The 130,505-nt window shown below is 43.4% G+C and overlaps 3 protein-coding genes across 25 annotated transcripts in view; all 3 read left to right on the top strand.

Moving 5' to 3' along the window:
* Adap2 (ArfGAP with dual PH domains 2) overlaps positions 1-7,299 on the top strand; it is a 29,576-nt gene extending 22,277 nt beyond the window's left edge. For 2 of the 3 annotated variants that reach the window (XM_087573953.1, XM_087573954.1), the window contains 4 exons: positions 1,132-1,194; positions 2,807-2,884; positions 3,759-3,987; positions 5,117-7,299. In XM_087573953.1, coding sequence (XP_087430079.1) covers positions 1,132-1,194; positions 2,807-2,884; positions 3,759-3,987; positions 5,117-5,139 — 393 coding nt within the window. In that variant the 3' untranslated portion in view covers positions 5,140-7,299. 3 annotated transcript variants of the gene reach the window in all.
* A 3,418-nt stretch (positions 7,300-10,717) lies between these two features.
* Rnf135 (ring finger protein 135) lies at positions 10,718-38,004 on the top strand. Of its 4 annotated transcripts, none has more exons than XM_087572025.1 (6): positions 10,735-11,106; positions 15,081-15,224; positions 18,796-18,958; positions 26,039-26,113; positions 27,741-28,254; positions 37,319-38,004. In XM_087572025.1, exons 1-6 carry the CDS (start codon positions 10,759-10,761, stop codon positions 37,380-37,382), a joined length of 1,308 nt encoding a protein of 435 aa, XP_087428151.1. In that variant the 5' UTR covers positions 10,735-10,758; the 3' UTR covers positions 37,383-38,004.
* Positions 38,005-39,002: 998 nt separating this feature from the next.
* Rhot1 (ras homolog family member T1) lies at positions 39,003-102,771 on the top strand. Of its 18 annotated transcripts, none has more exons than XR_015630608.1 (22): positions 39,003-39,242; positions 54,227-54,285; positions 58,321-58,402; positions 60,230-60,273; positions 60,732-60,785; positions 61,800-61,852; positions 68,209-68,317; positions 68,750-68,851; positions 76,979-77,077; positions 77,540-77,648; positions 78,324-78,444; positions 81,878-81,962; positions 82,503-82,648; positions 84,348-84,448; positions 86,299-86,429; positions 86,986-87,069; positions 88,738-88,857; positions 89,757-89,959; positions 90,916-91,011; positions 92,566-92,688; positions 100,307-100,380; positions 101,714-102,771. XR_015630608.1 is itself a non-coding variant. In XM_087572029.1 (22 exons), exons 2-22 carry the CDS (start codon positions 54,253-54,255, stop codon positions 101,829-101,831), a joined length of 2,157 nt encoding a protein of 718 aa, XP_087428155.1. In that variant the 5' UTR covers positions 39,003-39,242; positions 54,231-54,252; the 3' UTR covers positions 101,832-102,771. The 18 variants fall into 18 exon arrangements, 15 of the variants coding, with proteins under 15 accessions (XP_087428155.1, XP_087428158.1, XP_087428156.1 ...); XM_087572029.1 differs by having other exon boundaries at positions 54,231-54,285; positions 100,237-100,380; NM_001440125.1 differs by having other exon boundaries at positions 39,013-39,242; positions 100,237-100,380.
* The last annotated feature ends 27,734 nt before the right edge of the window (positions 102,772-130,505 follow it).

The following is a 130,505-nucleotide window of genomic DNA, read 5'->3' on the forward strand; positions in this document are numbered from 1 at the left end:
CTCACAACCATCTATAATGGGATCTGATGCCCTCTTCTGGTGTGTCTGAAGACAATGTGTTCATAAAATAAATCCTTAAAATTTTTTTTCCCTCCCCCCCTTTTTTTTAATTTTTTTAATTTTTTTTATTTTTTTTATTTTTTTTTTATTTTTTTTTTAAATTTTTTTTAAAAAGTAGGTTGCAAAAAATTAAAAAAGAAGGCATAGGGAGTCACCTCTAGTCCCTGGAGGCTTCTCTGAGTATAGTGTTGGAGACAGAGTAGGCAGTGGACTCACAGAGACAGGAAGCTTACCAAGGTAACATCTGGCCGAGCCAGAAGAGGTGCTGAGACTCTGGGAGTCTCCTAACACCGAGGCCAGAGTTGTCTCAGTCTGCCCTGCTATCTTCTCTTCACCGCTGGTGTCAGAGTCTGTGACCCTGGTGGGGAGTGACGTGGTACACAGGAAGCTGGCCTGCTGCCTATCTGCCCTGAGTGTGAATCCCACCTCCTCATGCTGTCATATCAACCAGATGACATCAGCAAAGTCTTCTCCCACATCTCTATGGCTTAGTTTCTTTTTTCTCCTTTTCTTCCTCTTCCTCCTCTTCTCCCTTCTTCTCCTTCTTTCTTCCTCCTTCCTTCTCCTTTTTCTTTTTTTTTTTTTTTCTTTTCTTGAGATAAGGTTTCTCTGCGTAGCCCCAGCTGTCCTGGAACTCACTCTGTAGATCAGGCTGGCCTCAAATTCAGAGCTCTGCCTGCCTCTGCCTCCTGAGCACTGTGGTTAAAGGTGAGCACCACCGTGCCCGTGACAAGTGGGTCTCTTAAGAGTCTTGCCTGCGGCGCTTCTCTTTAAGATTAAAATACAGTTTGGTCATAGCAAGGAAAAAAAAAAAAGAGTCTTGCCTGCTCTATTATCTGAGACAAATGAACTACTTAAACTATAACTGGGCCATGCAGGAAAATCATATTGGGGCTCATTGACTGGCTTTGCTGAAATATTTGTATTATATCCAGTTCATACTCCAAATATAAGCCATAAGCCATACACCCTTCCGCTTTCCAAACTTCTCTTTGTCTTGGGGTCAAGTTCAGTCTGAAAGCTTAAGCTCTGTGTGTAAATGGGATCGGCCTCGTCTCTCTCCCTCTCCAGCTCGTGCCTCTCATCACCAGGAACTACCTCAAACAAGGCTTCATGGAGAAGACTGGTCCAAAGGTACATTCTAGTGTTTTCTGTATTACTTAATATGGTTCTATTCCAACCACAGTTAAAGCAGTGTGGGGGTGGGGCCAGAGGACGGGAGGGAAGGAAAGATTACCAATGTTTGTGAGTTTCTCTGTTGATGGACTGAGTAGAGACTAGGAGTTAGCTGATGTGTGACCCAGCCTTGCTCTGAGGGTTTCTTCCTCTCTTGTCCCATCCTGTCAGCTTCACCAGATCCTCCCTCTGATCACCGTTAGACTCTAACCTCAGGAAAAGGAATCCCCTAGAGAGACGGCTTCTTAAATGGTTCAGAATCTGCTGTGCTAGCAGTCCACCAGGACAGTGTCAGAGAGACTTGGGCTAGTCCGAAAAAAAACAAAACATGGCCTTGAACCCTTCCTCCTCACACTCAGCCTGGCTTCCCCATCCTGTGCCTCCTCACTGATATAAGGAGGACAAGGGCTGCCCCTCAGAGAAGGAGTCTGGGCTTTCCTGTAAACCAGACAAAGGTTGTACAGACCCAGACTCTCAGGAGGCTGAGGCAGAAGGATTGCAAGTTTGAAGCTAGCCCAACAAAGTCAAAGTCAGTCTGCACAATGTAGTGAGTCCCTCGCCCCATCTCAAACTGGAAATTTAGGGTGTGGAGATAAAGCTCAAGGCAGAGGGGGCTTGCCTAGCGGGTATAAGGTCAGGGGTTCAATGCCAAAACACAACTATATAATGTGTTACAGGAAGTGTGGTAAGAGGGGCCTGAAAGGTGTTGGAGAACAGTATGAAAATAAAAGCCTCAGGAGCCGGATGCTGGTGGCACACACTTTTAATCCCAGCACTCGGGAGGCAGAGGCAGGTGGATCTCTGTGAGTGTTAGGCCAGCCTTGGTGTACAGAGCAAGTTTCCAGGACAGTCAGGGCTACACAGAGAAATTCCCAACCCCCCACCCCAAAAAAAGCCTCAGAAGTTAGAAATTGGTCAAGTGGTGGTGATGGTCTCCTTCCCTCAGATGACAGGCACAGTCCCTGGTTTTTGCCCTCTTCTCCCCCGAGCCAAGGGCAGCACTTTCAACTTTGCAAACAGGAGCCACTTCTGACTTCCATGGCTTCCTTTTTCTGAGACTTATTTGTCCACAGCCCAAGAAAGAGGGAAGTAACCCTTTCTCTCCTGGGCAGCACGTAGAGGTGTAGAGCAAAGAACAGGGAGGGAGGGAGGGAGGAGGTCGGGGGCAGAGAGGGGTTGGACTAAGGCCTCGTGAGTCTGTCCTGGTTCCTGGTAGTATAACCCTTCAACTCCAGTGCACCAGAAGTAGAAGCAGGGGATCCCTGTCAGCCTAGCCAGGACTACACAAGCGAGACCGGTCTCAAAACAAACAAGCAAATAAACGAACAAAACGAACAACCCAGAGTCTGACCCGGTGCTCAGACCTGTGAACTTCAGTCTTAGTCCGGCCGTTACAGGGCCATTTTCTGGGGAGGGTATGCTTTCCCAGGCGCTGGCACCAGGGAGAAGCTCTAGTATGTCTGATTGCAGAAGCCAGGTTGGAGAACCAGTGTGATGGCCTCTCTCTGAACTGGCCCTGACCCCTATGCCTGGCTTTGTCACATCTGTTAAGAGTTCCCTTCTTTTACAGCATAGAGAACCCTTCAAGAAAAGGTGGTTTGCCTTGGATCCTCAGGAGCGGAGGCTGCTGTATTATAAGAACCCCCTGGTAAGAGCCATCCTCGATTCCTCCTTAGCATGGGCCCAGTCAGGCAGGTTAGTGCTGATCTCAGAATATACAGAAAGACTAGCACCCAGAATCCCAGGGCAGTGGAACCCAGGACAGGAAAGCCTGAACTTCTGCCTCTCACTCAACTCTTACTCAGAATCCCCAGTGCTGCTAACTGTGCTTAAAGTAGGGTGTGACCACTCCCTTGTAAGCAGGAGGTCCGGAGTGGAGTGGTCAGGACTCATCCGGTTTGGTGGGACCCCGGGCTCTATCTAGGCTCAGTCCTGCCATCGTGGAGCCGTGCCTTGGCCTGGGTACGCACTTAGCTCTCTAATGCTGCATTTCCCTTCTGCAAAATATTGGCTCAGCATGAATGCCTTGCTCAGAAGTGGCCATGATGAGTATAAAGGTTGCTAACATGTAACAAAGCCCAGGGCCACCAGCCTGTAATCCCAGCCACTGGGGAGGCTGAAGCCGTTGGATTGCAAATTCAAAGACTCCCTGAACTTCAGAATAAGTTCAAGGCCAACATGGGTAATTTAATGAGACCTTATGTGAAAATTAGGGGGGGGGCACTCTAGGCTCTGCTGAATGCTTGCTTGCCTAGTGTGTTTGGGACTCTAAGCACAATCCTCAGGAGCCAAAACAAAGCAGCGAACTGCCTTTGAGTTCCTGTGCCTGGTGTGCACTCTATTGTTAGTATTTTCAGTAGATTCGTGTGTGATATAATTGAGGTTCTAACAGTTCAAATCAAAGCCCAATCTGGCAATAACATACACATCTCTTTACCAAACTTGACCTTGGGACTGGCCAGGCTGCCAGGGCTCTTCTGGCCCAAGATAGCCTTTGATGACTGCATGCCTTCCCTCCGCAGGACGCTTTTGAGCAGGGCCAGGTTTTTCTGGGAAGCAATGAGCAGGGATATGAAGTATGGGAAGGCCTGCCCCAGGGCATCCGAGGGAACCGCTGGAAGGTCGGACTCACGGTCATCACTCCGGAGCGGAAATTCGTCTTCACCTGCCCCACGGAAAAGGAGCAGCGGGAATGGCTGGAGAGTCTGCGGGGTGTCCTGTCCAGTCCCTTGTCGCCCCTCCACCTCCTCAGTGAGAAGTGGGGGGTGGGTGGGGATTCCTTTGGGTGAGGGCAGAAAAGGGCTTCTTCACTGTGGTCCCGGAGGGGCCTGACTCAGCTGTTTGAGTCTCCCTCACTTCCTGCCAGAAAAAAAGCACACATTGCACATTTTTGTCAGAAAGTCCCTTCCGCACCAGTTCCTCTATGCGGCCATCCTCATGAACTCCAGGAGGAGTCTGGCCCTAGCAGAACTGTAGAGGTTGGCTATACCCTCTGGTCAGACCCCCACCCCCACCCCCACCCGTTCCCCAACATGCCCTTGTCCCTTTTCTCATAAGAAGACACTGGCCTGGGATCCTTAGCAGAGGACACCCTGCTGGGAACACACTGGGATTCTGGATTCCTGCCCACCCAGAAGGAAGGCTATTTTTAGTGTTCTCTTGTCTCCCTCCCCTGTCCCTCCTCTTCACCCCAGATGGGTCACAAGGAGACTGTTCCCATCTGTTGACAACCCCGTGAAAAGCAGAGATGTGCTGAGTTAGGGCGGAAGCCTCTGACCCAGGGCAGAGTTTCCAGGGCATAAAGGAAAAGCCATGTATTTGAGAGAGTATAACCTGACAGGTGACCCCAACAGCCCTTGGGGGAAACTCTGGTGCCTCTCACCAGTATGAATACAACTGTCTCAACCTGGCATGGTAGCTAGCCTATGCCTTTAATCTCAGTGTTGGGGGCAGAGGCAGGGAGAACTCTGTGAGTTCAAAGCCAGCCTGGTCTACTTAGTGAGTTCCAGGACAGCTGGAGCTACACACTGAGACTCTGTTTCCAAAACCCAAACTAAACAAAGGGACAAACAAACCCAGCCCACAACTGTCTTTGCCGTCCTTTTCCCAGAAGGCAATTGAGCACTCCAGCAGCTGCTCTCTGTGGGCCTGAATCCCTGAGTCTCTGCCACTGCTTCCTCTGTCTCCTGTCTATCTCATTGGTCTGCTTTTGTTGTCTGTTTTTTATTGGTTTTTTTTTTCTGTTTTATTCTCATTTAAAGTTTCTTTTTGCTTCCAGTGTTGTCCTGGCTCCCTCTGTCACACCACACTTGTCCCTTCCATGTCCCCCAGCAGGGCAGCACCAGCATGGCCTTCCCCAGCCCTCTTCTTTCTCTTGCAGCCACATCAGCAAAGAGTGGCTGAGGCCTGAGGTGACCCATCTCGGAGGATCTGGCTGGCCACTGAGCACCTGAAGTCCTGGAGAAGTGTTCACCTCAGCCCTGGTTGTCCAGAAGGAAGTCCTGAGGCCAGCAGCTGCCCTTGCCTGTGAACTCTGTGAAGGTGAGGTTTATCCTACGACTCCCTGGGCTCCTTCCAGAACATTTCCCAGTCTTGAGGAGTTGGGACCGAGAAGAATTCAGCTCTCCAAGCTTAGATGTCCTCATAACTGCACCGAAAGTCAGCCATGGTGATGCGTGCAAGTTGAGAGGCAGGAATGCCATGAGCCCAGTGCCAACGTGAACCACCCAAGGAGTTCAAGTCTAGCCTGAATTGCATAGCAAGACCTTGTCTCAAACAACAAACAAACAAACAAACAAACAAAAACAAAACAGAAAAAACAGCAGTCAGGAGGCAGAGACTGACGGATCCAAGACAGTCACAGCCAAGGCTGGTTACACTGAAAAACACTGTCTAGAAAAACTAAGAACAAAAAACAGAAACAAAAGCAAGTAAGCAGGGTTGGGGATTTAGCTCAGTGGTAGAGCGCTTGCCTAGCAACCGCAAGGCCCTGGGTTCAGTCCCCAGCTCCGAAAAAAAGAAAAGAAAAAAAAAAAAAAAAAAGCAAGTAAGCAAACAACAAACCAAAACTACAGATAGGGGTGGACACTGCAATAAAAAAGGTGCCCACAGCATCCAGATTGTACAAACGGAAAAATTTTAAAGTTTAGTCTGAACTTAACTATGAAGAAATAGTCAGACATTTATTTATTACTTATATGTTGCTATGCAACTAGCTTGGGGCTATTCAAATGACACAATTATAAAAGATGAAATTGGCCAGGCATGGTGATACACGCCTTTAGACCCATGCACTCAGCAGGCAGAAGCAGGAAGATCTCTTTGAGGTCAAGGCCAGCCTGGTCTACATAGTGAGTTCCAGGACAACCAGAGCCACATAGAGAATTTGTTTAAATAAACTGAGGGGAGGGGGTGGCACAGACAGACAGACCAAAGCCAGGGTGGTACCTATAATTTTAGCATTAGGGAAGTAGAGGCAGGAAGATCAAAGGCTCTGCTATTATACATAGAGAGTGAAAGGCTAACCTGGGCTACATGTTACCCTCATTCAAAAAAGAAGAAGAAGAAAAAAAAAACCTGTACCAAGTCATGGCAACAAATGAAGTTTGGGATTCTTGATTGGAACCTGGACTTAAAAAGAGAAACCTTAATGTTAGGTGGCATTGATGGTACATGCCTTTAAACCTAGTACTTGGGAAGTAGAGGCAGGCTAATCTTTGTGAGTTCAAGGCCAGCCTGGTGTACCAAGTGAGTTCCAAGATAGCCAGGGTTACACAGAGATTCTGTTTCAAAAAAAAAAAAAAAATCGGGAGAGGGGCTGGCATTGGCTGCTCATCCAGAGGTCCTGAATTCAATTCCCAGCAACCATATAGTGGCTCACGACCATCTGTAATGGGATCTGGTGCCCTCTTCTGGCTTGCAGGCAGAACACTACATAATTTAAAAAAAAAAATGAGAGAGAGGGAGACAGAGAGACAGAGGCAGACCTTGGAGCTGGATTGATGGCTCAATAGTTAAGAGCCCTGGCTACTCTTGCAGAGGACCCAGGTTCAATTTCCAGCACCCACATGGCAGCTTACAATTGTCTGTAACTCCAGTTCCAGGGGATCAGACACCCTCACACCAATACATGGAATAATTTTAAAAAGAAGCCACTGCACTGTAAAAGACATAATTGCTGTTGGAGGAACTAGGCTCTGGATGTATATTAGACAGCAGTGTTGTAAGGCTGTAACAATCATGATGTTTGTACAGAATGTTCCTGTCCCGTGGGACACAGACCAAAGTAAAATGTGGTGATGTCTATGGCCAACTTTTAAATGGTTCAACTGAAGAAAAAGTCAGTATATGTATATGTATACACGAATGGAATGCGCGCGCGCGCGCGCGCGCGCGTGTGTGTGTGTGTGTGTGCGCGCGCACGCGCGCATTTCTATAGCTATATACAGAGAGCATACCACTGATGAATCTGGATGAAATGTAAATTGGACATTTATTTTCCTACTTGTGAACATTTTATATAGATTTGAGTTTTCATATTAAAACATTGATAAAACACCCAGACTTCACTCTTCAGAGTCAATGTTTTTTCTGTAAGAATCCAATATTGGGCTGGAGAGATGGCTCAGCGGTTAAGAGACCCAAGCACTCAGGTGGTTCAGGCAGGACCACTTGAGCCAAAGAGTCTGAGGGCAGCAATCTGGTGAGACACTGTCTCAAAGTCCATGGGAGGGGTTGGTAGCCTTCAGTGGTAGGCTGTGTAGTTAGTTTTGCAGGGAATAGTGGTGACCAAAGGAGGTACTAGGGTTAAAAGTACTTATCAAACCAGAACAGATATAGAAAATTAAATTAAATGCTGGGGTTGGGGATTTAGCTCAGTGGTAGAGCGCTTGCCTCGCAAGCACAAGGCCCTGGGTTCGGTCCCCAGCTCCGAAAAAAAGAAAAGAAAAAAAAAAAAAAGATTTCCAAGAGGGCTGGAGCAACAGCTCAGCGTTTAAGGGTCCTTGTTCTCTCATAGAGGACTCTGGTTCCCAGCACCCACAAGGCTACTCTGGAAGGATAACACCAGTTCCATAGGCTCCATCGCCCTCTTCTGGACTCCATAGACACTGCATGCACATGCAGATCAGATCATATGAGAAACAATTTTTTTTAAAAAAGATTCTTTTTTCTTTTTTTTTTTCTCCGAGACAAGGTTTCTCTGTATAGCACTGGGTGTGCTGGAAATCGCTCTGTAGACCAGGCTGGCCTCAAACTCACAGAGATTGGCCTGTCTCAGCCTCCTGAGTGCTGGGATTAAAGGCTTGTGACACCACTGCCTGACTTAAGAGCATTGACTGCTCTTTCAGAGGTCCTGAGTTCAATTCCCAGCAACCCACATGGTGACTCACAACCATCTGTAAAGGGATCCGATGCCCTCTTCTGGTGTGTCTGAAGATAGCGACAGTGTACTCATATAAATCAAAAATAAATCTTTTTTAAAAAAAGGAGAACTTCCTCAGATAACTCCATTTCTGTACACATTTGAGGAGAAATAAAGACCTCAGGTAATGTAAAAAATGGTGCTGTCTTCATTGTCACAGTGCTTTGCAAAGATGAAAGCCAAACAAGGAGCCACTTGGGTCCAATTAGTTCTGCCATTAACTCGGGAACACAAGAAAAGTCGCTTAACTATTGCCTGACTTATTATATTTGAAACACGGAAGTCGGAGACTGGAAACGTGGCTCAGAGTTAAGAGCACTGCAGCTCTCACAGAGGACTTGAATTTCCGGTCCTCACATCAGTCAGCTTGCTAAGTACCTGTGATTCCAGCTTCCGGTGGAGAGTCCATCCTCTCTGGCCTCGGTGGGCACACCCATGTGCACCCATGTCTAAAAATTATGTTTAACCTTTAAAAAACTATGAGGAAGCTGCACTGATTGTTGAAACTCAAGGTAAATTACGTGTATCGATTACTTCCCAAGCGCTGGGCCCAGACTGCATTACAAAAGGCGGAAACTGCTAATGCAAGTTGTAGCCTACAGGGGGCAGCAAGCAATGACGTGCAGGCTCCTTCCTCTTAAGAAAGTGACAGTAAAGTTGACATTCTCCAAACTACGGAGAGGTTAGTCAAAGGGAAGGGGCAAAGGAAATAATTCAAGCCGAGGAAAGGAAAGTCTCAAAGACCTCAAGTTAGGAAAGAAGAACTGAAAGAAATCTCATATGATTGAAATGTTAGAGAGAAACAGATGCCGGGGTTCCTGTTCAGTGATTCGTTGTTTTTTCTCCTTTCAATGATAATGAAGAGATGTAATGGACGTTCTCTCGTCTCTTCAGCAGAGTGAGGTGGTTTTTTAAGAGATTCCATATGTATATGTTAATATATATGTATATTAATTATACACACATGCACACACATGCTTTTTCAAATGACAGTGCCTCATGTAGCCCAAGATGGCCTTTTCTGTCTGTCTTTGTTTCTTTGTTTCTTTCTTTTTTTGAGACAGGGTCTCTTAATGTAGCCCTGGCTGTTCTGGAACTCACTCTGTAGATCAGGCTGGCCTCAAACTGATCAGAGATCTGCCTGCCTCTGCCTCCTGACTGCTGAGATTACCGATGTATGCTTTCATGCCTGGTGAGAGTCTCTGAATTTACTGACCTTTCTTTGAATTCTCCAGTCAAAAGAAGCAGCAACCTAAATTCTGGATGTGTCTCTCCAGAACGAAGTTCCCTGGGGAGGCGGGTCCTCTCTAGCTTCTGATGTTCTTTGGACATGTCTGCTGAGGTACCTGCTAGAGCAGTGATTCTCAACGAGTGGGTCATGATTTCTTTGGCAAACTCCAGTAATCACATGACTATTCAGAACAGTAGCAAAATTACAGTTATGAAGTAGCAACAAAAATAATTTTATGATGGGGGGGTCACCACAACATGAGGAACTGTATTTAAGAGTGGAAGCATTAGGAAGTTTGGAGGCCACCGTAGAGCGTGCATTAAGAGCCTGCCTGGGGCTGGAGAGATGGCTCAGTGGTTAAGAGCACTGACTGCTCTTCCAGAGGTTCTGAGTTCAAATCCCAGCAACCACATGGTGGCTCACAACCATCTGTAATGGGAGCTGATGCCCTCTTCTGGTGTGTCTGAAGACAGCTACAGTGTACTTATATATAAGAAATAAATCTTTAAAAAAAAAAAAAAGAGCCTGCCTTTTCTATCACTGTGTGCTCCTTGAGGGTCTAACTAAATTCTGGGGTGAGGAAATCAGTAAGGGCACAGCCCCCAAGCTCAACGAACTCATCACCAGAAAGAGTAGTAAATAGTCAGAGAGAAAGGGGAATTTAGGTGGGTGTGTCCCTCTGAGAGGCAGAGGAGACTGACAAGAAATCCCAGTGCAGTACAGACAGTGGCATGGTCGGCCTTGGCTCCTGACCTCCGCCTGTCCCTGAGGATATCTTTATTCTATTATTATATCTTTATATTATTATTTGATTTGCTTATTTTTTTTCTTTTCTTTTTTTCGGAGCTGGGGACTGAACCCAGGGCCTTGCGGTTGCTAGGCAAGCGCTCTACCACTGAGCTAAATGCCCAACCCCAGATTTGCTTATTTTTAAGAAGAGCAAATGTAGGTTTTTGTTTTTTAAGATTTATTTAAGATTCACAGTACACTGTAGCTGTCTTCCGGCAAGCCAGAAGAGGGCATCATATCCCATCACAGATGGTTGTGACCCCGGACCATAAAATTATTTCTATTGCTACTTTCTAACTGTAATTTTGCTGTTATGATTCTAAAATGAGCTCCTGAAGCTGACCCTTTTCATAGCTTAAGTTGTTGGGGTTGTATGTTTATGGATAGGCGAGCAGGACCCAGCTACTAGGGAGAGATGATTTTCCTGAACAGAATTCAGCAGCGACGGGCACTTTTAGAGGTTGGGGGAGAGCTAGCATCTGGGCGGGGCGAACTGTTTGGAGGGGCGGGGCGAAGCAGTGTTGCCCGGGAAGTTGGGTCAAGGCGGGACCTAACTGTGCTTCCTGGCTGTCGCCTAACTATGGCAGCCGCTTGTCCTGGCACCGCAGTACCGGTATGGCTGAGCGAGGAAGACCTGAGCTGCATTATCTGCCAAGGACTGCTGGACTGGCCCACCACCCTGCCCTGCGGCCACAGCTTCTGTCTCCAGTGCCTCAAAGACTTGTGGGTCTCGAAGCGCGCGGGCGTGGATAGCTGCCCTTGGGCCTGCCCCATATGCCGGAAGGGCCCCTCGGCGAAGCCCGTGCTGCATAAGAACCCGCTGCTGCAAGACCTGGTGGACAAGTACCGCCAAGCGGCGCTGGAGTTGGAGGCTGGTCCCGAACCCGCCCCTGTGCCCCGTTCTCTGTGTACACCTACACCGCCCCAGGTAGGAAGCCTGCACTTGACTTCCCGATCTCTTTTTCTGCCACATAATTTGCTCAATCTAATCTGTTTTCTGTAGAACCTTTAAAAAGTTCAGAGCTGAATAAAGAAGTAGAAAAGCCCGACGTGGTGACCCCATGTCTGCAATCCCAGGTTTTGGGAGGCTAAAACAGCGGCTTGTCCCACGCAGCCAGAGTTACTTAGTAAGGTCCGGTCACAAACAGTAGTTAAAAATCCAAGTCCCATCTAGCCAAGGTGTGGTGCATACTTGCATAGTTCTAGTTTTTCCCAGCCTTCTATGATGTCTGATTTTTTTTTTTTTACTGCATGGTAAAATATATATAGCCACAAAATTTGCCATTGTACCCCTTTAATTCAGTTAACCTATTTATATATTTATTGAGGCAGGGTCTAACTAGACTGGACCAGGACGGTGTTGAACCTGGAGCGACTCCCTCGGCTTTCCAAGTCTGGGATTACAGGTGTATGGGTTGACAGGTGTGGGATGACAGGCATATGGTATATGGGATGACAGGTGTAGGATGACAAGTGTGGGATGACAGGTGTATGGGATGACAGGTGTGGGGTGACAGGTGTGTGGGTTGACAGGTGTGGGATGACAGGCATATGGTATATGGAATGACAGGTATAGGATGACAAGTGTGGGATGACGGGTGTATGGGATCACAGATGTGGGATGACGGGTGTATGGGATCACAGATGTGGGATGACGGGTGTATGGGATCACAGATGTGGGATGACGGGTGTATGGGATCACAGATGTGGGATTACAGGTGTGGGCCACTTGAACTCGAAGAGCTTTGCCTCCGTCCTGCTTTTCAAGAGCTGGGATCAAACACGTGTACCGCCCTGACTGGTCACTTGGACAAGTTTTTTTAGTGTACAGTCCTATGGCATTTGTCCTCTTTCCAGTACTGTGCATCTGTCATTGCTGTTGTCAAGGTGATTTCATCGCCTTAAATAGGACCTCTGTACCCACTGAGCAATAACATTTGAGTCCTGTCCCTCCAGCCTCTGTGCATCTCTTATGTGCTTTATGTCTCTGGATTTACCTATTCTGTTAGGACGGAAGGCGTCGCACTGAGACCATCACTCACATGCAATAGGCAAGAGTGTTTTTATTTCAAGCAAGCAAGAAGCCACCATGCAGGGGTCCGCTGCTTACAAAAATGGCAACCCTAGACAAAGGGTCGTGAGGCTTTCATGGAAAACTAGAGGAATTTTAGCAAAGGTTAGATAATATAAAATTTCACTGGTGGGTGCCGGGGGAAATTACATGAGTTGGTTTCTGATTGGCTGCTCTGCTAGTTTTACTATATTTGAGGAGGCCTTGAGGAAATCCCAAGAACTGACTCAGCTCTGAGCTTCCAGAACTATCAGTTATTAACAGCCCATTGTCCCACTGCTTCCCTGGGAAACCGAAACCTGGTATTTCCAAGGTTTTTATTTTTTTTTAGGGGACCTTTCATTCTACGTGTTTCGTGTAAATGGGCCCCCTCCATGCCCCTTTGTGTCTAACTTCTTTCAGTCCCATATTTCCAGGGCTGGTTCATTTTGCAGCATATATCAGAACATCATTGCTTTGTATGGCTGTAACTCTTGCTCCAGGTGACCTAACACCCTTACCTAGACATACATGTAGTCAAAACACCAGTGCACATAAAATAAAAATAAATATTTTTTTAAAAAAGTATGTTTTATTCGCCCGATGTAATTGTCTCCAAGGATTACTGGCTCTGTCTGCTAACCTAAGAATAGAAGCTTCTAGCCTTTGTATAATCTAACCTAGGCCTAGAATGTTTTCAGCCCCTGAGATTTATTGCTGAATAAGTTCACCCTTTCTAGTTCTTTCTGAATTCTTGCTGGCTGGCTCAAACTCCTCTCCAAGCTGACCGATTCAAACTGATTTCTCTCAGTTTCTGACAGAATTGCTCTGCTTGGCCACAAACTAACTCTAGCAACCTGTCCTAATCTTCTGGCTCCTTCTCATTCTAGGGCTTGTTCCCTCTTCAACTTGTTGCTATAAAACTCTCCCAGTAAAACTACCTTCTTTTCTCTCTCTCTCTCTCTCTCTCTCTCTCTCTCTCTCTCTCTCTCTCTCTCTTTCTTTTTTTTCTTTTTTTCGGAGCTGGGGACTGAAACCAGGGCCTTGCGCTTGCTAGGCAAGCGCTCTACCACTGAGCTAAATCCCCAACCCCAAAGTTATATTTATTTTAGTTGTATGAGTAGTTGTACAAGTAGTTGTCACTGTCTTCAGACACAAGAGGGCATCAGATCCCATTACAGATGGTTATGAGTCACCATGTGATTGCTGGGAATTGAACTCAGGACCTCTGGAAGAACAGTCAGTGCTCTTAACCACTGAGCCATCTCTCCAGCGCTTCTCTCTCTCTCTCTCTCTCTCTCTCTCTCTCTCTCTCTCTCTCTCTCTCTCTCTCTCTCTCTCTCTCTCCCCCCCCCCCCCCATGCCTTTCCTAAGTTTGACTCTTTCCTGTCCCTTCTCATGAGAGTTGGGCATATCTTTTTTTAAAAGATTTATTCATTTGTTATATATAAGTACCCACCAGAAGAGAACATCAGATCCCATTACAGATGGTTGTGAGCCACCATGTGGTTGCTGGGATTTGAACTCAGGACCCCTGGAAGAGCAATTAGTGCTCTTAACCACTGAGCCATCTCTCCAGCCCAGAGTTGGGCATATCTTATTTTGTCTATGATTTATCACTTTGTCTGTCCCTCAGTTAGACATAATTTTCAAACATGGCTGCTTCCTTCTACAAACTAATTTTACCTTCATTGTTTGGGATGAAAGGTGTGTGCCAAGGGCATGTCTGTAATTCTCTCCAGAGTAGCCATGTTCCTGGATTAAAATTCCTCTACAGTTCCTGTCTTCAGTTTCACACTTCGAGGCATGCACTGTCCCCGGCCTCCTCATTTATTTTCCTGTATAGTGTTAGGATAAGACTCTAACTTCAAGCAAGGTATGATAGTGTTAGGGTCTGAATTGCTGACAAATATGCCCTAGATTCTAATAGTATGCAAAAGCAGAGTGTCTATTGAGTGAACTCCTGCATGCAGGGACCCAATTCCATTGGGATGGAAGGACCCTGACCGAATCTGCAGATTCAGTTTTAAAGCCAAAAAGAGGAACATTAGAGAGGGGTAGGTGATCTGTATCCTGATTGGTCGGTTCTATCGCTGGGGGGTCTGGGTGATGCTGTCATTGGTTAGGGTTTTGCTTCAAGCATACTTGACTGACTATTCTTTTTTTTTTTTTTTTTTTTATTAACTTGAGTATTTCTTATATACATTTGACTGACTATTCTTGCTTCATGCCATGGAGGGGTAGCTCTAGACCTCTTGGCCACAAGCTTGGCTAACTGTCCTTTTGTAAGCTGGGGAAGGGTTTCTTTTACATAAGTCTGTGGTGTTCCGGGAACTGACAGTTCTGGGAAGTGGAAACCCAGGCCTGGTCTCCTGAACTGCTAGTTTGCAGCCTGTCATGGAGTCAGCCTGGCTCAGGCGGATTCACCCCTTTCATTAGCACATCACGTTCCTTTAATCACAGCACTTTGAAGGCAGAGGCAGGTAAACCTCTGTGAGTCCCAGGCCCGTCTGGTCTACACAGTGAGTTCCAAGACAGTCAGGACATTGTAGAGAGACCCTCCCTGTTTCAAAAGCAAAACAAACCAACAGAAGAATCTAACTTTATTTGTTCATGCCATTTTCCTGATGGTGTTTGTTGAAAGGACTCCTTGCCCCTTGGAGTAGCATTTGCATTTTCTCCCCCAACCCTGCCCCCCAGGGCTGGGATGAAAGGCATCACTTTATCCAGCTATTTTTCCATTGGTCTACCTGTCTGCTTCCTTGGCATTTAAAGCTTCTTCTATTGGGGGAACTATATTCCTGGGTCCAATTTTTTTTGTGAACCAGAAGCCCAATTGTGCTCTTTTAAAGGTGACAGTACAGAAAAGCACTACACAAGTTGTCCAGGAGCTGACTGAGCTGGTGGGACAGCTTGTAGACATTGTCAAGAGCCTTCAAACGCAAAGACCTAGCTTGGCATCTGGACTGGACAATGCTCTAGGCATCCTGCACATGGTAGGTTCAGGAGGGGAGAAGGGGCTGGGGTGAAAGACAGCTTCCTGCTAGAGCTGTCCGGGAGAGACGACACGCAACAGGTCTCAGGCTTTACTACTTATTCTCTTTATTGCCAAATATGGGTGATTGGGAAAGTGGCAGGCTGGCTTTGAGTTAATGGAAGCTTTAAGTAGGCTGGGATCCATCCTTCCCACTCTACATGATTCACTCTCTAAATCCACCAACAATACCTAGGTAAATCCCACAGGTTTGAAAGTCCTCATCTTCAGTGTCCCTTAAAAATCTTTTTTTTTTTTTATTTATTTATTTTTTTTTGGTTCTTTTTTTCGGAGCTGGGGATCGAACCCAGGGCCTTGCGCTTCCTAGGCAAGCGCTCTACCACTGAGCTAAATCCCCAACCCCAAAAATCTTTTTAAAGATGTGTTTATCTTATTTTATGTTTTTGGGTGTTTCGTCTGCTTTTATGTGTGTGCACCGTGTGCATGCCCGATGTCTGAGTAGGGCAGAGGAAAGAGGACGATGGATCCCTTAGAATCAAAGCTATAGATGGGCGCGAGCCATCATGTGGGTACTGGGAATTGAACGCAGGTCGTGTGCAAGAACACTGACAAGCTAACAAGCTGACAAGCTAACTCTCCAGCCTCACTCAGTGACCTTGCAGAAAGTATTTTTATTATTGTGTGGAGGGGAGTTTGTGTGTGCCGGGGGGATTGTGTAGAGGGGAGGGTATGTGTGTTGAGAGGGTGTGTGTGCAGGGTCGGGTGTGTGGGGGTCAGAGCCCAGCTTTCCGGAGTCTGGGTTCCAGGAATCTAACTCGGGTCATCGGATTTGTGCAGCAAGCACCCCGCTTCCTTTTGAGATGGAGTTTTGTTGTTCACCAGGAACTCATGGTCCTCCTGTACCAGCCTCCTGAATCCTCCCGAGTTCCACTACGCTCAGTCCCCAGTTGCTTTATTTGCTTTTGTTTTATGTGGTAGGATCTCTAGCCCAGACTGGCCTTGAATTCAGTATATAATGAGAGCTGGCCATGAACTCCTGACCCTCCTTTCCTGTTTCTCTGTAGGTATGCAGTTTTTGCAACCTACTATTTATTTATTTATTTATTTATTTATTTATTTATTTATTTATTTATTTATTGTATGCACGTGAGTACACTGTAGCTGACTTCAGACACATGAGAAGAGGGCATTGGATCCCACTGCAGATGGTTGTGAGCCACCATGTGGTTGCTGGGAATTGAACTCAGGCCCTCTGGAAGAGCAGTCAGTGCTCTTAACCACTGAGCCATCTCCAGCCCTTGGAAACAGTTCTTGGGAGAGCTTCTCTCAATGGCTGTGTATCACAAGTTGAGCTCAGCAGTGCTATGTAAGGCAAACATACAGTGCTTGTCTCCACTGTCTGTGGGGCCACATTGATACTCCTTCGTCAAGCGTCCTTTCACCTGTGTCTGCTTCAGGACAACAGTCTCTCACATGTTTGCTTTAGCAAGACATCCTTCCACCTGTTAGCCCCAGCAAACAATCATTTGACATAAGTTTCCAAAGACCTAGAAGCTTCCACTTCGTTTCTCAACGTTTCCTTCTGGCTGTCCCCAATACAGCGCAGTTCCTCTGGGGAGTCTCCATCACTGTCTTGGTCTCATTCTTCCAAACACACAAGTCAAAAGCCTGGAAGTCATGACACTTCCTGTGCCTTAACCTGCCTAGCAGAGCACTGTAGCTCCAAGGCCAGCTGAAGATCTTCCAGCTCTACTCATGCCTGAGCTCCTCTGAGACTTCTCAAGTCCAGGCCGATGACAGTCTCTTGCCTGGGTTGTCATCGTAGCCCTACAGATGTTCCACTTTATCTTAGTTAGCTTTCTTCATCTAACTCATCCACCTGAAATACTCTGACGATGTCTGAATAACAGTGATAACCAGCTTCTGAAATGGAAAAGTTTATTTTAGGTCACTATGTATAGGAGTCCAGTGGCACTGGCAGGAACATGTGGTAGGGCAGAGCCTCACAACCCCAAGGCGGGGGAGAAAGGAATGGGACTGTGCTTCCAGCAACCCTGACAACCTTGCTCCACTCACCTGCTGAAGGCCTCACTGCCTCCCAGTCCCCTAAATCATCGCCCTCTGGGAGAGTAGCCTTCACCGATTTCCTTGAATGAATCAAACTCCCTGTCAGAGACTCTTAAGATTTCACATGCCTTTTTTTTTTTTTTTAAGATTTATTTATTTTACGTATGTATGTACACTGTAGCTGTCTTCAGACACACCAGAAGAGGGCATCAGATCCCATTACAGATGGTTGTGAGCCACCATGTGGTTGCTGGGATTTGAACTCAGGACCTCTGGAAGAGCAGTCAGTGCTCTTAACCCTGAGCCATCTCTCCAGCCCCTCACATGCCTTTATGTTTGTTTTATCAGTTACTACAGCTGCAACCTTCTGACTTGTGTACTCAGGGCCATGAAGAAGGTATCAGGTAACTTCTTCTATTACTGTCTGCCTATTCCTTTGAGGCAGGGTCTCTCCTGGAACCAGGGACATCTGTTGGAACCAGCGAGCCACTGTGATCTTACTGAGATATTAGAAAAGGGGTTACAAGTGAGCGTGCTGTGGCTGGAGGAGTGAGATTACTGTGACCATCGGCCTGGCTCCGGATCAATGAGAGACCCTGTCTCAAGGGAATAGAGTGGAGAGTGACAGAGCAGGACACCTGACATTGTTTTCCATGTGCACACATACCACACACACACACACACACACACACACACACACACACACACACACACACATCAAAAAACATATAAAATAAAATAAAAAGAACCTTATAGATTGGGATGTAGCTTAATAGGGTTCATGAACGAGTCTGGATTTGATTCCTAGCACCATAAAAAAATACATTAAGAAATAAATAATCGCTGGGTGTGGTGGCATATGCCCCTTAATCCCAGCACTTGGCAGATCTACCCAGAGGCAGGTAGATCCCTCTGAGTCTGAGTCCAGCCTGGGCTACAAAGCAAGTTCCAGGACAGCCAGGGCTACACAGAGGAACCCTGTTGAAAAACAAACAAGCAAGCAAGCAAGCAATGAATTGTGCGTAAAATGGGGCCAGAAATAGAGCTCAGCAGTTAAAAGCACTTGCTTTTCTAGATGAACTAGGGTTGATCTTCAGTCCCCACGTGGTAGCTCACAATTAACTGTAACTCCAACTCCCCAGAAAGAATACTGCCTGGAGGTGGTGCTGCTGCTTTTTCATTTCAGCACTCAGTAGGCAGAGGCAGGTGGACCTCTTGAGTCTGAGGCAGCCTGGCCTACACAGAGAAGCCCGGTCTCCAAAACAAAACAATAAAATAAAACAAAGCCTGTTAATACTTCCATTTAAAATTACAGCTGGGGGTTGGGGATTTAGCTCAGTGGTAGAGCGCTTGCCTAGGAAGTGCAAGGCCCTGGGTTCGGTCCCCAGCTCCGGAAAAAAAAGAAAAAAAAAAATTACAGCTGGAAGGCAGAGCTTGGGTGTATTTTATGAGTTCCTCAGTTGGTTTTCACTTCATTTCATTGTCCATTCTTCCTTGACCAACAGGATTCTTCCTCTGAGGAGGAATATCCCTTGGATTCTCCAAAGCTGGTGACTTTCAGTGCGTCTCAGAAGAAAATTCAGGAGATTCTCCGTGACCTAGAAAAAATTCAGGAAACCCTGCAAGGGAGTGTCACGGGGAACGAAGCTCCTAAAAAACAAGTTGAGGGTGAGCGGATAATTAGTAGAACAAGACCGATTAAGGAAGTTGGGTCTAGGCTTATACTTTTCAAAACCTACTTTTAATAAGGCTTATTAAATGCTTTAACTTCCCTTCTGGCCCACCACTTACCAGAGGTGGTGGAAAGGAAAAGTTGTTGGAGCAAATCCAGTCTGTGTTGTCAGGGTATCAGCGGTTCAGTTCACGGAGTCAGCAGTAGTAGTCGGATGCGCTCATGAACACCAGTCACGATTTGGCAACAGCAGGTCGATCCAGAAGAAACCATGATGTTCTGCTTGGTGCTGTTCCTTGGGGCAGTTTCAATATCCATCTGTCAGGATACCAGCAGCCTAGTTCAGTGGTGTCAGGATAGCAAACAGGAATCAGCATGCGTCAACAGGGGCAACCAGGGCCAGCAGGGATGCCAGGAGAAGTTCTCTGCTGTGCCTCTCCCAAGGAAGTGAAGACCAGTGAAGAGTAAGGCACAGCAACACCATCCAGGGTCGTCCACTGTCTGTTGGGTTATATTTATTTTCCTTCTAGACATCATCTGTCCTTTCACGTATCTGCTTTAGCAAAACACCATTTGACATAACTACCCAAAGAAACCGGAAGTTGCCTCTTCATTTGGGCAGGAATGGCAAAGTTGCTTCATTCTTTGGGGACAGGACTCAGAACATGGCTGTTTTCTTTTATTTCGGGGGTTTTGGGGGTTTCTGCGGCTTTTATTTTTGCATGTAAACCACTGGGGGAGTCTTGACGGTGGGCACCCAAGGGATTACACTGGAGTTATGAGGGTCCCAGACACTAACTGGGAAGTCAGGTGACAGAAACAATGATTCAGACCGATCGATCACACGATTACAGAGCTGGGGGCTCCAGCAGGGCTCCAGGTGGTCAGGGGTGGACGTCTAAGGAAGCAGTAGCATCGGGAGGGGCAATCACTGGGCTGGCTTTGAGCAGCCTGGGTAACACCAAGGACAGGGGATCTGGTAGCCCCAGGGATCTCCAGTTCATGCCTTACTTGGCCAGTGGGTTCCTGAAGGGCCTGCCAGAAAACTTGGCTTTTTTGCCCAGCTCTTCCTCCATTCTAAGGATCTGATGCATGGCTGTTTTCACTGTGCTTGTATAAGCTGAGTAGGAGTGAGCCAAGCCATGGCGGTGGCTGTGTACACTTTGGGATATGAACTCAAGGTGTTTTCTGTGACATAGGCCCCAAGTGAAGCAAAACTCCTATTTTTAAGATGTGTGAACCCTGATCCTAGGTATGGCTTACCTTTGGTTTTGGCCCGAGGAGATTGCAGACAGGCTGACTTGGGCTTTTTGTTTTTATATTTACTCACACGTTGTGGTGGTCATGTGTGTGCTGAGCCTGTGGGGGGGGGGGGGAAGTCAAGACAACTTGCAGGAATTGATTCTCTAACCAGCTCAGGCTGTTGGGTTAGCAACAGGTGCCTTTACCCATTGAACCATCTGTCTGGTTCCTGATTTCATTGCTTTTAGATTTATTTGTGTGTATGGGTGTTTTGTCTGCATGTATATCTAAGACACTTCGTGTATGTTTAGTGCCTTCAGAGGTCAGAAAATGGAGAGGGCCTCAGATCCCCCTGCTACTACACTTAGGGATGGTTGTGAGCCACTATATGGGTGCTGGAGTCCAAACAAGGGTCTTCAACATGAGCCACAAGTGCTCTTAACTGCTGGGCCATCTCTACAGCCCCTGTTTTCATTCTTTAAAAATTTTTTAATTTATTTATGTGAGTATTCTGTAGCTGTCTTCAGACACACCAGAAGAGGGCATCAGATCCCATTACAGATGGTTGTGAGCCACCATGTGGTTGCTGGGAATTGAACTCAAGACCTCTGGAAGAGCAGTCACTGCTCTTAACCACCGAGCCATCTCTCCAGGCCCCACCCCCACCCACCACCCACCCCGTTTTCATTTCTGAGATGAGATTTCTTTACGTTGCCCAAGCTGACCTCAAACTCCTAGGCTTATGTGATCCTCTTGCCTTCTGAATAGCTGGACTTCACCGTATCTTCCACCTTGCCTGACTGCTTTTTATTTTATGTCTTTTTAAGAAAAAAATTCTTTATGTGTTTGTTTGTTTATTCACTATTCATTGTGTATGTGTGTATTCGTGCCTATGATCTTCTGAACACATTTGCCACAATCTGTGTGCATGAGTAGGAGGATAATTTGGGGAGCATAATATGTGGGTACTGAACCGAGATCATCAAGCTTGATGGCAAGTACTTTTACCCACTGAGCCGTCTCATCAGCTTCCTTTTTACCTCCTAGTTAGTAAATGTTTTTATCAACAAGGCATGAAACTAAGCACAGCAGTACCTACCTCCAACCCCGGCCCTTGGGAGGTGGAGGTGGGAGCCTCAGTTCAAGGCCAACTTGGAGTACATGAGAGGGACCCTGTCTCAGAAAGAGTGTGGGTCAGGGTGTTGGGGGAGGGATAGCAGTAAAAAGGAAAACGGGCATGAAACTATACAATTAACTTTGTTTGTTTTGTGTTTTTGGGACAGGGTTTCTCTTTGTATTCCTCCCTGTCCTGGAGTTTGCCATACATTGGACTACATTGGACTACAGTCCAAGCTGGCCTTGAACTCGGCAAGCTTTTGAGTGCTGGAATTAAAGGTGTGAGCGACCACACCCAGCTCTACTTCTCAATAGAGCCTATCAAAAAGACAGTTATGCCTGAGTTTAGGGGCACACAACTTCAATTCCAGAACTCAAGAGGCAGAGGCAAGTGGGTCTCTATGAGTTCTTAGAGTTCATAGTAAGATCCTGTCTCAGGGAGGAAGAAGCATCTCTATTGTATTTGGGGAATGTATTTACACTAAATAGTACCAGTGCAAAGGGACCATTTTTCCCTCTTGTTCTCTTGACTTACATTAGAATTCAGTAATGATGCCTGTCAGGCATTAGACATTGGCCCTGGCCTTCCAAAACTCTACTCCTCATGGCTCCTGCTTTATGTACTTAGGAATATGTATCTTATTATAGCTTTTTAACATTCAGTTAGATTTTTGTCTTGGTGCTATTGAGGGTAGACTGCAGGGCGTCCCAAGTGCTCCTTGCTGCTCTCTCCAGTTGCCTTCTGCATTTAAATAACACCACTTTGCATTAAAAGGTGTTCTGTTTAAATAGAAAAGGCATGGTCTCTTCAATAATGTTTATTAGTTGTTCCAGAAGTTAGCTTGAGAAATAAAGGGCCTCAGTTGTATATGTTCCAGAATTCAGATTTGGTTTTCTGTCTGCATCTCCCTCCCTCCCTCCCTCCCTCCTGTCCTTCCTCCCTTCCTCCCTCCTTCCCTGCCTTCCTCCCTCCCATCCTTCCTTTCCTCCTTTGTTCCTCCCTTCTTTCCTTCCTTCCTCCCTTCTTTCCTTCCTTCCATCTTTTTTTTTTTTTTTTTTTTTTTTTTTTTTTTTTTGGTTCTTTTTTTTTCGGAGCTGGGGACCGAACCCAGGGCCTTGCGCTTCCTAGGTAAGCGCTCTACCACTGAGCTAAATCCCCAGCCCCCCATCTTTTGATGATGAACAGCAACATGGATCTATAAGCCAAATAAACTCCTTCCTTTCCAAACTTGCTTTTGGTTATGGCGTTTCATCATAGCAAGAGTCTCTATCACTAAGACACTGCTTTTACTTGGTTAGCAATTGTTGAGTGCAGCTGAGCCAACAGTTAATTATACTTACATTTTTGTATGACCGATCTTGAGAACCTTTTCACCTGAAAAGTTGAATCTTTATTCCCGTCAGGTCCTTTACCCTCTGGGAACTGGGATTCTACTGTGCGTGTGTGTGTGTGTGCATGTGTGCATGTGTGCTCTGTGGGATCAAAACCAGGGCTTCATGCATGCCAGAGATATGACCTATCATTGAGTTACACCCTCAAACCCCAGCGTTTGTCTTTTTTGTGGCTATTTTATTTCACTTAGAAGAACCCTTTTCAGGTCCATTCATGTTGTAGTGTGTATCAGAATTTATTTTTTTAAAGTGTTTTGCTGCATTTTGAATAATCATTTATTCACTGGTGGACACTTGAGTTGTTTCAGAACTGACCTGAATTTTGAGACTGGCTTTTAATTCAAGCATAGTAGTGCATACTCGAGATCCTACCACTTGGTGCTAGGTGGAGACAGGAGAATAGATTTAAAGCCAGCTTTGCCTTTCTGGTAAGTTTAAGGTCAGTATGGCTTACTTAAGACCTGTCTAAGAACAGACAGAATGGCTTCTGATTGGCACTTGTCCTGTTCTGCCCTGAGTTACCATGGCTCTCACCCTAGGTAGTCTTTCAACTCAACCTGAGCCTTACCTTTGCCCTATTTTGCTGTCACAAGGTCCAAATTGGGGGGTGAGGGAGACAGCTCAGTGGTTAAAGCATTTGTGGCCCAAGTGTGAGAACTGAAGCTTGGGTCCCTTGAACCCTCATAAATGCCAGGTGGCTGAGGAGGCCCACCCGAAATTCCAGCTTGGGAAGGTGTAGAAGGCAAAAAGGCCTTGTGCAGACAGATGAGCACTGGAGAAGCCGGGAAAGATAAACACACGGTTTCCCTCTTCAGTGGACTGCGATGCATAGCTGCTCTTTCTGGAATGACAGGAATGACGGAGTTTTATAACCTTTTCTGTCTGAGATGGTCTCTGCTCCATCATTCAGAATTTCTCAGACTGTTTCGCCTAAATCTTGAGCATTGCTTTTAAATCATAAAACCCATCCTTAGGAGGGATGTTATTTGTGCTTCATGGCAGCCTAAGTGACGTCGTGTTGTCTTGGAGACAGGCGGATCCTGACTCGAACAGGCATGATGCTTACCTCTGTCAGTCTCTCTAGACCGTAAACCTTGGGTACTCTCTGAGTGAGCAGCACCCGGTCTTGTGAAGGAGCCGTGTGCTCGTTTGCGCTTTGCTAAGAGTGCTGATAGAAGCGTGCCTTAAACTCGTGGGGCTGAGTTCATTGTTACCTGAATCCTTTTTTCCAAAATTGCGCTCTGCTTATTTAAGATGCCTTAGCTAGGGTTCCCACAGCTGTGAAGAGACACCATTTCCAAGGTAATGCCCATCAAGGACAACATTTTTTTTTTTTAATGATTTGGTTTATTTATTTTTTTTATTTTTTTGTTTTGTTTTTTTTTTTTCCTTTTTTTCGGAGCTGGGGACCGAACCCAGGGCCTTGCGCTTGTTAGGCAAGCGCTCTACCACTGAGCTAAATCCCCAACCCCAAGGACAACATTTAATTGGTGCAGGCTTACAGGTTTAAAAGTTCAGTCCATTATCACTATGGCAGGAAGCATGCTGGTATCCAGGCAGGCATGGTGCTGGAGGAGTTGAGAGTTCTATATCTTGTTCTGAAGGCTGCTAGGAGAAGATTGGCCTCCAGGCAGCTAGGAGACATTCTCAAAGCCCACCCCCAAAATGAGACTTATTCTACCAATCTACACCTCCTAATAGTGACACTCCCTGGGCCAAGCATATTCAAACTACCACATATGGCTAAAGTAGAATGATCTGGGCCAGGCTCTGGAGGACCTGACCTAAAGCTGGTAAGAATAAAATTTGGCTGAGCCGAGTTTCATTCTAATCTCACCCTGACCGGCTTTCCCTTGCTTGTTGTAAAGCCTGCAGGGGAATCACCACAGGAAGGCAGAGATAGGGGATCCCCAGAGCAAGCTGCCTAGAAGACTACCCATATAGATGAGCTCTGGGTTTGATTGAGAGGCCTGTCTCAATGAATAAGGCGAAAGAGTGATCGAGGGTGATTTTCAACATCAATACCAGGCCTTCACACACACCTTTGTGCGTGCACACACAGAAGCAAAAATGCACATACATGTGCATATCAAAAAAAGAACGGGGTTGGGGATTTAGCTCAGTGGTAGAGCGTTTGCCTAGCAAGTGCAAGGCCTTGGGTTTGGTTCCCAGCTCCAGAAAAAAAAAAAAAAAGAACAGAGAAGACGGGAGAAGATTCCACCTTTGCCATGCTGTAGGGCTTTCCTCCTCTCTCTTTCCTGTCGTCCTATGGTCGTTACAGTGGAGAGGATACACTTGCTAAGGTGCATAGTTAAATATGAACATGGAGAGGGTGCAGAAGGTGCCAGGACTGGAGGTGAACCTCACATCAGCTCATATTTCGTGGATTATGTAACAATGGTTTGTGGTGCTGATGTGGGGGTCGTGAGTATTCTGGACTAGAAGGTGCTGTAATCTCCTAGAACTGTATTTGTTTATGCAATAAATATCCATAAAACACTTTCTGTCTATGGTCCCCAGTGTTTAGAACATAAAGACGAACAACTTCCTTGCTAGCAAGGAGTTTGAGGTTTTGTGGGGGAAAACAGTTTGAAAAAAAAGTTCCACAATGATGACACGGGGCTATATGTTCTTGGTCTGAACGTCTGGCACAACCCAGACACCCAGAAATGTGCCAAGGAGGAAGAATTGCAGGTCTGTGCCCATCGTGTGACTGTTGGATACTGAAGTGGACATTTCTGATTTCTATGGAGACTCAGTTGAGTTATGTGATGTTGTTTTTGGACGCTTCCTTGTGAGAGGATGTTTTGCTGAGGCAGACACTTGAGAAGGCCAGTGATGTTTAGAAAGAGTATAGGTAGAGCCCTACGGACAGTGAAAGGCCTCTCTTGCATAGCTCCACCGTGCAATGCTTTGCTGGTCTTCGCTTGCGACTCCATAGAGAAAAATGCCCCGAAAAGCTTCTTGTTGTATTTCGGCGGCTTCTTGCCGCTTCTGCTGACTCAGATTGATTGGACAGAGCCTCACGATTTCTCCTGGATCAAGCCGCTGCTATTGCTTGGTATTTGCTCTTGGACTGGACTGCTAATATCCTGACCACGAAGATTGAAATTTTCCTAACGAACTACTTCTAAACAGGCCCACAATCCCCTTGTCCTACTAACCATCTTTCTCCCCAAACTTTGGTCGGTGGGCTAGAAGGGAGATTGAGGCTTTAAAAAACCCCAAATAAAGTAGGCTTTGTAAAAACCTCAGCCCACAAAATGCCTTCAGTTTGCCTTTTGCTAATGGGCTTCCCTCCTCCCAATTATTCCTTTAAATCCTAGAAATGGCATCTTCTGTAGGCCTGCTGCCTGACCAGAGGTATCCTGTATCCAGGAAAGCGTCTCAGTTTTCCCTATGTAAGTATGAGATCTATTTAAAACATATGTACTGGGTGTGGGATAGAGCCCCGTAGACAGAGTACTTTCCCAGCATGCACAAGATAGGTTCCCCCAGCACTGCATAAACCAGGTGTGATGGGAGGTAGAAGCAGGAGTATCAGCATTTCAAGGATATCCTTAACTACCTACTGAGTTTGAGACTAGCCTGGGCTACCCGAGACTCAGTCTGAAGAACTACTTACTTACATATTGCATAGAGGAACTGCAAGAATGTGCTGGGCCCAGCTCCTTGGGCTATCCTGGAACTTACTCTGTAGACCAGGCTGGCCTCAAACTCAGCGATCCACCTGACTGGGATTAAGGGCGAGCGCTGCCACCACCACCACCGAGCTCTCTGTGACTTTCTATTCTTGGATTGCTTTTTCTTCCTCTACACTAAGTCTCTTCATATGGAGAGCTTCATACTAAGGCTAAGAGGGTTCAGAGTCCTAAATTCTGGGCTCAGCTGTCCTGGAGCACATTCATTCTGGTGTCTCTAGTTGCAGTTGCCGGTCTGCTCCCCCTGGAACATATATACTGTGTTAGCCCAGGCTAGGTGGTCCTTAAGAGCACATTCCCCCTGGACTCCTGCTTTTGACTCTAGCAGCTCTTTAGATAGCTATGCAAGCCTGGACTAGTTACCTCTTAGGGGCTTGGTTCTCTTGTCTTTGCAATGATAATAGTAACATGGTAAAATCGCCTTATGGCTACATGAGAGACGACAGGGAGAGAGAAGTGCCTGGAGCAGAGAAGACACAGTATCCAAGTACTTACCAATAGGGGCGGGGGTGTGGCTCAGTACTACAGCGTTTGTCTAGTAGGTACAAGACCTGGATCTCATTCCCAGAGCTAGAATGGAAGGAAGAAAGGAAATTTATATAAAAATAATGACACGTACATCTTGCCATAGATAGCTGTGCTCATACACAGGTATTGAGAAAAAACTATGACTGTGTTTTGTGGGATTCAGAGGCAACTTCCTGCTGGGAGATCAAAAAAGAGAACCACAGGAATAGGGTGTTGATAATACAGATGAGGGTTATACAGAGCTTCCCTCGCATTACGTATCCATTTAGTGGTAAACATCACACCAAAAATGCAAAATGCTACTTTTTGCTATTGTGTGAATGACTTCCAACATGGATGGTCCAGAACTGGCGATCCATGACTGGAGGAATGGCTCAGTGGTTAAGAAGCTGCTCTTCCAGGGGTTGGGGATTTAGCTCAGTGGTAGAGCGCTTGCCTAGCAAGCGCAAGGCCCTGGGTTTGGTCCCCAGCTCCAGAAAAAAAAAAAAAGAAAGAGAGAAAGAAAGAAAGAGAGAAAGAAAGAAAGAAAGAAAGAAAGAAAGAAAGAAAGAAAGAAAGGAAGGAAGAAAGAAAGAAAAGAAAGAAGCTGCTCTTCCGGAGGACCTAAGTTTGATTCCCCGTACCCTATTGGTGCCTCACAATGCCTGTCTGGAATGCCTGTCGCGGGGGACCTAACACCCTCTTAATTCTGTGGGCACTGCATGTGTGTGGTGCCCAGAAATACATGCAGGTAAAACACCCAAACACATGAGTAAAAAAAAGACAAACATAACTGACCTTGGTGTTTATTCCTCCCCAGGGGCCATCAGTCCAACCTTTGACCTGAGGAGCCTCTCCTGTAACCTGGAGGTTTCCAACAATTGCCGAATGGTGACCGTGTCTCGGGCTCTACAACCCTATCATTGGAGTTCCGAGAGATTCTCAATTAGCCAGGTCTTATGCTCTCAGGCCTTCTCTTCTGGGCAGAAGTACTGGGAAGTGGACACTCGGAACTGCAGCCACTGGGCTGTTGGGGTGGCTTCTTGGGGCATGAAGCGGGACAAGATGCTGGGAAGGACCATGGACTCTTGGTGTATAGAGTGGAGAGGGCCCAGCCAGTTCTCTGCTTGGGCCATGATGAAGAAAACAGACTTGTCCTCAGGCCCTCCTGAGGTTGTGGGCGTGTGGCTTGACCTGGAGCTGGGGAAGCTTGCCTTCTACTCAGTGGCTGATCAGGAGAGGCCTCTGTATGAGTGTGAGGTCTCCAGCTCCTCTCCTCTGCATCCTGCCTTCTGGCTGTATGGCTTAACTCCTGGAAACTACCTGGAAATACTGTAAGTAAACACATGAAGCTCCCCCTGGGGCTAGGACAGTGGCTTCTTAGACTTTCTGGTTAGGGGCAACTGGAGAATTCCACTTAGGGAGACTGGATATGGTAGCACATGCCTATAACTCCAGCACTTGGGAAGTGGAGGCAGGAGGATCACTGCAAGTTCCAGGCCAGCAATGATGAACAAAGAGAGTTCAAGGCCAGCATTGACTCTGCCCTCTTTTAAAGTTAGTCTTTTTTGGATGGGGCAGGATTAACTTTAAACAGGTTTGAGCTCTTTAAACCTGAGACATTTCAGAGAAAGGACTGGTCTGGAGTGTCTCCTCACAGTGACCTCTGAGGCCTCAGAATAGCCTACTTAATAAGAAGGACTTCGGACCATTGAAAGACTTCGGACTGTTCTCTGTGGCCTCATCTGGGACTGAACCGTTCAATCAGGCTGTGGCCAACAAGTCACACCTACATGACTGACACCCACCACCCTCAGTTGAAAGCCTAACCCAACAGCATAGCTGAGTGAACATCTCTAGCGTATGCTATGAATGTCCTCACTTACCTCTGTTGGAAGGGTGGAGCGCTGTCCTATGACTGGTAAGAGGGAGTGCTCCTGGACCCTACCTCGTGTGCCTTTTTCTACTGTTCATTTTATTCTGGGGACTTTTGCTGTAGTAAACTGCAGTCGCGACTGTCGTAGCTGTGCTGAGTTCAGTGGGTCTTAGAGTGATCTTTGAAGCATATAGTGACCTTAAGGACCCACAAGCAGAAGGGATATATGTTATTTAGTCATTGTCGTGCAATAATAGTTCCACGAGGACAGGTAAAGATGGACCAGCGGTTAAGAGAACCGACTGCTCTTCCAGAGGTCCTGAGTTCAATTCCCAGCAACCACATGGTGGCTCACAACCATCTGTAATGGGATCCGATGCCCTCTTCTGGTGTGTCTGAGGACAGCTACAGTGTACCCATATACATTAAATAAATATTTTTTAATAAGTTCCATGAATTTATTGCTTTAAAATCATACCCAGGCTGGGGTGTGACTTAGCGATAGAGTCTACGTTGCATGCACAAAGCCCTAGGTTCTGTCCTCTGCCTTTCCTGATAACAGAACCAGAACACCTGAACTTCATCAATGACAGCTATTAACCCAGTACTGTCACCTTGGTGTTTTTTGGTTTTTTTTTTTTTTTTTTGGCAGTCTCTAGGTAGCCCTTGCTGTCCTGGAATTTGCTATTTAGTTCAGACTGACTTCTAACTCAGAGATTCACCTGGTTCTACCTCAAGAGAGCTGAGATTAAGGACAGCACCAAAGGCATTTTCTTTGATATGTGTGGGGATGGACATATTGACAGGTTGTGAGCCAGGGCGTCTCCTTCTATAGGAATGGAAGGTAACTGGCTGCATCTTGGTGTACAAATCTTAACAGAAAGGGTGTTGTTGTTGTTGTTGTTTCTCAACAGGCCTAAGCTTCAATTATATTAGAGTTACAAAATTTCCCTTTCTACAGTTTCTAACAAGCCTTTTTAGTAGCTTATCTTGAAGTTATAGTGGAGGCAGCGTTGTAAAATTTAATAGTTCCTAAGCAAGTTTATTGGTAAATCCTTTATAACATCAACTTGTTACTCCCAGTTTATCAACTGATACTCCCAGTATCAATATTGTGTGTGTATGTGTGTGTGTGTGTGTCTGTCTGTCTGTCTGTCTATCTATCTATCTATCTATCTATCTATCTATCTATCTATCTATCATCTATCTTTCTATTTCATTCTGCCCTCAGTATTTATTATCAGGTTCTGTTTAAATCTCCATAGTGAACCAACTACGAATCAAGAATACTTAGAGGGGGCTGGGGATTTAGCTCAGTGGTAGAGCGTTTGCCTAGCAAGCGCAAGACCCTGGGTTCAGTCCCCAGCTAAAAAAAAAAAAAAGAATACTTAGAAAGCAGCCAGGCATGGTGACACTCAGGAGGCAGAGGCAGGCAGATCTCTGAGTTCATGCCCAGCCTGCTCTCTATAGCTGGTTCTAGAACAGCCAGGGCTACACAGAGAAACCCTGTCTCAAAAACCAGTAACAACAACAACAACAAAAAAATAGAACAAATTAGACCCATAATGACCATATATAGACTTTTGGTCATTATTTCCTAAATGATATAATCTATCATTTAGGTGAAATTAGAAGAAATCGCATATCTTAAGGTGTATCAGTGAATGAAAGAAGATGGGACTAGGTTATGTGCACACATCATGAATTTCATAGGAAGAACCTGAGAATCTTCCAATTTTAGAATGTGAGAAAAGTCCTGGTACCAACTCTGTCTACACTGAATGACATATACTGTTCTTTTTCATTACTATATATATTTAATTCTGGTGATTTCTGGAGTAAGCAAAAAATTATCAATTAACTGTCCATGGAATTTTTTGTTTTTCACAAATATCCTGTGCCCTACATAGTATTGAGAATCACTGGTTGGTACATCTAAGTCAGAAAAAAGAATTAATGTAGTTAAGGTAATTAAACTTATATTCATTGGGAGCTCAGCAGTTAAGAGCACTGACTGCTCCTCCAGAGGTCCTGAGTTCAATTCCCAGCAACCACATGGTGGCTCACAACCATCTGTAATGGGATCTCATGCCCTCTTCTGGTGTGTCTGAAGACAGCAACAGTGTACTCACATACATAAAATAAATATTTCTTTTTTTTAAAGATTAAGCCAAGGCAAGTTTAAGTGCTCTTAACCACTGAGCCATCTCTCCAGCCCTAAAATAAATATTGCTAAAAAAAATTATACCCACTTGCCTTTTAGAGTTTACAGCGTTGTGGGCAGGCTAATCACTTTGCCCTTGGAAACAGAACGAGAGTTCGCAATGTGCTGTTGGGTGTGATGTGGGAGCGCACACTCCATGTCGAGAAATATGATGAACACTTTGCCTGCACCGTTCCCTTCTCAAAGAGATGCCCTGAGATAGCTCTGCTGTGTAGGCGAGGTTATGCATCTCAGAGATGCTGTGCTACTTGCTTAGTGCTGAACAGCTGACAAAGCAATGGAGAAGAAATGCAGAATTCAGTCTGTGCCTTTAAGTGCCTCATAGGAAATTCAGGCTATTTGTAGGGGAGGAGGTCAGATAGGTTTCTCAATATTAATTATTTCTTTATCAAGAGGACTTGTTTTCCAGTGGACTTGGAGGATCCTAAAAAAGACTCAGAAAAAAACTGGATTCTTCCTAATCAATCGATGAGGTTTTGTTTGAAAAGTTTCTCCCAACACAGTTACAAAGAAGTCCCTTTTAATAAGTAAATGTGGTCAGTGATACACCCTCAAGCCAAATCAAGCAAACAGACACTTTGTCCTCTGGAGCCTGACCCTTGGGACACAAAACCACAGCTCTTATCTTAAAGGGAGTAAGAATCAGTTTATTCAGGAGCCATTCTGAGTGACTGGCCCCAGGAACACAGATTTAAGTTACTCCAAATTCATGTTCCAGTGTGGAATCAGCTTCATAAAGTTTTTATAGTTCCACAGAAAAAAGAGAAAGTCATAAACCAAGGCAAGGGTGGGTATAGGAGATGAAGATATATAGAAAACCTTTCCATAGGCTCAAAATACTACCTGACGGCATTCTTAGATACAGATGGGTAGAAGATAGTTGCTTACTGAGGCAATAGATTCTAAAAGCTATTTTTGTCTGTTTGGGTTTTTCAAGATAGGATCTGTGTAGCCCTGGCTGTCCTGGAACTCACTCTGTAGATCAGGCTGGCCTCCAACTTAGAGGTCTGCCAGCCTCTGCTTCCTGAGTGCTGGGACTAAAGGTATATGCCACCACAGACATTTTTTTAAAATTTATTTATTTTTATTTTATGTGCATTGGTGTTTTGACTGCATGTATGTCTGTGTGAGGGTGTCAGATCCCCAGGAACTGGAGTTACAGACAGTTGTGAGCTGCCATGTGGGTGCTTGGGATTGAATCTCTGGAAGGAATAAGACCTCTGGAAGAGCAGCCAATGCTCTTAACCACTAAGCTATCTCTCCGGCCCCTCTAAAAAAATTTTTTTTTAAAAATCTGTCACAAGATGTTAGTTCTGGCAAGGTCTGTCCCAGAGGACAGAACTTAGTCCAGAATAAGTAGCCTCTCTGGACCTGCCACATTCTAATCTCTTCACAGGACTGAAAGTCTAATTGTCCAGTCAGTCTCTACAGACAGATTCCATTCAGTAGTTTTCCTTCCCAGGTCCGTGTAGAGGACATGGATATTTAAACATTGAACCAAGATCAACTTTGCTGAAAGCTTAGAGAGACCCAGGCTTTGGATTTTTTTTTTTTTTTTTTTTTTTTTTTTTGCTTCACCAGAACAGGCATGATAGGAAAGCAATCAGCCTTCTTAAACAACAGAAATGGAGGAGAGGTGCCCCACAGGGTCCTGGAGGCACAGATTACAATCCCAGTTCCTTGAGAGAGGGAGGCAGGAGGATTGCAAGCTCAGCACCCATTTAGGTACGGAGTGAGTTTGGGGCTGGCTTGGGGTGATGTGGTGAGGTTCTGCTTCACCACAGGAAAGGTGAGAAGGGGATTCAGGCTGTGACTTGGTGGTAGAAGGCTTGTGTGTGCAAGGCCCCTCGTCAGTCCCCAGCACTGAGAAGAGGAAAACGTGAAGGAACACAAGGTAGTTAACCGATCGGTGCTCCTTGGGGTTTAATAGAGAACCGAAGATAGATGGGTCGGAAGGGTGGGACTGAAGCCAACCCAAGTTCCATTTGGCCTCTTGCCCAGGCTGGTGAGGATCAGCGATGAAGCCATTGTCCTGCCCAGTGTAGCAGGCCTGCCTACAAGCCTGGGGTGTAACAGCCTCCTGGGACTCCAGGTGTTCTCTTTGATAGGTGTAAAAGAGAGATCCTCATGTCTCCAGGAAGAGGCACTTTTCTCTCACTTCCCAGTGGTCCCTCCCATGGCCTGACTTGTGACAGGAAAGCTCCCCTTTAGCACACTGGAGAAAAATTCTACCAGTGCAGTCTACCTGCCAACAGGTCTTCTTGGAATAATCCGATCTGTTTAGTACACTCCAATAAATCTGCCATATGCCCACAGTAGGTTTCACTGCCAACAATGCCTTCTGCCTTGTGTTTTGTGTGTATTTCATCATGGGGCTAGATCCTCAGACTTGGAGAGGTACAAGTAGCCTCCTTTAACTGAGTGTGGTGGCACATGGCCCTGGGAGGGGTGGGGTGAGGTGAGAGGCAGATGGAACTCTTGAGATCTAAGTATTGAGTTCTAGGACTGCCAGGGCTACATAGAGAGACCCTGTCTCAAAACAGATCAAAGGAGGAAGAGGAGGGGGAAGAGGAGGAGGAAGAAGAGGAGGAAGAAGAGGAAGAAGAGGAGGAATTACCTATTTCCCTCAGGATTTATTTTATACTCAGTATTTAAATATTATTTCCTGGGGCTGGAGAGATGGCTCAGTGATTAAGAGCACCGACTGCTCTTCCAAAATGTCCTTAGTTCAAATCTCAGCAACCACATGGTGGCTAACAACCATTTGTAGTGAGATCTGATGCCCTCTTCTGGTGTGTCTGAAGACAGCTACAGTGTACTCATATATAATAAATAAATAAAATATTAAAAAATATTATTTCCTATCCATAAGGCATTATTTTAGGGATTTTTTTATTACATAAGATGATTGAATTCTCTTAACTCTATCACATAATATGTCCTACTGTTATGTCTATTTGGCCTCTGAGGCAACAGAGATGTTAAATAATTTGACTAATAATGCTCAGCAAGTAATTGGCAGAGTTGATGAACCAAGCAGAACCAAGGAGCAGGGGGACTCCAAATTCCCTGCTCTTTTTTTTTTTTTTTAATGTTAGAGGATTGGTTTTTTGTTTTTGTTTTTAATATGTATTTATTTACTTTCTGTATATGAGTGCTCTGTCTTCATGTACACCTGCATGCCAGAAGAGGACATCTGGTCTCATTACAGATGGTTGTGAGCCACCATGTAGTTGCTGGGAATTGATCTCAGGACCTCTGGAAGAGTAGTTGGTGCTCTTAACCGCTGAACCATCTCTCCAGTCTGAATTCCCTGCTCTTAACCATCCATGCTATCTTTAGGGGAAATTCTGAGTGACCTCCAGTGCACATTTGTTAACATCATGGGAAGGACATAGGCTCAAGGCTAGCCATGGGGGGTCACAACAGTTCAGGGACAGGGAGAGAGAGGGGGAGTGTACTGAGAATCATACACTGCAAGTGACAGAAACTCCAGCAGGTCAGACTCCCTTTTCTCCCCTTTAATGAAGTGCTGGCCTTGATTTATATTCATCCATAAATATTGCCAGGTAAAATTGAATTGCTTGCTACTGGGCTGGAGAGATAGCTCAGAGATTAAGAGGCCTGGCTGCTCTTCCAGAGGTCCTGGGTTCAAGTCCCAGTCAGTAACCTTCTTCTGGCACACAGGTATACATGCAGATAGCACACACACACACACACACACACACACACACACACACACACACACACACTAAATCTTTAAAAAAATAAATTGCTGGGCTGGAGAGATGGCTCAGCGGTTAAGAGCACCCGACTGCTCTTCCAGAGGTCATGAGTTCAATTCCCAGCAACCACATGGTGGCTCACAACCATCTGTAAAGAGATCCGATGCCCGCTTCTGGTGTGTGTGAAGACAGCTACAGTGTACTTATATATAATAAATGAATAAATCTTTAAAAAAAAAGAAATTGCTTGCTATTGCTTCCTTCCTGTGGGTCTGGATTTTTGATGTTTTGTTTGAAACAACATGGAGTCCAGGCTGACCTTAAACTCACAGTCCTCCAGCTTCAGCCTCTTGAGTGTTGTGATTATGCACATTCATCTTGGATTGTTTTTTATTTTATTTTATTTTATTTTATTTTATTTTATTTTATTTTATTTTATGTGTGTGAGTTTTTGCCTGCATGTATGTCTCTGTATTGTGTGGTGCATGTTCAATGCTTTCAGAGGCCAGAAGAAGGCACTATGTCACCTGAACCTGGGGATACAGACCACTATGAGCAACCATGTGGATGCTGGGAATCTAACTTGGGTCTCTGGAAGAACAGCCAGTGCTTTTAACTGCTGATCCATTCTGGCGGGTCTGCTTAGATTTTAAAGTAAGTGTTAGTTACAAAGTTACAAAGTGCTTCTTCATAGTAACATCTCTGACGTCTTCCCAGATCTTTTTCTCCATAGATCTCTGCCTAGCAGACTTTTTCCCTTGATAAAAATGTCAGAGCTTTTAGCCAGCACACATCTACAACATCGTGAAGGCTTCTCTTTTTAATTCCAGTGGGAGCCCTGCAGAATTAGAATCAGTGCTGCTATCAAGTGCAGTGGTGCAGAGAGCTCCTCGGGTCATAACCCTCTGCAGAGTGTTGCCTCAAGTCTTGCTCTTCTTCAAAAGGCCTTTGTGATTAATGAGCCGGGATTTGTGTAGCTTTTTTTAAAAAAAAAAAAAGTTTTGAGGCTTGGAAAACAGCTTAGTGGGTAAAGGGCTTGCTCCATAGAAATAAAGACCTGAGTTCAGATTCCCAGCATCCACATAAAAAGTCCTGCATCACTCGGCATAGTGGGTGGGGGTCAGGGGCTGGAGGGTGGAGGGGTGTGGGGACAGGCAAATCCAGAGTGGCTTGCTGTCCAGGTAGTCTAGTGAAATCAGTGAGTTCTAGCTTGAGTGACAGACCCTCTCTCAGGCAAAACTAAGGTGGACAGTGACAGAGGAAGGCTTCTGACTGTGACTTCTGACTTCCAGTAACCTGAGAATGGGCATGCGTATTTGTATTAAACACACATACACTCACCACACACTCAAAAAACACATTCTTTGGTTTTTGTTTTTCTTTCTTTTTTTTTTTTTCGGAGCTGAGGACCGAACCCAGGGCCTTTTGCTAGGCAAATGCTCTACCACTGAGCTAAATCCTCAACCCCGGTTTTTGTTTTTCAAGAGAAGGATTCTCTGTGTAGCCCGGATGTCCTGGAACTTGCTTTATAGACTATGTTGGTCTTGAACTCACAGAGATCTGCCAGCCCCTGCCTCTTGTGTTCCAGGATAAATGACATGGGGACATGCCTACCTAAAATTCTTTTTTTTCTTTTTTTCAGAGCTGGGGACCGAACCCAGGGCCTTGCGTTTGCTAGGCAAGCACTCTACCACTGAGCTAAATCCCCAACCCCTAAAATGCTTTATAGTACATTATTCAGATATAAAGTATAGTCTCTGACTTATTGTGATTTGACATACTTTTATTTATTAACTTATTTACCTATTTATTTATTTATTGCTGACCTGTTTTGACTCAAGGTCTCTTTATGTAGCTTTGACCGGCACAGAACTCTTAGAGACCTGCCTGTTGATGCCTCCTGAGTACTGGGATTAAAGGCATGTGTCACCACTTCCACATACATTAAAAAAAAAATCTGTAGTAGTGTCAATTGTTTATCTTTTGGCTAAAATGAAATGTATCATAGTGCCAAAGTAACAACATGGTTAATAGAATTGTAATTCAGAATTCTGCATTTTTGATGCCTTTGTGGGTTAGTAATGGGCAGGACGGAAGCAGCAAGTCTCAGCTCTGAGATCGGGAGATAACCACTGTGTTACTTAAATGTACAGCCTGGAAGGTTAGATGTATGGGAGTTCTGTTTACAGTGGGTTTATCTGGAGGTGACTCCATCAGAAAGTAGTGGAGCACTTGGATATTACCTCACGAGATTGCTCTAAGCAATTCTGCAAGGAAGGGTCTGACATCTCCATTTAGTAGAGAGGAAACAGAGTCCTTCGATCTTCTTTGCAGCTACCCTCCTAGGGACATCTTCCTGTGTGTAAGAGATGTGCCTTCCCATCTCACCTTTTTGTCGTATCATTTGGGGTTTGTTTGAGACAGGGTCTCATTGAGTAGCTCAGGTTGGCTCCCAACTAGTGGTCCTGTTCCAACTTCTAGGCTACTGGGATGGTTTATATCATCACACCTGCCCTCCCAGACACTTTTTAAGAAAGAGTTTCCTTCTAATTCTGTCTGTCTGTCCGTTTTAGTTCTGTGAAGAGACATCATGACCAAGGCAACTCTTATAAGGGACAACATGTAATTGGGGGCTAAATTACAGTTTCAGAGGTTCAGTCCAGTATCATCTAGGTGGGAAACATGGCATCTATCTATCTATCTATCTATCTATCTATCTATCTATCTATCTACCTACCTACCTACCTGACAACTAAGATGAGGAGTGTAGTAGTGAACCTAGGACATTTGCCTTCAAGCCTGTGAAGAACTTTTCATGGACTTGTCTGATCATCATGCTGCCTGAGACCAAGAGTACAACCTGGCCTTGCCACAAATGCTGGACATGGCGAAATTGTATGTTTTCTTTGCAACCACCTGGGAAGAAGGAATCACAACCAGTGCCGTGCACAGAAGAGGAATAGGCTCGGGGAAGCAAAAGGCCTTACTCAGGATCACGTTGCTATTGGGTGATGGAATCTGGATTGAAACCCTGGAAACTGCTCAGTGTCTCTGAACTGCTGCAAACCGTGTGACTTCTGGAAGAAATGGAGATTATGTAAACATTTGAAACCCTTTAGGGTTGGGGATTTAGCTCAGTGGTAGAGCGCTTGCCTAGGAAGCGCAAGGCCCTGGGTTCGGTCCCCAGCTCCGAAAAATAGAAAAAAAAAAAAAGAAACCCTTTAAATTATTTTCACATACGAATAAAACATGCATAATTTCTGGTGTGTGTGCTGTTTTGAGGCAAAGTCTCTTATAGCCCCACTGGCATGAAGTTTCTCTGGTGTGGATGAGGATAGCTTTGATGGCTTAATCTTCCTGTCTCCACCATTTTTAGGTTTGAAACACTGCGCCTGCTTAGGTCTCACTCTATAGCCCAGGCTGGCCTCAAATTCATGGCAATCCTTCTACTTCAGCCTCCTAGATGCTGAGATTACAGGCATGAGCTATCTTGTCCTACTTTTAAAAAAAAGTAATTTATTGGGCTGTGATATGGTCTCCAGTAAAAGTGCTTTCTGTTCAAGTCTAATGACCTGAGTTTGACCCCTGGATCCAAAGTGCCTCTCAGTGCCAGAACTAAAGGCTTGTGCCATAATGCCCAGCCAAGTAGCAGTTCTTCAGGACTGTCCTCTGACCTCACCATGCATACTCAAATGCACATGTCATAGACAAATATACAAAATAGTACATGAAGAAGAAGAAGAAGAAGAAGAAGAAGAAGAAGAAGAAGAAGAAGAAGAAGAAGAAGAAGAAGAAGAAGAAGAAGAAGAAGAAGAAGAAAAAACAGGTGATGGGCTCTGGGAAGTGTACCCACCCTGGGAGCCAGTGACTTTGTTCAATATTTTTGAGAGGTAAGTGCAACAGTGTGAACACAGCTGAAAACCAGGTAGGCAGGTCACTTGCCCTCCTGGACCTTGCTGTTTAGTGAAGAGATCTCCGATTCACCACCAAGCTCCTGCTGTGTGACCTTGGATAAGGAACTGTTCTGTTCTTGTTCTGTAAAACAAATGGGATCTAAGAAATCTGCCACTTACATCCTCTGGCAGTGTCCTGAGTGCGGCGGGAGATCCTTCCGGGTTTTGCGTTACCGTCAGTCTGCCTGCAGGGGCGCTGTTCCATACATGAGAGCGTTGACGTTCCGAAAGCGCTTGTCCCTCGCCGCACGCCGTCGTCCTCGCCGCCGCCGCCCGCGTCCGCGGAGCCGGAGGAGGCGGAGCTGGCTTGCCCCGGCTCCGAAGCGGAGCGTCAGCGGAGGAGTCGGTGCCGCAGGTCCTGGCGGCCGAGATTCCGGCGCAGAGGCCTGAGAGGCTGGCAGGAGGCGGCAGTAGCGCGGGGAGAGCGGCGCCACGGGCTGGGCGCTCCCGGCGTGAGGCGTGCGCTCCATGCGTGCGGGCCGAGTGCGGCCCCTGCGAGCCTCCGACATGAAGAAAGACGTGCGGATCCTGCTGGTGGGAGAACGTGAGTCCGCACCCTGCCGGGCCTCTCAGCCCCGGTGTCCCCCTCCAAGCTTGCCAGCCCTTCCGCTCTTCCCTGCCCTGTCCCTCTGCTCCTCGCAGGCCTTGACCCCTTCAGTTTCTAACGCCCGACCCTCTCGCTGCGAAAGCTGTCGCCTCCCTCCGCCTTCTCGAGTCTTGGGCCTCAGTATTTCTCCGGCCACCTCCTGTCGGACCCTCCAGTCGCCTGTCAGTCACTCATTGCCAGGCAGATGTTAGAACAGGCAGACTGAGCACTTGGGACTGCGGGAACCGGCTGGCGGGGACACTAGGGGGAGGAGGAGTGCAGAAGTAGTCGACTTGTGAGCAAGGTCAGGTTTCTGGAATTTTTTTTTTTTTTCACTTGCCGCCTTCACTGCTACCGTGCATGGGCATTGAGAGAGAGCGTTGGGTTGCTTGAGTAGCTCAGCAGGAGAACTCTAGCATGCATAAAGATCTGGGTTCAGTCTCCAGCAACAGGGAGAGAAAGAGTTTAAGATAGCGGGTTTTTCAAAAATTTAATATATATATATATATACATACACATATGTATATGTGTATGTATATGTATATGTGTGTGGGTATGTGTGTGTGTGTATATATATATATATATATATATGTATATATATATATATATAATTTTTTTTTTGGCCATACTTGTGCTTAGCGTTGAACTAACTCCTTCAAGTTAATGAGCGATACTTAACTAGGGAGGGACTGAAGCGATTGTTACCCCCAAAGTCTTAATTTTCACTTTTTGTTAGCCATTCCATAGTTCTGTAGTAGTTATTTTGATAAGAGCAGGCATTATAGGACTTCAGAACACGCACACCAATGCTCTTTAGAGATAGATTTCATTTTTTTCTGGGTAAAGAAAACAGAACAACCAAAACAACGATTTTTGCTGGCTGATAGGAATACAGCACAGTAGCGATTTCTGAGCTTACTGCAAGTTACATGAGTCAGTCATGGGGACTAAATTAAAAAGAGAGGTTCATTAGTTTATGCTTTGCCATTGCTGATCTGAAGCACTTTAAACTACATTATATCTTTGAGTATCCTCTATAGGTCACTGTGATACATTCCTAGGGAGGAAAGTGCACACATTAAGAAAACTAAGTGGGGGGGGGCTGTTGGGGTAGGGTGTGCTCTTAGGGCCCAGACAGAGGGAGTCAGATCCCTTGGAGCTAGAGTTACAGGTGGTTTGAGCCACCGGACTTGGGTGCTGAAGACAGAACTCGGGTCCTCTGCTTTTAACCACTCCAGCCCCAAGTCCGCTGGCCTCAAAAAGGGGTGGGGTGAGAGAAGACAACTGCTATGGACTGTTGATCCATGGAGCTGGAACAGTTTTTGGGAGAACTCTTTAGTCAGAATTTGGAGCTAAGCTTCATGAAGCATAGTTTGTCTTTTTATTTTCAGTTATGAATTTTAGGTCTTATTTGTAATGATATCTTACAGGTTCTTTGACCATAAAGGAAGGCATGGTTGGTGCCGATACATTTAGGGCAAAATTAGGGAAAGTGAGCAGGTGACCCCCTTAATTGTATTTTCTAAAAATCTGATGCTTTTTTAAAACTCAATTTGTTAAAAAGGTAGATATTTGGATTTGGTGTTCAATATAGGAATGGATGGTATAGCATTATTGTCTGAGACTGAGTGGAAATGCTATACGAATGTAAGATTCAGTGGCACCCTTAGGACATTTATATTCAACTTTAACAGTATTATTTAGGAATATGCAGCAGTTTAAAATGTGTTAGAAAAAGTGTGTCATGTAGTAATGAAAGCCAGCTAGAGAATGGTACAGCTCTGTGTGGGTTTTCTGACCATAGGGAGCAAGTCATCCGAGAAAGCCTTAGCCTTTGAGGGAGGGCAGTGCTGACCATGCTGAAGGCACACATCTGGGAGCCATTACTCAATAGTCTGAAGCAGGAGGACTGTTAATCAAAAATATTCAAGGACTAGAGCATGTAGCTTAGTGATAGGGCACTTGCCTAACAGGTGAGGACTTGGGTTCAATCTACAGTACAGAATGAAAAGGGGGGAAGGTTGTCACCATAGCTTTAGGCCATCTACTCTTAAGAAAGCAAACTATAGCCAGGTGGTGGTGGTACACAGCTCTATTCCCAGTACTCGGGAGGCAGAGGCAGGCAGATCTCTGAGTATAAGGCCAGCCTGGTCTGCAGTGAGTTCCAGGACAGCCAGCATTGTTACACAGAGAAACCCTGTCTTGGAAAAGCCCAACCAAACAACCAAACAAACCATACCATGTATATCTTTTCCCTCTTTTCTCGCTCCCTTCTCTTACCCTTTTCTCATTTAAAGTAAATACTATTTGCTAGGCTGCCTGTGAGGTGGTCCTATAGTGACCTTGAACTTTTGACCCTCCAGCTGTACCTCTTCAGAGCTGGGATTACTGGTTTGTCCCACCCTGCTTAGTTTATGTGATGCTTTGTATCAGAGCAAGTGAGCTCCTCAGCCTTTGTATACATTTTCTCTCAAATTTTGAAATGTTAAAGTATAGTTATACTTAATTGAAATAAAGGATTTCAGTTATTTTAATGGCTAGTGTTTGATAGGTAAATCCCTTTTTTTTTTCTTCAGTTTTTCAAAAATGGTGTGCAGTCCTGGCTGTCTTGGTATCCTGGAACTCATTCTGTAGACCAGGCTGGCCATGAACTCAGATATGCCTGCATATCTCCCAAGTGCTAAGACTAAAGGTGCACACTACCGCGCAGCCTAAGCTTTACTTTTTACATTTATTTCTTACATTTGTTTATTTGTGTCTGTGTGGATCTGAAGACAGCTTGTGGGAGTTTGTTCTCTCTGACCATGTGGGTTCTGGGGATTGAACTTTGGTAGTCAGGCTTTGAGGCAAATGCCTTCCCTGCTGAGCAGTCTCACAGGCCCTACTTTTTGAGAGTTAATGTAAATACTTGTCAGCCTTTAGCCTAGCTGTAGCACTTTAAATCCTAGATTTAGGGCATACACTTGTAATCCTGGCAATCAGGGGGGAGGAGAGCACCACAGGTTCAAGGCCAATTTGGCTTATCTAATGAGTTCTGGGCAAGTCTAGGCTCCATAGTGAGGTACTATCTTAAAACACACATGCCACACAAAGATTTTAAAATTAAATAATTAAATGGTATGTAAGTGTATGTCAGAGACTATTTTAAAATAGATCTGACACATTTATTATCTATTCCTCTGGTATTAGACAAAAGTTGTGATTTGAGGTTTTTCTTTCTTTTTTATTTTCTTTTTTAAAGAATTATTTGTCTTATGAATAGAATACACTGTAGCTGTCTTCAGACACACCAGAAGAGGGCATCAGATCTTATTACAGATGATTGTGAGCCACCATGTGGTTGCTAGGAATTGAACTCAGGACCTCTGGAAGAGCAGTCAGTGCTCTTAACTGCTGAGCCATCTCCCCAGCCCCGTGCCTTGAGTTTTTAATATGCTTATTTAAACATGTAGTTTTCAATTGCCTTAAGGTGGTTGGTGGTTGGGGAGGCAAAGAGAAAGGAACATCCATCCATTCTGGTATGGTGGATTTCAAGTCTATTCTTCTGTGTCACTCTGTTACTTTGTATTCCTGCCCCTGTCCTCCCTGAGCCAGGCAGGGCCACTTCATTCACTGGTGCTCTGAAATGGTAACTGGTTTCCAAGTTGTGTCAGTTCAGCCATCTTGCTGTACTGCTACCGTGAAAAGGGTATTTTCTTGGCCCGTTCTCATCCATGTAGGCATCATGCTACTAACTGCTTTCTGCTTAGTGCAAAGATGAAGGAACTCAGGCTGTTTATAAAATCTTAAGAGTGACAAAGTATTTTAAATGATATTCATGCCACGGCTTAATTATCAGATACCATTCAAATCAGATCAAAAGTGAATTACTGTTATCACAAAGCATATTCCTAAAGTCTTTAAAAGTGCACTCACATGAAACCTAGTCTTCAGGTCATAATTTTTCATGTTCAGATTTGACACCTTTCCTCCAAGCACTCAGGAGGCAGGGCTGGTGGATCTCTGAGTTTGAGGCCAGCTTGGTCTACTTAGCAAGTTCCAGGACAGCCAGGGCTACTAATTTGAGAGACTGTTTTTCAAAAAACAAAACAAACAAGCTTCTCTTTAGTTAGGTTTATTATATTATGCTTAACAAATACCCTTGTTTTTTTTTTTTTTGTTTTTGTTTTTGTTTTGTTTTTTTCTTTTCTTTTTTTCGGAGCTGGGGACCAAACCCAGGGCCTTGAGCTTGCTAGGCAAGCGCTCTACCACTAAGCTAAATCCCCAACCCCAACAAATACCCTTGTTAACCATAGAATTAGCAGTACTTTATTAACCAACTATTTAAATAACAGAGTTGACATTAATGGTTATTTTTTGTTTTTTGTTTTTTGCTTTTTTTTCAAAACAGGATTTCTTTGTGTAACCTTGGCTGTTCTGGAACTCACTCTTGTAGACTTGGCTAGCCTTGAACTCACAGAGATCTGCCTCCCTCTGCCTCCCAAGTGCTGGGATTAAAGGTGTGTGCCACCACTACTTTGCAATAGTTACAGTTTTAATGAAGTCCTGTTTTTATTTTTGTTTGGCTTTTTTTTTTTTTTTATTAAATTGAGAAATACTTCTGCTTAAAGTCTCTAACGTGGTTGTGTCAATCCCAACTTTTGCCAAAGGTTCAAAGTGAAGTTTGTTATGTCCTAAGCTTCTGCAATAGTCTCCATTGTCTACTTTTCTCCATTACCCATGAAGCAAGCAGAGCCATCGTGTGTGTGTGTGTGTGTGTGTGTGTGTGTGTGTGTGTGTGTGTGTGTGTGTGTGTATTCAAGACAGGGTTTTTCTGGGTAGCCCTGGCTGTCCTGGTACTCACTGTTCGAATTCACAGAGATCTGCCTGCCTCTGCCTCCTGAATGTTGGGATTAAAGGTGTGAACTATCATGGCTAGCCTAGGCAGAGCCATCTTTAAAGATATCACATATGCACTTGCCTAGCATAATTAAAGCCCTAGGTTTGTTCCCTTCCTCCCAAGCCCAGATCCTGCAACATACTTAAAAGATTCTCTAGGGAGTTATACTTCCACTCAGAAGGTCCAACAAGGTCCTCCCCAGTGTGGTGTTTGCTCCACTCATACTGTTCTCTGGCCTAGGCATTAACTAACCCCACCACTGTATGAGTGTCTGTTTCCAGCTTTGGCTGGAGGAGGATTTGTATGTTCTTTTCTATTTCCTGCACAAGGTAGGCACTGGAATATTTACTGAAGGAATGAATGAGTTTAAGATAATTCAGTTCTTTTAGACATTCACTGGTAGTTCATGTCTTGTCTACATAGCAAGTTTTAGGCCAACTTAGTGAGACCTTGTCTCAAAAAACAAACAAAAAATGGTTATCCCCATATTTGTTCTTTTGAGACAATATCTTACTATTTCCCATGTGGGGAATTTGTTAGGAAGTGTAGGTTGTCCTCAAGCTTACAGACCTCACTAGTACAGGGGTTATAGGCATGAACTGCCAACAGGCTTAGCCTCATTATCTTAAATCCAACGGAAATGGTTTTGCCAGAATCTGAAGGGATAGCATTTATCCTTCTCTGGTTCTTATGCCTTGTATGCCTTGTGTGGTCTGGGAGAATCCTGTGTTCTGCCTGGGAATCAGACAAGGGAGTTCATGTGGCATTACCATCTCTATTTGATGTCTTGTCTATCTTTTCCTAGAGTTCAGTGTCTCAAATCACTACAGACTTTAGAAAACTGACAAGGGTGAAGAGTGGTTCTTCAAGTATAAACTGACATAAATCTAAGACACTTTTGAGTATAACCAGCATTTATTGTAGAAAACTTCGAAGGATCACTTTAAAGCACGTTGTTTTCCATCTAAAAAGATATTAAACTGCTCCAGATTCATTAATAGTGCTTATACCCACTATTTAGGCCAGTGGTTCTCAACCTTCCTGATGCCGTGACCCTTTAATCCAGTTCTCATGTTGTGGTGACTGCCAACTATAAAGTTATTTTCACTGCTATTTCATAACTAATTCTGCTACTGTTATGAATCATGAATATCTAATATGCAAGATATGTGACCCTGGGCCACACCCCACGTGTTGAGAACCACTTATCTAGGAGGACACCCTGTTCTGTGGCTAAGGATGTATTCTGTACAGTCTGGGGAGTGATCTACAGTTGCCATAAATTGGGCTGTGACTGAGTGAGTTAGGCATATAGCAAGCCAAAGTAAAAGAATAAATAGTGACAGATACATTGATAGTTGATAGTAAAGAATAAATAGTGACAGATACATTGATAGTTGATAGTAAGTCATCTTTACATTGGATGCTTAAAGCATCTAGTAGAAATTAACTGGGCTCTGGAGAGATGCCTGAGTGGTTATGAGCAATTGCTCTTCCAGTGGACCTGGGTTCAGTTCCCAGCACTGATATGGCGGCTCACAACCATCTGCAACTCAAGTTCCAGATGATCTAATAATGTCTTCTTCTGACCCTTGAGGGCACCAGGCACACACATGGTTCACAAACATACATGCAAAATACCCCTACACATAAAATAAAAATAAAGCTAAGGAAAAAAATCTGACTGGGGAAGCCCCCGTTGACTGGAGTTGAGGTTAGAGAGAGTCCCACCAGAGCAGTGTCCCGTAGGGTGAGGTTTCCAAGTAAAATAACAGCAGCAAGGTACAGTTGTGGGTTCAGGGGCTTATGAATGTCCAGAGGAAATCGACTGGAGAAAGTCCTTCAAGGCAGCCAGCTAGCTGTGTAGTTCCTTATTGAGCTTTCTCTCCACAAATGGGCATCCCATGGCAGGCTGAACTTGTGGATTCTGTTTCCAAAGACAGGCACTTATATCATGGATAAGTGATAGCAACCTCTGTTGGAAATGGTTCACCTTTACCTATTCTTGAGGGCACAATAATTTTACTTTTGGGCAATCTTGCTACTCTTCTTTCCTGTTGCAGAATTATGGGGGCTAATCCATCTCCAAAAATATAGGCCTTGGTGAACACTGTGAGACAAACATATTTGGGTCTGAAATGGGGGTGGGAGGCAACCTTGCTTCCAGAACTAGGTTCTCAATGAGCTCAAACAAGACATAACAGCTTACCAATACAGTTTACCTTACAGGATGTTTGCCCAAAGTGAATGAAGTATATATTTTCTGTTTCTAGAGACATTCTTTCTGTGACACTAGTACCTATGAATCAAAATCTACTCTTAAGGGGGCTAGACAGAGAGAGATGGTTAAGGGCACTGACTGCCCTTCCAGAGGTCCTGAGTTCAAATCCCAGCAACCACATGGTAGCTTACAACCATCTGTAATGGGATCTGATGCCCTCTTCTGGTGTGTCAGAAGACAGCAACACTGTACTCATACAAAAATAAATCTTTTTAAAAAAAACTACCCTTAAAGACTTAAGAGATTGCTCAGTTGATAAAGTGTCTGGCACTAAAGCATGAGGACCTGAGCCTGGATCCCCAGCATCTCCTTAAAAAGGCTGGGCATGGCCTAGAGAGATGACTTGGGCTGGAGCACTGACTGCTCTCCCAGAAGTCCTGTGTTTGGGGTCCCAGCACCTATAAGGTGGCTCACACCATCTGTAACTCCAGTTCTAGGGGATCTGATGCTCTCCTCTGGCCTCTGCTGCCACTGTACACATGTACAGACATACACAGGTGAAATACATAAATAAGTCTTAAAATAGTATAAAAAGCTGGGCTGGTTGTGGTGCACATCTTTTTTTTTTTTTTTTTTAAGATTTATTTATTATTTTATGTTTGTGAGTACACTGTCCTCAGACACACCAGAAGAGGGCATTGGATCCCATTACAGATGGTTGTGAGCCACCATGTGGTTGCTGGGATTTGAACTCAGGACCTCTGGAAGAACAGTCAGTGCTCTTAACCACTGAGCCATCTCTCCAACCCCTGTGGTGCACATCTTTAATCATAGCACTTGGCTGGCAGAGGCAAGTGACTGTGAGTTTGAGACTGACCTGGTCTACATAGTGAGTTCCAGGACAGCCAAGGCTACATAGAGAGTGCCTGTCTGGGAACGGGGGTGGGGACAAGGCTGGGTGTGATCAGGTGTGTTTGTAACCCCAAAATAGTAGGAGTGGAGATGGTCAGATCCCGCAGAGGTCAGTAGCTAGCTTGCCTAGTGGACCAGTGACTGCCATGTTCTGTGAGAAACCCTCTTACAAAAGATGAGGTGTAGAGTAATTGAAGACACCTAATGTCAACTCTGGCCTCCACATGAGTGTGCTTGTAACTTCAGCTACAGAGCATTTGGTGCCATGCTCTGGCCTCCTAGTTGTCTTACTACTGTCAGTGTCCCCTTTGCAGTAGTCCTCACCTGTTGGAAATGTCTGGCACAGAAGTGTAGTTTGATAGGAGCCTGCTACTGTTCAGGCAGCTCGAACCACCCTTTGGACTAATGAGTTAAATGGTGAAGAAATTTGAATTTCTTCATGTATGCATATGCGTGCACACACACTCTTTTTTTTTTTTTTTTTTAAAGAATGTAGCTGGTCCTGGTGGCTAACACATGTAATCCCAGAATTTGGGAGGCTAGGCTACAGAGTGAGTTCCAGGCCAGTCTGGGCTCCAGTGAGACCAAATGAAACAAAAACCAAGACAAGATGGTTGTAGATATGGGACAAAGAACATGAATGTCTTCTGCATAAAAACCCAGCATAGTTTTCTTAAAAACGTCAGGCCAGCCGAGGTCATAGGGCACAGGCTGAGGTCATGGGGCACAGGCTGAGGTCATGGGGCACAGGCTGAGGTCATGGGGCACAGGCGCTTCCTACTCTTCCTCCTGCCTCTCCTCATTTGCAGGACCATGAGTGTAATATTCTCCAGTGACCAAGTAAACTCGAGGGCGTTGGTGAGAAGCCTCTTTCCAGTGTTTGACTAAAAATCCCACTTGTACGTCTAAAGTAAGCAATCTCAGGGACTTTCAGTTTAGTCTTTAAGTAGGCAGCATTAGAACTGAGTAGAATTTCTTTTTAAGTTTATTATATATAAGTACACTGTAGAGAGCATCACATCTCATTACAGATGGTTGTGAGCCACCATGTGGTTGCTGGGATTTGAACTCAGGACTCTGGAAGAGCAGTCAGTGCTCTTAACCGCTGAGCCATCTCTCCAGCCCTGAGTAGAATTTTTTAGGACACCAAGCTGACAGCAAAGAATTGTGTCAGAATACAGAGGGAATGAGAGTTTTATGTTTATCAACGTATATCATGCATCAAAAACAAAACAACAAAAACTGAGAACATAACAGATCTTCTCTCCAAGAAGTCTAGCTCCACACAGACACTCCGTGAACTGTTTCCCTCAAGCTAAAAAGCACTGGAAGAACATACAAGTCTGAACAAAGAACCATCTCTTTGTGCAGAGTCCTATTTTTATTTGATAATTATTTGCAGGAATGCCTACATACGAATTTTAGTCTTACATACTAGATAAAAATAATATGAAAAACATTAAATAAGACAAGACAAACCGAAGTGTCAAAGAAGAGAGAGGGCCAAGCCCTACGTTCAATCCTCTACTTAAGAACAAAGGAGAAGTCAGATCTGGGCCAGACATTTGCAACAGGGGAGGCCTACTGTAAAGGGGACACTGGCAGGAGTAAGAATGACAGCTGAGCAATCTTACTGATGCTTGAAGGCATGGACAACAAGACAGCGGCCCAAGGGTCTGGCTGACTCGGTTAAAGTCATTTGCATCAGTTCCCACTTTCCAGAGTGTGTGATTTTATTTATTTACTCATATCCTCCCTCATCTAGAAAGCAAGCTGAGACAATTTCCTTTAGAGCCAGCCATGATGGCACACTTAACCCCAATACTCAGGAGGCAGAGACAGGCAGATCTCTGAGTTCAAGGTCAGCCTGCTCTACAGAGTGAGTTCCAGGACAGTCAGAGATACACAGAGAAACTCTGTCTCAAAAAAAACCCAAAAAACAAAAAAAAAAAAAACCAACAACAAAAAAACAAACAAACAAACAAACAAACAAAAAACCCAAAAAAACCAAACCAAAACAAAAAAAAACCCAAAACAAAACTAAAACAGGCTTGGTTCTTCCAAAGCAACTGTAATTGGAAGGACCCAGAGTTCCGTGTGGAGTTAAAAGTGTAGCAGCTTACTGGTGTGTCCACTTCCCTGGAAGGTCTCCTGAGGTGTGAGGCCTAGAGGTTTTACGTGGGGTTTCTTTGTAGCCGTGTTTAAACCATTGTCATGTGTTTGAACTCAAGCTCCAGTCTCCCCTTCTCAACCTCTTTCCAGGTTTTAGGATCAGGCTGAAGGTTCTTACTCTGAAGCTGTCTTGCCTGTATCTCCTAAATGAGCGCTGTCAGTAGGATGAGCTTGTATGGTTATCTATAAGAAAAGACCTAGCTGGTGCCAGGAAATCACAGGAGATTTTGAAACCACTTGTAGTGTCACACTCTACTTTTTTATGTGAGATTTCAACCTTAGATTTTTCTTTTTCCTTTTGGTTCTTTTTTTTTTTTTTTTTTTTTTTTCTGGATCTGGGGACGGAACCCAGGGCCTTGCACTTCCTAGGCAAGCGCTCTACCACTGAGCTAAATCCCCAACCCCTGATTTTTCTTTTTCCAATGTGGAAAGGTTTAATGAGAGAACAGTAGAAGGGGGGATAAGTAAAGGCCGGCCATGGGCAGGCGGAGGCAAAGGGGGCATGGGGAGAGAAGGGACAGAGACAAAGAGGGCAAGAGAGCAGAGAAGAGTAAGCGGTCAACTCTAGAATTTTACTAAGAACAGATTGGATACATTGATTTTTACAATTCATTTTTGTTTTTCGAGATAGGATTTCTCTGGATAGCCCTGTCTGCCCTGGAACTCACTCTGTAGACCAGGCTGGCCTTGAACTCACAGAGATCCACTTGTCTCTACCTCTCAAGTGTTGAGATTAAAAGTGTCTGCCACCACACCTGACTTATTATTTTTTAGTTGTTATTATTTATGTATATGTGCATGAGGATGTATCCACATGCGGAAGTCAGAGGACAGCTTGTAGAAGTCAATTCTCTGTGCTAGTCCTGTGGGGGGCGTTGAATTTAGCTTGTCAAATATGGCAGCAGGTGCTGGACCCCACTGAGGCATTTTGATGTCTGCATTTTATTTTTTTATTGCTTCAGCAGTTGCCTGCTATTCAGTTTGCAGTAATACCTCTCCTAGGGCAGTACTGGGCCTTACATCCAGAAACTCACTCACTCTTAAAAGTTTTGGGGGGCTGGAGAGATGGTTGAGTTAAGAGCACTGGCTGCTCTTTTAGAGAGAGGACTTACGTTCAATTTCCAGAACCCACGTGGCAGCTGGCAATCACATGTAACTCCAGTTCCAGGAGATCCAACACACTCTTCTGGCCTTCATGTGCAATGCATGCTCATGGTGCACATACATACACATTCAGATGAAATACACACCACACATGTATAAATAAGTGAATCTTAAGAAAAGAAGCGTTGGAGAAGCATTGGGAGATGGAAATTGTTTCCCTGGCAGTGATGCTGTGCCTGGGCACAGAGACATCTAGTCAGGTAGTGCTAGAGGTGCTCCATTCATACAAAATTAGAAGGTTTGAATTGTTAGTCACTTGTTCACAAATACCTGGTTCACAAATACATGTGTCCATGTAGACTCATACATGGTAAGTATGTATATTACATGAATGTAGTAGTGGCTTAATACAGATTGTAGCACAGAAGTTGTTAGTGGAGGCAGTGAGAGCTGTGGTAGCTCTGGGGGTCTTTAGGTTGTGGTAAGATTGAATCATCCTAAAGGGATGATTGAGATGTAAAAGTACAGAGGATTTTTGGATGTACATAATGATTTTTGGATGAGAAAAGCCATGTGAGGAGGTGACAGAACTCATTGTGGCTTGTTAGTGCTTGTACCTGTTTGAAGCGTAGAATGGCTTTGTTTGTGCAAAGTGGGTCATGAGAATAGGTAGGTGAGCTGTGGCTAGATGGCACTCCTTCCCACTAGTATGACTCAGTGGGAGCTGGGAGGTAGGTGGGAGCCCAAAAGGCTGAGTTAGAAAACGAAGGGTGTGGAAGAATGTGGAGGGGAAGGACATTTATATTGTTGGTAGACTGATGAGGGGTAGACAGTTGGGAACTGGGAAATGTTTCAATGAAATGCCAGAATTAGACAAACGGGCAAGCAGAGACAGACTTAAAACCACAGGCTAGGTTTAGCCAGGCAGGCGCCTGTGGTTCTAGCACTTAGGAGGTGGAGGAGGGAGGGCTGCTTGGAGGGCTGCCTAGGAGTTCCAGGCTAACGTGGCAGTGTAGTAGGTCGCCTCTAACAGTAATGAGAGAACTTTAACAGAGTTTCAATGCAAAGTGAGAAACCTGAATCAGGGACGGCTATTTATTCTGTTCTGTAGAAACACCGTTGGCTTTATTGATGATAACTCTAAAAATTTATTTATTTATTATATATAAGTACACTGTAGCTGTTCAGACACACCAGAAGAGGGCATCAGATCTCATTACAGATGGTTGTGAGCCACCATGTGGTTGCTGGGATTTGAACTCAGGACAGGACCTTTGGAAGAGCAGTCAGTGCTCTTAACCACTGAGCCATCTCTCCAGCCCCATGATGATAACTCTAAAGGCTGTAATTTTTGTAAAAGGAAGGCACACAGTAGCCTTGTGCAGAAGTGTTGTGAAAATCTAAGACGCATAGAAGGGCTCCAGAAATTTTCGTTGGACCTAAGATAGTGCACTTGCCTAGCCTGTGAGAGGTTCAGTGTTTGATCTCACCACATACAGACTCCATACATATAAACAGACATATTTGTTTGAGATATAAAAGAATGTATATATCTCATTTGTCAATATTTAGATTAATTTCACTTGATATTTGTAAATCTAGAAGTTGCCATTTTTTTTAACCACCAAAATACTTAAAATAGTACTTATTGGCAGTTTTAGTAGCAAAAATAAAAATATTGGGGTTGGGGATTTAGCTCAGTGGTAGAGCGCTTGCCTAGCAAGCGCAAGGCCCTGGGTTCGGGCCTCAGCTCTGGAAAAAAAAAATAAATAAAAAAGAAAAAAATAAAAATATCTGGAATACCAGGTCTCAGGAGACAAAGGCAAAGGCATTTCTGAGTTTAAGGCCAATTTGATCTACATAGTGAGTTCCAGAGCAGCCGGAGCTATATAGTGAGACCCTGTTTAAAAGGGAGGGGGAAGGGGTACAGAGGGAGGGAGGAGAGGAAAGAAAAGACAGTCAAGGTCATTCTCAGCTGTATAGACATTTTGAGTTCAAGGTCAGCCTAGGCTACACGAAACTCTGACTCATACAGTGCTCCTAGTTCAAAAGGGACTAAAGAAATGTGACAGCAATTTTTATTTTTATTTTCTTTAAAGTATAGCAGTGAATAAAGTCAATAGATTGGACAATAGTACTGTATTTATAGTTTAAGTTCCTTTTATAAGTTCCTTAAGTTCCTTTTATTTAAGTTATAGTTCCTTTTTTTTTTCTTTTTTATTTTTTTCTGGAGCTGGGGACCGAACCCAGGGCCTTGCGCTTGCTAAGCAAGCGCTCTACCACTGAGCTAAATCCCCAACCCCTTTACATTTTTTTTAACATAGTGCAATCAGAAAGTCTGTAGAGGGCTGGAGAGATGACACAGTAGTTAGGAGTGCTTGCTGCTCTTCCAGAGGACCCAGAGTTGTGTCCTAGCACCCACATGGGCAGCACACAGCCACCTGTGACTCCAGCTCCAGGGGATCCTATACTGTCCTCCGGACTCTCTGGGTACCCACACAGACATGTATACACATAAAATAATACAAATAAAAGTATTTTTAAATAGTCTATAGAAATAGAGCTAGAGGCCACCTGTTAAACCATATAATTTGTCTCTATTTCACACTGCTGTTGTGACCAGTGTAGTTTCTTGTGTGTTCTAGCCATTCGTCATTTTCCAGTCCTTTAGGAGAGGGCTGTGACTGTTCTTCACTCTTAAAAACTGCCCTCTTTCCTATCTGGACTTGCATCAGAGTTTGTACTTTGTTGCTGTGGCAGGGATCAACAAGCAGTAGTCTTTCCCTCTGGAAGCTCAGACGGACTTGGTTGGTAAGCACTTAAGATTGAGAGTAGTAACTACATGATCGGAAAGTTTCTGGAGAGAAGTATTCAGATTTCAGAATAAAGATTGAGATTTTTAACTCTCCTTTATTAAAGAGATCACTGGGACAGAAAATTCTTGTTTTTTTACTTTGTTACCAACCCTTTAAATAGAGAACAAAAAAGGAAGGAGTGTGCACATGTTCCTACAGGCACTCTGAGGTCCTTCTGTTTCTGAGGATGTAAGTTGATGTGTTCTCTCGTGAACATAATTAATAATGTCTTTAAAAACAGAACGGGGTTGGGGGCTGGAGAGATGGCTCAGTGGTTCACTGACTGCTCTTCCAGAGGTCCTGAGTTCAAATTCCATCAACAACATAGTGGCTCACAACCATCTGTAATGAGATCTGATGCCCTCTTTTACACTTGATCTTAACCAAAAGGCTGAGGAGCGATGATGCCCTCTTTTGGTGTGTATGAAGACAGTTACAGTGTACTCATATAATAAATAAATAAATTTAAAAAAGAATTATGTTTTAGAAAAGCAGGTTATATTATGGGATAGATTTTTATACAACTCTGAATAGCTAATACAGGAAGGTTTTTGTTACTGTATTCTGTTCTGTTCTTTCCTCAAACCTGACATCCTATTCCCTCAGCCTCCCCACGTAGCTGACATCATAGGCAAGCATTGTAAGTACTGGTATACTTGAACTGCAGGAGGCTTCTGCAGAAGGACTTATAATTGTCTGTCTTTCTTCCTTACAACTAATAAACTCCCCGTGTAGTTCCTGGATTTGAGTTTCTGTAGAACCAAATTGTTTTATTAAGTAATGATTTTTCTTTTAACAGCTAGAGTTGGGAAGACATCACTGATTATGTCTCTGGTCAGTGAAGAATTTCCGGAAGAGGTAAACATGTAATTTCTTTGTTGTAATTTTAATTTTTAATAAAAAATAAGTTAAACTGATAACGATGCCACCTTCATGTGTTTCTTCAACAGTTAAGACTTTTAAAAAGCTCATTAGTGGGGCTGGGGATTTAGCTCAGTGGTAGAGCGCTTACCTAGGAAGCGCAAGGCCCTGGGTTCGGTCCCCAGCTCCGAAAAAAAAAAAAAAAGAACCAAAAAAGCTCATTAGTTTACAGAGGACATCACCTTATGAAACAGCCTAAGTTCTTCTCATTTTGTGCTTACCATTAAAATTTCTTTTTACATTAAACGAGTATGTTTGCACGCATACACACGTGCGTCATAGCACAGTGCGGAGATCACAGGACAGCTGTGTGAGTCACAGTTTTCTCCTTCCAAGTGAGGCCTGAAGGTCCCCCTCAGGTTGTCAGTCTGCTTGGCAAGTCACTGAGCCATCTCATTAGCCAGTGACCTTGCCATTTGTCATCTCTGGGTCTTAGTTGTCTCAATTTTCAAGTGGTGGGAAAGAGGATCTGGAGATCATATCATTTGTATAGTCTGTTCTTAGAGGTGAAATGTTTATCAGACGTGAACAATGCAGAGAGTTGTGTGAATTGAAACCAGATTACCTTCTGGTCTGGGTACCGCTTACCCTCTGCCTGGTGCTGTCCACTCTCAGGTGTTGTCAGACTAGAGTTCTTTTTTTTTTTAAAAAAGATTTATTTATTTTATGTATATGAGTACATTGTTGCTGTCTTCCGACCTACCAGGTAGTTGTGAGCCACCATGTGGGTGCTGGGAATTGAACTCAGGACCTCTGGAAGAGCAGTCAGCGCTCTTAACCACTGAGCCATCTCTCCAGCCCCAGACTAGAGTTCTGATGCAACTAATATTACCTACAGACTTCATTTTATAAATTAGATATGAATTCATTCTATTTTATCCAAAGAATTGTTGTGTATGACATTAAATTAGTAATAATGAAATGCTACCAGAAACCAGTGGTTTGAGTTTTGCTCTTATTACTATTATTATTGCTGTTTTGAGACAGGGTCTCGTACCCCAGGCTAGCCTCAAACTTACTATGTAGTTCAGGATGACTTTAAACTCCTCATCCTCCTACCTCCCCTTCCTTGGTGCTGGGATTACATGTGTGCACCATTGTACTGGGCTATACTTACCTCAGTTTTGGAAATCCCAGTGTGAGGGATGCCAGCTAAACCCTCCTGTAGCGTTAGGGTATGGGGTAGAGAACGGCATCAGTGCAGCAGCATAACCACATTTTGGATTTTGTTGTTGTTCGTTTGTTCTATTTATTTCTGGGGACCCAGTCTGTATAGTACAGACTGGCCTCAAACTTTCTTTCTTTCTTTTTTTTTTTTTTTTTTTTTTTTTTGGTTCTTTTTTTCGGAGCTGGGGACAGAACCCAGGGCCTTGCGCTTCCTAGGTAAGCGCTCTACCACTGAGCTAAATCCCCAGCCCCTGGCCTCAAACTTTCTATGTAGCCATGGCTACTCTTGAACTTTCTGAGTCTTCTACTCTGCGTCCCAGATACTGAGGTTACAAGCCTGGTTTGCTGTTTGGTTTTTCCCCAAAATATTATTAATGTCAGAGTTTGAGGCTGGAGAGATAACTCAGTATTTAAAAGCACTTGTTGTACTTCTGGAGAACCCATGGTCAGGTCCCAGCACCTGTTAGGTGATTCGTAGCTGCCTATAACTTTAGCTCCTGGCTATCCACACTCTCTGGCATGTGTGGATATCTGCCCCCCAACGTACACACATGTGGCATGTAAGTACACGTGTGTGCACACACAAGTAAAAATAAAATTAATGTCAGAGTTTGCATTAATCCTTTCTTTACTCTTATTTAGAAAGAAATAATCTTATAGTGTTATTGCTGAGCTAGGAATTTGATGTGCCACATGGCAGAGTCTTTGTTGCTCTGGATTTTGGTAGCTGGGATTGAATGCAGGGTCTTGTGCATATCGAGCAGGAGCTTCAGTCTACTTCGGAGCCTCCCTCCCCGGGGTAGCAGTTTCAGCATTCACAATTCCATGGCTGCTGCTTTTAATGCTTTGCACTAAAGAAGAATCTAATAGTAATTCCTTAATTTGAAAAGTGGAATAAATTGTGGCACATTAATATTAGTTGAGAATTAGGGAATAATACCTACAGTTCTCTGCAGAAGTTTAACTGAAGAGCTAACAAGATGGCTGAATAAGAAAATGTACCTGTTGCCAAGACTGACAACTTGATTTTAATTCCCAGTGACTCTACACTGAACTCCACTTGTGTGCTATGATCCCCATGCACCTAAGAAAATAAATTTAGAGCATTATAGTGAGTTCCAATCCAGCTAGAACTGCGCAGTGAGATCCTGTCAGAAGGAATAAATAAATGTTAAATGTTTAACTGAAGTTAGAGTTGTTTTAGGGTATTCCTCTTGAGTGTGGATATGGTTTTTTTCCTCCGTAATTAAAAGTCATACGGTTGGGATTGGAGAGAAGGCTCAGCAGAGGACTGGCAGCTCTTCCACAGGACCTGGGTTTGACTCCCAGCACCCAGATGGTAGCTCACAACTGTCTGTTACTTCAGTGCCAGGGGATCCAGGACCTTTTTCTGGCCTCTTGTGGCACCAGATGTTCATGTGGTTTATAGATATGCATGCAAGCAAAACCCATACACATAAAAATAAATTAATTAAAAAGAAAGGAATGAGGCTCCACACTTGACAGTTTTGTTAAAAATATGCAGTCTTTCTGAAACGTGGAATTATTAAACACAAGGCTTATGGAGCCAAACAGTTTTCATCTACCCTAGACAAAATTAGTGTGAATTGGTTACCTTGAAGGTTGTCTTTTTTTTTTTTTTTTCTTTCAAATATAAAAGGAACCTGGAGAAGAGAGATAGAGGCAGAGAAAGGGAGACAGAGAAGGACAGAGAGAGGAAGTGGGGAAGAGGCTGATGGAGGACACAAGAGGAAAGAGAGGGAGATAATAGAGAGAAAGGAGGAGGGAGGGAGGGGGAGGGAAGGAGAGAGCGAGTGAGAGCAGGTAAAGAGAGAGAGCAGAGAGGGAGGGGGGAGAGGGAGAGGAGAAGGGGAGAAAGGTCATTTTGTTTTGTGTTTTTTGTGGGTTTTGCAAGGCTGAGGATTAAGCCCAGGGCCTGCATGTACTAGACAAGTTCTCTATCAAGATTGCCTTAGATTAATGTAGCTACTTATTTGTAAAGTATCTTAAATTATTAACAAAGTAGAATGAGAACCATGTATTAGAAAAAATCTATTATTTCAATATCAAATTGAATCGTTTTAAGTTTGTGAAAAACTTGAGATACCCTTAGTGTGGCCTCTGACTGACTACAGAGGTAGAGTTTTTTCCTTTTTACCTAGGGTCAGACATTTGCTCTGCCATTGACTTCTACCCTAGCTGAAAACTTATTTTTCCCTTTGATTTTTATTTTATTGTTAAAAATTTTTATTGCATTTTTGTTTTGTCTTTTATTTATTTACCTTTTTATTGCATTTTTTGTTTTGTCTTATTTATTTATGTATCTACCCTTTTGTTGCATTTTTATTTCTTTCTCTTTTTTTTTCTTTTCTTTTTTTCAGAGCTGGGGACTGAACCCAGGGCCTTGCACTTGCTAGGCAGTGCTCTACCACTGAGCTAAATCCCCAACCCCTATTTATTTCTTTAAGTGCATATATACCACAGTACACATTTGGAGGCAAGAGGACGACTGGGGGAAGTAGGTTCTCTCCTTCCACTGTGAGGTTTCGGGGAGTCAAATGCAGGTGGTCAGACTTAGCAAGCATCTGTACCTACTGATCCATCCTGCTGGCCTTAAAAAATGTTTTTATTGTAGTTTTGTTTATATAATAAAGCACCTCAAAGTATTTTAAAATGCAGTGAATACCTACAAAGATAGCTCTAAGCTTCTAGGGCCTGAAAAAGATAAATCTGCATTGTTATTAGTAAGTGTGATGGATAATTTCACCGCATTTATTCTTTTTTTATATTTGTTGTCAAATAAAGGTTCCTCCTCGGGCAGAAGAAATCACCATTCCAGCTGATGTCACCCCTGAAAGAGTTCCAACACACATTGTTGATTATTCAGGTAATGGGCGGCCTTTGGTGGGTGAAGGAGGCTCCGAGGTTAATATAATAGCCCTGAAATAAACCTCACTGAGCTTTTAAAAATGTTTACGATCATGTCTTCCTCTTGCAGAGGATCCGAGTCCATTCCCCAGCACCCACGTCAAGGTCACAACCTCCTGTGACCCCAGCCTCAGGGTTCTCCTGTGCCTCTGGCCACCACAGACACATGGAACATGCATGTACCAAACAGACATACATATCCAAAAAAGAGTGAGAAAGTTCTGAATTGTAGAACTTGTTGAAGGGCTGGGGATGTAGCTCATTTACACAGTGTTTGCCTAGCCTGATAGTGAGCTCCAAGATCACACACATGTGTATATTATGATTTGTTGAACTCTTTAATTTCTCAACCTTTGTTTTTTTTTTTTTTTAAAGATTTATTTATTTAATATATGTGAGTACACTGTCGCTGTCTTCAGACACACCAGAAGAGGGCATCGGATCTCATTACAGATGATTGTGAGCCACCATGTGGTTGCTGGGAATTGAACTCAGGACCTTTGGGAGAGCAGTCAGTGCTCTTAACAGCTGAGCCATCTCTCCAGCCCTTCTCAACCTTTGTTACAAAGAAATGAATTAAAAATGGTCAGCTTGAGAGCTGAGGAGATTGCTCAGTAATTAAAATACTTGCTGAACCTGCGAGCAGATCCTTGGTACCCAAGTGAAAGGCTGGGCACTGTGGCTGTAACAGCAGCAGTCCTGGGCAGACCAGAGCCTGGCACACCCCAGAGCTCACTAGCCAGCCAGTCGAGCCAGTGTGTAAGCTGCAGATTCACCAAAGAGACCAGTCTGGAAACAGTGAAACGATAGAGGAAGATTCCCAACATCATTATCACACAGGTGAACATGCATGTCAACAAACACACAGCTGTGTACACACGTATACACCACATAAACACAGAGGTCAACTTATTATTTCTGATCATTGTAAAACTATACATGTTACTGATTTATTTATTTATTTGTTTGTTTGTTTGTTTGTTTGTTTATTTAGTATATGTGTGGGTATGAGTATGCTACAGTATGTGTGAAAGTCAGAGGACACCTTGCTGGATTTCAGTCTCTCCTTTCACTATACGGGTTCTGGGAATTGAACTCAGGCATGGCAGCAAGAGCCCTTATCAACTGAGGCATCTTATCAGTCCAGAAAGGGAGTTTTGCTTTCTTCATTGTCAAGCTCCAGCTTTGCCTCAGGGCCTTTTTGTTACTACTCCTACCTACTGTGCTGATAGTGTCCAGATCCTGTAGTCTTGGACTCTGTGTCACAATTCTTGTCTGGGCTTCTGGCTCTGAAACTCTGTCTCCTTTCTTGAGTTGTTGATCTTTTTTGCCTGACCTTTTTTCAACTCTGGATCAGATTCTGGCCTAGCTTTTTGGCACGAGTCCACTGTGCTTCTGTGCTGGAATTGTCCTCTTGAGTCAGCCTCCCTGCTAATCAGCTTCCTTATCATAGGTCAGCCTTTCTTTCAGTGCACTAGCCTCAGTTTGGATCCTGCCTGGAACTTCACTGCGTCACTTTGAAGATTTATTGATTTTTATGAGTATGTATGTATGCCTGAAGGTATATAAATGTATTATGTTCATGCCTGATAGCCATGGAGGTCAGAATAGGGTATAGGATCCCCTGAACCTGGAGTTATAGATAGTTCTGTGCCGCTGTGGGACTGCTGGGAACCATCTGTGTCAATTTTGTTAGGTGGAAATTACATAGATTTTTTTTTTTGATTGCTTGACGATTAGTTATGAAAGACTTTAAATACAAAACACTGGCTTTTGTCATTTGTAGAGGCAGAACAGAGTGATGAACAACTTCATCAAGAAATATCACAGGTATGTGTAAAAAGGACATCTTGTGTGCATGTGTGTGTGTCAGTGCATGTGTATCTGTGTGTCTGTGTGTCCGCGTGTCCGCTCATGTGAACAGTGGTAATCCTATGAGTTTATCTTTTTAGTTCTTTTACCAAGAATATGCTTTTTCTGAGGGCCAGTTGGGTAGTGACCTTGTCTTGGCCTTGAGCTCCTGGTGTGGTTGAGGCGTGTCTGTCCCTCTCTTTCCACTTGTTGAGCGCTCAGTGTGTGCGCCACCATCCCCACTTCCAGGAGTTCTCAGTTGGCACTTGAGTACGTCTCGTTTGCTCTGCTTCTTTAGGGATACTTTTTTCTTCTAGGTAGGTTTTTCTTTTTCAAGAATTTCCCCCTTTGGCTCAAAAATTTTAGTATTTGATAATTAAATGCTGTTGTATATATTTTATTTCAAAGTGCCAGTAATTTATTACTCTTTCTTCTAGGCTAATGTCATCTGCATAGTTTATGCTGTTAACAACAAACATTCTATTGATAAGGTATATTTACATTTTCTCTCTGTTTAAACTCAATGTGTTACTGTTTACTTACTTATTTTTAGGCATGTTCTTACTATGTGGCTTAACTTGGTCTGGATTTGTCATATAAACCAGGCTGCAAACCTCTTGTCTCAAGGTTTTGGGGTTTGTTCGTGTTTATTTGTTTGTTTTAGACAGGGTCTCACGGCGTAACCTTGGTTGTCCTGGAACTTGCTCTGTAGACCACGCTGGCCTTGAACTCACAGAGATCCATTTGCCTCTGCTTCTCAAGTGCTGCTACTAAGGTGTGAGCCACCCTTACACAGCTTTGTCTTTGTTTTACAGCAGGGTCTTGCTCTGTATCCCAGCCTGATGGAACCCATGATCCCTGCTCAGCCTGGGTTTGCAAACCTGCCCCCTGTGTACCCTTAATAGGGCAAACCTGGTCAAAGCTGGTTCTCCAGTGAGATTTTTAAGGACTCTTTTTTTTTCTTTTTTCTTTTTTCTTTTTTCTTTTTTTCAGAGCTGGGGACCGAACCCAGGGCCTTGCACTCGCTAGGCAAGTGCTCTACCGCTGAGCTAAATCCCCAACCCCACTTTTAAGGACTCTTAACAAAATAATAGAGGAGATGTCTCAGAGGCTGCTCTGATCCATGACTCCATTTCAGTTCTAAAGGATCTAAAGCCCTCTTCTGGCTTTGGCACTAGGCATGCTCATAGTGTCTAGACATATGTTTAGACAGAACACTTGTAATCATAAAATAACTTTAAAAGAACAGTATGCTCTTTCTCTCCCTCTCTCTCTCTCTCTCTCTCTCTCTCTTTTTTTTTTTTTTTTTTTTGTTCATCCTTCCCCTTTTTTCTTTTCTCTTTTTTTCTTTTTAAAGAAGGAATCTTACTATGTAGCCCTGGCTAGTCTGGAACTTGATATGTATCAGGCCTCTGTCTCGGCCTCCTGAGTGCTGGGATTAAAAATTTGCAGCTTTTTAAAGAAGACCTGCATCATGTCTTCATTCCTATTTAATTTTATTTTAGGTAACAAGCCGATGGATTCCTCTCATAAATGAAAGAACAGACAAAGACAGCAGGTATTTTTTTGTTGTTGTTGTTCAAACGTACAGAAAAGATCTAAGAGACAGTAACAAACACAATTGTAAAGTCTTTACTTAGGTCTACCAGTTATTAACATGCCCCATATGCGTGTGTGTGTACATATGTTAGAGGGCAGCTTGCAGGATTTGGGGCTGGAGTGGTTAAGAACACTTGTTGTTCCTTTTCTTTTTTTTTTTTTAAAGAATTATTTATTTTTATTTATACGAATACACTGTCACTATCTTCAGACACACCAGAAGAGGGCATGGGATCCCATTGTAGATGGTTGTGAGCCACCGTGTGGTTGCTGAGAATTGAACTCAGGACCTCTGGAGGACCTCCTAACCACTGAGCCATCTCTCCAGCCTTTTGTTATTTCGCACTTGTGGTTTAAAATGACCCAGATTGTATTCCCATCATTCATATGGGGCTCACTATCTCCTCAGGCACCAGCATGAGTGCGGTACATTGATAAACATACAGGGAAAACACTCATACACATAAAATCTTAAAATCTATTCAAAGGTAGTGGAGCTGTGTGAGTTTGAGGCCATCCTGGTCTACAAAGTGAGTTCAGGACAGCCAGGCTACACAGAAAATTCTGTCTTGTAAAACCAAAATCAAACCAAAATAATAATAATAATAATAATAATAATAATAATAATAATAATAATAGGGTTTAGTTGTCTTGTTGTGTTGGTTCCAGGAAGGAACTGAGACTTGCTGGTAACGTGCCTCTTCCTGCTGAGCCATGTCTACATTGGCTTTATTAGTCTCTCCCTCTTCACCTACCTCCACAGACCACAGACTTTTTTGAGGGCAGGAGTGATTAGAAACAGTAGATAGATGTGAGAGCAAAGCCGAAAATAGCTCTGACGCTGTAATGGTTACTGATAGATAACTGACTGCTGCCTGAATCTATTTGGAGTCCGTCTTTGCCTGTATTGTGTGCCTCCTTTCGAGTTGCTTCTTTAATGAGGTGTGGAATTGTTGATTGCTCATTTTGTGTGCACTAGACAGAGCATAGGACTTGGAAAATGTTGAGCAACCTTTCAGATCTGGTTTGCCCACTTAAGAACTTAAGGCTCTGACTTAATTTGACTCTCTAGTTTCCTCATCTGTAATAGGAATAAATATCTATCCTGAATGCATATGGCTGCAGCAAGAATTGAATTAGATAGCTCGTATATAAATTCTCTAGAATGCCCTGTAAATCTCCATTTAGAAGTTCATGCAAGAAGGCTCTGTGTAGTTCTTTGGAAGATACAATGAGAAGGGGAAATGCAAGACAACACACTCAGTAATTTCCTAAGTAGAGTGATAGTTCTCTGCATAAATGCTTTCAGTTTTAAGTCATATGAAAGTATTTCCTTCCAGTATTTAGTTGGACAAAAATTTTTTTATTCTCTCTGTCTCTTCCTTCCTTCCTTTCTTTCTTTCTTTCTTCCTTTCTTTCTTTCTTTCTTTCTTTCTTTCTTTCTTTCTTTCTTCCTTCCTTCCTTTCTTCCTTTCTTCCTTTCTTTCTTCCTTCCTTCCTTTCTTCCTTTCTTCCTTTCTTCCTTTCTTCCTTTCTTTCTATTTTGTGACAGGATCTCACTATGTATTCTTGGCTTGGAACTCACACAACTCCACTGCCTCTAACTCCCAAGTGCTGGGATTAAAGGTGTATGCCTCTGGTGCCTTCTTGCCCAGCCTTCAATCTTCATTCTTTCTTTTTCTTTTCTTTGAGACGGGTTCTTTGAGACTAGGCTGACCTCAAACTCATAAATGTCTGTCTGCCCCCCCCCCCCCCCCGAGTGCTGGGGTTAGAGGTTTATGACACACTCCCAGCATTCCAGTCTTCTTTTTAAAACTGGTTTACTTATTTGTTCTTCCTTGTTTATGTGTCTGTGAGAAGTTTGATGTATAGTGTGCATGCTGCCAAAGGTTGAGGGAGGCATCAGGTCCTCTGTAAGTGGAGCTATAATTGTTGGTGAGCCACCATGTGGTTGCTGGGAACCAAGCACAGGTCCTCTGGAAGAGCAGCAGGCACTCTTAACCATTGAGCTACCAGTTCAGCCCCCATTTAAATCTTTTTAAGTGTTAGGAAAATCTTGTTTTAAGTATTAATTATATACATCTGGCCCTTTGCTCAAGTTTTCAGGATTCTTTTTTAGCATTTTTGTTGTTTATTCTCTAGAAATCTGATGCCCCTGTCTAACTCTTTTGTGGAAGGGAAACTAACTTACTTGGCCTTGAAGCTCTGTGGTGACTCGTCATTGTTTCTTAGACTTTGTGGTGACAAAGTGGAAAGAAGAGAATGACTCAGCTCTTAAGTGCTATAGCCTTTTGTCATTTGTGGTGATTTAAATTAATTAAAATGAAATAACAAAAGCCTATACATTCCTCTGATCCACTTACCCACATTTCAGAAGCACCGGTGGCAGGTGGTTCTGGTAGCAGCACACTAAAGATCATCCTCACTTCAGGACCTATTGGCACATGCCCTGGATCTCAGCAGGTGATTCTGTGAGTTTGCAGCCAGCCTGGTGTAGGGAGTTCTAGGATATCCAGGATTATTACACTTGATCTTAGCCAAAAGGCCGAGAAGCGATCCATCCAGGATTATTTAGAAAGACCCTGTCTCAAAAAACAAGCAAGGTCATCTTCATAGAATGTTGTGTTAGACAGTGGAGCCTTAAAGGCCGTAGTAGCTACATGCTCTCGGTGCTTTCTCCTGGGGCTGTTTCTAGGAGGGCCTCTCTGGAGAGGAGAGCATACTTTGGCCAGCATCTCAGAAGAACCAATTTATGCCAATGTTTTTAGAACTTTGGCTTTGCTGTCACTAAAATACTATGACTACTTTGTGGACCTTATTTATTTACTTAAATTTTATTTTAGAGCACAAAATCTCACTATATTTTCCCAGGCTGTTCTTTTTTTTTTTTTTTTTTTTCAGAGCTGGGGACCGAACCCAGGGCCTTGCGCTTGCTAGGCAAGCGCTCTACCACTGAGCTAAATCCCCAACCCTCCAGTAACTTTCCCAAACCTCATCTGTGGATTATTTTTGGTACATATCTCTTCTTCCTTAGGACTCTTCTTACATCAGTATCACATAGCCAGAGAGTTTCAAAAGCACTAGATGCTTTCATTTTAGCCTGGCACTTTAGAACTGATAAACTTCAACTTCTGCTTAGAAATGGTTTTGTTTCATTTTGGTTTGGTTTTGTTTTAAATAAACTACTGTGTTTTCTAATTCTTCCTAATCTTGTTAGAAGTCTGCTCTTGGGCAACATAAGCAATATAAATCATACCAAGGTAAAGCTGTTAAAGTAAATGCTGCGGGAGTTTGTGTTGGGAGTTTGGAGTCTAGTAAAGTGATTTGTTTTGTTCCAAGATGTCCTTTAGGACTCACATGTAACAGTCTCCACTACTCTGTGTCTTTGATAACCCATTTAGATTTCCCGTAGGCCGCTCAGATTTCACTTACTTAAAACAAGATCGTTAACTTTTCTATCTGCTCTGTCTCTGAGAATGTGTTTTGCTCTCTTATTTGTTTACTGCATATGTATATGTGCAGACCCCCCACAGGCAGAAGAGGGTGTCAGATCTCCTAGAACTGGAGGCAGAGGCAGTTGTGAATTGCCATGTAAATGCTAGGAAATGAATCAGATCCTCTACAAGAACAAGTGCTTTTAACCATTGAACCATTGCTGTAGCCCGTAAGCTACCATATTTTTAAAAAGTTTCTAGGCCAATGAGGTAGTTCTATTGCTAAAGGCACTTGCCAGCAATTCTGATGGCATAATGATCCCCAGAATCCACATGGAAGAAAGAACTGACTCTTAAACGTTGTCCTCTGAACACACACACACCCCACAGAGAGAGAGAGAGACAGAGACAGACAGACAGACAAACAGACAGACAGACAGAGGCAGAAAGAGAGGCAGAGAGAGACAGAAACAGACACAGAAATGTAGTACAGAAAGATTTTAAAAAGCCTTTTTATTTCTTTTACTATTTTCTTTTTCTCTTTTTTGTCCCAGGATATTCTGGGATACACAGAGAAATCCTACCTTGAAAAACAAACAAACACATACACACAAACCCTAAAATCATCTTAGAACTGGATCGCTTGGCTCTTTCTCTTCTCATTGCCTCCCACATCCTCTTAAATCTGCAGTCAGGCTCAAGCCTCAGCATAATCTTTGTATCCTGTCTGTGTGTGTGTGTGTGTGTGTGTGTGTGTGTGTGTGTGTGTGTGTGTGTAAAATAGGCTTAGTCTGCCCACCATGGCCAGTCCACTTCCTGTCATAATGTTCCTTTCCCTGGGCATGCAAAGGTTTTTTTCACCTTCTTGTACCATGTCATTTTGGGAGGCTAATACTTACTACATTTCTTGCAGAGTCTGGTAGTCTTGGGAACATTTACCATATTTGGGACAGTTAAGGGTTAAGGCTTTTTCTATTTTTCTTTTTGTTTTTTTTTTTTTTTTTTTTTTTTTTTTTTTTTTTTTTGATAGGGTTTCCCTGTCTTGGCTGTCCTGGAACTTTCTCTGTAGACTAGGTTGGCCTTGAACTCACAGAGTTCACCTCTATTTCTGGAGTGTGTTCTAAGACTGTTTCTCAGTGAAAGAATGCACCCATAAAACAGAGAGAGAATAGTGCATTGAATCTGTCACCCAGCTTCAACAGTTAATTCAGGACCAGTCTTGTCTATTTGTCCCGTCAGGACTATTTTAAAGCAAATAGATATATCAAGTTGTAAATACTTCACTATATATCTCTGAATAGCAGATGATGTTTAAATGTATTGATCAGTGCTAGGACGCTAGACGCAGTTCAGAGCAATGGCTGCTCTTCCAGTAGATCCAGGTTTGAGTTAGAGCACACACATGATGGCTGACAACTCTCTGTAATTCTAGTTCTTGGGATCCAATACCTCCTTCTAACTTCTTTGGGTGCCAGACATGCACGTGGTGCACATACATATGTGCAGGCAAAGCACTCATACATGTAAAAAACTAAAACAAAACAAAAATTTAACTTTTGAGTTCAATGGTATCAGATACATTAAAAATAGTAATAATAGGGGTTGGGGATTTGGCTCAGTGGTAGAGCGCTTACCTAGGAAGCGCAAGGTCCTGGGTTCGGTCCCCAGCCCCGGAAAAAAAAGAAAAAAAAAAAAAGAAAGAAAAAAAATAGTAATAATAAAGGCAATGGTTAGATCAGACCTTGCCTTACTTGTAACTCTTCATTAGCTTCTTGTTTATACTAATGATGAAGCCTACATTCCTTATCACAGCTTAGAAGCCCTCGTATGTCTGGCCTTTCTTTCTCAGTCTGACCCATCTCTACCTTCTCCTTGTCCATCCATTCTTCCATACCTTCCTGTTCTCTGAGCCCACCACGGTGGCCATGCTCTCTCTTCCCAGCCAGTTCTCTCTGCTCTCCATGTGGCAGATCCATGTTGCCCTTCAATGCTTGGCTCAAATACCACCCACCGCAGAGAAGTTTTATGAGCATCTCTCTCCCATTCATTTGTTTGTGTCTCCCTGTTCTGTTCCTCCATGGCATGCTGTGCATTTTCACTAGTTTTCACTCTTAGAATGAGAGGGATATTTTTTGTTTGTTTAGTTGGTTTTTTGAGACAGGGCTCCTCTTTGTAGCCCTGGCTGTCCTGAAACTTCCTCTGTAGATCAGAGAGACTTAGAGATCCACCTGCATCTGCCTTCAAAGTGCTGGGATTAAAGGCATGTGCTTCCACCATTTGGCTTTAAATTTTATTTTTAAATTTTAAACTTTATTCTTGTGTCCATTGGTATTTTGTCTGCATGTATGTCTGTTTGAGAGTGTCAGATTCCCCTAGAACTGGAGTTACAGACAGTTTGAACTATCATGTGGGTGCTGAGAATTGTACCCAGGTCCTCTGGAAGTGTAGCCAGTGCTCTTACCCATCTTTCCACCCTCCCCACCACTCTTCTTAAATTTATATACATTGGTGTTTGTCTGTGGGAGGGTGTTGGATGTCCTAGAACTAGAGTTACAGTTTGAACTGCCATGTGGGTCCTGGGAGTTGAACTCAGGTCCTCTGGAATAGCAGCTAGTGCTCTTAACCACTGATCTGTCTCTCCAGCCCCTGAGGGACTTCTTTCTTAAGGTCTTTAGTACTTAGAAGAGTGTGTGCTTGAAACAGATATTCTCTATAAATCCGAGCTGACTGACTGAATGAACCTACTATCTGGGGGCCGTAGCTTGACCTTATTTTAGGAAAGTTCTGATGGGAATTTAAATAGAATGGGTAATGATGTAAGTTATAATACAGATCTAACTCTTTTGTTTTCTTGATTGCATTAATGCTCTATTCATTTCAGGCTGCCTTTGATATTGGTTGGGAACAAATCTGACCTGGTGGAGTATAGTAGTATGGAGACCATCCTTCCAATTATGAACCAATATACAGAAATAGAAACCTGTGTGGAGGTATGGCTTGTGCTTTAGTTTGGAAATGTGTTGGGGGATGATCTGTAATTGGAGACTTTGAATGGGAGGGGAGATTATAGGGGATGGAATAAATTTTCTGTTTGTTGTGAAGTCATATAAATCAAATAAAACAGAGAACTTAAGAGTTTTTTCTCTTAAACTCTATGGAGATCTTGGTACTGTCGACAAAGGCAAATGTGTTTTCAGTTTCTTCAAGGAATCTTACTCTTACCTTATATTGGCTTTCTTCCTCCCCACCCCCACCCCACTAAAGCTGAGTGTAGCAAAAAAATAAAATAACCAAGGAAAACTCCTGAGAGTGGGAAAGGTTCCAAAGGAGGAATATCCTATGCTAACATTTTTAAATTGTTTTTGGCTATCATAATTGATTTTAGAACATAAAATTAATTAAATTTTTTTTTTATTTTTTAGTGTTCAGCAAAAAACCTAAAGAATATATCAGAACTGTTCTATTATGCACAGAAAGCTGTTCTTCATCCTACAGGGCCTTTGTACTGCCCAGAGGAGAAAGAGGTAACCCTAGGCTGTGTTGTGGGCCTGAATGATACAGGAATTCTAGTATGGAAGTGGGTTTTAGTAATGTTTAGCATTTTATAAAAATGAGGTTGTTGAAATGTGGTTGTGTTGCTTATTAAGTTGCTAAATTGTTTGTTCCAGCTCAGTGACACTGACATTGTGTCTTCACAATGTATTGGTTCGGGTAGTGTCACTGACGCACAGAAAACAACTTAGACTTTGTTTAAGGTGTACGTACGTTACAACTATAAAATATGTGAACTTGTTTCTTAATTGTCCATTCCTCTTGTGAGGTGGGTGTATGCCATGCTTGTGAGAGTCAGTTCTCTCTTTCCACTGTTTGGGCCCCACCCACACTGGCAGGCTTGATTCTAAGTTTTTTTACTCACTAATCCATCTTGCCAACAGAAATCAGGGTAGCAGTTTTGTTTTTGTGTTGTTGTTGCTTCGTATTCTGTCAGTAATTGATCTCGGGGCCTTGTGCTTAGTAAGCCAGTGTGCTACGTGCTACCTTCTCCGGCGGTCTCTTGTCTTTTGCTGTGGGTACATGGGATGCAAGTCGAATATACTCTTTCATAGCTAAGAAGTATAATAATTCTATTGAGAAATACCCAGAATTTAACAAAATTTTGCTATAAACTTAAAACTGATTTTTTTTAGGTATATAACACAAAGTTTACCTCTTTCAGACATTTAATTAAGTGATTATATGTCTGATTAAGATATTATATCTGTGGAGATCTTGTCTACATAGATTGTACTATCTACAAAGGAAAATGTGTTTAATTTCTTCAAGAAATCTTACTTTTATCTTATTGGCTTTCTTCCTCTGCACCCCCACCCCATGCACGTGTGTGTGTGTGTGTGTGTGTGTGTGTGTGTGTGAGTGAGTGTGTGCGTGTGTATTTTGAAGGTTATGCACCTCTTAACTCCAGTGCCTTTCATCCCCCGGAGAAACCCTGTAGCCATTAGCAAACACCCTGACCTCTTTGCTCCTGGCAGCTGCTGGTATATTTTGTTCTGGACACTCCTGTCAGTAGAATCATCAATGAGTAGCTTTTATTTTTCTCTTCTTTCACCAGCTCCATGTATTCAAAGTTCGCTCATGCTGTAGTGTATATTAGTATTTCATTTCTTCTAGTTAAATTAAATTTCATCATTAAAGTAACCACTCTCATTACTGCTGGCTGGCTGCTGGCTGTAATGTTAGATTGTTCACATGCAAGCTTTTTTCTTTTTGGTTTATTTGAGACTGAATTTCTGTCTTTAGGCATCCCTGGCTGTCCTAGAACTCACTTAGACTAGGCTGGCCTCAAACTCAAAATTCGCCACCCCTGTCTCCGGAGTGCTGGGATTAATGGCTTATGCCGCCACCACCCAGCCCGAGAGTCTTTTGCTTTGTTTGGTTTGATTTTTAATTTTTAGATTTACTTAGTTAGGGTTTCTGTTGCTGCAATAAAACACCAAAACTAAAAAACAAGTTGGGGAGGAAAGGGGTTATTCAGTTTACACTTCCACATTGCTATTCATCACCAAAGGAAGTCAGGATTGGAACTCACACAGGGCAGGAACCTGGAGGCAGGAGCTGATGCAGAGGCCATGGAGGGTGCTGCTTGCTATCTTGCTTTAAATTGTTCAGCCTGCTTTCTTATAGAACCTAGGATCTAGGATCGAGCCAAGGGATGGTACTACCCATAATGGACCGAGCCGTTCCTCACTAATCAGTAATTAAGACAACTCCTTACACCTGGATCTTAGGGAGACCGTCTCAGTTGAGGCTCCTTCCTTTCTGATGACTCTAGCCTGTACACTTACTATTTATGTGTGTGAATATTTTGCCTGCATATGTGTATGTGTACCATGTGTATACCTAGAGCTGGAGAAGGTAAGGAGAGGATCTCAGAGCCTTTGTAATTAGAGGGGCAGATGGTTGTGAGCTACTGTGTGGGTGCTGGAAATCAAACCTGGGTGCTCTGCAAAAACAGCGCGTGCTCTTAACTGCTGAGCTAATTTTCCAACCCTGAGGGTTTTTTTTTTTTTTCCTTTGTTTTTTGAGACATGTAGTTCTGCCTGTCCTAGAACTCAAATTTGTAGACCAGACTGGCCACAAAGTGCTGGGATTAAAGATGTGCACCAAATACCCAGCCTAAGGTGTTATTTTTAAGAAATAAAATTTTGAAGAGTATTTCTGTTTTCCAGAAGTCCTTAGTTTGGTTCCTAGTGCCCACATTGTTTGTCCTTTTCAGGCCTCCACACATATGGGGCCTGTAGAAAGACAGACAGACAGACAGACAGACAGACAGACACAAATGCACACACACACACACACACACACACACACACACACACACTCACATAACCACACACTCACACACATATACAGGCACACAGGCACATAGGCACACAGTAGTTATTAAATTGAGACCCATTAGCCAAACTTGGCCTATTCTTAATTTTGTACAATCTTTGAGCTATAAATGTATTTCGTGTGTTTTTTATTTTTGAAGAAAATCAAAGGAATCGTGTTTTGTGATATATAAAAACCATATTACATTCAGATTGTGTATCAGCCATCTTTGTTTATGTCTATGGCGGCCATCGGCAGTTTGAGCAGTGCTGTTTAGTTCTGTCTGGCCTCACTGCTGCCTAGTGCTGACTGCACAGTGTGCTGTGACAGTTCCCAAATGCCACACCCCATTCCAGTACAAGACAAGCAGCAAGGAGATTTCAGTAGCAAAGCTACAGTCCCCACATTGCTTTTTAAGCTTTGATGCAATCCCAAGAGTTTCAGAATCTCCCAGTCCATCTAACACTGTAGTTAGTTTTCTCTTAACCTCTGACTAGAGCTGTTGAGTCTGCAGTGCAGTCACATCCTCAAAAGGCAGATGCCATGGGTGGAGTCTAACACCTCTCTATAGATGCTGCCCAAGGGATGGATTTTCCTAACTAAAATCACATTTGTGGGGCTGGTGAGATTTCTCATTGTGTAAAGGCCCTTGCCACAAAGCCTTCACTTGAGTTCACTCCCTGGGACCTACATGGTGAAAGGAGAGAACCAACTTTTTTTTTTTTTTTTTTTTTTTTGGTTCTTTTTTTCGGAGCTGGGGACCGAACCCAGGGCCTTGCGCTTCCTAGGTAAGCGCTCTACCACTGAGCTAAATCCCCAACCCCGAGAACCAACTTTTAAGGCTTGTCCTCTGACCTCCACGCATGTGCACAGTCATGCCCCTCCACCAGTAAAGAAATAAAGATAGTAATAACAATAAAAACCACAACATAATGCTCAGCCAACCAGGTATGGAGGCACATACTTTAAATCCCAGAACTTTAAGGCAGAGACAGAAGGATCTGACTTTGAGACCAGCTCAGTCTACAGAGTAAGTTCTAGGACAGATAGGACTACATAGACAGGCCCTGTCTCAAAAAAAAAAAAAAAAAAAAAAAAAAGAGAGAGAGAAAAAGAAAGAACAAACGAATAAAAGAAAGATAGAATGAATGAATGAGAAAAGAAAAAGAAGCAAACCAAAAACCATACATGTTTTGTATCAGTATTTGGCAGTGTAGATATGTATAAAACAAAACAAAAAACCACAGCTCTTTAGCTCTTTTAAGAGGGGATGTTATTCCTGGTTTATGATTCTGTTAGTTTTTCAAACTTATGCTTAATCTAGTGTTTCCTAGATTTATCTCACCAAAGTTAGCTGGTTAGAAATGCATTTTTGTCCCAGTCCAGCTAGGTGCTATATTTTATAGCCTAGGAAATTCAGAAAATGTTTTTCAGTTGTAGGGATTTGCCCCTGAGGTCTTTACCCCAGTGTTGCATTGTCTTCCCTCATTGTCTTCTGAACTCTTTCTTTCATGGTTGCTCTGCTCCTAGGCCTATTATTAGTTGTGCTAATCTGATGATCTGCACCACCCTCCCCCTAGTCCCTTAGTAAAGCCTGGACATCACACCATCTGCTACTCAGGTCTTAGGTGTATCTAAGTAATTAATAAAACAGCATACAATTTCAACTTTTATATATTGTTTTTTATGTGTACAGGCTTTCAGTCTAAGCTTACACTAGAATTTTTTTAAAAAGACACAGGAAGGATTTTATGACCTTGAATTCCTGAGTTTTGAGAGCTTGCCTTAAAGTGTAGTAATAGTACCATGCCCATGACTTTAATCCCAGTACTCTGGAGACAGAGGCAGGTTGGTCTACAGAGGAAGTTCTAGGACAACCAGGGCTATGCAGAGAAACCCTGTCTTGAAAAACAAACAACAAAAATCAACTAACCAAATAAATAAAACAAATAATAGTAATCTGATGAAATATAAGTAATGATGTGTTTTTCATCCAAGTCAGAAATTGTTAGGAAACTTAAGTGCTCTAAGGTGTTATCTTAATAGGGGTTTTTTCCTTGGGGGATAGGGCAAGGTCTTACTTAGTAGCCACAGCTGGAAATTCTGTTTCATCTATCATTCTAGCTACTGCTATTTTTGGAAATATTCTGTGTGTGTGTGTGTGTGTGTGTGTGTGTGTGTGTGTGTCTGTCTGTCTGTCTGTCTGTCTGTCTGTCTGTCAGGTATAGTGTTATGTGTATATGTGTATGCACATATATCTTGAGGCAGGGGTGGACATTGGATGTTTTCCTCAACTGTGTTCCACTTTAGTTTTGTGTTTTTTTTTTTTTTCTTTTTTTCAGAGCTGGTGACTGAACCCAGGGCCTTGAGCTTGCTAGGCAAGTGCTCTACCACTGAGCTAAATCCCCAACCCCCACCTTAGTTTTTGAAGCAGAGTCTCTCACTAAACCTGAAGCGTGCCATTTCAGCTACACTGGCTAGTCAGTGATCCCTGAGGCTCTCCTGCCTCTGTCTTCCCAGCACTAGAATTATAGGCTCCAGTCCCAGTGCCAGGCCTTTACACACCTGCTGGGATTGAACTCAGAACCTCATGCTTTCACAGAAGGACAACAAAATATAACAATGTAATCTCTTTTCCTTTTTTAAAGATTTATTTATTTTATGTATGTGAGTACACTGTAGCTGTCTTCAGACACACCAGAAGAGGGCATCAGATCTCATTACAGATGGTTGTAAGCCACCATGTGGTTGCTGGGAATTGAACTCAGGTCCTTTGGAAGAGTAGTCAGGTGCTCTTAACCACTGAGCCATCTCTCCAGCCCCTAAATTTTTTTTAATTTTTAAATTTTTTTTGTTTGTTAAGAATTTTTCTTTTGGAGGCTGGAGAGATAACTAAGAGGTTAAGAGCATGCACTGCTTCTATAGGACCAGAGTTCAGTTCCCAGTGCCTACTTCTCTAGTGTCTCACAGTTGCCAGTAACTGTTCCAGGAGATCCAGCACCCATACCATGTGCATAAACCTACAGGCAGACAGACATACAATTAAAAATAATAAAATAATTCCTTTAAAATAATTTTCTCCCCCCTCCATATGTGTGTGTGTGTGTGTGTGTCTGTCTGTCTGTCTGTCTGTCTGTCTGTCTGTCTGTCTATGTGTTGGTGAGTTAGAGGTTAGAGGATAACTTTGGGAGTTGGTTCTCTTTCACCACATCAGTCCTAATGGTCTAAATTAGGCTTATGGGCAGGCACTCTGCTGCTGAGATGTTTTGCTAACCCAAAGTTCTGCCATTCAGTTTTGGAGTACGGTCACAGCTGTTGTTACCATTTTGCTCTGGATGGTCACAGGAACGACATCATAAATTAATGAATATGTTTTTTCACCATGCCATGATTTCTCTGATTAAACCTCCAGAAACCAAAGGTAAAACACAATAGGCAGTCTTACGACAAGACTGTATTGAAAATGACCTTAAAGGGGTTGGGGATTTAGCTCAGTGGTAGAGCGTTTGCCTAGCAAGCACAAAGCCCTGGGTTCGTTCCCCAGCTCCGAAAAAAAGAAAAAAAAAGAAAAAAAGAAAAAAGAAAGAAAAAAAAGAAAAACGAAAATGACCTTACATTATTGAAGTTTGCATTGAATACGATACACTCTTACTGGGGTGTGTGTGTGTGTGTGTGTGTGTGTGTGTGTGTGTGTGTGTGTGATATGAATGAGCCTATTTTCAAGTTTAAATAAACTTCAAAAATCTTTCTGCCATGTGTGATGGTATGCTCCTTTATCCCAGCTCTTGGGAGGCAGATGCAGGTAGATCTCTGAATTCAAAGCCAGCCTGGTCTACATAGCAGATTCCAGGACAGCCAGGGAGACATAGAAGAATCCTGTCTTGAATGAATGAATGAATGAATGAATGAATGAATGAATGAATGAATATCTTTGTGTTATTTCTTTTTCCTACACAGTGTTGGTGATTGAACCCATAGCTTCAGGCATGCTACCCAAGCATTCTACCACTGTGCTACATTACCAGTCTCCAGAATCTTGTCTTGTCTCCCTCCCTCCCACCTACCCTTCCTTTTTCTTTAAAGTATTACTGGCAATGATTACCTTGTAGAAGCCTGTGGATCTTTGTGTAGTTTCCTAGTTCAGCCTGGTCTCAAACTTTGAATTATCTTGCCTCAGCCTCCTGAGTACTGGGATTACAGGCACACACCATCAGCCCTGGCTCTGTGTCTATTGTCTGTCTCTGTCTCTGTCTCTGTTTCTCTCTCTCTCACTGTGTGTGTGTGTGTGTGTGTGTGTGTGTGTGTGTGTGCATAGTGTAACCAGAGATTAATGTCAGTGTGTCTTTTCCTCAGTTGCTCTTCCGTCATACTTTTTGAGACAGGCTCTCTCAGTAAACAGCGTGCTGTTTCTTTTAGATGATTGGCCAGCATGCCTAGGGATTCGCCTGTCTCTAGCACTGTGTTTACAGGCATGGGTCTTTGTACCTGGATGTTATATGTGGCTTCCATGGATCTAAACTCAGGTCCTCATGCTTCTGCTGAAAGTACTGACTGAGCTGTCTCAGTAGCCACATGACCCTTATTCTTAGGTAGTCAGATATTTTGTCCTTTATATATCCTAAGATAATTAAGAAGGTTGCCAAGATACATTTCTGTCACCGTTACTTATATATTTTACCAATCTCAAAAAACAAGAGTCACTTTCAAAATGTAAATAATCTTATAATAGCAAGTTAGTAAAAGTCACAAGTGATTTTTTTGTAACTTATTTGTGAATAATTTCATTTATACTGAACTTTAATATATGCATGGAATAAATCAAGGAATTGAATTCTTTGAGCTAAGATTATAACTCAGTGCTTGCTTAGTAGGAAGCCCCTGGATTTGATGCCCAGCACATGTATGTATATGCACGCGCGCGCACACACACACACACATACACACACACACACACACACACACACAGAGCAGACACAGAGCCAGGACTGATGGACTGATTACAGGTATGTGCCTGTAATCCCAGTACTCAGGAGGCTGAGGCAAGATAATTCAAAGTTTGAGACCAGGCTGAACTATATTTCCGGGAAAGGGGGTCAGGCAAATATATAAAAAGTTTTGGCTTTGCTGGCCATGCAGGGGCAGGAATGGCAGGAAGTTGGGAGAGAAGGGGAAAGAGAATGCAAGAGAATGAGATTATAATAGAAATCATGGACCTTGCTGGCCCTGCTAGGGCAGGTGTCCAGTCCCAGTTACTTGGGATACTAAGCTTGGGCTTAGTAAGTAAGACTCTGGCTCAAAATATAAAGTAAGAGAAGGTTACTTTATATTGAGAAGGTTGCCGGGGGTAAAGTGTCTGCTGCACCCGTGTGAGGGTCTGAGTTCATACCCTCAGAGCTCACATGAGGCTGCGTGCAGAGGCCTGTGCTCCTCTGTCAAGATGGAAAGCAAAGGCAGCAGAATCCCCATAAGCAGGCTCTAGACCCCGTCTTAAATAAGCCCAAAGATGAGGCCTGACAGCCGGAGTTGTCTCTGACTTCCACACGTAAGCACCATGGCATGGCGCGCACAAGATGAAAACAGAGGTTAGAGGACTGAGTTGGTGGCGTAGTCATGGTGTTCTGACTAAACAAAGTGTAAATAAATGGCTTTGCTTTAGTTCGTTTTTCCATCTTACCAGGTTTTGGTGTAAAGTAAAAGCTACCAGAAGTTTTCTTCACAGTGTTTGTGAAAATTGTATTTTAAAAAAATATTTTGTTTGATTTCTCCTTGTCTTATAGATGAAACCAGCTTGTATAAAAGCCCTCACTCGTATATTTAAAATATCTGACCAAGATAATGATGGCACTCTGAATGATGCTGAGCTCAACTTCTTTCAGGTAGCTGGTTTTGCTTCAGATAAAGAATTATCAGCTTAATCAACAATAGCCACCAAGTAACCTGTTCCCTTATCTGTAAAGCTATCACATCCAACTAGCGAATCTCAAGATATGAAAAGCTCTTGTTCCTAGGAACGGAGAGTTTGATAATTTGATGCCATGGTATTCAGTGGGTGTATGAAGAATGGTGAACTCTAAATCACTTTGCTTTCTGGGGTTTGTATTATGTGACCACACAAAGATCTCTGTGTTTCTAAGCAGAACTGGGAGTGCCGCTGGCTCCTTCCTTTGAGTATAACACATTTCCCTTAAATAATAGGAATAGAGGCAGCACTGACTTGTTCCTTCTGCTTTGATTTGTTTCTTATGTCTTTGATTTTGTAGATTATTACAGTTTTATATTCTTTGTGGACTTATATTCTGGTTTGTTTTTAAATGTATTTTACTTTATGTTTTTGCTAGAGAATTTGTTTCAACACTCCTTTAGCTCCCCAAGCTCTGGAAGATGTCAAGAATGTGGTTAGAAAGCACTTAAGTGACGGTGTGGCTGACAGTGGGCTGACACTCAGAGGTAGGGCTGGTGTTTTCATTACTTCCTTCCCCAGCTGCTTGGAACCCAGGTCCTTACTCATGCAGAGCAAGCACCCTGGACTCAGGTGTATTTCTAGCCCACCCCCCACCCCTTCAGCCTTAATATTATCAAATAGAATTATTTATACATTAAGGAAATGCTAGCATTGGTAAAATGTTAGCATTGTGAGGTAGAGGAAGGGAGGTCGGCCAGATCGGGCACAGTCTATGAGGGAGCGAGACACATGTAGCCGACATCTTAGTACTCATAAGCAGTCTTGGCAACGGTCACTTTGAGGGACGGCATATGTTAGTCAGGTTTGCCAGTTTTAGTGTTCCTTGTTGAGTATATCGCTGGGTCATGGTGTCATAAAAACATGAACTGAGAGCCTAGACTTTTTTATTATAGAAGTGAGCCAGGAGACGTGAGCATGATTCTCACTTTCATCTTGTAGCTCTGGCTGTCAGTATGTTCCTTGGGGTGTAACTTTGTCCCTTTGTCCATTGCTTGTTCTTGCTGAGCCGGGTGTTAATAGGAAATGAGTCTGAAGTGAGTCCGTTTTCCGACAACTGGAGACTGTTTCGTTCTCACAACCCCAGCTCCCGTCATTGCTTGTCTCCCTGGCGCAGTTGCAGTGTTCACATCAACTGTATTTACTGATTTACTTTATTTCAGGTTTTCTCTTTTTACATACACTTTTTATCCAGAGGGGGAGGCATGAGACCACTTGGACTGTGCTTCGACGATTTGGTTATGATGATGATCTGGATCTGACGCCCGAGTACTTATTCCCCCTGTATGTGCCTCAACTTTCTATTTATTTCACCTGATATTAAATTTTACTACATGCATACTTTTAAGTGTCTTGTGACTAATTTAGAATTATAGGTAGTTTCTCAACTTTGGAACTCTGAACATTTTAGAATAGACAACTTTCTGGTTCCCTTTATTTAGCGTAGCTCTGGCTGACTTGGAACTCACTCTGTAGATCAAGCTGGCCTAGGACTCGCCTGCCTCTGTCTAACCAAGTGCTGGGATTAAAGGTATGTGCCACCCCTGCCAGGCCAGAAAATTCCTTTTTAAAAATTATTTTATGGGGCTGGGGATTTAGCTCAGTGGTAGAGTGCTTACCTAGGAAGCGCAAGGCCCTGGGTTCGGTCCCCAGCTCCGAAAAAAAGAACCAAAAAAAAAAAAAAAAATTATTTTATATATATGAATACTCTGTAGCTGTCTTCAGACACACCAGAAGAGGGCATCAGATCTCATTAGAGATGGTTGTGAGCCACCATGTGGTTGATGGGATTTGAACTCAGGACCTCTGGAAGAGCAATCAGTGCTCTTAACCACTGAGCCATCTCTCCAAGCCCAAGCCCAAGCCCAGGGTTACAGTTTCTTCTGTTATTACATCCCACTTCTTATATAGTTGCTGGGGGAGGGGAGGGTTGAACCCACTGAGTTATCTCTTCAGTTCCAATTACTACTTTAATTTTTTTTTATTTGTATGGATTTTTTGCCTGCCTGCATTTCTGTGTGCTACCGTGTTTATGTCTGGTGCCCATAGAGGTGTTAGAAGGGGTATTGGATCCTCTGGAAGTGTAATTACAGCAGATGCTTGTGAGCCACCATGTAGATGTTGGGACTCAAACCAGGAGCCTTTGTAAGAGCAGTCAGTGCTCTTACCTACAGAGCATCTTTAGCCCCTACTTACTACTCTTTCAAGAAGTTGCTTCTGAGGACTGGAGAGGTGGCTCAGGGGTTAAAAACTCCAGTTCCTCTACAGGTGCCTGCATTCACATCATCCCCCGCTACACACACACACACATACACACACACACACACACACACACACACACACACACACACACACACACACTCATGGTACCTGCATTCACATCATCACCCCCCTACACACACACACACACACACACACACACACTCATGGTACCTGCATTCACATCATCCCCCCTACACACACACACACACACACACTCATGGTACCTGCATTCACATCATCCCTCCCCTACACACACACACACACACACACACACACACACACACTCATGGTACCTGCATTCACATCATCCCTCCCCTACACACACACACACACACACACACACACACACACACACACTCATCTTGTCCTAAAAATGCCCTTTGTGATTGACTTCCCACTTGAATATGTTTCCTTAGAATTAGGGAGCCATTAAGTATAACAAATCCAGAAACAAGCAAGCAAACAGTGGAGGATGCAGAGGAGTGAGACCTCTGACTCAGTGTGGTAGTAACACCGAGGGGCTCATCCTTTGTGGAAACAGTGTGGAGGGTCTCAGAAACCCGTAGGACCCGGCATTCCTACTGCTGATGCCATAAGCCACAGACATGGAATCACAGGAGACACACCTGCACTCATTGTTAGTACACTGAGGCTAGGTAGCTCTGCAAATGAAGGTGCTGGTTACCTGAGTTCAAACCTCAGAATCCACATAAAATTGAAAGGATAGAACTGACTCAACATAGTTGTCTTCTGACCTCTGCTACATGTGCCCTCACACCCAACGTACACACACTTAATAATAAATAAAAATTAAAGTGATGTATAAATAGAAATTCCTTAATGGAATATTTATTTATTCAGACATGAAAAAGGATAGAATTTTTTAAAGTTTTTTTATGTGCGTAAATGTTTGCATGTATGCATGTGCATCACAAGTGTGCTGGTTCCCATGGAGGGTAAAGGAGAGTATTTGACCCTTGAAACTGGAGTAATAGGTGTGTTCAGCCATGCAAGTGCTGGGAACTGGACCCAGGTCACATAAGAACAGCCAGGGTTCTTAACTGTTGAGTCATCTCTCTAGTCCCCAAAAGATGAATGGCATCTTGTTATTTGTCGCAAGGTGAATGGAACTTGAGGACACTGTGCTTAGTGAAACAGGTGGACGTGGGAGACAAACAAATGTCCTTACTCAGAGGGAGTTGCTTAAATATTTGATCACTGAGAAACAAGTATAAGAGACTGAGTAGACAGAGGTTACTAGTGTATACCAACATAATGTGCTGTAAGAAAGAGTTTCTGATGTTCTATAGACCATCGTTGTAAGGTAAAACTAGAGTTACCCAATCTTTTAGAGGCATTTTTCCAATTGAAGCTCTCTCCTCTATAGGAGTTTATTGTGTCAAGTTGACATGAACTAGCTTGAATATCTAAAAATAAAAATTAGTCAGGCTTGATGGTGTATACTCCTGTCTTCCCAGCACTTGGGAGGCTGAGTCAGGATTCAGAATCCGGGATCAATATGGTTTGTATAGCTCCAGGCCAGTCATGTCTTAATAATACCCTGTTGTAAAAACAAATGAACAAACAAACAAAAAACTCTAAAGCAGTAAATAAATAAAAATACTTAAAAAAAATTCTAAGGTAGGAAGCATAAGTTTTGTTTTGTCTCTAGCACCTAGCTCACTGCATTTGACATTTGTCAAAGAATATCTCAGTATTTTCAACTCAATGCTATTAATATAAGCCCCTAGTTGTGATTTACACCATTTTGTATATTTTTATGCCCTTATCTACCACCAAAAAATGAAAAATCCACAACAGAGGCAAACTCTGAAAAACAATTAGCTTTCTGTCCATTCCCCGCACTCGGGCCTTCCTCATCCCCTAATACTGACCGCTCGTTGTTCTTTCCGTGTGTTCTGTGTAACAGGCATTCAATAATGGAAGTGTAAAGTCTAATGTGGACTTCCTCGGCCACGGCCCGGCTTTCTTATCATACTATTTATGGGGATTGCTGTTTTGCCTGCATGTATGTCTGTGTCAGGATGTCAGGTCCCCAGGAATGGAGTTACAGACATTCGTGAGCTTAGAATCCAGTTTGTGTTCTTAGAATCAAGCTGAGGGCTATGTGCATAGACAAGCATCTACCAGCTGAGCCATATTCCATCCCATAATCAGAATTATTTGCATAGTTTTTGTTTCAACCTGCCCTAATAACATTTAGAAAAAAATATGTCTATGTGTCTTTGGAGTGAACATTCCTAATAATTCTTCTGAGGAATGCCATAACTATCCCAGAGACATTTCCCTGAGAGTGCCTCTGTGACTCCAGAGAAAGTATTTCTATTGATGCTGTCATCCCACAGGAATATTTGCTTCAGTTTTTTAATTCATTTCTCAAGTAAAATTTTAATATTTGATTAATGATTTATTCTTAAATTTTTTTCATCAACAGGCTAAAAATACCTCCTGATTGCACTACTGAACTAAATCATCATGCATATTTGTTTCTTCAAAGCACCTTTGACAAACATGATCTGGTAAGCCTTCTCCTGCAGTTTTCCAAAGTACATAGTTTTTATGTTACTTTGTAAAATATTACGAAGTAAAGATTTTTCAATGAATGATTTTCTTTTACCCTTTGAGTTACCCAGTGTTTATGATATGCCTCCCAGACTTTAAGCTTTTAATTTAAAGATGAAAAGGTCTAGTTTTCCTGTAGACTGCTTTATAATGTGAGGAGATGTCTTAATGAAACATAAAAGTTCTTATAAAAGTTGTTATTTTAGGACCAGTGGTTGTGACATACACCTTTAATCTCAGCACTGCTTCAAAAAACAATCAGACAAAACAGAGAAAAGTTTCTCATTTTATATAATTTATTAATTCATTTATTTTGAGACAGGGGTTCTCTGTGTAGTCCTGGATGTTCTGCCTCTGATTAAAGGCAGGCACTACAGCCAGCAGGAGTTCTTATTTCGGAATGTGCTTCTCGTAGCATGATTTTACTGGATGAGAGGTGACTTGTTTGGGGACTTCCCTTGGTTTCTGAGTTGTGTTACCTCTTTGTGTGTCTTCAGGACAGAGACTGTGCTTTGTCACCTGATGAACTCAAAGATTTATTTCAAGTTTTCCCTTACATACCTTGGGGACCAGATGTAAATAACACAGTTTGTACAAATGAAAGCGGCTGGATAACCTACCAGGGATTCCTTTCCCAGTGGACGTGAGTATAGCGCCCGCCTGCCTCTCTGTTCTGGAGTCACGTACTCTTAGGTGATGGTGTGTCTATCGCATGTGGCATTGTGTATGCCTGTCAAACGTGGGACATCTTTCCATTGTAACTTCCTCTAAGCAGCATGTCTCAGATAACTGGAAAATTTCCCAAGTTTGTCAAGAAGGACTGTTTTCTTCTCAGTGATGTTGTAGGAAATACTAACATTACATCAAAATGAAACTAAATTGTGTAACTTTTTGTTTGGTTGAGAAAAGTGGAGCTGTGGTTATTATTTCACGGGCCTTCACCAACGGAAGAAGCATGCTCTACTGGGCACTAGAGTTTGCATTCATTGTTTTAAATGATTTTTAGTTAATTTTCTATAAAACGTAATAAAGATGGGTCTAAAACCTACTTAGAACATGTTCGGCATTGTGGCAAAACCACTGAAGAAATTCTGTTTTTACATGATGCTGAAAAAAATTTGATTTTTCCAGAGAGATGTACATGTGTTAAGGAAAGATCCCTGAGACTGACTTTTTCAACATTTTCTCTTGTTCTCTTCTTCTTCTCTGCCAGCCCTCCCTTTCTACCCATCCCCTTCTTCCCTCCCCTGTCTCCCTTTTCTTGTCCTTTTTTTTTTGGTTGTGAGCCTAGCCTTTGGCAGCTAAGCCTTCTCTCCAGCCCTATCTCCATTTTCTACATCCAGGTCTCACATACCCTAAGCCGGCCTGGAACTGTGTAGCTGACAGTGGCCTTGAACTCCTAACCCTCATGAAGACCTGCTTTTCATGCCATTCTTGGTTTTTTCTGTTTTGTTTTGTTATGCTGCTAGGGATCAAACTAAAGATTGAATCAGTTGAGCTCCATCCCAAACTCTTCCACCCCTAAGCAATTTCGGGTATTTTCAGGGGGTGCTTTTTCTTTTCTGTCAAATCATCTCTTATCTGCTTACTTTTTGCCTTGTCGGTGTGTGCTGGACATTATGATAGCCTGGAAAGTGTGTGTGTGTGTGTGTGTGTGTGTGTCCATCTGTCCGTCTGTCCATCCGTCCGTCTATCCATCCATCCATCCATCCATCCATCCATCCATCCATCCATCCCTATTGTAGGTTGTGCCAGCATTCATCTGTACAGAAGTTTATTTGCACAGGCTTGGTTTCTGTGGCGGATGAACAGAGGAATTATCCTTTATTTACCTACCAGCCCTGCTGTAGTCATGGCAGTATAGGAAAGGGTGTGGTTGGAAAGACTGGGGAGATCGAGCTCAGTTAGTAAAGTGCTTAGAAGGACCTGAGTTTTTATTTTACGAGCTCATGTAATGAAGTCTGGGTAAGGTATGCACATCTCATCCCCTCAGGGAGGGTAGAGACAGTCATGTGGATCCCTGAGCCTCACTGGCCCTCAGCTTGGCTTTCTTGGAGCATTCCAGGCTAGTGAGAGGTCTCAAATATAAGGTACACAGCTCCTGAGGAAGGATACCAAAGATTGTCTTCTGACACACATGTGCACACTACTTTTACACTTATGTGCATGCAGACACATACAGAATCATGGTTGAACACATAGAAAGTAAAGCAGCCTGCCAAGTACTAGCTGATCTAGTAGGTAGGTTTTGCTTGCTTGTTTTGTTTTGATTTTTTAGTTATTAGAATTTTTTTCTGTGAAAATTCATTTGGGACATAAGCCTTGTAACTTCCTGGTTTTAGGCTCACAACCTACTTAGATGTACAGCGTTGTCTGGAGTATCTGGGCTATCTAGGCTATTCCATACTGACGGAACAAGAGTCTCAAGCTTCAGCCATCACAGGTAAGCAAATGGATGCCATTCAGCTCATGCCTAAGAACACTTTTTACCTCCAGTTTTGGGGGAAGGGAGTGTAGCTCAATTGGTAGAGTGTGTTTGTAGTGTGCATGTGGCATTGGGTCTTGTCCCTAGTGCTCTGGGAACTGGGAATGGTGGTGCATGGCATGCCTGTAAGGCCAGCAACAGTTCAAGGTCATTCTCAGCAAAAATCAGTTGGAGGCCAGTCATGATAGGTAAGACCCCTCTCTCAAAACAAAAATGGCATGGCAGATGGCTCAGCAGTTAAGAGCTCTGGCTGTTCTTTCAGAGTGCCCGTGTTAGGTTCTCAGCATCTACATAGTGGCCCACAGCCATCTGTAATTGTTCCTGGAGATCGGCAGACCCTTCTGACTTCCATGGCATATACATGCAGGCAAAACACTCATACACAAATACTCTTTTTAAAGATTTATTTATTACATATAGTGTTCTGGTCTGCAGGCCAGAAGAGGGCACCAGATCTCATTATAGGTGGTTATGAACTACCACGTGGTTGCTGAAAATCGAACTCAGGAAATCTGGAAAAGCAGACAGTGCTCTTAACCTCTGAGCCATCTCTCCAGCCCACAATTACTTTTTTTTAATTAAAAAGAAAAAAAAAAAAACCAAACCCAGCATGATAGCTTTGATTACTTATACAGGACCTGTACATGGTTGGTACATCTACCTCAGGGCTCACAGGGCCTCACCTCAATTGAGGATGGATAGTTAGTTAATGATTGCTGGGGGAAAAGATGTTTTCTTCAGTGGGACAGCCACCGGTGAGCGGTGAGGTACCTATTGCTGTCAGTAACCCCTCACACTCTTGTGTGCAACTCTAATGGACCAATAAAAAGGCACAAAAATGGGGCTGGAGAGATGGCTCAGAGATTAAGAGAACTATCTACTCTTCTGAGGACCTGGGTTCAATTCCCAGCACCCACATGACAGATCACAGCTGTATATAACTTCAGGTTCAGGGTATCCGACACCCTCACACAGGCATACATTTAGGCAAAGCATCAATGCACATGAAATAAAAATAAATAAACAAGTATGAAAGACTTGTTAGAAAGGAGAAGGGTATCAGTGGGAGTGGGAACGAAACAAGAGGGTAATGTGGAGAGGGTGACTGCCATTACAGCGCACTGTATACATGTGGGAAAAGGAGACCTGTTACTATAATAGTTAATACACGCGAATATAATGTTTAAAAAGGATTCAGAAATGTGAACAAAGTTATCCAGAGTGCCAGAGAAAGAAATCCCTTCAAAGGTTACAAAGAACAAAGATAAGCTCATCTCATTCTGTGTCTGCATTCATTTTGCTTATGACTTGGCAATTGGTCGTCGTTGTTGTTTATCAAAGGGGATAGAGCTTTTGCTTCTTTCTGCTCACTAGAGCTTTAAAGATGAAAGCGAGAGCAAGGTCATCGCCAGCTAGTGGAGAGTGGAGGCCAGTCTAGGTGACAGGAAATCCTGCCTCAAACCCTCACGAGAGGCCCCACTTCCCAAAAGCAAGACAGATGTGTGCCTTGCTGTGCTGATTGGACAGCTTTGTTTTGTTTTCTTTGTTGGTTGGTTTTTGGTGTTGTCTTTGTTTTTGAGACAGAGTTTCTCTGTGTAGCTCGACTGCACTGGAACTAGCTCAGAGATCCACCTGTGTCTGCCTCCCATGTGCTGGGATTAGTGGTCAGCACCACCACGGCCCAGCTTGTAAATCAGACACTTCCTAAAAGTGAGATGAAGCAATACCCAATTTTATAGATGGTGGAATGGATGCAGAGTGAACGAACCTTAGTGGTATGTGTTCCTGTTGTTTGTTTTTCTCTTCAGTAACAAGAGATAAAAAGATTGACCTGCAGAAAAAACAGACTCAGAGAAATGTGTTCAGATGTAATGTGATTGGAGTGAAAGGCTGTGGAAAAACTGGAGTTCTTCAGTCTCTCCTTGGAAGAAACCTAATGGTGAGGATTATCAGAATGGCATTTCTTCTAACAAACATTTGTAGTAATGTTTACAAAAGTTTTCATAGGCATTATCTTTTTAAGTAATTATTAGAAGTCATGGTATGCAGTCATTTAATCCCTATCTAAACACTGACTTTCTAAAAGATAACACCAGTGAAAAAAGATAGATATTTAGCAGGATTGTTGGTACTTTGTTAAAACAGAATCTCACTTAGTAGCTCAGGCTGGCCTGGAACTGGCTGTGTATCCAAGGCTAGCCTCAAACGCCAAGTTCTGAGTATAGCTATTGTTACAGTTTAGATTGTATAGTCTGGCTGTGGCATGAAGTTCATATATCAAATGAGTGCTGAGACTTAGTTCTGACTATTCCCTTGACTAAGAAGACTAATACTATTTACAGATGGTTTTCATGTGAGAGAGACTATATTGCTAGAGAGGGATGAATGTCTTTTTGTGTATAATACATCAACACATGAACGAAGGTTTGTGCTGATGGAAAGAAGTTACTTTAATATTTTATTATAAACATTGAGATTTTCGGTTTTGTTTTTAGAGGCAGAAGAAAATTCGTGATGATCATAAATCCTATTATGCAATTAACACTGTCTATGTATACGGACAAGAGAAATACTTGTTGGTAAGATCTTCTGTGATGCAAAGACTTAAAGTATTGGGTACATTGTTAAATTAGTCTGAAACAAACTAGCTTTCATGTAATGGCTGTATGCTGAACGTGTGTTACTTTTCATTTGGTTTACTCTTTGGAATGTCAATTCCTGATTCTGTGTGATTAGTCTATTTATGCACTTAATTGTATATTAGCTACCTTATAGTAAGAAACCCAGACAGGGCTGAGAGATGGCTCAGTGTTTAAGAGCAGTGGTTATTCTTCCATAAATCCGAAGTTCAGTTCTTAGCATCCACTGGTGGCTCACAACCTTCTATAAAGGGATCTGATGCTTTCTTCTGGTGTGCAGGTATACATGCAGCAGAGCACTGATACATGAATAAATAGATATATAAACAAATTGGTAAAATAGTAAAAACGAAATGTACTGCTGGAGGGCTAGAGAGATACCTCAGCAGTGCACATGTACTGTTCTCGCAGAGGATTCAAGTCAGAGTCCCAGCAACCCACATTAGGTAGTTTACTGCACATGCACGAATATTCACAGTCCCATCTCCCCCCTCCCACACACACACCTTTCTGTTACTTCTTTCTTGGTTTTTTGATATGAGGACTCACTTTGTAACCTTGCCTGGCTTGGCCTCATGCTCAGAGAGATCCTGCCTCTGCCTCCTGAGTGTGTTTGTTTTAAGTCCTTGTTAGTGAAATGGCATCAGTACTTGCCACAAAACCTAAAGGTTTGTTTGATCTGTGAACCTACATAAAGTTGAATGGAGAAAACCAGCTTCACTGAGTTATTCTCTGACTTTCACACACATGAAATACATACATACCTTTCATGCTAATAAATAAAAAACTAATTGCTTCAAAATATTAGTTTTAAGTTCTAATGTTATTGGCCAAAAATTAGTAGGAAACCAGTGCTGGTGCTTGGTAGTTTATCTGTAATCTGAATCAAGTTTATGTGTTCATCAGGGAGGAGTGTAGAAATATAAATGTATATGAAAGGAAGGGAAAATGTTGGTGAAATATAGTAGAACAGTTCTGTGCTTTTCTTGGTTGCTGTGATTTCCATTTTAGATTTGGTTCACAATAGATTAGCTCTGTCTCTTTAGGAAACTGCTTTCTCATAAGACAACCTTTCAACCCCAATTATGGAACGCTTCTAACAACTAAGTATTAATAAACATCCATGCAAATGGGCAGTGGTGGCTCACGCTTTAATCCCAGCACTGGAGGCAGAGGCAGAGGCAGAAGCAGGTGGGTCTCTGTGAGTTTGAGGCCAGCCTGGAATATGAACAAGTTCCAGGACAGCCAGAGCTACACAGAGAAACCCTGTCTCAAAAAAACGGAAACAAAACCAAAAAAAAAAAAAAATCCATACTTTGTTTTTCTCAGATAATCACATTGAACAAATGTTAGACATTTTATGACATTATATTTTATTCTTTCTGATAAGGGTTTTGTAAGTTCATTATTAACTATTGTTTGTCTTGTGTAGTGTTAAATATTTGTATTCAGCAGACATTGCTGACTATCAATATTTTATGTTCTTTGTAAATCATTTTTTGTGTTTTGGACTATGCACACTTTCATAATGTTTTATTTGAAGTTTGTCAAGTTACTTTTATATCAATATTACCATTCTTAGTTTCCCATTATCTCTATTTTTACAAGCTACATGATATCTCAGAGTCGGAGTTTCTTACTGAGGCTGAGATCGTTTGTGATGTTGTATGCCTGGTATATGATGTCACCAATCCCAAGTCATTTGAATACTGCGCCAGGATTTTTAAGGTTTGTTCTTATGCCCATGACTAATTATAACTTTATATGCAGTTTAAACGATCTCCAATGTGGTATTTCCTAGTCAGAAATTACAAGAAAATAGACTGCAGAGTTGTCTTAAAATATATATGCATCTAAAACAAAACTATATATATATGTACACATACACACACACATACACACACATGTATATATATGCAGCCATGTACCCTATCTCTGAAAATCCTAATTTCATTCCACACTAAATCCCAGTCATAAGCAGTAACATGTTTTTATTACATGTATTTTTGATGTGTATTCCTGATTGAGAACTTTTGCGTTAATGGAAGGTCTTCTTGGCTGTTAGAAATGCAAATAGCATATATAGTGCTAGTTACCCAAATAATGACAGTCAGAGCAAGGGAGTAGACTAGGGGCTTGCAAGGTGTATCATTCACTCTGAGATTATCAGCAAGAGTCAATGGGAGGAAAACGCTCTGTACAAAAATACTTATTGTAGCATTGTTTTTAATATCAAAAACTTGGAAAATTCAGGCATGTAACAGTTGAAGAACAGTTTCCTAGAAAAGATGAATGTCTAGGGAACAGTAAGCAACCACTGCAAGCAGCAGTTTAGATTCTGAAGACAGACATGGGCAGCCTTCTGGTTAAATGTTGTGTCCAGCATTATTGTAGCTGTGTGCAGTGTCCCTGCAGAATTAGGGTTTTGTTACCTACAGGAGAGAAGCAGTCCTGGTCATGCATAGGGAAAGGAGACTGATCTGGTGCTACCAAACTGCTTCTCTCTTCATTTTCTCCTTTGGAATTGTCCTTGCATCTCCTATCTGGGGAAGTGTTTTCATTTACATTGTTATATAGAAATTTTTGAATTTGACATCAATATTTGATTTCAATTTTTTATTCCATAGCAACATTTTATGGACAGCAGAATTCCCTGCTTAATTGTAGCTGCAAAGTCAGACCTGCATGAAGTCAAGCAAGAACACAGTGTCTCACCTACTGATTTCTGCAGGAAACACAAAATGCCTCCGCCTCAAGCCTTCACTTGTAACACTGCTGATGCGCCCAGTAAGGATATCTTTGTTAAGCTGACAACGATGGCCATGTACCCGTAAGTACTGCTCTGTCTTCGTTTTCCTGTTGCATGGTTCACAGTAGCATTGCATGCCATTTGCCATGGCGGGTCTTTGTCACATCAAAGTGTTCAGCAACAGTAAGAAACCTGGTAATGAGAAGGGCTAAATTTGAGCAACTGCAAATTCGGTGTGAGTGTCGTAAATGACAGAAGTGGCGTTTCCAGAATATTTGTGTGTTTCGAGCAAGCTGTAGCTGTCCTAACAACAGTATGATAAGGCACAGCGCCAGCCAGCACAGGCATTTCTACGTGAATACAAGTTCATTTTTAAATTCTCTGTGCCTTTGGTGTGTGCCGAATTCTAGTCTTTTGTGAATTTACATCGAGTTTAAATTTTATGTCTGAATTCAGGATTTGTCTTTTTTAAAGTGCTGTGAAAAGTTACAAGTGCAATGTCCACTATGTAAATATTTGCATTGTATAGCCATATATTTCATGTACATTTATTATATCTATACATGCATATAAACAAGCCTATGACTGGTTATCTTCATAGTTTACTAACTGCCTTAAAACCGCATGATCTCAATGCCATCCAGCTCAAGTACTGTTTGTATCAGTTCTATTTTGTAACATGAACAGCTTTCAGGCAGTGCGTTTCTTAGGAGTTGAGAATGTAGTCTTTATTTCTCTTGTCAGTCTTTAAGTCATTTTTCTCATGAAAACTAGAATAGAGTATAATTGATGCAATACTCAAATATAACAATAATAATTAGATATTATTATAAACAAAAACTAATGCTTTCCAAAAGTGTTAATTTGTATAGATTTTTGAAATCATAGTATACTGGTGTTCTTTTAAATATTTGAGAAAAAAACAGCAAACCTTTGCTTTTCTATCTTTATTGAAAGACAAGTCATTCCTATTAATATAAGATTTAAAAACCCTTGTTTTACCTTTGCTTTAAAACTCTCATGTATGTTATCTACAGAGAGGATCATTACAGAGGCAGCCTCTCCCGAGACATGGGCAGCACTGATAGAATAGAGAATTTGAGAAAAATCTGGGTCTTTCTAAAAACTGCTTTGTAAGTTACTTTTTCTTTATGATTCTGTGGGGTTTGTTTACATTTTCTTATAGGGTGGCCCAATCTCCTTCCTTGCTGTTAATATTTAGAAATATCTAGAAACGCACTGCTTGGTCAGATGCCCTGCCTAGCTGTAACTCACCGTGCTGTCCCTGCTGTGTCCGTGCCGCACCAGCTGCTTAGGTAGCTGCAGGCGGGCCTAGAGCTGGGCCTCTAATGCACCGTGCTAACCCACGTGTGAGCGTGTGTGTGTATATATGATAAATGTACATATACGGACACTCCCTACGTAATCAGTTACAAACCACTTCTCATGAAGCGTCTCCCTGTTGCTCAGCAGTCTGCACCTCTCCTTTTTGGTGGGTGGAGCCATGTTCATGTAGAAGAGTCAGATCGAGTTTCACAAATGGATTCTAGTATGACAGCTGGCAGTGTCTTGGTAGCGGACATACAATTCCTTACCACAAACCAGGTTTTTAAAAGAAATATCTTGAGCATTAATTCTCAAAATTGATTCTTGTTTTTCTTCATATTGGGAGTTAGGCACTTTTGGGATGCTGCTAGTGGCCACAGCCACGCCACTGTGCGCTGTGGTCTCATCAGCTCTCACAAGCTAAGCCAAGTCCTTTGACTGAGAAGCCTCCGAAAATGACCAGATGTCACAGGAAGTGATGGCATTAATTCATCCGATGGTGCTCTTCTCAGTGGGTTCTGCGCCCGTCAGTACCTTGTCATGGGTGGTGTGATGGCTTGGTTTGACCACTGGCAGTCATTGAAAGCCCCTGCATTCTAGTCAGGGCGTAGGTGAAGTGGGTGACCCAGGTGCCTGCGCTAACCAGTGAGACTCCACTCAACCAGAAAGGAGTCAGAAAGCTCTTCAATTCCTAACCGACTCAATTGGCTCACTGTGGGTTACATCCTTACCAGAGTGTCACCCGTCATACTTACAGCTGCTGTTTGTAGCTGCTGACATTAACCCTGCATTTCTTCCAGTACAGATTTATGAAGCACTCTGATTTCCTCTGGGAGCCAGAGTGCTTGGTGAATTAAAGACGATGCAGTTCATATCTTCCTAGGGTTGGCTTTTGTATGTTTGTCCCCCTTCTCCTTCCTGGTTTTCAGGCATGTGTATGCTGAGGGAGGAGGAAAACCAGGGAGTGCTTACTCAAATGCTAGCAAGCCTGTCCTTTCAGTTGGTGCTATGGCTTACTCAAGTTTTATTTTTATTAATTTAGTTGAGGGTGCCATCTATTGCTGTGCATATGTATTCCACTAAAACTCATCTAATGGCGATTCCATTCCCCCTTCCAACAGTTTTTTAAAGTGCTAGCTAATATTCCTTAGATTTCCTATAGGGAGGGAGGAAACTGTTCCTGCTCACTGTACTTTCAGCAAATGTGGAATTCTGCACAACTTTAGCATGCCCCACACTGTCCTTCTCCTTTCTACAGTCAGTGTTGCTTATGCCTAAATCTTTTTTTTTAAGTCGGCACACTCGGCTGTGCCATATTGCTAAGTGAAAACTCAACCCTGTCCTTCTGTGTGTTTTCACAGCCATGCCCGGTTACGCTGTATGTGCACCTGCAACAGGTGCACCTTTTGCATCTGTCAGAACCTCCTCAACTCAGACTTGCTGCAATCTGTAAAGAACAAAGTCTTCACTGCAGTTCTTAACAGGTTCTTAACTTTATTTACTGGGTACCAGGCATTCTGTTAAAATACAAAAGAAAAAGTGGATAACTATTTTTATCTAGCTACTCACTACAAAAGCAAAAGCCAACTGACCCCCACTAACTTCCACTGGAAGGCTCAATGTGATGACAGTGTTTAGTTTGGGAATCATCATTAATAATGTTTTCTAATTAATAGGTTTATTTCGGGAACTATAAAACAAGATTTGAGTCTTTTTCATTAGAAAAGTAGCCATCTGTTCCGTCTGAGGACATACTAAGTACGTGGATATTATAATCTTTGGGTGTGAATTGTAGACTAGGAGGACTTTCGTAGTAAGGAACAGACTTGTCAATTCAAAATCAAAAACACTGTACTGTATTTAGTTCACATTCCTATGACATACCACATGCAGACCGTGCTAATATGAATTGTATTCTTTTCTTGAAACCATTTGTAGTTCCAGTATATCTTTTGGGGGAAAAAAGGACCTGGAATGTTTACTTGAAAGAACAAGGGTTCTAGAAACAAAACTAACAATCAGCTTTAAAGTTTTAAGGAATATAGAAAAAAGCTGTAGTGCTGGATTCTAAGCCCTCCTCCCTCAAGTTTATTAACCCTGTTTACTCCAAACAAGCAGATTGCTTACTGAAGTCATTCTTAAGGTGCTAAGCTATGACATAGTCCTAGAACGTAATGTATTCTCTCAAAACTGAAATGGGGGGAGGGGTGCATTTATTCTCTCAAAGCAATGAACTTTATTATTCTTCTCATGCTACCCTTTTAAATGTTTTTAAATTTAAAAACATATGTGATATTAGTTTATATTTTATGTCAAATTTGTATGTCTAAGGATGACTGTTTTTTTAAATCATCTAAATATAGTTAAGAGCTATACTTGATTAAACAGATGATCAGGCTAATAATAGACTTAGTTTAAAGTGGCTCAGCTATGTGGTCCATCCTTGAATACTCTCACTACATCTATATCCTGGCTAGACTCTAACTGGACTAAATAATCTGGTATGTGCTCATCACCAGTGTCGGAGCTGAGCCTGGAGATGCTGACGGTTTGTAAGTGTTAAAGGCATTCTGCAAGTGTTTCAGGGATGCTTTGAGCAATAGCAGCTCCACAATAGGAATGTAGCCCCTTCAGGTACTGTTTTGAAGGGATTACCCGCTCGCCTGGTAGTAAAGTTCTGCCTCTCTTTTGAGAGCATCTTGTAAAGGAGGAACCAGACAGACTCCCCATGGTGACTGGCAAAAGTGTTAGGCTAGTTCAAACCAAACAAACTGAGGAGCTCCAGGAGATTCTGAACTGTGTCTGCTAGCGCCTTGCGAACGGCTCTCTGCACAGCTTCCTGAAAGGTGGCTATAGCTTTCTTTGGAGAGAAGTTTTGCTTTTGCTCTTAATTTTTAGGTAAAATGTTTTTCCTGTAGCTTTCCCTCTGTTACTTAGCTCTGTGCTTGGAACAGTACACAACCACTCTTCCCCTCCAGGCTGAAGAATCAGGTGATTTTTAGGGACCTCATCATTTTTATTGTTGCCATCTGAAATCCCTGTAAGTTAGCAGGTGCCACAGAGTTGCTAGCAGTGGTGCAGGAGGTGTTGTCTGACTAGAACTAGCCGGCACATGTTCAGGCCTCAGCTAATACATGACAACGTTCTTAGTGGCCCATCCCACTGTTGACATGTGTTATTAACTGCGGTTAATCAAAACTGGTTCTTTTCTTCATCAGAAGCACTATTAGCGCATGTCCCTTCCTCTCTGGTTGTGTTCTTAATATTTTAGTTGACATTTTGAAATGTAAATATAGGTACATATATCTCTCTACTAAATATTACTTTTTAATCCATTTGTTTTAGCTCAGTCATTTAAACATTATTTTTATAATTTGTCGCATTATATAACAATCATTTTGTTATTTGCAAATTGCATAGATTAGATGTGTTTTCGTTTTCAAGTTACTGATAATGTTGGAAAAAAAGAAGTGGACAGGCCATAAGAAGGAAACTGCCAGTGATAAATGTAAAACTCAGTTGGCAAAAAATAACACTTGAGCCAGGTGTGGGGGACACATCTGTAATCCCAGCACTTGAGAGACTGAGGTAGGAGGATCAGGAATTGACTCACATAAGGAGTTTGAGGCTAGCTTGGGCTATTTAAGCACCTATCTCAAAAAATAAAATGAAACAATAAGTAATAAATTTTAAAAACTGTTGTATCATTAAGCTGAGACACTCAAGTAGCTGAGGCAGGAGGATCTCCAGTTCAAGGCCATCCTGGCTTACACAAGTAAGTTTGAGGCATGACTAAACTTCATCCTGAGAACCTAGCTCAAAAAAAAAAAAAGAAAAAATATATTATTACCTAATATACATTGTATATTATTACCTAGTATATATTGTGTGTTACTTAATATATTATATATTATTATCTAGTATACTTTATATGTTATTATCTAGTACATACTGTAGATACTTAGCTATCAGGAGGAGTTTTAGGAAAGGATTTTTTTTTTTTCTTTTTTTCGGAGCTGGGGACCGAACCCAGGGCCTTGTGCTTGCTAGGCAAGTGCTCTACCACTGAGCTAAATCCCCAACTCCAAGGATTTTTTTTTTAATCAGTCTGTAATTTTTGTCACATTCCCCTGACTTACCAGTGGATTGTTTTGTTACTGAACAGAAAGTGACTTCTGTTTGATATCTTATTCTTGGTGAGCCCATCTTGGCTTATTGTAATTATAAAACACCATTTCAATATCTGTTTTTGGAAGCTCTTAACTGCTGTCATAGCAGACTGAGTCATTCTCTGTAGCATTGGTAACAATTTTCCCCATAGCTTGATTCGGTCAGTTTCTAGGTGAGATAGTTTGGAGACACAGTGAATTGATGTACTTGTTCTACACCGAGATCCTGTAACAAGTGAGCCCTTTCTCACATCTGTTAAAATGGGAAGTAATGTCATAATAGTGTCAGCACTCATTACTGACTTCTGGTGATAAAGCACAGAAAGGTAAGGAGGAGGACAATGTCCATTTCAGAGGGCACCATTCTCACCTCAGTTGCTGCTTCTCCTCAGTTGCTGCTTCTCCGTGTATTGGATAGAAGTACAGTGAGCTTCAGGGGTTCTATACTAAGTTTCTTCTAGGTAGGAAAGCAGCTGGGTGGATAGAGGTCTAAACTCAGTTCCCAAAGGACCTAGAACTGTAGGTGAGGATGTGGATGGATGAAATGCCTGAGTGTGAGGAGAGATGGCAACTGGAACAGTCCCGTCTGCAAGAGGCACTCACTGTTCAGCTCTACTCCTGCGCTGGGTAGGACTGCTGTTGGCCGGCTTTCTGATTCTACAAAAGACTAAAAATCAGAAGTTTTATGTGCATGAGCTTGTTACATGGTATTACCCATGCTTCTCTTCCCAACACTAGAAAGGCTGAGGCAGGAGAATTACCATGGGTTTGAAGCCAGTTTGTACCATAGAATTTGTTCTAATGGACTAGAATGAGACCCTGTGATGGCACAGGCCTTTGGTCCCAGCAGTCCAGGCAGAGGCATGTGGAGCTCTGAGTTCCAGGGCAGCCATGGCTACACACCTGGCCTCAACACACAAAACCCCACCAAAAATCCAAAATTTAATGTGAAATGTTCTGGTAATTGACAAATACACATTAAAGACTTAAGAAATTACCAGAACAAAGCATGTGTATATGCCACTATTTTGCAGTCTTAGTTTTAAGGTAAAGTCCTTGAAAATGGACACAGACTGAGTCTGGTGTGGTGCTGAGGTCAGAGATTACCACAAGTTCAAGAGCTTGTCACAAACAAATACAGCAGAAAAAGAGGGATGACAGTGTCCCCATTCTTTACCCTACGTTTACTACTCACCCGAGGAAGAGTATCTGGATGGCGAGAGGAGAATGGAGACTTCCATTCTCAGGCTTTGACAGTAGTTGGTGTTGGTCACTGTCGGTTGCCATGCTAAGTGTATGCTAATTAATATTATTAATATAAGCAGAAAAAAACCCAGTTCATTAAAAGTTGTTGAAGGACTTTTAGCTGAGTCTCATTTCCTGAGGACGGTTCCCACTTCCCACTAAGTGTTTGATTTACAGAGTGGGGCACATGCACACATGCACAAAAGAAAGCACAGTTTTAACCCAGCACTCCAGAGGCAGAGACAGGAGGAGCTGTGAGTTCCAGGACAGCAAGGGCTACATACAAACACATATCTGAACACATAGCTTCACAGTTTTGTCTTTGGGTTTAATTGCTGTGAAGAGACATCACGAGCATAGCAGCTCTTATAAAGAAAAACATTTCATTGAGGCCAGCTTACAGTTTCAGAGGTTTAGTCCATTATCATGGTGGGAAGTGTGGCAGTGTGAAGACAGATATGGTGCTGAAGGAACTGAGAGTTCTGCATCTTGATCCAAAGGCAGCAGAAGGAGACTGTCACGTTGGCCAAACTTGAGCATATGTGAAACCTTGGAGCTCACCTCCACAGTGACACACTTCCTCCAACAAGGCCACACCTTCTAAGATGCCACTCCCTATTAGCCAAGAATTCAAACACATGAATCTAGTCTGTTCTTTTCTGTAGAATCATGTTCCACTCCCTGCCCATACACTTGTAGTCATAACATAATGCGAAATACTTTTAGTCCTACTTCAAAAGTCCCCATAGTCTGTCACAGTCTGAACAATATTAAAAGTCCAAAGTCCAGAGTCTCTTCTGAGATTCATACAAGCTGTTCAATGTAATACCATATAAAATCAAAGCCAAACATCAGATCACACACTTCCAACATACAATGGCATAGGATACAGTACCATTCAAAACTGTAGGGAAGGGGGTATAGTAAGGAATTACTGGGTCAAAGCAAGACCCAAAAAACCTGTAGTGGGCAAGCTACAGATTCTGCATCTCCATGTCAGATGTCAAAGTGCTCTTCAGGTCTCCAACTCCTGCCGCCTTTGTTGATGGCAGCACTTTTCTCTTTGGTTGGCTCCACTCTCTGGTAACAACTTTCCTCAGCAGGTGTCCCGCAGCTCTGGCATCTCTGACCTCTTGGGGTTCTCTGTGGCGATCCAGGCTTCACCTCCACAGCTTCACACAATCCTCTCTGAGCCTCTGTTCAGGGACACGCCTGCCACGTGCCTGACCTCAGGTGGCTTTCCTTAGTAATAGAGGGAGATCTCATAGCCCCTTTCTTTCTGCTGCCAAGTTCTGCTGCTTGGCTTGCTGCTCGGAGCTGGGGACCGAACCCAGGGCCTTGCGCTTGCTAGGCAAGCGCTCTACCACTGAGCTAAATCCCCAACCCCTCATTCTAAATTTGAAGAAAAAGGAAATTAAATGTGAGGACACCTCATTTTTATTTTCCTTATTATATTTTTTATTTGTTAATGCAATTCATCTATCTCTTCACCTTATGTGTGTGAGTACACTGTCACCATCTTCAGACACACCAGAAGAGGGCATCAGATCCCATTACAGATGGTTGTGAGCCACCATGTGGTTGCTGGGAATTGAACTCAGGACCTCTGGAGGAGCAGTCAGTGCTCTTAACCTCTGAGCCATCTCTCCAGCCCTAGAAACCTTTTTTTAATAGCATATATAGAATCAGAATTTGATTATAGTTTTGGTAACCTTTTGTGATAGTTTTCAACTCGAAATGTATAATTTGGAAAAATAGAAAAGCTATGGCTAATACTTCTGTGTCCTAAGACACAAATGTAATGTCGTGAATTACATTTATCTAAGAGTATTTTCTTAAAAGTTCATCCCTGAGATACATGAATGGAGTTGTAAAGTTAAAATACCACTGTATTTGTGTCCTGTGAGTTATAGTTAGAAGGATAAGTGGGAGGATAAAAGGAATAAAGATTAAAATGTCAAATTCCTTTGTACGACATTATAGGGGAATACTAATTAAAGTACTACTGGAGTATAGAAGATGTGCTAGAAATAGGGTGCAGTGGTTAGAAGAGCATTTGTTGATTCCCGGCACCCACATGATAGTTCACAGCCATCTGTAACTCTAGATCCAGGGGGATCCTTGTGTTCTCCTTCTGACCTCTAAGGTGACAGGCATGCATACATACAGATAAAACACATTATAAAATCTAATAAAATATTTAAAATACAACAACAAACATAACAAAAAGGAAGCTGAGTGTGGCCGCATACTTAAAATCAAAGATCTCGGAAGACTGAGGCAGAATTAGACCTTGTCTCAAAGACAAACAAGGGGCAGCCAGATGGCTCGGAGGGTAAAGTCACTTGCCATTAAGCATGACAACCTGAGTTTAATCCCTGGGACCCACCTGATGGCAGGAGAACACTGACCCCTTCATGTTGGCCTCCAACTTGCACTTGCAGCGCTGGCCTCCCCACATTCTCCTCACCCCCACACAAGTAACAACACTGGAAAACAACAGCGACAAAGGAGCTTCTCGAAGCGCACACTCAAATGAGGACTCTTGGTGAGAACTAATTGTGACAGATGCTGGCGGACTATGGCTAGCTTTAATGCTCATCCCTCTCTCCCTGTACATTGAAGAATAGAGGACAAAATTAAACAAAAGCAAGCTGTCTGGACATAGTGGCTCCTGCCCACAATTCCAGCCGAAGTGGGAGGATCATAGGCTCAAGGCACATCCCAAATCCCTGCCTCAAAACAAAATAATACAACTGGAGATGTAGATCAGCGATGGGCGGTGAAGGCCCTAGCTTATCCCCAGTATTCCCCATAATAAGCATGCAAAAGTTGAAGCAAAAGCTTCACACACTCTCAGCCTGTGATGTTACTTTAAGTCCATGGTTCTCAACGCTGTGACCCTTTAATTCAGATCCTCATGTTGTGGTGACCTCTAACCATAGAAGTATTTTCATTGCTACTTCATAACTGATAGTTTGCTGCTGTTAAAATTTGTAATGTATATCTGTGTTTTCTGATGGTCTTAGGTGGCCCCTGTGAAAGGATCATTCGACCCCCTACAGGGCCCAGGTTGAGAACCACTGCTTTAAGTCATCTCTGACTATTGGAAATGCAAACTGTTCATCTCAGTGTGAATTCTTGATATCTGACAGTTTGCAATGTTGGAGTCATTTTTTTTCATGGATAGTACTTTTAGTTTTCAGCATTCTGAAATTCTAAGTTCATACACTTCATAACTAGTGATGATTAACCTCATTTTAGTGACTACTGCGGTTGTCCTATGTTGTCAGCTGGTGCATACAGCAGTGGTTTGAAGGATTTCTTTGTGTCTCATGGATACTAAGACCAGCCTCCTAGGGTTATATAGGAGATGCATGTAGCAGCTTTTGTCTCCTTGTTCAGTGGATGAATGTTTTAAGAGTACTTAGAGATTGTTTATAACTCGGCATTTATCTATGTAATACATATATTTTAAATATATAAAGCATAAAATTCAATCTGATAGAAAAGCAACCCAAAATATATGTAGGATGTTTAATTGAGAGATGTTATTTTGAGTCCTGTTCTTTGGTGAGCTCTGCTGTGAACTACCAACTGTGTGCATGTGTGTGAAAGGTTAAAAGCCCGGGTAGCTGAGTGGGGCGCCATGCTGTTAGCGGACGACGAAGGCAGTATTACTCACCAGGTGCACGCCGTCCGCTCTGTAGAAGATTCCATCTTCATGGAGTCATCCCGTGGTCAGATTTTTCTTGACAACAGGTAACATTTCTCATCACCAATGGGCTGGCCTTGTTAGAATCTTCCCAGCTAGAAAAAACAGATCTAAATATTCTCGTTCCCTAACCTTTTAAAAAATAAAAACAACGCCTGCTAGAAGAACTAACTTAGAATGTAGAATGAAGCTGTGGTACCACTTTGCTGTGTAAAACATAATTACGGGAAAAGAGACTGTGGTAAGGATGAGATGTGGAGTGCATGTGTTGTTTGCCTGTGGTGAGGAGCATGGGGCACTGGCTTGTGTTGCAGTGGTTTCTAGGGAAGAGCAGGTTGCATTTGTGAGAACTAACCCAACTTGTATAGCTGTGACTAAGGCTAATAGTTATATACAGTTTGAACTCTTAGCTCTTAATTCCTTTGCATATGACAGTGTCATCTTCTTTTAATGATCTGACTCTTGCTTCAAACCTGCCTAATTGTAAAGTCGCCAAGACTATCTAAACTGAGCTTTTAATTCTGGAAGTTCTCGTAGCACCTCTGTTGTGTCCGCTTACCTGAAAGCCCAGCCTAACTCTCTTCACTGACACTTAAATACAGTGTTCAGACAGTTGCTTTAAGCTCTGTTCTGTTTGTGGTAAGCTGTCATACTTGAGATGCCTGAGGGTGCTTAGCAGCGTTATTAACTGAGCATGCTCACAAACTGAGTTTGTGGCACAGGCTGTCCCTGTTCTTGTTATGCATAATATGGCTTCTTCTGTGCCATTACCCTTTGATGCATCACATTACATCATGCCCTTCATTTGCTGTCGTTATCACTGCCTGTCTGACTAACATCAAGGTTTGTTGGGTTTAGTTTTGGGGGTTTTTCTCTTTGGTTAGCAGTAACCAAACTAATGCAGACTGGTCAATCTTCCCTTCCTTCTTGGGTATATTTTAGAGGGTAAATTTCATTGCTCTTGAGACAGTACCGTCACTTGTCAATTAACTGCTTACAAGAGAGAAGACTTGTCTTCCTCACCTTCCATGAACAGATGGGCCCTGAAAATGAGAGGCTCCAGCCTAATTCTCATTTTGAAGGACTATGATAACGTTGAGAAGTATTCAGATGATTTATCTGATTTCATTTCCCATGTGACAAAAATATATAAAATTTTAGGTGTTGACTTCCAAGTAGTAGCTAATTGTAAAGACATTTGTCTTTGCCGATGTCTCTATTGTGTGTATAGCCATACGGATAAATGCTCTGGGCAAGCATTACTGTATGCAATTAGCCTGACAAGTGTGCTAATACTTCCCCAGATAGACTGCTAGATGAGAACTGTGACTTTTTCCTACTAATAATGTTTTAAATATTAATTCTATTTTCTAACTGCAGGCACGTGACACAAGCTGACCTCAAGAGCTCAACATTCTGGCTTCGAGCAAGCTTTGGTGCTACTGTCTTTGCAGTCGTGGGCTTTGCTATGTACAGAGCACTATTGAAACAGCGATGATTAAGATCAAGAACCGGCCTCCCACACACACACTTCTATGTACATCCTGAATGCTTTAAGTTCTGCTAGAGACACTGAGATATTTATACATGCAGAGTTACTTTATTAATATTAGTAATTCATGCATAAGAGTATTTTACTCATAGTAATGACTGCAGTATTGGCTGGCATGTGGAAAGAAAACATCTTAGTAGCCAAATATAAATGGCTAAGTTTCAAAGGCCAAAAGGGAATATTCTGTAAATAATGTAAATATTCAAGCAAGATATGGTCTCCTGAACCGACTTCTAGAAATGGTATTTCCAGACATTTCTCCAGTAGTGTTGTGTGGCCCACCTGCTAGGTTCAGTCCCAGGGGTTGTGTTTACTCAGGTATCACACGTTATTTCAAGGGGACTCAGAATGAGCCTTTGGCTTCTATAGCCATTTCTCTCCACTTTTAAGATCACACAGGAGTCAAGGTCAGCTTTCCAAAACCACTCTGTTTCCGTCACTGTGGTAGGCCGGCATTAAAGCCATCATGAAACCTAGAAAGTTGTGGAGCTGAGTATGTGGCTGAGGACCTGAGGCAGAAACAGGTAGCGGAGGTTACCCGTGTCACCACATTGCTTCTTTGTCAGAGTGTGGATTTTATAGCCCTTTCAGTCAAATGGGGAAAACAATTTGTATATTATCAATGTTTTTAGTTCTATTAAAGAAGCCACCCTGACCACCGCTGACTCACCCAGAGTGAAAACCGTCCTATCATGGCTGTGTCTGTGTAGTATATTGCCGTAGCTGCATGTGTCATGAACTGTTCTATATCTGGCCAGGATAACCTAGAGGCAACATTTTTTTAATGGTAAAATAAATCTAATGAATATAAACTCTCACAATAAACCTATTTTTTCCATCATTGACCTTTTCAAGTATTTAAATAAATAACTACTGTGTACTGTGATCTTGAGGTTTTTTGTTTTGTTTTGTTTTGTTTTTTTTTGTCTTCTGAGGTAAAAATCTGTCCAGATGTAAGTCTGCTCCTCTGGTTTCTACCTTTCTTAGATTAGACATTATTTTTTTATACAAAACAGTGCTGTTGTAGGGAGTTGAGTAGGATGTGTGTAGATCTATTTAGAGTGTGTTCTCGGGGCAGGCCTGCAGGACCCGTCTGCCCTGCCTGCTGAGCTTCTCGTGCAGCTCACACGGGCAGCTGCCCCTGGGACGTGAGGGCTCTTCTCTCTGGTGTTAGGAGGCTGTTTTTCCATGAGGTCACCCCTTCCTGAGCAACAGTGACGGCTTAGCCAATGACAAACCTGTTCCCCTGCTTCTCCTCTGCCTTCCTCTTCCCATCTCATTCTAAATTTTTTTTTTTTTCCGGAGCTGGGGACCGAACCCAGGGCCTTGCGCTTGCTAGGCAAGCGCTCTACCACTGAGCTAAATCCCCAACCCCTCATTCTAAATTTGAAGAAAAAGGAAATTAAATGTGAGGACACCTCATTTTTATTTTCCTTATTATATTTTTTATTACATTGGTCTTTATTCTATGTATCTGTGTGCCATGGCCTGTGTGTGGAGCTCAGAGAAGTTAGAGGAGTCAGTCTCTGGTTAGTGTGGTCTTGGTGATAGAACTCAGGGCATCAGACTTGATAAACAGATGCCTTTACCTGCTGAGCCATCTTTGGGCACTTAATTTTGATTTTTTTTTTCTGAGAATTTCCCATGTACCAAATAAACTGATCTCAGTTATGCACTTTTCAAAGACAGCTATTTCTTTCCTTCCGCAATTCTTTGTTTTGACTAAAATATTTCAAGTAGATATGCCTAATAGATTGCTGTATTTGAGAAACAGGAAAGAAAGCAATTCATGGAGAGGTACAAAGGGGAGAGGCACAGTGGCTCACCCCTTTAATCCCAGCACTCAGAAGGCAGAGGCAGGCGGATCTCTGAGTTCTAGTTCAGTAGAGTGACCAAACAGAGAAATAAATGCTGTCTTAAAGGTGGGTGGGGTGATTGTGTGTGGAAAGTGCTGGGTTTAATATTTAAATTTTTTTATCAATCATGTTTTTTGTTTGTTTTGGGGTTTTTGAGACAGGGTCTTACCTATGAACTCTGGCCTGAACTCCCTTGTTTACCAGGGTGGCTTCAAATTTATAGATGCACCTCTGAGTGCTAGGATTAAAGTCTTAAAGGCAAGTGCCACCATGCCTGGCTAATCTTTTCATCTTAAGTCTCTTCGGTTCACACAGTCAGGACAGTGGCTCCGTTTGTCTTTGTTGGTGTCTAACCCACACTGTGAAGTCTGGATGCCCTCCTGTTCTGTCAGCTGGGTGGTGGTGTGAGCACAGGTCCTCATGCCACCTTCCTCAGCCTGCGGAAGTGTCCCCTCGTTTACACTTGAGCAGCTAGCTAGTATGGGAAAGCACAGTAAGGCTGCTTCTTACTTTGGCAGTGTGCTCTAAAAATGCAAGCTCTAAGAATACTCAGAAAAACGAGGGAGTTATAGCTAAAGGATCAAAGGAAAACTTCTCACTGGAAACCAATAGCATCATCTCGTAAATGGACGGTTCTGAGGCTGTTTTTGATGTTTTAATAAGCAATAAGGCATTTTTAAAAGAACTATCACTGAAATATTATTGTCCTGTGTCTTAATCACAGAAACAGCCTCTCTCTTGGTGGCTGGGGGTCTTCGTTTGTGCTCTTACATCATCATCACATTTGACCAGAAGACTTCCCATGTTGTAGGCAATGGTGAATGCCAGAGTAAGAGTGGGCTGTGGTGTTAGGCATTTGGGGAACACACACCCATTCTGAAGTGACCCACAAGTTGAAAGTAGGGAGACTTGGGGAATCTTCTTGTACACATCAGCTGGCTGGAAGGCACCACAGGGGATACACTGATTTTCCAATCCCAAGTGAAATGAGAAACACCCTGGCCTGCAGGAGAGTGGTACAATACTGGGCAGCCAGGAAGAAACAGGCAAGTTAGTCTCTGTGGTGGCGCGTAAAACTGTGAAACATGACCTTAGGATGCAAGGAAGATTCAATTTGCTGCTGCACCCCTCCCCAGTGTCTGAATTGTACTAGTGTAAGTCAGTATCAAAGCCTCTTTCAAATGTACAGTCATTTGTGTCTTTAGATGGTTGATTCCAAAGAGCGCGCGCGCGCGCGTGTGTGTGTGTGTGTGTGTGTGTGTGTGTGTGTGTGTGTGTGTGTGTGTGTGTTTTTGCGTGCACGCACCTGTCTGCACCTGTCTGCATGTGGGTGAGTGGATTTCAGTGTGCTTGTAGAAATCAATAGACTGCTGGAGTTGGTTCTCTTTTCTTTTCTTTTCTCTTTTTTTTTTCGGAGCTGGGGACCGAACCCAGGGCCTTGTGCTTGCTAGGCAAGCGCTCTACCACTGAACTAAATCCCCAACCCCCGGTTCTCTTTTCTACCATGAGTGTTCCAGGGTTTGAACTCAGCCAGCAAGCGTCTTTTAACTGCTGAACTATCTTACTGGCCTTCTCTCATTTTTACATGGGTTCCACACTCAATTCCCAGGATTTGACAAAAGTCATCAGGTTTTGTGACAAGGTCCTTCACCCCACTGAGCCATCTTTGCTGGCCTTTTCTTGTGTTTTAAACTCTGTTAAATTACCTTCTCATCAGGAACAGGTGTCTGTTAATATGGTTGGCCTTCAGAGCTAAACATCATCTGATTTGTAGGTGTCACAGTGGTGTGTCTGAGATCGTTTCAGAAACCAGTGCCTTGCCCCGTGACACACTCAGACTCCTCAGTCTGCTTATCCCAGTTTCGGGGTTCATAAACCTTACTGGGTTTAGGGATTGTGCCACCACTAGGACTCCTGTCTAACTTCACAGAGTCACTCTGGTTCTTAGCTGTGCCTTTAGGAGAGCATTTGCACTGTAGGTTTTCTCTTTTCTCTGGCAAACAACTGTTAATATGCAACTCCGAGGGTGTCCTCCCTGGGTTTGAAAGCTGAATGCCAGCTGAATATACACAAAGCATTCCCGGAATTATCTTTACATATTGAAAAATTCACATTCTGCAAGAACAAATTCTTTCTGAACATTTTCCTATTTATAGTTTACATTTGTATTTTATGATCAAATAGCCCAGAGCTTATTATTAGAATGGTATAAATGCAAATGTGGCAACTTATGGCTTGCGAACTTTGTAAAAAGCACAAATAGCAAACATCAGGATTGCACTACAGAACACTGTGTAGAATGAAGACCCCTCTGGGTACAAGCTAAGCAAATGCATGTGACTGCATTCCAGTAAGACTTCACGTACCCTGAACTTAGAATTTCACACAACCTTTACATGCCACAGAACAGTCTTCTGGGTTTTTCTTCGGTGATCAGTTTTTTGTTTTGTTTTTTCTCATGTGTAGCATGTGCATGTAAGTATGTTAGGGGTTGTGTGTCACTGTCTGTCTGCATGTATAAAGAGGCCTAAGGTGACTTCACATGTCTTTCCCTATCGCTTTCCACTTTTTTTTATTAAAGCGGGGTCTCAAGTTTGAGCCCAGATTAAGCAAATCTTGCTCATCCAGCTACCCAGCCTTCTTAGGGGACCTTACCTCTACCATCTGAGAACTTGAATTACAGGCAGGCTCCATACCCACCAGACTTTGACATGGATTCTGGGGATCTGAACCATGGTCCTCATGATTACAAGGGGGAAAGCACTTGGACCATTCGGCCATCTCCCAAGCCCCTTGAATAGTTTTTCATTTGCTTAATTTTTTTTTTCTTGAGACAGTGCCTCACTATGTAACCCTGACTAGCCTGAAACTGGCTATGCAGATCAAGTTGGCCTCAAATTCACAAGAGATCTACCCACTGTGCCTCCCAAGTGCTGGGATTAGAGTTAAGAGTGACCACACCTGGCTCCTTGAGTTTACGTGATCATTAAAATCTAGTTTATTCTTAACTGTACAGAAACTGATTTAATCAATAACAGTTGCTAGTTAATAAATCACCTGATTATCTTGGAATTTGGAAACACACAATGCTGAGAAGAATGTAAAAGCCCTGTAGTCATATTTGTATGGAAACAAGAATTGAATGTGAAGGAGGTGTCTGTCACATTCATTGTCCTGTCATATTGTTCACAACCACACAGTGCTCTGTTCTTGAAGAAGTTCAGGGGACCGCAGGCTTGGTTCTGGGTGCTTCATGGGACTGGCTGCCCTCTAGGCCTGTAGCCATGCTTGATTTCAGTGTGTAATTGGCACGGGTAGAAGGTCAAAGTATCTTAGGAAATATTTAGTTTGAATTCTAGTTATGTGGAGAATTCACCCCCCTGAGTACATGACCATGTGATAATCTGTCTTACATAGGTTTTAAAATCAAACACAAGGGGTTGGGGATTTAGCTCAGTGGTAGAGCGCTTGCCTACCAAGCGGCAAGGCCCTGGGTTCGGTCCCCAGCTCCGAAAAAAAAAAAATTAAAATCAAACACAAAGTACATTGATCCCACGTCACACTTTCATAGCTTACACTGGACACAAATACTAAAAGGAACTTCTTTGAGCCTAGGATCAGGACCCACTATCCTAATTCTTAGTTTTCTGGGTTTTTCCTCCATAGGAATTAGCCTTGGGCATCTTTGGGCTTCCTTCCTTGCCTTTAATAAAATTTCAACGTATTCATTCTTAAAAGGGGAAGAATAGAAAGGAATTATTCGATATTTCTTACATTTTTATTAGTAAAGAGAATTAAAATTGGCAAGGCAAATTTTCCATAGCTTTTGAGCTCCCCCAGACCTTTTGCCTTCGTTTCTAGAGGTCATCAGTAGGTAACCACTGTTTACACTGCAGTTCACAGGGCTTAGCACACTCTTGATTTTAAGCTGTCTAGCTCGGACTCCTAAGTTGCTGTCACTTGCCACTGAAGTCCACACTGCTGTTTCCCGCCTCCTGACCGTTTCCTCTGTGGCACTGTAGTCTAGTCCTTCGGAAACCTAGCGCTGACTGCCCTTCTCCCAGCCCTCTGTTCTGTTGGCTATATTTATGATTCAGAACCATGCTACCTAACCTGGTTGGGCCAGCCTCATAACTGCTGCAGCTACTTCTCCATTATATTCATTGCCTTCTGTACTTGGTGGTATAAAAGTAACTTTTATTTGCCAGAGGTAATTGTCATCTCCAAGTTTTACTGCCTCCATCTGTTAACCTAGGCCTAGTCATGGAAGCTTCTAGCCTCCTTACAATCTTACCTAGTCCTAGAATATCTTCAGCCTCTGAGACTTCCTGCTGAATACGCTCATCCTTTCTAGTTCTTCCTGATTTCTTGCTGGCTGGTTCAACTCAACTGGTCTGACTCAAACTCCTCTGTAAGCTGACTGATTGAAACTGGCTTCTCTCAGCTTCTGACTGAATTGCTCTGCTTGGCCACATACTAACTTTGGCGATCTGTTCTAATCCTCTGGTTCCTCATTCTCTGGCTTGTTCTGTCTTCAGCTATGTCTAGCTTGTTCTCTCTCTCTGCAACCTGTCTATAACTATCTGGGTAGAACTCCCTCTCTCTTTCTCTGCATTGTCCCTTAAGTAGCTTATGCTATTCTGTCAAATCTTTCCCAGATTTATCACTTTGACACTCAATTAGACATCACTTTCAAATGTACCTGGTTCCTTCTACAAACTAACTTCACCTTCATTGTATGGGCTAAAGTTAAGTACTAAGGGCATGTCTGTATTCCAGCCAGAGGGATTAAAGGTGTATGCCAAAGGCTGATCCATACCACAACTAGAAACAAGTTTTTTCACTAATTAACATAATTTCCTGATTCACAGTGAGTTCAAATATCTTGCAACATAGTGGCTCTCAACCTTCCTAGTGCTTTGACCCTTTAATACAGTTTCTCATATTGTGGTGACCCCCAACCATAAAATTATCTTCACTGCTACTTTGTAGCTGTATTGCTACTGTTATAAATCATAATATAAATATCTTTGTTTTCTGATGGTCTTAGGTGACCCCTGTAGAAGGATCACATAGGTGAAGGCTGTTTACCCCATCTGCCTTACACCAGCCATCTTGCTACGACCATGCTTTCATCTTACTTGTCCTACCCTGCTTCCTAAAGCCTAGCCCAGCTTCTCTTTGCTTGCTACTCTGCTCTTACTGTTCCTAGCCCATGGTATACCTATTTCAGCTGCTCTCTGAAATACAATGTTTTTCAAGAAAGCTACTTTGTGCTTTGTCACTCATGTCTTGGTTTATATATCAATCCCTTGAGTAGAGACTTCCCAGACTGTGCAATCTAAAGAAGTCACCTAGAAGCTCATCCATGAGTCCACCTCCACCTACCAGCTTGCTTCCTCCCTGTTTTCTTTTTTTGTTTGTTTGTTTGTTTGTTTTTTGTTTGTTTGTTTATTTTAGGTCAGAGATGGTGGTGCATGCCTTTTAATCCCAGCATTCAGGAAGCAGAGGCAGGAGGAATCTTGGAGTTTGAGGACAGCCTAGTCTACAGAGTGAATTCCAGGACAGCCAGGGCTACACAGAAAAACCCTGTCTTGAAAAACCAGAAAAAAAATGTTTTCTTAAGTCTATAGGTATTGTCTGCCTATGTCTGTCTGTCTGTCTGTCTGTCTGTCTCTCTCTCTGTCTCTGTCTCTCTCTCTCTCTCTCTCTCTCTCTCTCTCTCTCTCTCTCTCTCTCTCCCTTAGAAGCCAAAAGAGGGCACCAGATGCCCTGGAATTAGAGTCACAGGTGGTTATGAACTGTCATGTGGATGTTGAGAATTGAGCCAATTCTGGAAGAGCAGTCTGTCTCTTAACCACTGAGCCATGTCCCAGTCTCCTCCCTTTCTTTCATTTGTGTGTGTGTGTGTGTGTGTGTGTGTGTGTGTGTGTGTGTGTGTGTGTGTTTCTTCATTTGTTGCAGGTTATCTTCCTGTTTGGATGTGAGCCTTGTAAGAGTGGGACTTTGACTTAACATCCACTTTGTATTCAGGCATGAAAACAATAATTGGCATGCAGTACCCAGTAAAATTTTTTTTCTACCAGCAAGTGAAGAAATAAAACAACTTCAAGCCGTTTGTCCTAGAAAACTCAGATGGTCAGTACAGCTTATTGGACCTGGTGGTGGGGGTGGGGGTGGGGGTGACTAAAGGAAAGCCACAATATTTCCTGCAGAGATGGCACCAATGACTAAGCTGTTGGGAAGGGAAAGACCGAAACAAAACCAAAGGCAGAAGGATTGGGGCTTGGCTAGTTCAGATTCATCTGCACAGGCCTCAGAACTCCTGTTTGAGCTTTAAGTCATGGAATGAGCTAGGACCCTCATCCTGCATGCTGCCTGCAGCTAGTCTTTGATAGCATTCGTGTATTTTGAGCCTCACGTGTTGTAGAAGGCCAGGCATCCACAGGGTTAAACTGAGGAAGTCAGCAAGTTGGTGATTGGGGGTGGTGCTGATAGCAACCAACACCACCATCTCTACCCACTAAGGCAGGCAATTAAAAGGAGAGAGGCTGGGGCTGGGGATTTAGCTCAGTGGTAGAACGCTTACCTAGGAAGCGCAAGGCCCTGGGTTCGGTCCCCAGCTCCAAAAAAAGGAACAAAAAAAAAAGGAGAGAGGCCAGAAAGGGAAACTGGTGCTGAAGGCCTGAGACTGAAGCCTCCACTGGTGGTAGCAGGGACTGAAAAAAAGAAAGAAAGAGACCAGTGCTGGTCGAGACCAGCTTAGGCTGACACTGATAGTAGCCAGTGGAGCTGCCACCAGCAATGGCCACAATTAGAGAAAAGAAAGGAGAAAAAGATGCTCACTCACACACACACACACACACACACACACACACACACACACACACACACACGGTGGACATACATACATACACAGTGGATGGAGAGAAACTCCAACAACTTTATTTTTATTCTTAGCCTTTTTATATTAACTATATAAATTCTCTACATAGAAAAAAGAATTACCTCATTCAAAAGCAGATAAGATGTTACTTAAATAAGAGGGAGTTACAGCAGGATTGTTGATGTAAGTTCAAAGCAGTAACTATATCTCTTTTTTTTTTTAAGATTTATTCATTTATTATATATAAGTACACTGTAGCTGTCTTCAGACACACCAGAAGAGGGCATCAGATCTCTTTACAGATGGTTGTGAGCCACCATGTGGTTGCTGGGATTTGAACTCATGACCTCTGGAAGAGCAGTAGGGTGCTCTTAACCACTGAGCCATCTCTCCAGCCCAACTATATCTCTTTTATTCCATAAGTTCATTAAGTTCAAAGTGACAGTTTTTATGTTCATGGCCTTACTTACACCTGAAGCCTCGTCCCTGGACCTGAGCGAGAATGATGCTTTTCCTTCATCGTTAATTTGTCCCAAGCCTGTTTTTGTTCCTAGAGTAATCTATGTACTTGTAATGCATAGAAGCTCACTATACTCCCTTTGATGCATCCATTACTATTGTACAAGGGAGAGGCATAGTCTCCCCTTACCGTAAAATTATTTGAGGGGTTGGGGATTTAGCTCAATAGTAGAGCGCTTGCCTACCCTGGGTTCAGTCCCCAGCTCCGAAAAACAGAAAAGAAAAAAAATTATTTGAATCAAATCAGGAATTCTATAAAATCATCAATTCATCTAAACAACAGTATTTTATGAAAGTTCGTCTTCATATTGACCTGCAGGAAATTTGCCCAATAGCGTGGGCTGATGCCCATTAATCGATCATAACAGCATATAAGCAGAAAGGGTCTTTCTTGGCCCAGTCACACCAGGTCAGAAAACTGACAAGAAAATAAAACAGCAGTGACGAACCCCGGAAGGCACAGCAGCAGCACACAGTCTGGGGTTGAAGTTCCTGGGGCCGTGCCTTTCCAGGGTTCACTCTTCACAACCATGCAAAATGGTGGGCTGTCTCCAGGAAGCTCATTTACCGCATGGTGTCTGCCATGTAATATAGGTTCTAAACTGTATGTTAGGGGTGGGGATGGCATAGTTTGGCATGGCGGTGCCTAGTCTTGCACTCCCATGGGGAGAAGCCATAGTAAGTAAGAACTCCCAGTAGAGAAGCTATCAGAGCAGTGATAGCCAAGCTCAGTCACTGGAGATTTTTCTCCTGATGAATTCCCCCCAAAGTTCTGCAGAAGGTGCTGTTCAAACTGGGCCCGTAGTTCACACTTCAAGAGTCGTCTGTGTCCAGTTGCAAGGTTCAGGTGCCTACGTGTCTCTTGCTGAGGTGGGAGGTCAGTTCCAGTCTCACTGCAAGAACTTCCTGTCCCCAGCTTGGCTTGTAAAAATTGAAAGTCATGCTTCAATAAAATCTGTCAAAGTACAGCTGAATTTGGGGAATAAATTGTGAAGTGCTGTGCCTGGGACAGGGCGGGTGCTCACCTCAAGCAGCATGAGAGCTGTAAGTGGGTCGGGATACACCAAGGCACAACTGTTAGCAGCCAGAGGAGACAGACCCTATCTTACATTGTCGTCAGGGCTCAGCCACATTTAGCATTCACAGACTGAAGGAGGGAGCGGCCATGTCCAGGCTCAAATGAAGAAGCTCTGCTTGCCTAGCAGCCAGTGAGAAAGAATTAAGAGATGGCTGTCCCTTACAAGGACGGTCTTATGTTGCCTGAGGCTCCAGAATCAAGTCCACTGAGGAAATTTACCCTAGGACCTCCTGGCTGGTTTCTCTGGATGAGTAGAACTACTCGTGTTTATGGCTGCCACGGTAGCCCTCTGCTACGCTTGCTTCTGTGCTGCATGAAAAACTCAAACTGATTTTATGGGTCGTAAATTTTAGCCCAGGAAGCACAGGACTGTGAAGGGTGTCAGAGATGAGATGGTCCTATGACTTCATGAGGAGCTTGTTCAGAGAAGAAGCTTTGGGCTATTTCCCCAGTCTAGTATGGTTTCTGGTCCTACAAGCTGTCACCTTAGGAAGTGCTTACACACAAGCATGAGGGTCGGCTTCCTAACACCCATGTAAAAGCCAGCGTGAACAGGCACACCTGTAACAGAACGCTCACGGGTGGAGACAGGATATGTATGCACAGAGCTCTTTGGCTTCAGGCTCAGTGAGAGAGCCTTGCTCAACAACAGCAAAAAGATGGAGAGCCACTGATGAAGAGATCACACACTGACCTGTGGCCTCCACATACACAAATATAAACACACAAACTGCGTGCGTGTGCACATATGCAAAGTGCTAATAAAGAGACACCCAATCTCCGGATTTGACCCACTTTTTTTTTTTAAAGATTTATTCATTTATTATATATAAGTACACTGTAGCTGTCTTCAGACACACCAGAAGAGGGCATCAGATCTCTTTACAGATGGTTGTGAGCCACCATGTGGTTGCTGGGAATTGAACTCAGGACCTCTGGAAGAGCAGTTGGTGCTCTTAACTGCTGAGCCATCCCTCCAGCCCTTGACCCACTTATCAATGTTAATTATTAGATTCCCAGGTAGCAGATTAAATTCCCATTTGTTTTGAAGGCAGAATGACTCTAAATATTTTCTCCCTACCAAAAACCAACAGATGGGCCTGGGTGTGGTAGTGCACACTTTAATCCCAGCACTCAGGAAGCAGAGGCATGTGGACCTCTGTAGGTTCCAGGCCAACCAGTTAGAGCTACAGAGTAAGACCCTCTAGGAGGGAGGGAGGGAGGGAAGGAGGGAAGGGGGTGGGGGGAGGCAGGTGACTTCTATGAGTTCAAAGCCCACCTGATCCCCATATTCCACACCAACCAACCAGAGCAACAGAATGAGACTCTGTGTCAAAAAATAAAAATAAAAAGAACACAGAAGGTAACAAGTCCTTCCCAAAGAGGGTATGGGTTGTGGCAGACAGGTAAAGTGTCAACTAAAGAAGGTCATCACTTTTACAGACAGAGCATTTGAAGTCTGGTGTCCTGGAGAAATAGGATCACAGCTGACAGTGCCCAATGAGGGCCTCTGTAGTGCTTCAGTCACTGGGCTAAGGGGTCAGCTTTCGGTTAAGTGCCTTTGTTAGAAGGTACAACTTAGGATGCTCTGAGCTTGCAGGACAAGAATGTGTGCTAGCATGACCAGGGACAGTTTGAGGCCCTGGGCATGGGAAGACTCTAAGCTTTCCCAGAACAAGACGGGGAAGTATTTAGAAGCATCTGAACTTAGTAGGTTTCCAAATCTTCAGTCCCCAAACCACTCTGCAAAGCCTGGAAGAAGACCAACTCTGCTTCTGAGTTTCCACTCACCTCTCAGGACGCGACAACTACAGCCCTATGGACAACTTGACCTTAGGGGAAATTGTTGGCCTGTAAATGCCTCTCATCACCTGGAATTGCAGCCAGTGCAGTTCTGACTGAACTAAGAATGCTTTTTTAGGGATTCGTTCTTCCAGCTTTCGTTTTCCTTTTCTTGTTCTCCCTATTTCTAGAACTCTGAGAGCTCTACCGTTCATTGTTTCTACCCATCATTAAGAGAAAAGATATGGAAACATTCCCATGGTAACAGCTTCATCTCAAAATATCTGATGCTCTCAGTTGCCCTCCTACTCCAGGGAAAAGACGAGCTGCTCCCCCTCCCCATCCTCTCAGAGAACAGCTGACTGGTCCATCCCATACTGCAGTGAGGCTGCGGACCAGGAGCAGACAGAATCCTAGAGAGCACACCAGTCTTTAGCTAGCAGAAACGCAAAGACCATTTCAAAAATTCACATCCCCAACACCGAGCCCAAGAACTGCTGGTGAATATGCAAAGGGAGGTCGGTGTGCATAATTCAGGCCAGCACAGACTTGGTTCAAAGACCCACAAGTGCCACACTGATTAATGACAGAGAAACGGGTTTGCAAAAGTTCAGATGGGTGTGCCCACCATCATTAGAGGTGGAGAGGGAAAATGGGATATGGCAGCATCTGCTTGATATTCATGGCCGACTTTCTGGTGCAAAGAGTCTTCTGTATAAGGTCGGATGACGGCAGAGATGAGACATGTCTTTCCTAAACCTGTATGTATGTTACCCCATTGTATGTATGCTCACCCATCACAAACTACACCCAAACATAGTAGCTTAAGTAATAAATATTTAAGCCCGACAGAATGGTGAACACTTGATCTCAGCATTCAGGAGGCATTGGTGGATAGACTTTTGAGTTCAAGGCCAGCCTGGTCTACAGAGCAAGTTCCAGGACAGCCAGCAATAAAATTCCACCTTGGGAATTTTTTTTTAAAGGAAGGATGCTGGGAGAAGTGGTGGAATCAAACCAAGGACTTGGTGTTCGCTAAGCAAACCATTGACCGCTGAGCAATACTTCTAACCCTGGCAGCAGGTTAGCTCGTGACTCTCGGGGTCTCTGCCAACCGTTTTTCAGGTTGCAGTCATTAGAAGCAGACAAAGTGCCTTCCATAGTGTTCCTTCACCGGTGTCGAAGGAGCCTATTCCAAAGAGACTTGGTCACATGGTTATTAGCAGAAGGCCCAGATAACTTTACAAATATTGCCTCCAAATTGTGAGTTGTCTTCTCTCTCTGTGTTTTTTTCCCTTTTCCTTTTAAAATTTATTTTATGTGTATGGATGTTTTGCCGGTGTGTGTGTGTGTGTGTGTGTGTGTGTGTGTGTGTGTGTGTGTGTGTGTTCGTGCACCATTAGACTAGAAGAGGGTGTTTGATCTCCTGGAACAAGTTACAGGTGGTTGTGATGTCTCCTGGCTGGGAGGTGGGAATTGAACTTAGGTGTTCTTAACCACTGAACATCTATCTCTCCAGCTGTAAGCTTTCACAGCCAGATGTGGTAGTGCATGCCTTTAATTCCAGCCAGAAGCAGATGGCTCTCACTGAGTTTGAGGCCAGTCTGGTCTACGTACAACATAGTGAGTTTCAGGACAGTCAGGGCTGTAATGCAGAGAAACCCTGTCTACACACACACACACACACACACACACACACACAAACACAGAGAAAGAGAGAGAGAGAGAGAGAGAAGAGAGTTTCCTGTTTTCCTTCCATTCTGATTTTTGTTTTCTTTTTTCAATTTTTTATTTATTTTAGAGATTTGCTTATTTATTTATTTATTTTATGTATGTTAATACATACCAGAGGAGGGCATCAGATCTCATTACAGATGGTTGTGAGCCACCAAGTGGTTGCTAGGAATTGTACTCAAGACCTCTGGAAGAGTAGTCAGTGCTCTTAACCACTGAGCCATCTCTCCAGCCCTGTCTTGCTGTTTCTTGTTGCGGGGATTAGACTCAGAACCTCCCACAAGGTAGTTAGTAGACACTCTACCACTGCGCTGCACTCCCAGCACTCAATAATTTTATTTTGCTCTGAGGTAGTGTCAGTGTGTAAGTTGTAGCTCAGGCTGGCCTGGAACTTACGATCATCCTACTTCAGCCCCCAAAGTAGTGAAATTACTGGTGTATGCCACCTTGACAGATCAAAAAGAAAATCTTGTAAATTATGTATGGGTATATATGTGGGGGGGGGGTGGGTGGGTGCGTGTGTGTGTGTGTGCATGTGTATGGATGTAATGTGTATATAGTATAGGTACCTGTTTGAGTACATACTTATGCATGTGTGTGTGCATGTGTGCACATGTGTATATGGATGTGTATATAGTATAGGTATGTGTTTGAGTACATACTTATGCATGTGTGTGTGCATGTGTGCACACGTGTGTATGGATGTGTATATAGTATCGGTATGTGTTTGAGTACATACTTATGCATGTGTGTAGAAGCTGGAGGGTCATGTGGCTCTCTTCCTTGATCAGACTCAGTCCCTTGATAAACCTGGAGTTTACTGGCTCCCAGTGTCTCTGCTCCTGCCCGTCCTCCCCAGCACTGAAGTGACAGATGTGCACCGTTACGCCCAGCTTTTCACTCGGGTGCCGGGGATCCACACTCTGATGTGTCAAACGCCTTCAGCAGTCATCAGGATCTTCCTGCTATTCCCATGTATTATCCGAATTGCTAACAGGAAGCAGGTCAGCCTTCACTTTTATCCCAAATGGAGTTTTAAGAGTTGAGGTTCTGGCTATGTCTGGTGACCAACACCTTTAATCTCAGTCCTTAGGGGCAGAGGCAGGCAGACTTCTGAGTCCAAGGAGAAACCCTGTCTTAAAAACAAAACAAACGGGGTTGGGGACTTAGCTCAGTGGTAGAGCGCTTGCCTAGCAAGCGTAAGGCCCTGGGTTCGGTCCCCAGCTCCAAAAAAAAAAAAAAAGAAAAAGAAAAAAAAGAAAAAAGAAGGGCTGGAGAGATGGAGCAGAGGTAAAGAGCACTGATTGCTCTTCCAAAGGTCCTCATACATAAAGAAATAAATCTTTAAAGGAAAAAAAAAGAGTAGGGGTCTGGGGTACTGAACATCTAGCGTGATCCTTTTCCTGGGCTGAAATAATGGAGGGGAACGAATGCAAGGGACAATGCAGTGACTTGGTGTATTGTGTATTGTGCCTTGCCTACATGTATTTGTGTGTAGCAAGTGTTTCTGATGCCCAAGGAGCTAGGAATTAGAGTTAAGGATGGTTATAAGACATGGTGTGAGTGCTGGGAACTGAACCCACGTCATTTGCAAGAGTCCCAAGGACTCTTTTTTTTTCTGTATATATATATATTTATATTTATATAAAAAGACCAATAATAGCAGTGTGTTATGCATCAACAGCAGCAACAGCTTTTCCAGGTTCTGCAGTCATCTGAACAAAACTGTAGAGACATCCAGCACACTCCATTAAAAAAAAAAAAGTAAAAAAAAACAAAACCCGAGAAAACAGCACAGTTCTGTTACTCTTGTGGTACCTGGCACCATTTTTTTTAAATTAGCTTCTCAATCATCATCTGGAAAGAAAACATTCTGAGCAACATCATTAAAAACAGCTCTGATAAAGCACGGTCACTACTACGTGTCATAAAGCAGGTACAAGCTATTTTACATCCACAGAGGTATGATACAGTACTGTCCTACATCTATAATACTAGAGGATACAATTTAAAAGGCATTATTTGAGACTTGATTCTACTTTTCCAGCAGAGGGCCCAAAGGATGGTGTGACACAGCTTTGTAAAGAAACATACTCTAGACAGGATTTCCTTTCACTAGTGGCACAGTTCTAAGGATTCATTCTCTCCATGAATGTCAGCTAAAACTGTTATTAAAAAAATGAAATATCCCTAGAACAAAACTGTATAACCACCGGATTCACATGAAGATGACCTAGTGGAGACAAGCTGGACCTCACCTTACCAACAAGCTATCAAATCTGTTATGTTTAAACAGTGAGACCTCCAAGGAAGGAGATGCCAAGTAGTGCTTCAAAGCTTCGGACCACAATCAAACACAGCATCCTTTTCAACAGAAGCAGAAGCTCATCTGAATATGCTCAAGGATGCTGACATCAACATTTAATCATCTCCTCACTCATCCAGGAAGAAGGGGAGATCAGTTACTACTGTACTTTATTGTGTTCAACCAAATCACCATGTTACAAAAATAGCAAGCTGCCATAATAAAAAATAAGGCTCCTCTATCCAGCACCAGATAGCATCATTTTACTTTCAAGCCTAGAAATTGCACACTTGTATATAAACCAACCGAAGATGAGGATTGAGAGTTCATCTTGGTGGATTTTTCCTTTGATGAATATGAAGTGTCCTTCCTTATCTTTTTTGATGACTTTTAATTTAAAATTGATTTTATTTGATATTAGAATGGCTACTCCAGCTTGCTTCTTCTGACCATTTGCTTGGAAAGTTGTTTTCCAGCCTTTCACTCTGAGGTAGTGTCTGTCTTTGTCTCTGAGGTGTGTTTCCTGTAGGCAGCAGAATGCAGGGTCCTCATTGCGTATCCAGTTTGTTAATCTATGTCTTTTTATTGGGGAGTTGAGGCCATTGATGTTGAGAGATATTAAGGAATAGTGATTATTGCTTCCTGTTATATTCATATTTGGATGTGAGGTTATGTTTGTGTGCTTTTCTTCTCTTTGTTTTGTTGCCAAGATGATTAGTTTCTTGCTTCTTCTAGGGTATAGCTTGCCTCCTTATGTTGGGCTTTACCCTTTATTATCCTTTGTAGTGCTGGATTTGTAGAAAGATATTGTGTAAATTTGGTTTTGTCATGGAATATCTTGGTTTCTCCATCTATGTTAATTGAGAGTTTTGCAGGATACAGTAACCTGGGCTGGCATTTGTGTTCTCTTAGGGTCTGTATGACATCTGTCCAGGATCTTCTGGCCTTCATAGTTTCTGGCGAAAAGTCTGGTGTGATTCTGATAGGTCTGCCTTTATATGTTACTTGACCTTTTTCCCTTACTGCTTTTAATATTCTTTCTTTATTTTGTGCGTTTGGTGTTTTGACTATTATGTGACGGGAGGTGTTTCTTTTCTGGTCCAATCTATTTGGAGTTCTGTAGGCTTCTTGTATGCCTATGGGTATCTCTTTTTTTAGGTTAGGGAAGTTTTCTTCTATGATTTTGTTGAAGATATTTACTGGTCCTTTGAGCTGGGAGTCTTCACTCTCTTCTATACCTATTATCCTTAGGTTTGATCTTCTCATTGAGTCCTAGATTTCCTGTATGTTTTGGACCAGTAGCTTTTTCTGCTTTACATTATCTTTGACAGTTGAGTCAATGATTTCTATGGAATCTTCTGCTCCCGAGATTCTCTCTTCCATCTCTTGTATTCTGTTGGTGAAGCTTGTATCTACAGCTCCTTGTCTTTTCTTTTGATTTTCTATGTCCAGGGTTGTTTCCATGTGTTCTTTCTTGATTGCTTCTATTTCCATTTTTAATTCCTTCAACTGTTTGATTGTGTTTTCCTGGAATTCTTTCAGGGATTTTTGTGTCTCCTCTCTATGGGTTTCTACTTGTTTATTTATGTTTTCCTGGAATTCTTTCAGGCATTTTTGCAATTCCTCTCTGTAGGCTTCTACTTGTTCTCTAAGGGAGTTCTCCACGTCTTTCTTGAAGTCCTCCAGCATCATGATCAAATACGATTTTGAAACTAGATCTTGCTTTTCTGGTGTGTTTGGATATTCCATGTTTATTTTGGTGGGAGAATTGGGCTCCGATGATGCCATGTAGTCTTGGTTTCTGTTGCTTGGGTTCCTGCGCTTGCCTCTCGCCATCAGATTATCTCTAATGTTACTTTGTTCTGCTATTTCTGACCGTGGCTAGACTGTCCTATAAGCCTGTGTGTCAGGAGTGCTGTAGACCTGTTTTCCTGTTTTCTTTCAGCCAGTTATGGGGACAGAGTGTTCTGCTTTCGGGCGTGTAGTTTTTCCTCTCTACAGGTCTTCAGCTGTTCCTGTGGGCCTGTGTCTTGAGTTCACCAGGCAGGTTTCTTGCAGGGGAAAAGTTGGTCCTACCTGTGGTTCCAAGGCTCAAGTTTGCTCGTGGGGTGTTGCTTATGAGCTCTCCGTGGGGGCAGCAACCAGGAAGATCTGAGCCGCCCTTTCTGGGAGCTTCCGTGCACCAGGGTTCCAGATGGCATTTGGTGTTTTCCTCTGGAGTCAGAGATGTGGGTAGAGTGCAGTCTCTTCTGGTTTCCCAGGCATGTCTGCCTCTCTGAAGGTTTAGCTCTCCCTCCCACAGGATTTGGGTGCAGAGAACTGTTTATCCGGTCTGTTTCCTTCAGGTTCCGGCGGTGTCTCAGGCGCAGGGGTCCTGCCGCTCCTGGGCCCTCCCCTACGGGAACCCAGAGGCCTTATACAGTTGCCTCTTGGGCCAGGGATGTGGGCAGGGGTGGGCAGTGTTGGTGGTCTCCTCCGCTCTGCAGCCTCAGGAGTGCCCACCTGTCCAGGCGGTGAGGTCTCTCTCCCACGGGGTTTGGGAGCAGAGAACTGCTGCGGGCCGGGATCCGCGGGTCGAGTCCCAAGGACTCTTAATCACTAAGCTACCTCTCTGTCTCTCTGTCCCTCTCTCTCTCTCTCTCTCTCTCTCTCTCTCTCTCTCTCTCTCTCACACACACACACACACACACACACACACACACACACACACACACAGATTATCTCTCTCTCTAGAACAGGGTCTCAAAAAGTGTAACCCTATATAACCCTGCTCAGCTCCATTTTTGAAATTTAATCTTTACTAAGTGAAGAAATCAAGGGTAATCCCCCCCCCCCAGCTTTTAAGGTTGTTTGTCTATGTTGGGTGGATTTTTTTGGCGGGGGTGGTGGTGGTGGTGTTTGTTTGATTTGATTTTGGTTTTTCAAGACAGGGTTTCTTCATGTAGCCCTGGCTGTCCACCTGCCTCTGCCTCCTGAGTGCTGGGATTTAAGGCTGGTCTTGTTTTTTTTCAAGACAGGGTCTTACTATGTAGCTCTGGCTGTCCTGGAATTGAGACCTAGCTGGTCTTAACCCCACAGGGATCTACCTGCCCCTGCTTCTGGGATTAAAGGTGTACAGCATTACTCCCAGCTTCTCGGGATTGACCTCGAGTCATCATGAGACTTGGTGCTGAGCACAGTTACAGCCTGAGCTACCTCACTGGCCTTGCATTTATACATTTTTAAAATTTATTTTTCATTTATGTGTATGAGTGTTTTGCCCATGTCTGTGTATGTGCACCATTGTGTGCAGTGACCAAGGAGGTCAGAAGAGGACATCAGATTCCCTTGAACTAGAACTAGAGTTCCTGATGGTTGTGAGTCACTGTGTGAGTACTGGGAACTGAACCGGGGTCCTCCGGAAGAGTAGCCAGTGCTCTAACTGCTAAGCCATCTCTCCAGCCCCTAGAATTGTCTTTTTTTTTTTTTAAGATTTATTTATTTAATGTAAGTACACTGTAGCTGTCTTCAGACACACCCGAAGAGGGCATAAGATCTCATTACAGATGGTTGTGAGCCACCATGTGGTTGCTGGGATTTGAACTCAGGACCTCTGGAAAATCAGTCAGTGCTCTTAACCACTGAGCCATCTCTCCAGCCCCGAATTGTCTTTTTAAAATCATGTGTATATGTGTGTGTGTGTGTGTGTGTGTGTGTGTGTGTGTGTGTGTGTGTGCGCCAAGCACAGGACACTGGATTCCCCTGGAGGTGAAATTACCTTTGTGAGTGTCAGGAGCCAAGCTCGGATCATCTGCCAGAAGGGCAGGTACTCAACACTGAGCCATCTCTCCAGCTGCCCCTCCCCCAGGCCACACAAGCTGCTTTATGTCCCAGTGCTCAGTGATGCTTTTATTAGCTTTAATTCTTTTCTGTTTTGTTTTGCATGGTTCCTGTTACCCTGTCCTTAAGCTGACTGACCTTTCCCCCACTGTGCTTCCTAGTATCTTTCCCCTTTAGACATTGTGTCTTCTATGGGTTTTGTTTGTTTTCTCTTATCTCTAAGCCTCCTAAGAATGATACTCTGTTTCAAACACGGGACAACAGAAAGACACAGCCAGTGGCTTCTCTCCTTAGATAAAAAGACACTGTTTAATGGCCAGAAGGTCTCTCAGCACAACTTTCCCTGGCCATCCTGTACCTTCGCTCCTCCTGCTGCTCCTGCTCGCTGCCCTTTTGTTTATAAACCATATGAGATAAACTTCTACCCCTGTCTTGGTGTAAAATAAATTAACAAAACTCTCTCTATAAAAGCCAAAGCTGTGGGCTGGAGAGATGGCTTGGTGGTTAAGAGCACCCGACTGCTCTTCCAGAGGTTCTGAGTTCAATTCCCAGCAACCACCTGGTAGCTCACAACCATCTGTAATGAGATCTGATGTCCTCTTCTGGTGTGTCTGAAGACAGCAACAGTGTATGCACATACATAAAAGAAATATGTCTTAATTTTTAAAAAATGGAAAAAAGTAGCCAGGCATGGTGGTATACACCTATAGTCCTATAATTCAAACACTCAGAAGCCAGGAGCAAGGATTACTTGGCCTACATAGCAAGCTCCAGCCTATGGTTACTGAAGTAGACCCTGTGTTTAGAAAAGTAACAAGAAATTAGCACATTTTATAAAAAGTGGTTCCTAAAGTTCTCACATGTCATTTAATTATAGTAACCGAGCCTCATAATTAATGCTGCTCCCATCCCCCCTTACAAACACAATGTTTCTGAAATGGAAGGAGTTTGATTCGCCTGCTGTCTTGCAGCATATCTGGGCTTAGCCCCCATCTTGCGTCTACAGACGCCTCATTGGCCTTTAGAGACGGCAGAAAAGCTCTTCTCAGAGTTGACTTTTGCTTGTGAGGCTTTCCCAAGGGAGCAAGTAGAACTTCCCCTAAGGACATGAAATAAGCAGTCCCACATTTCTGAGTCACACTACTCTGAGAAAAGCCCAGCATGGCAGAGCGAGCGCACCACCTGCAAATGCCCAGGAGAGCCCAGGGCTTATTTTTAGCCGGATAGGAAAAGTGCCGAACATCTTCCAGGAGAGCTGGCAGCTGGCAGGCTGATGATACAGCTGTGCTTATGTAAGCCAGGGCAGAAGGGAGGCCGAGGTTACAGAGAGGCAGGAGCTTGGCCCACCTCTACCTGCGGAGACTCTGCCAGCCAGCGTTCTGTCGGGTCGTATGTCGGGAGTTGGTGCGGGAGAGAGAGGGTGATCTGGGGTATGCAGAGGACATAGGAACAACTGGTTCCCCAGGTCTGAGGAAATGTCAGAGCTCTGTCCACCAGTGTCTGTTTCTCTCCCAGACCCTGTTATCCAGGGTAAATAAAAGAACAGAAGGGCTTTCAAATGGTGCAGTTGTAAATCAGAGCAGCCCAGGCCACACATCTCAGGTGCGCCGATGAAAAACAGTGATCTATAACTCCCCATCCTGAAACTGCCCAGCACCTGCTTTGCCCTGCGAGCAGTGGCAGCAGACTTTGGTGGGAGCTATCCACATGCCTTTTGGTGGAGAGTCAAGGTAGGATGTCTTTAGCAGGGATTGATTTTAGTTATGTCTAAATCCAAACCAAGATAAACATTCATGAAGCCTCCTGTGCCTACCACCAACCTCCAGCAATGGTCAGCATGGCGGCCTTGACCCATCGCTTCTTCCACACGCTCTGAAGTTACCTGGAACAGACAGCACATTATTTCACCTGAAAGCATTTTATTGGGCAACTGTGGAATAGGGACTGTGTCTTCTTTTTCCCCTGAGACAGGGTCTCTCTGCATAGCCCTGGCTGTCTGGAACTTGCTGTGTAGACCAGGCTGGCCTCAAACTCAGATACCCATCTTTCTCTGCCTCTCGAGTGCTGGGATTAAAGGTGTGCCCCACCATCACCTTGATATCAACTGTTTCTTTTTCTTTTTTCAAAGAATTATTTATGTTTATTTATATGAGTACACTGTCACTGTCTTCAGACACACCAGAAGAGGGCATCGGATCCCATTACAGATGGTTGTGAGCCACCATGTAGCTTTCTTTTCCCTACCTTGGTCTGTTTAAGCATATTTCTTTTAAAGAATAGTTTGATTTATTGCTGAAGCAACCAGATTGTTTGTCCTGTAGAGGCCACATTATACCCCTGTATATGTAATTTACTGTATCTCTGTACATTCTTTTGTAAAAAAAAAAAATTATTATATTTTATGTCAATGAGTGTTTGCCGGGGTTGGGGATTTAGCTCAGCGGTAGGGCGCTTGCCTAGTGAGCACAAGGCCCTGGGTTTGGTCCCCAGCTCCGAAAAAAAAGAGAAGGAAAAAAAAAAAAAAAAGAGTGTTTGCCTGCTTGTATGTCTGTGGACCACAGAGGCCAGAAGAGGGCATCAGATCCCTGGATTGGGAGTTACAGATAGTCACGAAGCATTATGTGCATGCTGGGAACTGAACCCAGGTCCTCTGCAAGAGTAGCAGGTGCTCTTAACCACTGAACCATCTTTCTAGGCCCTGTAAATTTAGCTGTTATCTTTTTAGTTCTTGTGATTTGACAATTCCACCTGGATCCAGTCAATTCTGTAGGAAGCATTCCATAGGCCGTGTGGTTCCATCCAAGGCAACACGTGTTTGATTTCTCTTTGTGGTCTTAGGGGTCTGCAGTCAATGTCTTAGGAGTCTAGAGTTCGTCTCAACCTATTATTTGACTCTGCATGACTTGTTTTTGAGACAGGGTTGGTTTCTCTGTGTGGCCCGGGCCCTCCTGGAACTCACTACCTAGACCAGGCTTGGTCTTGAACTCCGAGATCTGCCTGCTCCTGCCTCCCAAGTACTAGGACAAAAGGGGTGAACACCACCACCTGGCAACTCCTAATAAATTTTAAAGAACAACTGTGACTGAAATGTCTGTCTCTGATCAATACACTCAGAAAGAAATTCTTGGAGATTGTGTTGATTTTTACTTCCTGAAGTCGGCCCTGGGGCTTGCACTATGAAACAGCATTAAGGAATTAATTGCACGGGTTTAGCTCCCTGGTAATATATTGGCCCCGTAGGGTGCTAGGGCTGTTCTTTCCACTAGAGGGCACTGCAGCTCCAGGACTTCATGTGGCTCCTAGCCAGCTTGGCTACTTCAGGGCTTCTCCGGAGGCAGTGTTTAGTGCATATTCCTTATTAGGCACCAACTGGGTGCTTCCTGTATCAAGGATGGAGATGGAAACATGATGCCCTGTGGCATCCTATCAGGAAATGGTTTCTTCGTATTTCCCCTTTAAAACATCAGCTATGTCATCTGGTGGAAACTATTTTAGCCTCCACAGGGCGCTGCCTCCGGCTATAAACTGCAGATTTGGTTACCTGGTTAGATTTTCTAACTGCCATATACGGTCTTTTTGGGATGCAAATGTATCCCAGCAAGATGCCAATGTGTGCTCACATCTGAGAAACTCTTTTATTTTGACACCATGTGTTGGATGTGCTGAGGAGAGGGAGTCTGATGCTTGCTTACTGAGAGCTGCCTGAGTCATACCTCTTTCCCTTTTCCCCTTTTTTTGTTTTTGTTTTTCCCACGTAGGGTTTCTCTGTGTGTCCCCGGCTGTCCTAGAACTCCCTCTGTAGACCAGGCTGGCCTCGAACTCAGAGATTAGTCTGTCTCCACCTCACAAGTGATCGCATTAAAAGTGTGCACCACCACCACCACCACCACCCACCACCACCACCACCCAACTGCTTTTTCTTATTTTATTTTATTTTTTTAAAGATTTATTTATTTATTGTATATAAGCACACTGTAGCTGTCTCAGACACACCAGAAGAGGACATCAGATCTCATTACAGATGGCTGTGAGCCACCATGTGGTTGCTGGGATTTGAACTCAGGATCTCTGGAAGAACAGACAGAGCTCTTAACCGCTGAGCCATCTCTCCAGCCCCTTCTTATTTTATTTTATAGATTTATTTATTTATTTTGTGTGAGTAAGCACACTGTTGTCATCTTCAAACACCAGAAGAGGGCATCAGATCCCATTACAGATGGTTGTGAGTCATTATCTGGTGGCTGGGAATTGAACTCAGGACCTCTGGAAGAGCAGTCAGTGTCCTTAACCACTGAGCCATCTCTCCAGTCCTCCTTTTTCTTATTTTTATCTGTACCCCAGCATGATGGATGATAATAACCCTATGTAAACCCCAAAGACTAAAACCAGTGGTGGTACATACTTTCTTTCTTTTTTTTTTTTTTTTTTTCTTTTTTTTTCGGAGCTGGGGACTGAACCCAGGGCTTCACGGTTGCTAGGCAAGCGCTCTACCACTGAGCTAAATCCCCAACCCCAAGTGGTGGTGCACACTTTCAGAGTGCAGAGGCAGGCAGGTATCTGAATGCATGACCAGCCTGGTCTACAGACTGAGTTCCAGGACACCAGGACACCCAGGACTCCACAGAGAAACCCTGTCCTGAAACAAAACAGACAAACCAATGTCCCAAAGAAACATGAGGCTGGGAAGTAGCTCAGTGGGGGGCGCCCACCAAGGTTAAGTAATGCCTTGCATTTGGTCTTCAGCACCACAACAAGAAAACACTAAAAACTAAAACGGAAGAGGCCTGTCAGGTATACTGTGACCCCCGTACTTGGAAGGCAAGGCAGGAAGATCACTGCAAGTTTAGGGCCCGCCGGGTTTAGGTAATGAGGCCCAGGTCAGCCAGACCCATAGAAAGAGACCCTGTCTCAAGATAAGCACCAAGCAGACCACATTAATCAAACCAAGGAAACGGATTCATTGAGGGGAAGCTGAAGGTCACCTTACCCGGCACAGGTGGACATGTAGATGAACAATTTTCCCCCACCAAACCTGTCCTGCCACACTGACCGCTGTGGTCCTAGGCTGCCGAAAACCATGGAGGCCGTAATGACACCTTGGCCTTTAGGAGGTCTTTTGAGAGCACTACAACACAGAAATGGTAATAAACAGACATCTGGTTATAGGATCCTAAGAAGGGTTCTCATCATGACATCTTACATATCAGTCTCCACAAATCCTCTCCATAGCTACGATGACTTCTGCAGAGGGAAGCCCTGTCATTAGATGCATGACGTCATCCCTGGGGCTCTGCTCATAGAGATCCCTTTGTGCCGATGGCTACTCACCTCTCCCCATCTCCAGTTGCTTTGGAGGTATTGGCACCATAACCCCGATACACCCGGAAGCAGGCGGCAAAGCCAAGACCCACCAAGTCTGATTTGAGTAAAAGCGATGAACTCATGAATGTCCTGTGTTAGTGCGGCGAACACATTTGGATACCTTTCCAGCTATTTATTTGTAAACCCACTTACATACTCCCAGCCCCATCCCTACCATCTCTTGCTCCGGCAACACAACCAAACCCACCATCAGCGCTCCAGCTGTGCCGGTTCCCTGACCCTCCTCGGTTACATTACGGAGAGAACGACTGGCAGGCAGTAGGGAGCATAGATTTACTGGTTAAAGTTGGAAAAAAAAGATACAGGTGGCAGGTGTCAAAAGCAGCAGAACCAGGAGGCATTTGGAGAAGCCGGTCCTGAAAATTTCAGCTTTAGGCAGCCACAGCATTGAGGTTTTGGGAAGCAAGGACAAACGTGGGTGTGTTCCAAGCCACCAACCTCTCGCTAACAACCCTGGGATAATGAATGAGCCTTCAGCCGACGCCTTTGCTCTCTGGTGAAAGGGGCGCCCACTGCAGACTGTCCCTCTGCAAACACCATTGTGCTCCAGGAACCATCTGGCAAACGTGCTCCCTCCTTCATTTCTCCAGTGTTCCTGGTAATTCCCTGACTTGTGCCCCCGCCCCCTTCTTGGATATAAATTGCTGCAGCAAACCAAGCCCGTTGAATGTTTGCCGGAGCTTCCCAGGCTCTCCCCAGCCTGGTTAACCCCCTAGCTCACTGCCTGTGGAGCTGCTCACAGCTAATGAGCTCTCGGAAGCAAGCATCTCCCTCCTCCACTGTTCCTGTACAGAGCCAGGCAAGGAGACGCAGAACAGAACAGAGCCGCGGCAACCAGATGGAGAAGCTGGGCAAATCGCACGCATTCTCACTGTAGGATGTCCTTCATGGAGAAGGGACAGGTTAACTCCCGCTCTGCAGAGGACTTGGGCAGCTCCCTGAGGAGGCACAGCCGGCTGCCACAGCTGTAGGGCTCATCACGTGTTCTATGCTCCTGCTGCACAGGGGCGAATGCCCAGGAAGCTAACACTGCCCACTGCAGCCTCTGGGCCCTGGCTTACACAAGGCCAGTTTCCTCTCCTGACCCAGCTTGGTGGTTTACAAGGCTGGAAAGCCGGGGTCATTTGGGACCATTAGAGCAAGCCTCCTGCTTCCAGCCTGCCTCTCGGATTGCATTCAGAGAACAGACGGAAGGATAGATTTGTTTCTTAGCCGTTAGTTGGTGGCGCCCTTCACAGACAGGATGGACACACTGAACTTTCAGCCAGAGCTCTTCTCATCCACACCCCCTGTGACCACTGGATTATCTATCCTAGAGGGGTTGAGAGGTAAAACCTAGGCGCCCAGAGTGTCACAACCACCCTGAGGACACTGAGCAGTTCTTATGAAGTCCCACCTTCTGATCTTAGTACATGCTGTTCCTTCTGTCTTGAACATCTCAAGTCCTGTCCACTTGTGGATGCCTCACTAGCCTCTGTGTCTGGATAGAGTGCCAGGAAAGATGTTTATCAGTAATGCTTTGGAAGGAAAGTCAGAGATGGGGATGCCTATCTAAAGTGCACGAGGTGAAGGATTCCAGCCTCAGCCCCGCATAAACCACAGGTGTGACTCGTGTTAGCAATCCCAGGAGAGTCAGAAGTTCAAGGTCATTCTCAACTACATAGCCTACAGGTGGGATGGGGTCGGGGGAGAAAGACCGGTGCAGGTGACAGGATTTGGAGATGCAGTCTCCCGGAGCTGCAGGGATGTGGTTAAGGGCAGTGGCTGCTCTTTTCCCGAGACCTAAGATTGTTTCCTAGCACTCTTGTTGGACAGCTCCCAACCACCTGTAAACAACAGCTCTAGGCAATCCCGCGCCCTCTTCTGGTTTCTCTGGGTACCAACACAGAGCTGGCGTATACTCACACAGACATATTCTCATAAATAAAAATACATATTTACAAATATTTTAGCCCTAGGCAAGGTGACACTCGGCAGCACTCGGAAGGCAGAAGCAGCCTGTGAGTTCAAGGCCAGCCCGGTCTACAGTTTTAGGCCATTCCAGGCTAGTCAGACTTACATGGTGAGACCATGTCTCAAAAAAATAAAATAAGGGCTGGAGTAATAGCTCAGCAGTTGAGAGGATAGGCTACCCTTCCAGAGGACCTGAGTTCAATTCCCAGCATCCCACATGGTGCCTGGCAACCATCTGTAACTCTAGTTCCAGGGGATCGGGTGCCCTTTTGATCTCCAAAGGCACTGCATGGGTGTAGTGCATATACAGAGACTCAAGCAGAACACGCCATATGCATGATATAATTAAATTTAAATTAAAAATATAGACACCAAAGTCTGCCTTCCAAGAGCTGGGGTTAACGTGTATGTGTTTTGGCTTTTATCTTTATAGGTACAGCCTTCAGCAAAATCTTCCAGGTCTTTTCTCTTGTTTCACAAAAGGTGAGATAAGGAACCTTCCCAGGAGTCCTAGGGCTAAATAATGACAAAGCTTGAACAAGAGCCCAGCTCCACTGACCTGTTTTCCTTCTGTCAGACACTAAGGAATCATCTGCTGGGCTGCAGCTTCTCTGTCCTGTCTGGGAAAGAGGGCTGATGGGTAATGATTAGGCTTCTGGGCCAGCACGAGACGGTGGGGAGGGTTAGAGCGCCAGCAAGAGCTAGGAGGCAGGTCACAGCTCCTCAGGTCCAACCTCTGCCTTTATGATGAGAAAATGGAGGCTGGTGGGAATGAGGAAATTGCCCAAGATCACAGGACAAGCTGACCATGGAGCTGAGCTGAAGATGGTCTCTGGGACCCAGCTCTGGCCCAACTGCTATACTCTGAGGAGTTAAGAGTTAACATCCATCCCAGAAAGATGGCTAACCCAACCAGCTGCTCTCCAAGGGGCAGATCCCTGGAGCCCTTGGGTCTTCTAGGCATTTTCTTTCCCTCTCTTGGTGGCACCAAGTAGGGTGTGTTCTGCATAAGTAATAACGGACTCTCTCCTTCCAGGGAGGAAGGCCACATCCAGACAGGCAATGCGACAGATGGTATTTACAACAGGACTGAGGAGTTCCCCCAGAGCCTCACTTGGGCTGTGTGCTCGAGACACAGAGGAAGCAGAGTTAGAGCCCACTGCTCTGCCCACTCTCAGGGAGCTGCCGCTGCACTGCTGTCTGCAGAGCCTCTGGGCAACAGGCTCCTATGTGAAGGTTCAGGGTGCTCTTCCTCAGCTGCCACTGCTGCTTTCTTGTCATAAAGCCTGCCTTGTGCACCCCAAGA

This window comes from Rattus norvegicus, chromosome 10 (assembly GCF_021556685.1).
Source record: "Rattus norvegicus strain SHRSP/BbbUtx chromosome 10, alternate assembly SHRSP_T2T, whole genome shotgun sequence".
Lineage (NCBI taxonomy): Eukaryota > Metazoa > Chordata > Mammalia > Rodentia > Muridae > Rattus > Rattus norvegicus.

Excerpts from the sequence above, each read along its gene's own strand:
- Rnf135 (XM_087572025.1), top strand. The coding sequence starts at position 10,759 with ATGGCAGCCGCTTGTCCTGGCACCGCAGTACCGGTATGGCTGAGCGAG. Across the intron at positions 18,959-26,038 it reads TCCTAAAAAACAAGTTGAGG|AAATGGCATCTTCTGTAGGC; the intron begins GTGAGCGGATAA and ends TTTAAATCCTAG. Across the intron at positions 26,114-27,740 it reads AGCGTCTCAGTTTTCCCTAT|GGGCCATCAGTCCAACCTTT; the intron begins GTAAGTATGAGA and ends ATTCCTCCCCAG.
- Rhot1 (NM_001440125.1), top strand. The coding sequence starts at position 39,167 with ATGCGTGCGGGCCGAGTGCGGCCCCTGCGAGCCTCCGACATGAAGAAA. Across the intron at positions 86,430-86,985 it reads TCCTTGGAAGAAACCTAATG|AGGCAGAAGAAAATTCGTGA; the intron begins GTGAGGATTATC and ends TTTTGTTTTTAG. Across the intron at positions 100,381-101,713 it reads CAGATTTTTCTTGACAACAG|GCACGTGACACAAGCTGACC; the intron begins GTAACATTTCTC and ends TTCTAACTGCAG.